At 48.9% G+C, this 139025-nt stretch overlaps 3 protein-coding genes across 3 annotated transcripts; 1 reads left to right on the top strand and 2 right to left on the bottom strand.

The window, feature by feature from the left end:
- Positions 1-2115: 2115 nt before the first annotated feature.
- Pdcd5 (programmed cell death 5) lies at positions 2116-7791 on the bottom strand. Its single transcript, XM_051161895.1, has 6 exons — positions 7619-7791; positions 6115-6152; positions 4202-4263; positions 3371-3462; positions 2549-2620; positions 2116-2321 (listed from the first exon to the last, which is right to left on the bottom strand). The coding sequence occupies exons 1-6, from the start codon at positions 7682-7684 to the stop codon at positions 2274-2276; spliced, it is 378 nt and encodes a 125-aa protein (XP_051017852.1). The 5' UTR covers positions 7685-7791; the 3' UTR covers positions 2116-2273.
- A 35546-nt stretch (positions 7792-43337) lies between these two features.
- Positions 43338-112185, bottom strand: Dpy19l3 (dpy-19 like C-mannosyltransferase 3). Its single transcript, XM_051162184.1, has 19 exons — positions 111998-112185; positions 111073-111214; positions 107302-107435; positions 87646-87736; positions 84593-84714; positions 83049-83194; positions 79603-79726; positions 76927-77061; positions 70219-70350; positions 67227-67328; positions 63003-63076; positions 62722-62880; positions 60849-60971; positions 60131-60242; positions 59334-59390; positions 55763-55845; positions 48190-48322; positions 45689-45847; positions 43338-43499 (listed from the first exon to the last, which is right to left on the bottom strand). Exons 2-19 carry the CDS (start codon positions 111173-111175, stop codon positions 43338-43340), a joined length of 2151 nt encoding a protein of 716 aa, XP_051018141.1. The 5' UTR covers positions 111176-111214; positions 111998-112185.
- Positions 54132-55045, top strand: LOC127203420 (60S ribosomal protein L5-like). Its single transcript, XM_051162182.1, has one exon. The coding sequence runs from the start codon at positions 54135-54137 to the stop codon at positions 55026-55028; it is 894 nt and encodes a 297-aa protein (XP_051018139.1). The 5' UTR covers positions 54132-54134; the 3' UTR covers positions 55029-55045.
- Positions 112186-139025: the final 26840 nt, after the last annotated feature.

Raw genomic sequence — 139025 nt, 5'->3', positions numbered from 1 at the left:
CTCCTGACAGAGATCAGTAAGTGAGGGCGTTGACGTGGCTTGTTGACTTTTCCTCCCAGGTCCTCTGAGAAGTGGCCAGTGCTCAGGACAGTCAAGCCATCTCTCCAGCCCTCCCCCCGCCCCCCCCCCCCCCACCCCCCCCCCTTTTTTTTTTTTTTTTTTTGGTTTTTGGAGACAGGATTTCTCTGTGTAGCCTTGGTTGTCCTAGACTCGCATTGTAGACCAGGCTGGCCTCAAACTCACAGGGATTAAAGACGTGCGCCACCACCACCCACCTTTCTTATATTCAACAAAACCACTTTATTGGTGTCTGCTGCTGACTTATCCGTGCAGAGAATCTCGGGAGGCAGACACATCTGAGTGTTCAGCTCCTGCTAACCACTGCAGTGAGGGGTGGGGCAGTCTACAAGTTTTTGGGTTTTGTTTTCAGTTGCTTTCCTCACTTATAAAAAAAACCAAAAAACCCAAAAACTTGATGTGGCCATTAAGAATTGGCAATCTTTGTGTGTTATTTGCAATCCCGAACACTACCAGCTCCATGGCCGAGGGCTCAACGTTTCCATGTTGCTCGTTGGCTCCTCCAAGCCCCTGTCCTGGTATCAGCAGCCAACTTTCCTTTCCCAAGTGTCCTCCAGCACAGCTCGGCCAGGCCACGGCATGAGGACGCTAACTGTAAGGAAACATGCAACAAAACTTAGACATGTGTCAAGGGTCTTTCTAGTGTTTCATATAAATGAGTCATAAAGCAAATTCTAAGCCTAACTGGTAGGTTTGAGGTCTTAAGCAGGGCGGAGGATGTGCCTCAGCACTGTGTACTGATTGCCAGCACCACATAGACCAGGGAGGGTGGCCCGCATAGGTAATCTCAGCACTAGAGACGGAAGATCGTGAGTCTGAGGTCATCCTTGGCTGAATGTTGAGACCAGCTTTGGACATAATGCAACCCTGTCTTAAAAACAGTAACAACAGACCCAAAACCACACACAAAACCTTTTAGGTTTGTCTCACAGTACAATCCTGAACACAGGCTGACAATTCATTTTTTTACATTTTTTTAGGACTGACTTGTTATGTGTGTGTGTATGTGCTTAGAAGGGTGTCCGTGTGCAGGTTTCTGAGGCCAGAGTGTATCCAATCCAATCCCCTGGAGCTGGACGTATAGGCAGCTGTGAGCTGCCCAACATGGGTGCTAGGAGGCACGCAGCCATCAGTCCAGCCTAGTCCACTGTAACCACATCATGGTACGACAGTTACCATGGGGGGGTGAGGTTGGGAGGGGACTAGTTAGTCTGTGGAAGTATCACTCGTCATCTTGGATCTGAGTGGTTTATGTTGGATCATGCAAACCCGACGCCTCTAAAAATCAAATCAAAAGCTAGGAATCTGAAACATCCCTGCCTTAAGAATGCTGGATGTGCCAGGCGGTGGTGGCGCACGCCTTTAATCCCAGCGCTCAAGAGGCAGGGGCAGGTGGATTGCTGTGAGTTCGAGGCCAGCCTGGTCTACAAAGTGAGGCCAGGACAGCCAAGGCTACACAGAGAAACCCTGTCTCAAAAAACCAAACCAAACAAACAAAAAACCAAAAAGAATGCTGGCTGTGGGGCTGGAAAGATGGCTCAGGGGTTAAGAGCACTGTCTGCTCTTCCAGAGGTCCTGAGTTCAATTCCCAGTAACCACATGGTGGCTCACAACCATCTATAAAGTGACCTGGGGCCCTCTTCTGGCCTGCAGGTGTACACGCAGATAGAGCTCTCATATATACATTAAAAAAAAAAAAAAAGCTGGATGTGGCTGGGGAGATGGCTCAGCGGTTATGAACATCGCTTGTTCTAGCAGAGAACCAGAGACCCCGAGTTCGATTCCCAGTGTCCGCATGGCTCCTCACAAGGACCTGTAAGCCCGGTTTCAGTGGACGCAAGCTCTCGGAAGCCCAGGCCAAACAGCAGTGTACAGAAAAGGAAGGACAACAAGGAATGCTGGGCGTGTCCGAGCTGACGGTGGATCCGGCTGCCGAGGCTTCTGCTCCCTTGGTGTCTGCGCTGCTGGCACAGCTTCTGTTCCTCCCCCGCGTGCTGACGTCCCAGCTGCAAAGCCACCACATCACTCACGATGCGGGTCTTCTGCTGAGGAGCCTGCGACTCTGAAACACCCAAACTGCTTTAGTTTGAGTAACAAGTTTATTTTTTCAAAAGCATATATAGACAATAAACAAAGTAAACATGTAAAAGGTTGTAACTGTCCTAGACGCGGCTCCGCAGGCTGAGCACTTCCTCTTAGTAATCCTCGTCTTCATCAGACTCCATTACTTTCCTTCTGTTGAACTAGGGAAAAATTAAAGGGATGTCAGACACTTTATAAAGCCTCAGGTTTTCCAAGAAAAACATTTTTAATTACTCACGTGAGGCTTTTGTGTGTGTGTGTGTGTGTGTGTGTGTCTTTCAAACAACTCAGTGGGTAAAGAGAGAGAGAACCTTAAGCATTACTCTCTTCCCGACCACTTTTGCGAGCGCAGATGCCCGCCGAGCGCAGCCATGCCTCCTGCACTTACTGTAACCGTCGTCCTCTTCTCTGTCTGCTGGCTGACCTTCTCAAGTATCTCTATCAACCCTTGTTCTGACACCTATAACCAGAGCAGGAAACAGTGTCACAGCACGCGTCTCCCACAGGCCAGCCACTGTCACGTCTCTCCAAGGTACAGGGACAGATCAGGAGGGAAGGAGTAGACAGGCAGCTCCTCAGGAGAGTGAGCCGTTTAGGCCGTCACTGCTACCAAGGCAATGACAAGCAGTGTGAAAGTCACGGGCATGGACACGCCACCGCTGCCCACACCAGCTGAGACAAGAGCCACGTCCTTTCCGGCACTCAGCGCAGGCGGAGCCTGTGTGTCCTCATGGTGACACACATGCACACGCACCGAGGACTTCAATCTCCCCTCCCAGGTGCCCAGCAAGCCTAGCTCCCGCAAACACTGGTGGTATTTTAATTGATACCGACAAACCCTACTTCAGTGCAGGACAATTTAAGCCAGGCGACTAACTAGTCACACTGACACACACGCAGGAAAAGAGGAAACTGAGCACTTTGGGACATGCGACCTCACTCAAGATTTCCAGTGGGGGAAATTATCCTCTCCTTTGAAACTTTTTTGGATTCAATGCGGATTCTGTAGTCAGCTATGGAAATCACTTGGTGCAGCTGGGTTAAGTTTTAAGAATTCATGCACGTGAGGGTTCTACTTCCATGTGTACACAGCGCATGCACTCAGCATCTCCTGCAGCTGGGAGCCGCCTGGGGAGGGTGCTGGGAGCCCTGTGGCCAGGTCGCACTACAGGTGCCGCCCCGCCGCGCCCCCTCAGGCAGCCGGGCTTACCTTCCCACTCAGCTGTCCGTACCGCGCCATCTGTATGAGGTAGTTCTCGACTGCTTTGGTTTTCTCAGGCTTGACAAGTGCTAAGTTACTTACTAAAAAGAAAAAGAAAAATACATAGGCAAAAAAGCAGGAAGACTAAATGCACCAATTCTACCTTAAAATTACCCACTGGCACTTCCAAAGGGTTTCACAAGCCTACGGCTGACAACAGGCAATAGGCAGGCAGGGCAGCAGTAGGTTAGGCCTCTGAAGAGGACACCGGAGTCCAGTCCGCCTCATGCCGTTCCCTCAGTGGCAGGAAAGCCACAACTAAGCTTCGTCCCCAGTTCTCACTCCAGGCTTTCCTGCATCTGGCAGCATAGTACGGCTGCCTGTGAGATGGTGGTGCGATCCGTCTAAGCTGCCTCTTCCAAACTAAGGCTGCACTCACGTTTCCAATACAAAATGTGCTACTTTATTCTGACTGGCTCATCATGTCTACTTGACTTTCCTTATAGATTTTACTATGAAAACTCCAGACAAAAACTAAAACCGAGAATACAACCAACCCCCAGCTCCCCATCACCACGACAACTCCTAGCAACCCGCTAGGACTGACTGCTCAGGAGCCAGTCCTTACCAACTTTACTGGAAAATGTGCTCGGGGGCAATCTTTATAGGAGCTGTAAGCAACCTTTCTCCAGGGTTAGAAACGTCACACTCCTAACAATGTACTTCAAGTTCTTTAAACAAACATTTGTTCTGATTAGAGGAATAACTTCGTATATGTATCTGCCCATCCGATTACCTCAAGCCAATTTTATGGGACTAAAGGAAATTGAAGATGCTTACACCTGGCCCGGGCTGACTGATCCAGAACTTGTGCTAAGATACTGTTTCTCATTTCCGCTTCCCTACAACAAAACATAGGTCACACAGGGTTAGAACTAAGCTGTCAGCATCTGAGCGTACAAAGTCATTTATTCACTTCCTCTTTAAAAAAAAAAAAATATATATATATATGTATGTATGTATGTATGTATGTATGTATTATTTATGGGGGGGGCAGGACAGCATAGCACACATGTGGAGGCCAGAGAAGAATTTTTGGGAGCCAGCTCTCGCCTTTCCTCGTGGGTCCTGAAGACTGAACTCAGATCACCAAGTGCCCCTACCTGCTGAGCCGTCCAGCAGGCCCCTCTGAGACACCTGCAGCACTTCAGGCTGTATAGTGCTAGGCACTTCTGCCTTCCAGGAGCCAGCTCTATGGGTGTAACCCTTCCAGAACAGCAGGGCACTATTGCCTGAAGTGCTATTTCAGTTCAGCAACCAACATCAAGTACCCAGTGTGAGACCTGCTACAAACCTGTGGTGGAGTCAGGGCCATTAGACCGAGTGCACCTTCTTTAGGGAGGACACAGAGGCCTAGGGAGATTCTGAGAGAGAAAAACTGTGGCCCAGGCAGAACCGGATCCTATGAAATTCCAACTCTGCAATTATTCTTGCTCCTTCCTGAATACTCAAGTAGGAATCGTTACACACTGGAGAAAGGGTTTAGCTACAGAGCTCAGGCTGGCTCAGAATTCACTATGTAGCCAAGGCTAGCCTCAAATTCTTCAGCTTCTTTCCTCAGCCTCCTAAGTGGGAGACTACTGGGCTGTCCCACCACTCTCTGCTTTAAGACTTTCAGTAGGAGACTTAAGACATTTCTCCAAGGCAGCCATCCAAGGACGCTATTAGACAAAGCAGACAGCAGCTGGCATGCCCTGGCAGAATTAAGGGACAGCGGGGGCTGGTTATGCCCACTATCAAAGGCTCACAGAACCAGAATTAAGGTTGTATTTCTTTAAACCACTTTCTCGGCATTCCTGACTCTAAGAAACTATGAGTTGTAAGGTGCATCAGTCTGGTTTTACCATACCAGAACTTGAACCCAGGGTGCTGCATTTGTTAGAAAACACTCTACCGGGGCTGGAGAGGTGGCTCAGAGGTTAAGAGCACTGACTGCTCTTCCAGAGGTCCTGAGTTCAATTCCCAGCAACCACATGGTGGCTCGCAACCATCTATAATGTGATCTGTTACCCTCTTCCGGCCTGCAGGTGTACATGCAGACAGACCATTGTATACATAATAATAAATAAATCTTTAAAAAAAAAAACTCTACCACTGCGCTACATCCCCAGCCCTTCTTTTTGATTTTAATTTTTTTCATTTTGACACAGGGTCTTGCCAAGCTGCCCAGGTGGGCCTTGAACTGTGCTCCACCTGTCTCTGCTTCCTATATAGGGCCCCTGAGTAGAGAAGGAAAACCGAACAAGCTTCTCTGAGAATGTGGACGCAGGGGGTTAACCTTGCAGATTGCCAGGGGGAGTAGGGGACTCGATCTGAAATATACCCAAGAAACGTCAAAGGCAAAAATAGGGTGCAATGTATTCACTCATCAAATATGTGTATGTACTAGCATAAACGTGCTCTGCCATGTGCAGGGGTAAAACAGCCAGTGTGCTTACTGAACACTTACTGTGAGGGCCTGGGCCTAGAAATTCCTATGACGTAATTCTAATTTTATGCTTAGTAGAGAGGCATTAGGCAGAACTTCATGGTATTTATTGAATCAAAATAAAAAGGGAATTACCCCCGGTGAGAAAAATCACTACATTAGGAAATTCACTAAGAATCACATACCAATTACAACAACTAAATAAAAGAGGAAAAACTCAATGTGTGAAACCACCCTTCCAGAAAGTTCCAATTCTAGCCCATACCTTTGCTTTGCTTCCTGTTGAGCTGCATCACCAGGATCCTGAAAGAAAATAATTTTACCTTTTAATAGAGTGGAACTTTAAAAGAGGAGAAAAAAAAAAAGATGGCACTGAGGGGTGCGGGGAAAGAGTAGGGTGAGGCGCATCTGGAACCATAGTCAGCACTCAGCTGAGAGACAGGAGGATCTCAAGTGACCGGCCTGCCTGGGCCATACAGAGATACCCCATCAAAATAAAGTAAAATAAATAAAAACAACAACAACAAAAAGGACTTATTTACTTTTTTTTCTGCTCTAATAGGCTCCTGAGGGGAAAACTAGGCCTGACAACCTGACAGTGAGTCGGTTTCCATTCGCAATGTTTTTGTTTTATTAAATCGGGGAGACCTGCCGGTGCAGGCCCGGTGTCCAGCTGTGGCCCCAGGCCCCACATTTACCAAGTGAGGACGAGCTTCCAAAGTCACAATCTAACGGAACGCACACATTCCTGGGGAGGCCCGGGATCACGGAGCCCCAGTTTTAAACCCAGCGAGACTGGCTGGAAACGAGACCCTGCTTGGTCACCGGGAGCTGCCATGGAGACCACCCACCATCACCAGCGTTTGTCCTGAGACTCGATTACAGCCCGCCACTCCCTCCTATCTCGAGAGCCCGCAGGGTCACCCACACCCCGGGACATGCCTTCAGAGGACTCCCCTCTCTACACAGTGCCAAGGGGCCCCCAATCCCGGCGAGGGCTAACTTAGGGCTCGATGCCGGTGAAGGCCGACATCTGGGGGCGGAGGGGTGGTGGTGACCCTGAGAGCGCGCACACCCCCAACCCTGGGGGTTGACCCCGAGAGCGCGCACACCCGCAACCCTGGGGGAGAGTGACCCCGAGGGCGTGCACACCCCCAACCCTGGGGGGATGACCCCGAGGGCTCGCACATCCCCAACCCTGGGGGGCGGTGACCCCGAGGGCGCGCACACCCACACCCTGGAGGGGTGACCCCGAGGGCTCGCACACCCCCAACCCTAGGGGACGGTGACCCCGAGGGCGCGCACACTCTCAACCCTGGGGGGAGTGACCCCGAGGGCATGTACAACCCCCAACCCTGGGGGGCGGTGACCCCGAGGGCTCGCACACCCTCAACCCTGGGGGTGTGACCTAAAGGGCGCGCACACCCTCAATCCTGGGGGGATGACCCCGAGGGCTCGCACACCCTCAATCCTGGGGGGATGACCCCGAGGGCTCGCACACCCCCAACCCTAGGGGGATGACACCGAGGCGCGCACACCAACTCTGGGGGATGGTGACCCCGAGGGCGCGCACACCCTCAACCCTGGGGGGATGACCCCGAGGGCTCGCAAACCCCCAACCCGGATAAGCCCCACGCGGGATCTCGCGGGCGGGACCCGAGGAGGCTACGGCGGCCTCCGGGAACCGGACACACGCGCGCGGAGCCATGGGGGTTCCGGGGAGCCCGCGGCCCACGAGCCAACGCCGAGAGCCTCGCCCGCTCGCTCACCCCGTGCTTGGCCTGCAGCTCGGCCAGCCTCTGCTTCCTCAGCGCCTCGAGCTCTTCGTCCGCCATGGCGCGGCCGTCCCACGTCGCGCAGCCGCACCCGCCCTCCGGTACGTTCCGAGCGGGGAATCTCCTCGGCCCGTGACTCGAGCACGACGTCCGCTACTGCGCAGGCGTGAATGGTGCTCGGGGCATCAACAATCGAGTTCCGAGCCGCGGCTGCCCCGCCTCTTCCAGGGCGCCTTGCAGAGGACCGATCCTGAGATGATAAAAGGCGCAGAACCACTGTAAGAGAGCACTGTGGGTCCCCAGGCTCTGGCTGCGCCTTAACCCTTCGCCCCCGCACCCCGTTCCCCAAAAATCATCTAGTTAGAAGGCATCGATCAGCAAAGAATAATTAGGGTTTCAACTTTCTGGTAGCTTCCATGGTGACACGCGAGGGCTCAGAAAGGCGAATAGGGTGCGGGAATGTTCTAGAACTGGATTGTGGCGTAGGTTGCACATTGTTTACATACACTGAAAACCCCCTCGATTGTAGACTTCTGGCGGATTTAGACGCAAAACTGTGAGGAGGAAATGGAAAAAACTACCTGGCCGTAAGAAAGCCTAGTGAGGCAGCTGGTGGTGGCGCACGCCTTTAATCCCAGCACTCGGGAGGCAGAGGCAGGTGGATCGATGTGAGTTCGAGGCCAGCCTGGTCTACAAAGCGAGTCCAGGACAGCCAAGGCCACTCAGAGAAACCCTGTCTCGAAAACAAACAAACAAAGCCTATTGAAAACAAAGTCAGGTGGATGCTGGGAGGTGGTGCAAATGATCCTTAGAGATCGGAGATAAGGCAATGCCACAAAGTGTAAACTCCTTAACTGATACCCTGTTAGTCATAGCGTTAGTGTACACACACACACACACACACACACACACACACACACACACACACACACACACACACACAGTGGGTGAGGCCAGTTCTCCAATCCTGTGACTTGCTTGCGGCGTATGTATTTTAATCGTGCCAAAATATACGTAATCATTTTCAAATAATGTCTTTAAAAGCATGTGTATATGTGTGGGGGGAAGGGGTGTACCTCAGGAGGTAGCATTGGACCCCTGGAGCTGGAATTCCAGGCAATTGTGAGCCACCTGATGTGAGTGCTGGGAATCGAACCCTGGTCCTCTGGAAGAGTAATATATTCTGTGAACCACAGAACCGTCTCCCCAGCCCACTGAATACCTACATCCACACTGTTGAACAGTGATCACCAAGCTGACATTCCACTAAGTAGAAATTATTCGTCCCCCAACCCCCATCACAAAACAATACTTCTGTCTGGATAAATTTGCCTATTTGTGCATTATTTCTCTTACTTGCAACTGGCATATTTGACCAATCATATAATGTCTTCAAGTCTTTATCAGTGTTGTACTGTGTGACAGAACTTCATTTCTGAGTGGACTTGGTGGCGCATGCCTATAAACTCTGCTGATCCAGGGATTGTCTGAGGCAGAAGGATCTGCAATTGGAGACCAGCTTGTCATTACAAGTGACACCTTATCTCCAAACAAGTTCTCCCCTCCCCATTTCATTGCTTTTGTGGTTGCTCTTACTGTATAAAACACATTTGGTGCGTTCATGCGTTTAGCCTTGCTTTCGTGTTTGTGTCTTTTGTGAGCGAAGCCCCTATAAATGTTGGTGTACATGTGCCTGCCTGCAATCCTGCCCTCGGTTATTTTAAATATATGTCCGTGGATGGAATTGCTAGGCCTGTGCTGTCTTAGTTACTGTGGTGGTTTGAATGAAAATGGCCCCCAAAGGCCCATAGGGAGGGGCATGTTAGGAGGCGTGGCTCTTTTAGAGTAGGTGTGTCACTGTTGGACAAAGTATGTCACTAGGGCATGGAGGTTTCAAGTGCGCTCAAGCCAGGCCCTGCTGCCTGCTATGCGGATGTAGAACTCTGAGCTACCCATGTCTGCGCCTTGCTTCCCACCAGGAGGACAATGCACAAAAACCTCTGCACCTGTAAGCAAACCCCAATTAAAGGCCTTCCTTTGTAAGAGATGCCATGATCATGGCGTCTCTTCACAGCAGTAGAAACACTCATCAAGACAGTCACTTTTCTACTGTTGTGACAAAATACCACGAGACAACTTATAGAAGAAAGCCTTTAAATTGGAGCTCACAGTTCTGGAGGATTAGATCCATGGCCATGCCACCATCGTGGGGAGCATGGCAGGAAGCAGGCAGGCAGGCATGGCGCTGCAACCGCAGCTGAGCTTGCACATCTTGAGGTAACAATCATAAGACAGAGAGAGCTAACGCGGAGTGGCTTAGGATTTGGAAACTTCAAAGCCTCAGTGATACACTTCTCCAACAAAGCCACACCCCCTCCAACAAAGCCACACCTCCGCCCGCAAGACCGCACCTCCTCCAAGACCACACCTCCGAATTCAAGCTCTGAAATTCAATGTACCTCCAACTAATCCTTGACTTCACCAGGCGTCCCTTTCATTGCTCATCGCCTTGGTAAACGACACTGCTTATTAACTAGGTCAGTGCACAGGCATCTGGGGCTGAGAAAATGGCTCCGTCAGTCAAGTGCCTGCCGTAAGTGCGGCCACCTGAGTCCACATCTCCTCCACCCACGCGCAAAGCTGAATTCAGCCAAGAATCCCGGCCTTGGGGAGGCAGAGGCAGATCCCTGGGGCTTGCTGGACAACCAGTGTGACCAAAGTAGACCACTCCAGGTTCAGTGAAAGACTCTTGTCTCAAAATAATAATAATAAAATAATAATAATAATAATAATAATAATAATAATAATAATAATAATAATAATAAAGACATCAAATGTCAACCTCTGGTCTCCACATGTGTGCATGTCTGAACACACAAGTACACTCTTATGTGACAGACGTTCCCCTAGGAAGACACAGTACCCACACATCTATTCAGCACAGAAAGGGAACCATAAAGTAAGACTCACACACCAAAGTCGAACTCTGTGAATCATTGGGTTTTTGCTGGGCTTAGGACAGGAATATGCGAGAGGGTTACTTCCAGGAGTGGAGATGGCTAAAATGCTGACACGTCTTTGAAAAGCCCACCCCAGCATGGGGGACTCATGAAAGTGGCCCTGCAGAAGCTCCTGAATTTTCATTCTCCCAGATATATGGTGTAGTTGGAATGAGAAATCTCATTTCATGTACGTGAACACTCGGTCCCCATTTGGCAGTTTGGGGAGGTTACTGCACTTTTAGGAGGTGCAGCCTGGCTGGAGGGAGTGCATCAGTGGGGGTAGGTTTTTTTTTAACTTATAGCCTTATTTTTTATTTTTATTTTGTTTGTTTGTTTATTGGTTTTTCGAGACAGGGTTTCTCTGTGTAACCCTGGCTGTCTTGGACTCCTTTTGTAGACCAGACTGGTCTCGAACTCACAGCGATCCGCCTTCCTCTGCCTCCTGAGGGCTGGGATTAAAGGCATGCACCATCATGCTCAGCTTTTTATTTTTTTTTACTTTTTGGTTTTTCAAGACAGAGTTTCTCTGTGTAGCCCTGGCTGTCCTGGAACTTCTTCTGTAGACCAGGCTGGCCTCAAACTCACAAAGATCTACCTGCCTCTGCCCCTCAAGTGCTGGGATTGAAGGCGTGCGATGCCCCCCCCCCCCCCCCAGCAACTGTTCCTTATTTTAAAAGTTTCTTTGGGGCAGGGCATGATGTTTTATCATGGTGACAAAAAGTGACTGACCCACCTCCTAAGTCTTATGAGCCTTCCCCGTCTAGAGGGCACACGCACCAGGCTGTGTACACACACAAACAGGAAAGAGGAAGGGAGGGAAGGGAAGGAAAAGGTGGCAAGATGCATTTGCTATAAACACAGGTGGCACACAGCTATCTCATGGCCTCTTTTTGTTCGTCTTTGTTTTCACTTCTTGCTACTTATGTGACAGTGGCTGGACAGCAACCCTAGAACCCACGGGGACAGTGCTCACTCACAGCACCTGGCATCCATCCATCTTTTCCCTGGGCAAGCTACCTTCCCGGCTTCTGCACTCAGGGCCCCAGGAAGCAGAGCCCCGGCTGTCTCCTGTGGGCAGCAGAGGGAGCCCACACTCTACCAAAAACACATCGCATCCTCGTTAGACTACAAAGCAGAAATTGTTGCTTTGTGCCACACAGTATGTCCTCACACACAAAGCTTTTATGTCCCTCGCACGTCTCTTGCTGTAAACTCAGGCTCCATTATGCAGATTTGCTCGGTGGAAGCCTCAGCCAGCTTGGTGCGTGAGTTGGGGCGTCAGTGCTGGTCTCGCTGTATGCTGTACTTACACACGGGCTGGGGGGGAAGTGGGGGGGGACTCATACCTTCACTGCTTGCTTCCTAGCAGTCTATGGTGTTTCCGCTGATGAGTTGTGTCATGGAAGGCCGCAGGAAAGTCCTAGATAATGACAAAATGGAAGAGGCGGGTCAGCTGGTCAGGGTCGCTCTCCTACCCTGGCAGTTGTAGCTTGACCCTAGATTGCTGGGTCAGGACTTCTTTCTCATAGCTCGGAAGCTCCCTGGCGGGGCGCTGTGTTCAGTGCTTCCGGGACCCCTTTATTTTTGGTGAATTTGCTCTATGAGTGATCAGACAGAGCAAGGCACTCCTCTCCCACACCAAACCCCGTGTGTGAGTAGACTGTAATACAGAGGCAGAGACGCTGGTTGACAAATGTTGCTTCCACTACATGGGCAGTCCTTGGGAACATGGCAAGTTTGGTTGCAGGAAACTACAGTAAAGCCAGGCACATGGTCTCCATCCAATGTATATAAAAATTACACTTGCTGCAAGGTGGTGGCGCACGCCTTTAATCCCAGCACTTGGGAGGCAGAGGCAGGCGGATCACTGTGAGTTCGAGGCCAGCCTGGTCTACAAACTGAGTCCAGGACAGCCAAGGCTACACAGAGAAATCCTGTCTCAAAAAACCAAAAAAAATAAAAAATAAAAGTTACACTTACAGGACCTGAGAGATGGCTCAGTGGTTAAGACCACTCGCTACTCCTGTAGAGGACCAAGGTTATTTGGTTCCCAGTATCCATGTGGCGTCAACCTTCTAAAACTCCATCCCAGGGTATCCAAAGTCATTTTATGGCCTCGAGGGAAGAGGGGCCACACATGCATATGTACACATAAAAATAAAATGATATTTAAAATGTGTGCTTACTGCACTGGTTGGTCTGTTGTTGATTGTTTTTGTTTGTTTGTTTGTTTTCTTATCAGCTTACCAGCCATAGTCACCTGGGAAGCGGGCCACTCAACCGAGAACACATTTTCATCAGATTCTCCTGTAGATGCGTGTGGGGAGGGGTCACTTTTTTGACTGATGGCTGATGTGGGTGGCCCAGCTCACTGTGGGCGGGGCCATCCCTGGGTAGGTGGTCCTGAGTGTCTAAGCGAGCCAGGCTGAGCCAACTATGGGGAGCAAGCCTAAGTAAGTAGCATTGCTCTGTGGTTGGTCTCAGCTTCACCGCCTGTCCCTAGGTGCTGCCTTGAGTTTCTGCCCTGACTTCTCTCAGTGGTAAACTGTACAACAGAAGCAAAGAAAGCCCTTTCGTTCTAAGTTACTTTTGGTTACCGTGTTTATCACAGCAGCAGAAAGAAAATGTTTGTCTTATAATGCGGTTTAAGTGCACAGCATGGCATCTGCAAAGAAGGCCTTGATTGCTAGCCGTGTGTGCCACCAGCTATGTCTGTGTGGGAGTTTTGCCTGCGAGTGTATCTGCGCACCACGTGTGTGTAGTACCAGCAGAGGCCAGGAGAGGGCATCATATCCCCTTGGAACTGGAGTTACAGACAGTTGTGAGCTGCTACATAAATGCTGGGAAACGAGCCCAGGTCTTTGGGAAAAGCAGCCAGTGTTCTTAACCGCTGAGCCATCTCTCTACCCTCTTTCTATTTGAGGGGAGTAAGTTCTCAGTCTGTGCCATATGTTTGGTGTGGGTGTCCATTCAAAATGGAGTCAAAAGCTCCTTGTCAAATAGAGTCTCTTAGGGAAAGCACAATCCCCAAACTTACTGTTTTCATAATACGGATTAACTCAGGGGAGGGCCCATGCTGGCCTCATCCGCTCACTCGATCAGGACGTATTTCACGCTGTGCAGTGGCACATGCCTGTAGTCTTAGCTACTTGGGGGAGGAAGATCATGTGAGATCCCAGAGTACAGGACCCGGCTGGGCAACACAGAGAGACTGTGTCTCAACACAGAGAGAAGTAAATCCGTCAACAGACAGGTGTGGTAATGCTTGCCTGTAGCCCTAGCACTTACATGGCGGAGGCAGACAGTCATGAGTTTGGGGTCTTGGCTGCACATCAAGATCTTGTCTCAGTCTAATAAATGATGAATGGATGCATGGGTGGATGAACTGTTCAGGTCTACTCAGTGTCTGATGGGATGCTCAGTCATGGTCCTGGGGAGCACGGGTGATGAGCACCCAGTCCTGGGGAGCACGGGTGATGAGCGCCCAGTCCTGGGGAGCATGGGTGATGAGCACTCAGTCCTGGGGAGCACAGGTGATGAGCACTCAGTCCTGGGGAGTACAGATGATAAGTGCCAAGTCCTGGGGAGCATGAGTGATGAGTGTCCAGTCCTGGGGAGCCCAGGTGATGAGCACTTAGTCCTGGGGAGTATGGGTGATGAGCGCCCAGTTCTGGGGAGCACAGGTGATGAGCACCCAGTCCTGGGGAGCATAGGTGATTAGCACCCAGTCCTGGGGAGCACAGGTGATAAGTGCCAAGTCCTGGGGAGCATGGGTGATGAGTACCCAGTCCTGGGGAGCACAGATGATGAGCACTCAGTCCTAGGGAGCATAGGTGATGAGCACCCAGTCCTGGGAAGCACAGGTGATGAGTGCCCTGTCCTGGAGAGCACAGATAATGAGTGCTCAGTCCTGGGGAGCACGAGGGATGAGCACCCAGTTCTGGGGAGCACAAGTGATGAGCACCCAGCCCTGGGGAGCATGGGTGATGAACACTCAGCATCAGCTCTAAGCACCAGGGTTCCTTCAGCTCCGCCACAGCTCTGACCCTGCTCCATCTGCCTCCAGTGATATTTAAATCTCATAACGTTGATCTACCTAGGAACAGATATTATATTTAAGATGATTTTTAAACTGTATTTAACAGGTCTAATGCCCGTGCTTGCAACATCAGAACTGAGGAGCTGGAGACAGGATGATCATGAAGTTCAAGGCTAGCCTTGGCTACAAAGTAAGTCAAGGCCAGCCTGAGCTACATAGTGAGACCCTGCCCTCAAAAGCCTAAGGGGTGAGCACGTAGCTTGTCGAGAAAGCACTTGTCCATCACGCAGCAGGGCTTGGGTCTGGTTCCCCAATGTTGGGGTCGGGTGGGGCGGACAGGAAGCAAAACTTGAACAAATACAAGCAATTAAATTTCACTTTGTAAATCAGAAGCTTACTATTCAGTGTGAGGACAGTTCTTACATCTCTGCGCTCATTCATAATTAAGCCAACTGTGTCACACAGGAAAGCACGCATGTGAATATGTGTGCATGTAATCACATCTCTCATACTACAACGATAAGTGCTTGTGGAAAAGGACCAGATGGTTTTACCTATTAATTTTGTCTGTCTGTCTGTCTGTTTGTTTGTTTTGGAGACAGGGTTTCTCTGTGTAGCCTTGGACTCGCTTTTTTAGACCAGGCTGGCCTCGAACTCACAGCGATCCACCTGCCTCTGTCTCCCGAGTGCTTACCTTTATTCTATGTGCACTGATGTTTTGCCTGCACATATGTCTGTATGAGAGTGTCACGTCTTGAAGTTACAGACAGTTGTGAGCTGCCATGTGGTTGCTGGGATTTGAACCCGGGTCCTCTGGAAGAGCAGTCAGCTCCCTTAACCACTGAGTCATCTCTCCAGTGCTCGCCCCCCCACCCCCGTGTGTGTGTGTGTGTGTGTGTGTGTGTGTGCATAAATTAAAATCCTCCCGCTAATCTTGTGGTTAAAACCCCAGGTCAAAAGTTATTAGCATCAATGAGTCAGTCAGCACGCACATTTAGAGCAGTGGGGTTTCCATCCAGAGCCCAGGCACTTTGGGGTCCCAACAGCCACCATCTCAATAACTAGTTAAATAGATGACGATTACAGAATATCACTAAAGTTATGCAGTAAGAGACCAGACCAGGGGCTGGAGAGATGGCTCAGAGGTTAAGAGCACTGGCTGCTCTTTCCAAAGGTCCTGAGTTCAATTCCCAGCAACTACATGGTGGCTCACAACCATCTGTAATGAGATCTGCTGCTCTCTTCTGGCCTACATGCAGGCAAGACATTGTGTATATATAATAAATAAATAAATCTAGGAGAGAGAGAGAGAGAGAGAGAGAGGGCAGACCATTGTAAATACAAGGGTTGGAGTTTAACAAGTAACCTGTGTGACATCACTTGCCTGTCCTATTTCTTTGGATTTTACTTATATTCTTTTTTTTTTTTTTTTTTTTTTCTTTTTTTCTTTTTTTGGTTTTCCAAGACAGGCTTTCTTTTGTAGTCCTGGCTATCCTGGACTCGCTTTGTAGACCAGGCTGGCCTCGAACTCACAGCGATCCGCCCGCCTCTGCCTCCCGAGTGCTGGGATTACAGGCGTGCACCACCACGCCCGGCTCCTTTACTTATATCCTTTAACCATTCCCTCATTTTCCAGTTTCGTGTGTGTGTGCGCGGCGTACATGTGTATGTGCGCGGCGTACATGTGTATGTGCACCTGCATGTGTGTCTTTGCTTGTGCATGCGAAGGCCCGAGTTTGATGTTCCACACCGTCCTCCATCACTCACTCTGCCACCCGAGTGGGCGAGGCAGGTCTCTCAATCAAACCCAGAGCTCACTGATGTGGCCACCCTCCAAAACCTGTTTACTCTGGGCATCTGGGTGTCTCTTTCTTCTGAGGCTGGACTTACAGGTGGGCGACCACACCCACCCAGCAGTTAGTGGCTTCTGGGATTCCCAACACCTGCAGGCCTCACACTTGCAAGCCTGAGCCTCCTCCCAGCCCCTCAACTTACGCTCTTTTCAGCAGAGACCAAGGACATATGGTTAGTTAGTTGTTTTTTTTTTTTTTTTTTTTTAAAGGATGCATCTAATGTTTGGGGAATTAGAAGCTTCTCCCTCCTTAATTGATTTTGACTTGAATTAATTGTTTTCTAAAAATTAAAAGCCCTCTCTGCCTGCCTCTAAATCTTTTCATACCTCATCTAGCTTTTTGCTTGTATTATTCTGGTTAGTTTACAACTTCTAGTTTTCTTCAAGAGAATACCTTTGTTTGTTTTCTTTTCAAGGGAGCATGGTTGGATGAAAAGAAAAAACAAAACAAAGCAAAAAGTCATTATCAAAAATAAAAAGCTTAGCCAGGTGGTGGTGGCTCACACCTGTAATTACAGCGCTCTGGGAGGCAGAAGCAGGTGGTCCTGTGTGAGTTTGAATCTAGCCTGGTCTATTTGTTTTACATATTTGTCCCTGGATGGATGGATGTGCACCGGTACATGCGATGAGCGTCCTCGGTGGGCAGAACCGGGTGCTGGAAGCCTTGGGACTGGGGTTACGGGTGGTTGTGAGCCGCTGCGTGAGTGCTGGGAATCAAACTCTGGTCCTCTGCACGAGCAGGAAGCATCCTTAGCACTGAGCCACTGGAGAGAGGCTGGAGAGGAGGCATCCCGGGACTGGTCCTATTTCTTGTAGGCATCGTGAGGGGCCCTGAAGCTCTTGTTTATGAATGAACTTTTCGTTAAAGCATTAGCACAACAGCTGTTACAAACCACTTTTACAAGATTTATTGATGTGGATAGATAGATAGAGGATGGATAGATAGATAGATAGATAGAGGATGGATAGATAGATAGATAGAGGATGGATAGATAGATAATCAAATGCATTCAGTTACCCTCAGAGGCCAGATGAGGGCATCTTATTCCCTGAAATTGGAGTAACAGGCAGCTGTGAGCAGTCATGTTGGTGCTGGGACCTGGACCCCGGTCCTCTGCAACAGCAGCAGGTGTGGTTAGCCACTAAGTTACCTTTCTAGCCCTCAAGCTGTACTTCTTACTCTTTGTGAGCAGTGTGTTAGGTGGCAGGCAAGTCTGACCTTTTTGCCCGTCATGATTATTTAAATCTTGGGAACTTAGGAATTCAAATGGTTTCTCTGTTGGGGACGTCTTTCTGTGACTGAGGTAGGACCCAACTCACCAAGGAGACCAACACAGTGATGGCAAGAAATGAGTTACATCATCTGGGGTGATCCAGAGCTCTAAAAGGCCTTGACCTACTGTGTGTATATAATCATTGATTAGAAAAGCGCGTCCCTACCTAGACACCACTGAAATAAGTGAGCCGAGACACATTCGTTATGTAGATTAAAACCAAAGGCATCCAACTTTGCATCTCTGATTACATATCCAAACCATACAATTACAGTGTATAAAATCAATTTTTTACTGTAGTCATAAGTAGCAATTAGACAGAGCGTTTTACAATTCAAATGATCTTTGTATTACATGAAACGTCCCCTTTCCCCAGCCCCAGGAGAGCAGCTGACTAGGAAAGTATTCCCTGTAGTCCTTTCTACAGAAGGAGTCCCCAAAAGAGCTGCTTAGAGGATGAAGTGGGAAAGAAATAACATTGACCCCCCCCCCAAACACCGCATCACCAGGGTCAAGGGCTCATAGCCGTCAAAGATTCCAACGTTTTGTCAAAGGTTTGATGCCCAAAGAAAGTTGAGAAGAAAATGAGGGCAGAGAAATGGTAGAGACAAGCAGAAACCAGAGACTAGGTTCCTTTTGTTTTCTGGGGTTTGTTGGTGTTGGTGTTGGTGTTGGTGTTGGTGATGGTGGTGTTGATGATGGTGATAGTGGCGGTGTTGGTGATGGTGGTGTTGGTGTTGGTGGTGTGTATTTCCAGGGATGGGAGCCGCTGCCCACGCACACAGGTGAGTTATAGCGGGGTCATTAGCAGACTCCATCAGGCAGGGCCTGGTTCCGAGAGGCTTAAAGAAGAGAAAGCGGGGCTGGAGAGATGGCTCAGAGGCTAAGAGCACTGATTGCTTTTCCAAAGGTCCTAAGTTCAATTCCCAGCAACCACATGGTGCCTCACAACCATCTATAATGTGATCTGATGCTCTTTCCTAGCATGCAGGTGTACATGAAGACAGAGCACTGTATATATAATGATAAATAAATAAAGCCGGCCGTGGTGGCGCACGCCTTTAATCCCAGCACTTGGGAGGCAGAGGCAGGCTGATCGCTGTGAGTTCGAGGCCAGCCTGGTCTACAAAGTGAATCCAGGACAGCCAAGGCTACACAGAGAAACCCTGTCTCAAAAAACAAGAACAAAAAAACAAACACCCCCCCAATTTCCTCCCCGCCCCCCACAAAAATGAAAAGCTATGCAATGCAAGACTCCATTCACCTTCCATGACGTCAGTGGGATACTGGCATGACGCAGCTGAGGGTCGCCTAACGCTCTGTCAGTGGCCCCTCACCCGTGCGGCACAAGACGCCCTGGTAAACTTATTGATCTGAAAACAAATAAATGAACAGGTAAGCAGATCGATAAATACATTTCAAATGAAAGGTTGAAAGGAACAATTTGGTTAATTCCCTATTACTTTATTTATCTAAAATACGTTAGGGTAAGTCTTAACAAAATAATGAATTTATTTTTAATAATAAATTATTAAGTGAAAGTGAAATCATTGTAACTTGACTTGCTTTTTCTTCAATTAACAGCTAATTGACTTTCATGCATATTTAACATTTGAATAAAAATATGTTCATGTCGCTAAAAATGAAAAGGGCTATAAAAGAGAGTTCCCTGGGGCTGGAGAGATAGTTCAGCAGTGAAGACCAGGTTTTCCTCTCGCAGAGGACCTGAGTTCAATTCCCAGGGTTACTGCCTGTGATTCTGGCTCCAGGAGATAGAGCGCCCTTTTCTGACTTCTACAGGCACCAGACACACACATGGTACAAATACATACATGCAGGTGAAACATTCAAACACATTTAAAAAAAAAAAAAACATAGCCAGGCGTGGTGGCACACGCCTTTAATCCCAGCACTTGGGAGGCAGAGGCAAGCAGATCGCTGTGAGTTCGAGGCCAGCCTGGTCTACAAAGTGAGTCCAGGACAGCCAAGGATACACAGAGAAACCCTGTCTCAGAAAAAACAAAAAGAAAAAAAATCTAAAAATATGTAAAGGGGCCGGAGAGACGGCTCAAGATGAGATGAGATAGCCAAGCAGCTCCAATTGTTTTTGCCGAGGATCCAGGTTCAGTTCCCAGCACCCACTTGGTTGCTCATAACCATTTGTATCTCCAGTCCCTGGGGAATACAACATCCTATTTTGGCCTTGATGGGTACCAGCACACACGTGGTGCATAGACATACATACAGGCAAAATGCCTATACACACAAGAAAATTGAAATTAAAAAAAAAATGAATAAACAGGGCTAGTGTTATAGTTCAGCAGTAGTCGGCTGGTTGCCTAGCAGACCAACATATGCAGGGCCCTAGGTTCAATCCCCAGCACTACACACACACACACACACACACACACACACACACACACACACACACACACATGCACACACACATGCATGCACACACAGACACACACGCATGCACACACACATGCACACACATGCACATACACAGACACATAGGCATGCACACACAGACACAGACACACATGCATGTACGTGCGGGCGCGCGCGCGCGCGCGCGCGCGCACACACACACACACACACACACACACACACACACACACCCCTGCCTAGAGAGAAACATTTGATGGAGTCCCTCAGCCACGGCCCGAGGAATCTGCGCCCCATAGGAAGCAGATGCCTACATATTTGCTTGCTGATAGGACACTCAAACGAAGAAACTGAGCCTATTGTCACTTACTTGAGAACTTTATAAGATTTTAATGTCCAAGAATCCAAGTTAGCACGTCTCTGGTCCAAGGGGTATGAAGAACTAATCCGAGTCTAATGATCTCATAATGCGATGCCGGGAGCAGGGACGGGAGCCGCTGCCCACGCACGCAGGTGAGTTATGGCGGGGCTATTAGCAGACTCCATCAGGCAGGGCCTGGTTCCGAGAGGCTTAACAAGAGCAGTTCCCAGGGTGGACCAGCTGTCGCCGGCAGGTTGACGTCCTCTCGGCGGGGCCTGCAGAGTGACTTCTGCCTGCAGTCCTGAACGAAAGGCACCGTTAACATTCAGGTTTCAGAGGCTCTCACAAGGGAGCTGGCTGTGCAGTGAGTGACAAGGCCTGTGGGAGGGGAGGGGGCCCGGAGCCTTGATTAATGCCACCTCCCCGCTCTGCACGCCTGCCCGGGGCCCCCGGAGGGAGCTGACCCCCACGTCTGTCTGAAGTCTAAGGGGTGGGCGGCTTCAAACAGGGCATCAAGACAGCGTCGGGGTAATTAAGTACCTAATTGAGTGTCTCAGCTCAGCCGGAGCCGTTTGCATGGCGTCTTGTCATATCTGCAGGGCCAGTTCCATTTCTGTCTTAAGTTTACGGATTTTTTTTTTCTTTCACTTGCGTGTTTGTGTGTCGTATGTGTTTGCGGCTTGTGGTGTGGTCTCTGTGGTGTGTGCTTGGGACGCGTGTGTGGCATGTGTACATGGTGTGTGTGTGGGGTGTTTGTTTGTGTTGTATGACGTGTGTGGGGTGTAGCGTGCATATGTATGTGGTGCGTGCATATGTGCTCACGTACCCACGTATGAGCCTACGGAGGCCTTTGGAGGATATCGATTATCTTTGTCTGGCACCGCTCCTCACCCCCGACCCCTTTCAGCGTCTTGAGGCAGGGTGTCCCCTTGAGTCTAAAGTGAGTTCTTTCCGCTCGGCTCCTGGTGGCTGAGCTCTCAGAACCTGCCTGTTTCAGTCGGCTCCCGTTCTCACAAGGCCTTCACTCCAACCCCAGAGGTGTGTTCATGTCTGTGTCTCCTTCTGAAGGTTCTCTACTTTTTAATAGCGTCACTTTTGGGGGGGGGGGCAGCATTTCAACTTAAGACACAGACATCCAGACCATGGGGGGCGGGGGGAGAAGTCAGGCCAGAGAGATGGCTCAGCGGTTAAGAGCACTGGCTGCTCTTCCAGAAGACCCAAGTTCAATTCCCAGCACCCACAGGGTGGCTCACAACCATCTATAATGTGATCTGATGCCCCCTGCTGGTCGGCAGGTGTACATGCAGGCAGAGTACTGTATACATAATAAATAAATCTTTTTTTTTTTTTTTAATCATGTGTTGATATGTTTTTAGTATGGCTTTTATCAACAGATTTTTCTCTTATCTCTGGGAGAAAAGCTACTACTTTTTGGAGAGTGACATTGCTTCGACTTCCGAGTACTCAGTTAAGCATTTATGAAGTGTTTGCTGAGTACACTGATCCAGTACGGGATCCTAGGTGGTATGTTAGCCCTAGGTACCTTCCAATCTGGTTTGCTCTCCCTCTGAGTGGAGTCTTGGCTTGAAGCCTCAAACCATCTTGGGGTACCAGGATGGGGATGTGTGGGACTTGTCTCTGTGTGAAGGCCTCGAGAGCTCTTTTTCTGTCTGTCCCACACAACTGAAGAGAAGGAGTCATCTCCCAGCAGGGTCCACTCGGCAGCCTTCTGTTTCCGGGTGTCTCAGAAGAGCTGGCGGGGCTAGAGAGACGGCTCAGTGGTTAAGGGCACTGGCTGTTCTTCCAAAAGGTCCTGAGTTCAATTCCCAGCAACCGCATGGTGGCTCACAACCATCTGTAATGTGATCTGGCGCCCTCTGCTGGCCTGCAGGAGTACATGCAGACAGAACATTGTATACATAATAAATAAATAAATAAATAAATAAATAAATAAATAAATATTGAAGGAGGAGGAGGAGGAGGATGAAGAGGAGGAGGAGGGCTGGCACGGCCAAATCAGAGCTTTAAGACAAAGCAGGAACCTAACGTACTCAGTAGGCTGCGTCTGTCTCTGTGTTAGTCAGCATTCCCTTGCTGTGACAAAATACAAGATCCAGCCAGATGTAGGGGTGCACGCCTTTAATCCCAGCACTCGGGAGGCAGAGGCAGGCGGATCACTGTGAGTTCGAGGCCAGCCTGGTCTACATAGTGAGTCCAGGACAGCCAAGGCTACACACAGAGAAACCCTGTCTTGGAAAAAGAAAAACACCCAAACCCTTGGATCCAGGCAGGCATGGTGATGCACACCATGCATCAGAGTCCGAGGCAGGAGAATCCACATGTTTAAGGCCATCCCAGCTTACATAAGAGAGAACTGGAATATAGTCACACACACACACACACACACACACACGGTTGAATTGAGGGCCTGGAGGGATGGCCCACTGACTGAAAGAGTTTACTGTTCTTAAATAATTTTTTAAAATTTTACTTTATGTGCATTGATGCTTGGCCTGCAGGTATGTCTGTGTGAGGGTGTCAAATATTGGAGCTACAGACAGTTGTGTGCTGTCATGTGGGTGCTGGGAATTGAACCCGGGTCCTCTGGAAGAGCAGCCGGTACTCTTAACCACTGAGTCATCTCTCCAGCCCTGAGCTTACTGTTCTTACAGGGAATCCAAATCCAGTGGCAGCAGCCATGCTGGGCAGCTCACGGCCATTTACAGCTGCAGTTATGTGTAGGCTCAATTTTCTTAACCAATATATTTTATTAACAACTTAGTGACCGAGCATACGTCCCTGATAACCCGACTAACCAAAACAATAGGAAATGAGGATTAATGGACACAATAACAAAACCGTAAGGATATCAGTTCCGAGGAACGATTCTCCTGGCACAATCAGCAGGATTTCTTCTGCTGGAACCTAGAGTAACCAGAACCCAGAACCTCACCAGGAGCCAGAGCCCCAAAGCCTTCCCTTGAGTGGTTCATTCTAGGAGCGTCTCCAAGTGCAGCAATGAACAGCCAAAACTATCCCAAGTCTCCAAAAAGCCCTGCCTCCAGTTCTGGGCTCATTTATTTATTTATCCATTTATTTTATTCTTTTAAGACTTATTTATTTTATTTATTGCATATGAGTGCTTTATCTGCAGAAGAGGGTATCAGATTACATTATAGATGGTTGTGAGCCACCATGTGGTTGCTGGGAATTGAACTCAGGACCTCTGGAAGAGTAGGTGGCACTTTTAACCACTGAGCCATCTCTCCAGCTCTCTGGGCTCATTTATATATCTCCTCCCAGAGTCTGTTCACGAGATCTTTTCAGCTGGCCACAATCAAGCTCCCGCACGAGGTGGTCGGTCTTTAGTGGATTAACCTCACCTGTTCTCTCACGAGACCGTTCCAATCCTGCACTTGGAATCCTAAAAACAGGTTTATCTCTCCTTTAGTTATGAGAGATCCAGCTTCCAGCTCTGGTCTCTGTGGGCACCTGCACAAGCATATGTGGGCACATGTGGGCGCGTGCACACATACACACATGGACAAACACACACACAAAACAAAATGCATTTTTAAAAAGTAGAGTTGGGTGCCGGGCATGGTGGCGCACGCCTTTAATCCCAGCACTCAGGAGGCAGAGGCGGCGGATCGCTGTGAGTTCGAGGCCAGCCTGGTCTACAAAGTGAGTCCAGGATGGCCAAGGCTACACAGAGAGACCCTGTCTCGAAAAACCAAAAAAAAAAAAAAAAAAAAAAAAAAAAAAAAGTAGAGTTGGAAGCAAAATTTATGATCTCTCTAAATAACTGTTTTTAATGCTGGTCCTGCTCATGGGGATATCTTGCTATTGGATGCATAATTGTTACATGTACATTGAGCAGTTAGTGGTAAATTTTCTAAGTCTTTACCTATTTGAAGATACTTGAATGATGTGTGCCCTTTTCTGGAAGTTTCATGGCCAAAATTACTTCACCTGTGTAACTTGAAAGATTAGTTTCTTTGTATGTTTTTGTTTGTTTGTTTGGTTGGTTGGTTTTTCAAGACAGGGTTTCTCTGTGCAGCCTTGAAACAGTAACTGTTAGGTTTTTAAACAAAGTGCTACGGGGGCTAGAGAGCTGGCTAGGAGCACTTGCAGCTCTTGCAGAGGACCTGGGTCCAGTTCCCAGGACTCGTATGGCAGTCCAGGAGAATCTGCAATCTTCTGGCCTTGCAGGGCACTGGGCACACATTTGGTTCACATAAATACATGCACGCAAATACTCATTTGTATAAAATAAAAAATAAATTAAGGGCTGGAGTGCATACTGCCCTTCCAGAGGATCTGGGTTCGGGTCCCAGCACCCACAGCTGACACAGCTCATGATGGCCTGTAACTCCAACTACGGGAGATCTGACACCTGGCCTCTGAAAGCCGGAAGAACTCATATGTGCACCATCAGCCCCCAACACAGAGACACACACATGCATTTAAATAAAAATAGATCTTTTAAAAAGGTGTCAGGTAGGGCTGGAGATTTTTCTCAGTGGTTAAAAGCACTTGTTGCTCTTGCAGAGGACCTGGGTCCAGTTCCCAGCGCCCACATGATGCCTCACAACCATCTGTAACTCCAGTGCCAGGGGATACCATGCCCTTTTCTGATCCCACGGGCACCACGTATGCACATGCATACATACATACCTGCAGGCAAGACACATAAAATAAATAATAAAATAATATATATATACAAAAATATGTAAAATAATCAAGTAAATAAATAAATCTAGGCCAGCCTGGTCTAGAAAGCGAGTCCAGGACAGCCAGGACTACACAGAGAAACCCTGTCTCAAAAAAAACCAAAATAAATAAATAAATAAATAAATCTAAAAACAAAAACAAAAACAAAACAGAACTAATGTCATGCGTCTTTAAGCCCTTGTGTTAGACTGAGTTTTGAAGCATTTTGAAAGCCAGTCAGCCTTTCCATGGGGGTCAGCCTGCTGCTGATGCTGCTGTGTTCAGCTTTTCCACTGAGTTTCGATTGTCACCATAGACGGTTGTTTTCCAAGAGTCTCCCCGGGTCTCATGCTGCCTCGGGCGTGACACTGAGAGGCCATGTAATGAATGAGATGGACTTCTAAGCCCAGGATCAGCCTTCCCGGATGGGTTTTAATTGTCAATCGCAAAAGAAAAGACTGCTTTCCGGAGTGAAAAGGAGTGGTCTCTGGTAAAGACATTGGCTTTGAAAGGGTTACCATGACAACCTCTGTCTTTTGGGTAGCATTTGAGCTTTATGAAAAACAAAGCACTTGGCTCCATGTTAAGCTGGTCACCGTGGAAGTGTGCGCAGCAGCGTGCTGACTTTGCCAGCTCCCTGGCCTCCTGGGGGTGGGGCATTTGTTTTTCTTTTGACTCGGGCACTGGGTTGTCCATCTCCAGCATCAGTGGACTCAGAGTAATAGCTTAGTCATAGGATCTGTTTCTAAATAAAGCAGGCGCTCTGTAGGCTCCCTGTGGCGGGACACAGGAGCTCGCTGCTGTAAGTCTGGGAAGGTTGCGCAGGCCAAAGCACCCTGGTTCGCACCTCCGTGCCCAGCATCCCTTTCTCTGGCCAGAGCATGTGGTCTGCCCCTTGATTGGTCCACTAACATCTCCAGGACAACGAAGTTATCCTCTTAAGGGGGAAATGGCACCTGCGCTTTCACGACCCGCGGGAGATTATATGTGGATTAAAACTCTGAACGTGGCCTTGGCAGCGTGGCTGGCAGCGTCGGTGTGCATGGGCAGGGCCCACCCCGGCCCTCGCCAGCCCACCTAGGCCCAGATCCGGGGCCTTCGAGTTGGTTCACCCCAACACCTGCTCCATCTCTGAGTGCGGAAGGGGCGGCTCCTGCGGACCCAAAGCTTCCCCTGGCAACAGCAGGATCTTGGCATGATCGAGCAGCCTAAGCCAGCGGCTGACCGTGAGAGTGGGCCTGGCAGTCAGGGGGGCAGCTGGGCCCGTGGTTGGGGAGTTTCTGGGAACAACAAAGCCACAGTTTTCTCACTGAACACAAACGTAGTTTATGTCCAACCTGACCTTGTACAGAGATTCCTTTCACATCAGCAACGAGCTGAGATGGTGTGGCTGGTGGGACGGAAATAAAAGTGTCTGTAGTTATGCCACCCCGAAGCATTCATTCATATCTCTCTCCCTCTCCCTCTCCCTCTCCCTCTCCCTCTCCCTCTCCCTCTCCCTCTCCCTCTCCCTCTCCCTCTCCCTCTCCCTCTCCCTCTCCCTCTCCCTCTCCTCTCTCTCTCTCTCTCTCTCTCTCTCTCTCTCTCTCTCTCTCTCTCTCCCTCTCTCTCTCTCTCTCTTTCAGTTTTTAGTTTTTTCGAGACAGGGTCTCTCTGTGTAGCCTTGGCTGTCCTGGACTCGCTTTGTAGCCCAGGCTGCCCTCGAACTCACAGCGATCCACCTGCCTCTGCCTCCCAAGTGCTGGGATTAAAGGCGTGCGCCACCACGCCCGGCTATATGATGGTTTTTGACAAGGTACCCTCCCGTGCCTTCCCCTTAACGCGTCCCTCCCCCCCCCATGGCCTCATCACGTTCTCTCTGAACTAAATGTGCTTTTTTTATTTGTAATTTAATGCCCACTACGTCCCTTTCGCGTTGCTCCTAAAGCCCGTAAGTTTTTCTCTGGAAAACAAAACAAAACACCTAGAGCCAGGCATGGTGGTTCATGTCGTAACCCCAATGCCCACTGTGTATGCGTGTTTGTGTGGGTTGGTGGGTATAAATGTGTGTGGTGTGTGGGTTTGTGTGTGCCTGTATATATGTGCATATTTATGCATGTGTGTTTGTGTGTATGGTTTATATTTGTTTATGCATATTTGCGTGGCATGTGTACGTGGCGGCCTGTGTATGATGTGTGTGTTTGTGGTGTGCATATGTGTACAGTGTGCACATAGGTATGCGGGGTGTGTGTATTTATGTGTGGCGTGTGCATGTGTATGTATATGGTATGTGTGGTGTGTGTATGCACGTGTGGTGTGTGTACATGTGTGTGTGGTATATGTGGCGTGTGTTGTACGTGTTGTGCGTGTACATATATGTACGGTGTGTGGCATGTGTGTACACGTGTGTACGGTGTGTGTTGTGTGTGTACATACGTGTATAATATATGTGGCGTGTATATGTATGTATGTGCACATTGGTGTGTGTACATATGTGTGTGGTGTGTGTGTGTCATGTGTCATGTGTGTGTGTGGTGCGTGTGTAACTATGTGTGTGTTACATCTACCCAAGACGCCTCTCACACAAGCATGCAGCAGCCGTCAGTCACCCCCACCTGCTTGGTCCCTGTGGGCCCTGGCGTCTGGGCTGACCTTCGGGACAGTGTCCGGGCTGCGCTGGGCTTGAAGGGCATACACTCCACGCCCACTGCCTTCCCCTCTGCGGCCTCACCTTGCACAGCCAATGGACCAGAGGTGTTGGGAAGGGCACTGGGGGGGGGGGGCTCTCCTCAAGGTTTTTCACTCTGCTTAATTTTAACAAATAGACTATATATCAGCTAATGAATATTTCAGTCTTTCACGTATGAGCCGAGAATGTAATTATGGATTTGATTTTGCGGACTGTTGCTGCCTGCGGTAGTGAGAGAGATCACAAATCGCATTAAATGAAAGGTGAACCCCATTACTGCATCAGGAAAATGGAACTTAATAAGTTTTATAATTATGGGGCAAATCTATGCAAATTGCCATTTTTTATCAGGCAATTTTCCATCTTCATCTCAGTGCTAATAGTCCATTAGGCTTGTGGCAGCCGGTGCCTGTGTCGGGAGCTCTCTGGCTTCCTTTCTGGATCGTTCTCTGTAATAAGACGTGATGTTGGGGAGTGGAATAGTCACGGACCGGCTTTACTTTTGCTTTCCGGTCTTTTTAAAGATAACAGGATTTGAATCCTGTGCTAATCGTACAGTATTCCATCTTACGTAGAGATCAAGAATTATAAGAAGCCAAGTTCAAATCATTGTTTAGTTTAGTTTAGTTTTTTGAGACACGGCTTTACTACGTAGCCCTGGCTGGCCTGGGATTCACTGCATGGACCAGGCTGGCCTTGAACTCACAGAGAGCTGCCTACTTTTGCCTCCTGAGTGCTGGGTGTGTGTCTTAGGGTCTCTATTGCTGTGATGAGACACTATGACCTAAAAACAGGGTGTGGAGGAACAGGATAATAATAACAATAGTAATAATAATAATAATAATTATTATTATTATTTTGGCTTTTCGAGACAGGGTCTCTCTGTGTAGCCTTGGCCATCCTGGACTCACTTTGTAGACCAGGCTGGCCTCGAACTCACAGCGATCCGCCTGCCTCTGCCTCCCGAGTGCTGGGATAAAGGTGTGCGCCACCACCGCCCGGCTTGAGGAACAGGATTATTTGGCTCACGCTTTCACGTTGTAGCTCATTATTGAGGGAAGTCGGAGCAGGGACTCAACTCAGGGCCCTGGAGGCAGGAGCTGACACAGAGGCCGTGGAGGGTGCTGCTGCCTGGCTTGCTCGCCATGTCTTCTTCAGCTTGCTTTCTTATACACTCAGGACCAGGGGTGGCACCACTCACAGTTGGCTGGGCCCTTCTCTCATCAATCATTAAGAAAATTAAGCTCTACAGGCTTGCCTGTAACTGATTTTATGGAGGCATTGTCTCAACTGGAGGGCCCTCCCCCACTTCTCCGATGACTCCAGCCAGCAAAGCATGGCCCCACCACACCTGGCTTTGTTGTTTTGAGACAGTGGTTTCACCTTTTAGCCCCAAACTGGCTTAGAAATGACGGGACCCTCCTGCCTCAGCCTCCCAAGTGCTAGAATTACAAGTGTGAAGCCTGGCTAAGTTGATAAATTTTTGAAGTGATTCTTTTTTTAAAAGTGTTATTTTTATTTTTAATTATTTTGGGGGGGGATAGGGTATGTGCAATTGAGTGCAGTACCAACAGAGGCCAGAAGAGGGCATCAGATTTCCCCCAAGAACTGGCGTCACAGGCAGTTGTGAGCTGACTGATGTTGGGCTGGGAACTGAACCCAGGTCCTCCGCAAGAGCAGTATATAATCTTTGACCTTCTTAGTTGTTTTTACCAAATGTTTCTGTTCTTACTCTGCACCACCATTCTAAAGGGCTTCACAGGTTAACACAGTGGCGTGTAAAAAGTGATTTATGTCATTGTTATGTGAGTGTTCAGTCAGAAGAGGGTGTCAAGTCCCCCAGAACTGGAGTTATAGGCAGTTGTGAGCTGACATGTAGATACTAGCATCTTCTGGAAGAGCAGCCAGTGCTCTTAGCTGCTGGGCCATCTCTGTAGGATCCTGCATGCTGTCTTTTTTACTTGTTATTGTTGTTTTTCAAGACAGGGTTTCTCTGTGTAGCCCTGGCTGTCCTGGACTTGCTTTGTACACCAGGCTGGCCTCGAACTCACAAATCCACCTGCCTCTACCTCCCAGAGTGCTGGGATTACAGGTGTGCACCGCCACGCCTGGCTTTGTCTCTTTTCTCAACGATTATGCCTCTGCCTCATACAGACTCACCCTGAGGTTCCTTGCTGTGGTGCAGGCTGGGATCCCAGTTGGCGTGTGGGTGTAGACCTCTGAGGTGCAGGTTCCTCCGGCTGTAGCTGGGAGCGAGGATGCCGCTTGCTGCCGCTGACGGGTGGTGGCCACGCAGAGGGACCAGCCTGTGGCCTCCTCATTCCCTGGACACACATAAAGCTGTCTGGACACAGAACTGGGGGTTCCAGCTTGACCAGCAGGATGGACACAGAGATAGGTAGTGGGAACATGTGAACGCATCTTCACTTTGGAAAAGAGAAGACTTCGTGTGGGTGTGATTAAGAGTCTTGGGGCTGGAGAGATGGCTCGGAGTTTACAAGCACTTGCTGCTTTCCCAGAGGGCCTGGGATTGGTTCCTGGCAGCAGCTGCTTGTACTCCAGTGGGAGGGAATTTGATGCTTCTGGATGCTTGGAGCACCTGTACTCACAGGTGCACACACACACACACACACACACACACACACACACACACACACATTACAAATAAAATAAATCTTTAAAAAAAAAAAGAATTTTGAGAACATTCTAGATGATTCTGGGACCTCCTGGGGAAAAGTATAGAGACATTTGAGAGTTATGTGAGGTACACATAAAGATGGGAAAAAAAAAAAAAAAGAAAGAAAGAAAAGAATTGAATCTATCTAGCCAGCCATAAGTCAAGAGCCCAGGAACTTAGAAGTGTAAATTTCCCAGAAATAGAGAAAAAAAAAAATTCCACACCTATGTCAAAGATTCTAAAAGCTGATTGACTACAAGAATCGTAGAGAGTTGGAACATTGCAGATCCAGAGCCAAATTATCTTGGGGCATCTTTAAGCACCTTTCAGTAGCCACTTTTCCCACCTTTCCCACTGTTGTGTCTGACTGGGCATCTTTTTACCTCTCGTGTAAAATCTTTTGGAATGTACCAACAGGGCCACTAGCTGCCACCAAACTGAAAGCCCGGGATGTGACACGCACTCCTCAGATAGCACGTGCTGCAAGCCTTGTTACTTGAGGTACGGGAAAATAAAAGCCGACCCAGCGAAGCTACACCCCGGGTGCTTAGAGCTGCCATTGGGGCAGCAGACAGCTGGATGGGGGAGGGGGGGCGGGGCTGGAGTCATGGGCCGGAGGGACCCTCTGTGTCAAGTGCTCCCTGCAGTCAGTTGGGGTTGGACTTGCTCTTGGAAGAGTGCGCTTCAAAACGGGCCTTAGAGAAGAAGGCAAATATTCGTATGTGTTGTAGCCACATCTGGGGTAGACACTTTACAGCAAAGGGTAAAATAGGAGTCATGAAAGCCAACCTCCATGGTAGGAAGTGTCAGAACTGTGTTAATAATAGCAATAAATATTTATTAGGTGTTTAGCCTGCTCAGTGCTGTTCTAAAAGGCTTTAAATTATTAACTAATTTAATCCTTTCAAAAACTCCATGGGATAAGACTGCTGACTTAATCTATTTACAGTCAACACACAGACAGCGTGCCCAAGGTTATGCTTTGGGTGAGCGCTGACGCCAGGCAGAATGCTCCCACGCTTGGGCTTTTTCTCCAGACCTCTTGAAGAGACATTAGAACAAAATAGAATGTGGGTTTGGAGAGATGGCTCAGGGTTGAGAGCACATATTATTAACCTTGCAGAGGACTTGAGCTCCGTACTCTGCAACTCACCACCCCCCCCCTTCAAGGGGGACTCTTACGCCCTCTACTGGCCTCCGAGGACATTGCACTCTCTCTCTCTCACGACGTGACGCATTCTGTGCACCACCACCGCCCGGCTTCTTCTTGCTGTTTAATTAAATTCCTGATGGAGGGCAACTACCCTAATCACGGACTCGAGTCCATGTATAACCATAAAGAAATCCCCTTTGGCCGAGTCTCACCAACGGTCTTCTCACTTCTCACTAATCACCCTGGGGATAGCAGATCCGGCCGTGGACAAGGGGAGTGCAGGAGGTGGGACCAGGAAAAGAGCTCAGCGGAGCGGCCACACCCCACTGATGATGTCACAGATGTTACGTCAGAGACGGCGGGTGTCAACAAGACAGAGCGCGCATGAATTCATTGTATTAGTCACCATTCTCTAGAGGAGCAGAATGGACAGAATGTATGAGCCGAGACTTTATGGGACTGGAGAGATGGCTCAGGGGCTAAGAGCACTGGTTGCTCTCCCAGAGGGACCTGGGTTCAATTCCCAGCACCTACATGATCACAACCGTCTGTAACTCCAGTTCCAGGGAACTGATGCTTTTTTTTTTTTGGCCTCCACGGACATCAGGCGCACATCTGGTGCACAGACACACGTGTTGTGAAGACACACACAGGAGATAAAGTAAATGGTTAGAGATTAGCCTGCGCTGTGTAACGTGGTCTCAAAGGCAAGGCATAGAGCGCCGTGGGAAGAAATACCCTAGAGGGGAGATCTAGTCCATCGTGGTTAAGAAGGAAATAGGGTCACCATGAATATGTGTTCCTACTCCTATAAATGTTTGTAACCTCCTGTTAGAAAACCCGCTTCTACAACGCATAATCACGTGGGGTTATGGAGAAGAACCCAAAGTGTACGCTCCTGCCCCCAGGATGTGATTGGCTGAGCTGTGTGGAGCCCCGCCCCCAGGATGTGATTGGCTGAACTGGGGCAGACACAATTGTCCTCAGCTGCTGGTGCCTGAAGGTGTTTTTGTCACTTGGAGCTGGGAGTTTAGGTGGGAAGAAAAGGCTTTCGGTCTGATAATGCCACGGACTCTTTTTGTTTGTTTGTTTGTTTTTTCGAGACAGAATTTCTCTGTGTAGCCTTAGCTGTTCTGCACTCGCTTTGTAGACCAAGCTGGCCTCGAACTCACAGCGATCCTCCTGCCTCTGCCTCCTGAGGGCTGGGATTAAAGGTGTGCGCCACCCACGCCCAGACTCTTACTGTTTTGTTTTAAAACCAAATTTTCCTTTCCTTTCCTGAATTACGGTTCGTTTGTTATTGACTGTAAGTAATTGATTTTAGAAATATTTCCCAGTAAGGCTTGCTTCACTTGCGGGTCCATAGAACTACACAGTGTTAAGTCAAGGACTGCGGAACTCTTTTCATAATGGATGCACCCACTCCCCAGATTTCCCTCAAAACCAATACCCAAATTAAATGAACCAAAGTGGCGCACGCCTTTAATCCCAGCACTCGGGAGGCAGAGACAGGCGGATCGCTGTGAGTTCGAGGCCAGCCTGGTCTACAAAGTGAGTCCAGGGCAGCCAAGGCTACACAGAGAAACCCTGTCTAGAAAAAAAAAAAAAAAAAAAAAAAAGTAAAACTGGGGTCAGCGGGGTTCAAGGCTCACAGAATTACTGCCACCTTACTCACCTGCTTTAAAGAATAAAAATGTTTTTAAAGAAAACACAGAGGTAGCCAATAGGGGCTGAAGAGACGGCTCAGTGGTTAAGAGGGCCTACGGCTCGTGAACCATCTGGTGGCTCATAACCACTTGTAACTTCGGCTCCAAGGTATCTGGTGCCCTCCTCTGGCCTCCACAGGAACATGCAGTCACACGTGCGTACACACAAACACACGCACATGCACACACACGCACACATGTACACACGCGCATGCACACACACACATACACATGAACGCACGCACATACACACCAACACTTAAATATTTAAATACCCACACCCACCCACCTGCTATCACCAATCATGGAAATGCTCTACACACTTTCCTCCGGCCCAGTCTGACCGAGGCATTTTCTCAATCGTGGCTTCCTCTCCCTCTGTGTCTAGGTTTGCATTGATTTGACAAAAACCAACTGGCGCAGCGACTCTGCCCTAGGGATGAGTGCCTAACAGCTTTCTTTCCTTCTTTTGAACAAGTCTTAAGTGGCCATCTTGACATCTTCGCTGACTTTGACATTTGGCAATCTTACAGGCCGTCTCTGTCGCCTGCATTTTCTCAGCCTACGGGACGTACGTCCCTGGGCCTTCTCACGTCTTATAATTTTTAAAAATAAATGCATTCTGTCATTACTCCTGCCACCGTTGCATATTTAGAGCCCGTCGGCTTGAGCGACCGTGTATTTTTAGTGGAATTTTCATATTTATGCACTCCTTCGGAATGTACAGCTCAGTCAGTCTCCCTGACAGGCAGTGGGAAGGGCGGGTTAAGCCTGTCAGGCAGCATGGTCTCTGCTCTCATTCTGTTTTTTGGGAGGGAACCCACGGATCCCCCCCCCCATCCATCCTTGTCAGACCATCAGCAACTAGTGCAGCATTTTTGTACGTGTTTGAGCAACCTTCCTTATTTTCCATAGCTATTTCAAACTTTCACCCTTTCTCCCATTTTTAATTTAAAATTTTTTCGATAACTTCATACGTGAGTACTGTGTTTATATCTCCTCCTTTCCCTCTCAAAACCGTGACCTCTACTACTACTAACTACCACCACCACCACTACTACTAACTAACTACCATTACTACTAACTACCATTACTACTACTAACTACCATTACTACTACTACCATCACTACTACTAACTACCATTACTACTAACTAACTACCATTACTACTAACTAACTACCATTACTACTACTACCATTACTACTACTAACTACCATTACTACTAACTAACTACCATTACTACTAACTAACTACCATTACTACTAACTAACTACCATTACTACTACTACCATTACTACTACTAACTACCATTACTACTAACTAACTACCATTACTACTAACTAACTACCATTACTACTAACTAACTACCATTACTACTACTACCATTACTACTACTAACTACCATTACTACTACTAACTACCATTACTACTACTACCATCACTACTACTGTGTATTTGCATGTGTGTGTGTGTACACACACATAAGTAAAAATAAATTTAAGAAGAAAGAAGAAATCCAAGCTCCCGAGAGCTTGGCCTTTGCTTCTGCCATGTCCTTACAGGGAGGATGCAGTTAGAAGGGATCCGCGTCTGCTCGTTCTAGATCAAGGCAGAGAAATCACCTACTGCAATGTGACATCAATGCTTCCTGGGGTCCAAGATAAGCCATGGCTGATGCTCACCGGTGGCCCGTAGCCCACGTTTCTTCTTCTTGACTCACGGAAGCCACAGTCTTTCATTGCTACTTGAAACGTTGTGTGTGTGTGTGTGTGTGTGTGTGTGTGTGTGTGTGTGTGTGCGTGCGTTTGTGTGTTTCATTTGTGTGCAGGTGCCAGCTGAGGAGCCAGATTCCTGGAGCTTCCCAGCGTTGGTGGTGGGAATTTAACAGTGTGTGCCCCTAAGCCATGAGCCGTCACTACAGCCCCCCACCCCATTACCAACCTCAGGGCCTGCCTCACTGCAGGGCTGCGGGTGACTTTGTGTGGCATGCACACAGGAACTCAGGCCCCCCCACCCCCAGGCAATCCGCGGTGCTACTGGAGAGGGATTGGGGTCCTATGCAACAATGTATCTGTGTCCTGGAATTCGCAGGCAATGTCTCATTATGTTGCCTAGGTCGGCTTGGAATGCGGTCTTCCTGCCTCAGGCTGGATTACAGGTGTGCACCACATGGCTGCTTCCAATTCTTGTTGTTTGTAGTTGCTAAACACACGGGGGGGGGGGGGCTTTTGTTTTGTTTTGCTTTGAGACAGGGGTGGATGAGGGTGGGTGGGTGGGTGGGGGTGTGCCTCCCCATGCCGCCCCGGCTGACTAGGAATTCATTATGTAGATCAGGCTAGGCCAGCACTCAGATCCACCTGCCTCTGGTGGGAGTCAAGGCGGGCATCACCACAACCAACACCCTTGCAGTGTTTGGTCTCACAGTTGGACACCACCCCAGCTTAAGACAGCTTCTAATGCAGCATGCATCCAAGGGCTTCCATCTGTTTGTTTTTTTCAAAAGTGAGTTAGATAAACGTCATTACCTGGCTCAAAAAATAAAAAATAAAAAAAATAAAAATAAATAAAAAATAAAAATCTGCCGGGGCTGGAGAGATGGCTCAGAGGTTAAGAGCCCTGGCTGCTCTTCCAAAGGTCCTGAGTTCAATTCCCAGCAAGCACATGGTGGCTCACAACCACCTATACTGAGATCTGGTGCCTTCTTCTGGTGTGCAAGCTCACAATGCAGGCACAACACTGTATAAATAATAAATAAATCTTAAAAAAAAAAAAATCTGCCTCCCCCTCCACACTGCTGTTAACACTGGAAAACTGTCCCATGTCAGTGTGACATCCGCGGCTTTACTACCCTCTGTCTACTTTCTCACTGGCTTCATTTGGGGCTTGGGTAACAAACCCCTTCTTCTCTCAGGGGGCTGACGACTGCTGCTGATATCTGGCCCATCTATCTGGAAACTTCACCCAGCTCATCACTCGGTCAGTCCAAAGCACTGACTTCAACATCATGGCAGACACCTGATCAGATGGTCTCACGGCACTTCCCTTCTCAGACATTCGGCGTTTCCTCACACTTTCCCTGCCCACTGTCTGACCCTCTACTATAAGGCCAGGCTCGGTGAGGGTATGGAATTTATTTGCACTGTCCACCGATGGGAAGCCAAAACCTGCGGAGCACAACATAGATCAGTGGTAGAGCATTTGCCTCGCTTGTTCAAGGCCCTGAGTTCCATCCCTAGAGCTGTAAAAATTAAAATAAAATCAATTACCATGACCTTTAAGGAAAAGTACCAACATGGGGGTTAGGGGGAGCTCATTCTCAGTTACAGAAAACCCAGCTCAGGTGCCTTACATCATCCGTGGAGTTTTAGAACACATTTAAACCATCAGACCTTCAGATAACATTTAATCTAACGTTCTAGTTGATTCAAGTGCTCTACCGCTGAGCCACACCCCGAGCCCCTCACTGGGGGATTCTAGGCAGAGGCTCTACCGCTGAGCCACACCCCTAGCCCCACACTGGGGGATTCTAGGCAGGGGCTCTACCACTGAGCCACACCACAGCCCCTCACTGGGGGATTCTAGGCAGGGGCTCTACCGCTGAGTCACACCCCCAGCCCCTCACTGGGGGATTCTAGGCAGGGACTCTACCACTGAGCTACACCCCTAGCCCCACACTGGGGGATTCTAAGCAAGGGCTCTACCACTGAGCCACACCCCCAGCCCCTCACTGGGGGATTCTAGGCAGGGGCTCTACCACTGAGCCACACCCCTAGCCCCTCACTGGGGGATTCTAGGTAGGGGCTCTACCACTGAGCCACACCCCCAGCCCCTCACTGGGGGATTCTAGGCAGGGGCTCTACCACTGAGCCACACCCCAGCTCCTCACTGAGGGATCCTAGGCAGGAGCTCTACCACTGAGCTACACCCCAGCCTCTCACTGGGGGATTCTAGGCAGGGGCTCTAGCACTCAGCCACACCCCCAGCAATCCCATTTTTATTCAGTAAAACTAGGGAATTTTTTTTTTTCCTGTTTGGAGATAGTTTTACACTAGCTCAGGCTGACCTGGAGCTCACTATATACATAGAGTCCATTTGAACTTACACCGTCATCTTACCTCAGCCTCACAAGTACTAAGACTGCAGGTGTGCACCACCATGCTCAGCTTTGGCAATTTTCATTCATGTTAGCACCATAAAACTTCTACACCAATACCTTATTGCCAGATGTCCTCCTGGCCCGAGAACTAGGTGTGTTCTCACACTCACGGTGTCTGCAACCCAGCAGGCTCTTACATATGTACGAAACACTGAGACTCTGGACTGGAGAGATGGCTCAGTGGTTAAGCACTGGCTGCTCTGCCAAAGAACCCAGGTTCGATTCCCGGCACCCACCCCTATGGCAGCTCACAACCATCTGTCACTTTAATTCCAGAAGACCTGCCAACTTCTCCTGGCCTCTGCAGGCACTGCACACGTGTGGTACACAGACACACACCCATACACATTAAAGACAGCAGACCACTGTACACAGGGTTTCCCCAAATTGGCTGCAGTGACCAGTACCCAATCCCCAAAGTCCCCCAGCCATAGTCAGATGTCCATGGTGAGACCAAGTGCTAGAACCTTCCCCCTGCCCCTCCCCCCCAATCACCAAGCTCTGGATGAGCACAGCTTATGTAAATAATCTTAGGAGCAATAATAAGAGAGCTAATTGTTCACAGGTGTCATTTTCCTGGGGGTGGGGAACTCCACCTTTTCTTCTGAGAGAAAATGCTAATAGTTTCATTCAATTTATGAGTCTTAATTAGCACACTGCTGTTCTAATTATTGTGCGGGGCCTGAAATCATTTTCCTGCACCCCTTTCCCTCCCCAGCACATCCACACTCAATCAGCCACTTCTCTCCTTTATGAATATGCACTTCTGGGCGCACATCTGCGCATGTCAATCACACACAGCACAACGTGACGGCGGTTCTGAAAGCAATCTGTCAGTCTCGTCTTTGTCAATGGCTCTTTCCAATTTCATTTCTCTCTCTTGTGTTCATACACACACAGACATGTCTTTTTTTTCTTTCAAATGTGTCTTGATTGTATTTTTTAAATGCATTTTATTTTATATGTATGGGTGTTTGCCTGCATGTGTGTCCTGGGTGCCCTCAGAGGACAGAGAGGGTATGGGGTGTCCTGAAACTGGAGTCACAGACAGCTGCTGACAGCCACGTGGGTGCTGGGAATCGAACCCAGGTCCTCTGTAAAAGCAGCCACTGCTCTTGCCCAGCAACCAAGCCATCTCTTCAGCTCCATAAATCTATCTTTTCTTGCAATATAAATATAAACCTTCAGAGGAACTTAGCTGATTATCCCGGTTCAGGTCCCTAAAGTGCTTTTGCTGGGAAGATGTTTCCATCACATTCTCTCTCAAGTTCATGAGTTCTCTGCTCCCACACTGCGAGGCAGGGGCTCTCGTTTCCACTGCCGCGCTGTGCACTGTGGGCTGGCGGGGCAGCGAGGGCCCCAGCAGTGCTCCTAGCGCCCCTCCTATCTTGATGTAGGAGTGCTGGGATCGTAGATGCAGCCCAATGCTAGATGTTAATTACGCGATTACACGTAGCTCCGCCGGCGTATGCGCACGCAAATCCAGTCGTCCACAGAGTCCAGACGAGGAGGTTGGAGTGATTGTGAGCTGCCATGTGGGTGCTGGGAGCTAAACCTGGGTCCTCTGCGAGAGCCGCCTCCCTGCCCTGCATCTGGCTTTTTTTACATGGGTTCTAGCGACCAAAGCTGGGTCTCCGTGCTTGCCCAATATTTCTTTTATCTACTCAGCCACCGGCTGCTCTTTCAGAGGACCAGGGTTTGCTGTCCGTCACCCCCGTGGCTTCTCACAACCACCTATAACTCCAGGTGCAGGGGTCTGAAGCCTGCTTCTGGGCTTCCACGGGCACTGTGCCCACATACACGCAGGCAAAGCAGCCATGTGCACACAGTAAATACATCTTTAAGAATGTTTTTATGTAACTGGGTGGTGCAGACCTGTAACCCAGTGTTTGGAAGGCTGACTCAGGAGGATCCTGAGTTCGAGGACAGCTGGGTGGGCTACATAGCAAGATACGGAAGAGGGGGAGAGGGGGAGAGAAAGAGGGAGGGGGAGGGAGGGAACGAGTGAGAACAAAACCTCTTTACCCCATCACTGGTGACTTACACACGGACACGGATCCCCACCTCTTTACCCCATCACTGGTAATTTACACACAGACACGGATCCCTGCCTCTTTACCCCATCACTGGTGACTTACACACGGACACAGATCCCCACCTCTTTACCCCATCACTGGTAATTTACACACGGACACAGATCCCCACCTCTTTACCCCATCACTGGTAATTTACACACGGACACGGATCCCCACCTCTTTCAGTTTGACCTTCAAAGCAACAAAAGACACCTTGGGTAATTGAAAAGAGCTTTATTAAGTATATAATCTCCATAGACAACAAGTTATAAATGTTCTTTTTTAAGGTTTCCCCCCAACAGATGCCACAAACTGGCAATGGCCGCAGGGACAGGAGTGCCACCCCAACATGACAAGAGACCAGCGCTCTCTCCGCAGGCAGACATGAGGCGGCCGCCACTGGAGCATGCAGGAGCGTGCTGCAGACAGGATCCCAGAACACCTTAATGCGCTTCTGCCAGTGCCAAGCTGTGATTTCAAATCAAATGCTGAGTTTTTGGAGGAAATATCTTCATGCCCACTGAGCTGTGTATGCACTTGGCCTACACATCTGAAACAATAACGTGGTGGGGCCCTCCTTGCTTGCAGAACCTCTGCCAGCCACAGGAGCAGTCACTGGCTGTTTAAGGGTTAATGCTGGAAACTGATGAGAAGCTCCCAGCTCAGGCATTAGGCAGGCAGGATGAGTAGAGAAGATAATTCCTTGCAGGACTTTAGGCCCACTCACCCCTTCATTTCAATTCCCCCAACATCTAACATTTTCCTGGTCACATTTTTATTTAAGAATAAAAATAGCCGGGCGTGGTGGCGCATGCCTTTAATCCCAGCACTCAGGAGGCAGAGGCAGGTGGATCGCTGTGAGTTTGAGGCCAGCCTGGTCTACAAAGCGAGTCCAGGACAGCCAGGGATACGCACAGAGAAACCTTGTCTCGAAAAAAACAAACAAACAAACAAACAAACAAAAAAACCCAAAAAACAATTTTCTTTTTATTTATTTGTCTGTGTAAGGGATGGGCACTGAGTGCAGTGCCTGCAGGGGCCCCGCAGAAGGCATCGGGTCCCCCTGGAGCCAGAGTTACAAGCAGTTGTGAGCTGGCTGACATGGGTGCTGGGAACCAAACTAGGGTCCTCTGCACAAGTGACAGATGCCTAACCGCTGAGCCGGCTCTGCAGACCCCCAGCAGGTTAAATTTAAAAGCAATTTTGATAGGCAACCACCTTATCAAAGCATTTGATTTAAACTTTTGTAAAAGCATATTTTTATCTGTCTGCCCGTCTGCCTTCTGCAGTGCTGGCGATCAAGCCTTGGGCTCTGTGCAAGCTCAGGTGAACACGCCACTGTTGGCCCCCACCCCCAGCCCTCCTGTGGTCAGGCTTTGTTCTCAGTATTGGAAGCAGACCTGTGCACTGAGAGACCTGGGCGAGCTAGCACAGGAGCATGGCACCTGGAGTGCAGGCGCAAGGCTGTGGCCACCTGCGGGATTGCAGCAGGTGGCTTCTGAGAGCGCTGGAGGCTTGAGGCTCCAAGGAGGCAGAAGTGGAGTTAATTAAGAGCACTTCTGTTGTACTCAGAGCGTCTTCTGTGAGCTCAGGGGCAAAGCCTAGCGCTTGCTCTACCCAGAGCTACAGCTGATTGCTATTACCAACAGTCCCTAGGCTCGCACAGCAAAAAGTGAGGCTCTGGCTTCGGCCTGCACAGTGTCGGGGCTACGGCCAAGGGCAGATCTGTTTTCTTCCCGTGTGCTCGAAGACGAGGTCGTAAACTATAGTCCTCATCAGCGCTAAAAATATCAAACATGATTTGCTGAAAGATTTGGTCACCAAGAGTAAAAAAACTTGTCCTGTACATTGTCACAGTGTCTTGGGGAAAGCGCCTGTGGGAAGACTGGTTTTGGCACTTCTCATTGTGTGGGAAACGGTTTGGCAGCAATGGCGCCGTGGAGGAAGCACGCGCCGGCTAGCGTGACTATCACCACGGTAAAGATGTGCATCCAAGTTTAAGTCAGTGGCTCTTGGATACCAAGATGCCAAACACCAAGAGATTAGACGAAAACATACGGGAATGTTTGAAACAGATGCAGACTCACCCACAAGGCAACAGCCACGGGGCCTCAGTGCGCTGTGCCTTACCTGCACTTGCTCTGCGTAGAGTAAGGCACCGCCCCAGATCGCTCCGCCAGCGCCAGCAGCAGGCAGGCAGTGCTGCTGGCGTTGCTAAACTTTTTAGCACTGATGAACATATTTCCTTGCTGCGTTACCCCAAACTGCAGCTGTCTCCAACCTCGTTAAGGGGTCCAGAGAAGGCAGGATTCCAAAGTCTCAATGGCCTAAATTCAGTAACCTAACTGCCGACGTCTTATTCCAGTGAGTTTTCCATAAAACCCCTGCATCTGATGAGAGAATGGGAACGCATTTTCGAATGCTTCTTACGCGGTACCTGGCCAGCGAATCATCAGAGCGCGGGGTGCTCTCCCGCCCGGCGCTCCGTGGGATTTATTGCACTAACATGTGGGGAGAAACACTTAAAGCACTTCTAAATGGCAAGAGCGGGAGAGAAAGTTAATTTCATTAGCTATCTTGATTTAATTAAGTGGACAATATGCCTGTCTCAGCAGCTTTTACATGCCCCTGCCATTAGAAGTGAATTATAAACGCAATTCGGAAGCTCGAAGCAGGTACCTAGCCTCTCTCTGCTGTTTATAAGCGGGCGCGGCTCAGAGGCACTTGGTCACCTCTTAGGGAGGAGACTGATGTCTCCAGGCCTGGGAGAGAACGCCGGAGGCCACAACTCACAGGGTATGAAAATGCCACACGGAACTGGAGTCTAGAAAACCTCAGACTTTCTAAGTTTCTAGGCTATGAAAAAAAAAAATACAAAAACATTTAACCAAGTTTTGCAAACCCAATTGCAGGAGAGATTGAAAAGCATGGATAGGTTCTCCTCGCAGACTTCTTGTGTAAGCTGTGACACTCTGCTGTCTTGAGGCAGGGTCTTTTCACAGAGCTGTGGCTGGCCGAGAACTCACTATATAGACCAGGCTGGCCTTGAACTGCTGGGATGCAGGGAGTGTGTCCTCACACCTGGCCTGGTAGCACTCTGATTGGTGTGCCCGAATGAAAACAAACACATGCCCTAAATCTGCCCCACACAGCTGCACACGTGACATTTCAGATCACAAGCGGGAGATGTAAAAGCCAGAGACCTAACATAATTTGTTTCTTCACTCATGTGAAAAGCAGGGTAAATTGGAAAATGTTATAAAACTTTAACGAGACAGGAGAGTAGGCTTTTAAAAAAGCCACCGACTAACCTCAGTGGTGAGGAGATATGAGGAAGTGAACTGTGCGGCCTGTCAGCTACACTCACTCACAAATGGCCCATGTTCACTGCAAGTCACAGGTATTTAAACAGGCACTCGTTTTCCAGGCCACCAGTGGGTCATGCAAGATCCCCTCAACGACGAAATCACCAGCCAGTCTTGGGCAGGTGCGCCTGTCAGCCTACGAACACCCCCGGGAAAGACGGAGACAGGATGGCCGGACTTGTGGGCAGGCTGCCTGCAAGCCCAGCATTCATGCCCCGCTGCTGACTCACAGACGCTGACTCCATCGGCCGTAGGTGCACTGCGATTTTAAGGATGGACATGGTTACTTGTTCCTGGACAGTTTGTAGACGTGGAATGTCCTGTTCTGGAACACTCTAGTGAAGTGAGCCGTGTAGGAGGGCAGGTTCCTTTTAATCTCCTCACAGAAGCGAGGGTGGTCCGCGGGTCTCAAGTCAGGTTCACTCTCTCCTGGCCCATCCATCTCCTGAAGGCAAAACAAACCCAAATACAACATGAGTGGTGGTGGTGAGCCCTCATCCATCCGTCCACCCACCTACCCATCCATCCATCCATCCATCCATCCATCCATCCATCCATCAACCTATTCATCAACTCGCCCATCCATCTATCCATCAACCCACTCACCTATCCACCCATCCACCCACCCAACCATCCATCCATCCACCAACCTGCTGATCCATCCATCCACCCATCCATCCATCAACCTGCCCACTTATCCATCCATCCATCCACCCATCCATCCATCAACCTGCCCACTCATCCATCCATCCATCCATCCATCCATCCATCCATCCATCCATCCACTTGCCCACCCATCCATTCATCCACCTATGTATCTACCCATCCACCCTAGCTTTTGCTTATTGCTTTGTTTAATCTTGAAACAGGGTTGTCTCTCTCTGTAGCCCTGCATAGCCTGGAACTCCCTCTGAGTGCTGGGAATAAAGGCATGCACCGCTACGTCCAGCCCATATCCTGGGCTTTGGGGACAGGACCTAACTATGTAGCCAGGCTGGCTTAGAACTCTTAATCCTCCTGCACTTGCTTCATGAATGCTGGCACTACAGACATCTGCCACAACACCCACTCGGGGAAATCACATTTATAAAGGCAAAAACAAAAACAAAACAAAACAAAACAAAACAAAAACCAAAAACCAAAAAAACCCCCAAAAACCAATCAAACAAACAAAAAACCCAAAAACAACAACAAACCAACCAGGGTAGGTCCTAGGCTTTCTTAGAGAAGTGATGCTGGCCAGGTAAATGATAGTTTGGTGTCTACACCACCTAGAGATCAAATGGTCCATCTCGCTCTTCTCCCTTCAAAGAGCACGTCAAGGCTGGGAAGGAGAGCTCTGAATCATAAGACTTTTCACTGTAAGCTGGGCATGGTGGCACACACCTGTAATCCCAGCACTCAGGGAAGCAGAGGCAGGCGGCTCTACAAAGAGAGTCCAGGATGTCCAAGGCTACTGTTTTGAAAACAAACAAAGAACCCCCCTCCAAAAAAACCCAAAACAAAACAACAACAACAGCAACAAAAGACCCACCCACCCCCACAAAAAACAAAAACAACCCAGAAACCCTGTCACGGTTAACAGCAGATCAGAACCCAGGTCTCCCGTGCCCTGGCTAGCCTTTTGTCAGCTTGATGAGACTAGAGTCAGGTGAGAAAGAGAGCCTTAACTGAGGGAGGCCTCTATCAGGCCGCCTTGGATCAAGCAGACGGGGCATCACCTACTGGCGGATGTGAGAGGGACCAGTCTCCTGTGGGTGATGCCACTGGTGGTCCTGGATGGTATAAAAAAGCAGGCTGCGGAAGCCGTGGAGAGTGAGTGGGTAAGCCGTGCCCCTGCACGGCTTCGGCTTCAGTCCCTGCCCTGCCGCCCCCTCAGGATGGACGTAAGCTGGACCCTTCCCTCCCCAGGCCCTGAAGACCTCGGAACTACAACTGCAGAAGATTCCCCAGCTCAGGCGTCTTTGAGCAGAAGAGCAGCACGCGGGCTCGCCACACGCGCAGGCGCCTACTCTGCTCACCCTCTGGGTTCCAGGAAGTTACTGCCTGTTACTTTTCTTTGAAAAACTCTGAATCTCCAATTCTGCACCTTCAGGTTGCTTTCAGGTTCGGGCTAGTTTCCACTGCCCATTACGTCACACCCCCAAAGGGACAAAGACCTGAGTCAGATCCAAGGGAGACACAGCTCATTCTGTTGTTGGGGGGGCGAGATTAGCTAACCTGAGGCTGTGTGCAGATGGTGGACTAGAGGGAGCAGGGTGTGTGGGCCACAGGGCCTGGGAAAAGGGGGTGGCCTGCTGCCCAGCACTTGTGCCAACAGCACGCCTTGGAGGAGTATGTCTATAGGCAGATATGTTGTATATAGAAGAAAAATATCCTTTACAAGTAAATTTTATAGGGTGCTGTTATCAGTCAAACCTGCCAAGGCAGAGACACTCCACCTGAGTTAAACTGGGGACCCGGAGCTTTCCCATCCCCTGGTCCCCTGGCCCTGCTCCCGCTGCCACTAACGGGCAGGACCTCTACAAATGTCGTTCATTCATGTGGTACAAAATGACGGTCATCACTTCACATTCTCGACGGACTTCTACCCTCCCTGAGGGCTTCCCCAGGAGGAAGGAGCAACAAGCTCACGTGTCCATTGGCGACGTCCAGCAGGTCGCGCAGCCGGCAGCCCCTGTGGTGCCTGCGCTCATAGCAGATGCTGTCCTCCAGGATCACAAAGTCAGCGCCGAAGGACCGCAGCAGCGCGTGCACGTCCTCCGGGGACCTCTTCGCATATATCTGATAAACCTTCGAAACGAGATAAAGGTGGAACCAGGCACACAGGAGGAGGGGGGACATCCCTGGGGGTGAGGCTAAGACCTGACACTCACATCCCCTTGCTGCCCAGGCCACTCTTGTCCTGTCAATCACAGTCTGGAGTTGGGGGATGGGGTGGAAAATTTTTCCAAATGGATACCGGAATTATTTAGTAGGCAGGGGGAAAAATCACCCTGAACACATTTAGTTTAGATGCCAACAACACTTGGATTGAGAGTGAATCACTCCAAGTTTTGAATATATTTCTCACCTTATAATTCTAAGAATTATTAAACATGGCTGAGTCAACAGGATGAGCAAGCAGGTTGGTGGCACCGCTTGGACACATGTGTGGCTAACAGGGCTGGCTTCCTACAACGGTAAGTGGGAAAAGGCCCCTGGCCTTGGTTGGAGCGGGCTCTGTTTGCTTTGCCACTGTTACACCGTGTCCTGTTGGCCCAGGAGGTCCAGGGGTTTACTCTGTATCCCAGCCCTTTCCCTGGGGAATCTCCCAGGGTACCTGCACTAGCAGCCTTCCCCAGGGGCACCTCCTCCTTTCAAGCCCATCATGATGACCCTGAGCAAAGACTTCTGGGAGAAGGCGTCTTGGGGCATGGCACACGGCTGTGAGAAGCACACTTCCTCTGTAGCCCTGACTCCTGATGCACTGCTGTGTGGTGGCCCGGTACAGGGTGAGGCACCTCCATCAGAGACAGGTGAGATGGCCGGGCCATCTGCTCTTATCACCTGCTGAGGTCCGCAAGGTGGCCTCGGCTGAGAAGATTCAAAGTCCTGCCTGAAGGTGAGCGCTGTGCCTGTGGGACCTCCGTGTTTACGGCTTTACACGGGAGAGGGTGGCACTCAGCTGTCAACTCCTAATGGAAACTTCTGTCCTACCGAACGCAGGGCTGTCTGCCAACACCTGAGCCAGATGAAAACCATTTTAGCTCTTTAACTGGCAACATTACGGAGCAGGAGCCGGAGACATGGCTCAGGGTGCACACTGCTCTTGCAGAGGGCTAACGTACAATTCCCAGAGCCTATGTTGGGTGGTTCAAAATTGCTGTGCCTCTAGCTCCAGGGCATCTGACGCCTTTGGCCTCTGTGAGTGCCTGCACACAGGTGCACTGGCAATCGCTCAAAGTACCCTATTTACGCATAGTTAAAAATAAACCTTTAAAAGAAAAGTAATGGTTAGTATAAGCCAGGCACATTAGGACGGGCCTGGAATCCCAGCACTCAGAAGGCTGAGGCAGGAGGATCACAAGTTTGAGGCTAGCCTGGTCCACAAAGTGAAAGCATGTATCAAAAAACAAAATAAAACAAAACCCCTGAAGCTCTATGAATCCTTGTTAATAAAGAGGGAGGGGGAAGGGAGGAGTAGCAGGTACCGTCCTCACTGCTGTCTGGCATATAAACTGAAACCGCCTGCTCAGAGGGTGGTTGACAAAGCCTGCCTACTAAGTTCTGATACACCTAAATGAAGAAAACACACCACAGCCACATAAAGTATTTACAGTTTTCAAACTGGTCAGGAGAGGGGCTGGGGTACAGTGCAACTGCACTGGAATACGTACATCCAGACTATAATGTCAGGAAGAAGGAAGGTGGACTGCAGTGGCTCTTTGTAAGAATAGACGGGGCTGGAGAGATGGCTTGGTGGTTAGGAGCATGTACTATTTCTTGCAATTTGAGGACCCAAGTTTAGTTCCTGGCACCCACATCAGCAGACTCATAACCACTGGTAACTCCAGCTTTAGTGGGATCTGATGCCCTCTTCTGGCCTCTGTGGGCACTGCACTCAAGTGCACATACGCACGCATGTGGGCGCACACAGGCCACGCACAGATGGACAGACAGATACGCTATTTGCCTCTTGGGAAGGCAGTGGGCAGCTAGGATACAGGGATGAGGTGAACATGTTTCAGGCCATCCCCTTCTGTATTCTATGAACTCTGAACTATGTGACCGTATTATCTATTTAAACAGCAACAGCAAACACCCCCCACTACTCCCTATCCCCCCACCCCAGGGCTAGTTTACGAGAGTATGCTCCCACTTCTGTTCCTTTCTTTCCAAAATCACAAGCTCCAAGGCTTTGGCCTAAACGCTGCCTCCCACACATCCCAGGCCGTCCCATAAGAGGAGCACGTGCTATAGCCAGCCCTTAAAAGGCAGAGTCAGGAAGGAGGTGCCAGCCCCATGCCCTTATGTTCCGGCTCCTTCCTAAGCCACACGCTGGAGGTAGTGGCAGTGCATCCAATTCTCATGCAGCAGAGGAGATTTGCCCTCTGCCCTTGGTGGCAGCACAGGGCACCGAAGACGGGCCTCACCGCTTGGGTTCGCTCTCTCAGGCTTTTGTCTTCATAGTGCGGGTGGTTGGTCAGGGTCCGTCCCGTGCACAGCTTGACTCCAGCTAGCAACTGCATGCTTCCAGCAAACACGGCCTTTCTCGGTGTGTTAGAGCTGCAAGTTTTCAGAGTGTGCCAATTAAGTCCAGCACGAACCAACATTTCCAAGAAGACACCTCCCCATTTCAGAGTTACCCAGCTCTGAAAGGGAGTATGAAAGGTCAGGGGCCACACAGACAGCCTGAACTGACACATACATCCATGGTATTTTATGTAAACTATTTTTTTCTCCTTTTTTTGGCTTTCGAGACAGGGTTTCTCTGTGTAGACTTGGCAATCCTGGACTCACTCTGCAGACCAGGCTGGCCTCAAACTCACAGTGATCCACCTGCCTCTGCCTCCCGAGTGCTGGGATTAAAGGCGTGCGTGCGCCACCACGCCCGGCTCGGGTGTACATTATTTTTGACAGGAAGCATTCTAAATACACCACATGGAGGGTATGTCCCTCTCCTCCGCCCTCGAGAGAAAGAATCTTGTCTTTTTCTCTTAAATTTTCACACTGAGTCTTGCCATGTAGCCCAGGCTAGCCCTCAAAAATCACCATCCTCTTGTCCCAGCTTCTTGCATGATGGGCTGACAAGTATGTCTGGGCAAAATAAGAACCTCAGAAGCTGACTTAGTTCCCTCTGTCTGGCTGAAAGCCTGAGCTGTTACTGGGGACTCCAGGCCTCTGCCCCACTGAGGGATTTACCAGCCGCTCACCAGGAACATCCCATGATATGCTTATCTTTGAGGTAAGAAACAGGACGGGCTGGGGGGCAGGTGGAGGCAGCAGTGGCAGCTGCAGCTCATGCCTTTAATCCCAGCACTCAGGAGAGGCAGCCAGATGTCTGTGAGTTCGAGGCCAGCCTGGTCTACAAAGTGAGTTCCAGGACAGTCAAGGCTACAGAGAGAAACCCTGTCTCCAAACAAAACAAAACAAACCAAACCCTCCCTCACCACCAAACAACAACAAAAGCGGGAGGGCTGCTGTCATGCTGTGTACACGCCTCAAATCTCAGCACTGTGGAGACGGTAAAGGCAGGTGGATATCTGTGTTTGAGGCCAGCCTGGTTCAAACAGCCAGTTCCGGCCAGCCATCACTGCATAGTAAGATCTTGCCTCACAAAAAAAAAAAAAAAAAAAAAAAAAAAGCAAAAGACTAAGAAGGAAAGAAACAAGAGACTTTTGGTGATCTGAGCTAAAACGATGGAGGTAATCCTGAAGGCTATTTGAAATTTAAAAAGAAAGCGGAGCAGGCTGCTGCGCCTTTGGGAAGCAAGGCCTGCAGCCTGCTCCACTGCTGCCGCCGCGGCTTGGAGGCGCCTCATCACATTCTTTATTCTAACTTAGCACTGAGAATCCAGTCTGGACGCAGGCCAGCAAAGGCCGACGGAGTCTGGGGGCAAGACACACCACGCTTCGAGTGATGACACTTACAAATAAATTACTTTTAGAAAACTCGAGTTTTCTTTCTAGCGATGACATCCATGTACTGCTGCTGCGTCCCAGCAAGGCTCCCGGGTGAGGGGGAGGGATGGAATCACAGTGAGTGGGGAAGGAATGACAGACACTTCATCTGCACCCCCCTCACCCCCTTCGCCCCCACTGAAGTCTAAAATCTGGATTCCAACAGAGAAGAAAGTTTAGCATGAGCTTGGCTGGCCTGACAGGCCTGTCAGGATTCTAACAGGCAGATTCAGGAACACAGAGCAGACAAAAGCTTGCTCTGTCCCCCCAGATCTGGAACTTGACACTGGTCCCACATGGTCAGGGAGAACAGGAGGGCTATGAAGGAACCGGAGGGTCTAAATCACTCAGATAAGTCTGTAGGGCAAGAACTCAGTTTACCTCAATTAATGCTCATTTGACACTCACCCTGGGCCCGGTCTACCTTGCCCTACACACATCCAGAGTCTACATTTTAGTTACAGTTGATGAAGGGAATAAACACGAATGAGAGGCAGGGCCACTGCTGTCCCCGGCCAGTCTTCACCCCCTAGGATGCTCCCCATGGTATAACCCTCTCCACCGCAGTAAGCCCATGACAACAATTCTGCACGACACACGCTTAGAACACACAAAAAGGGAGCCTAGTTTCATGTCTGGTGGAGCAGGAGGTAGAGGTGGCCCCGGTTTCATTTGGACTTGAAGTGCAAACCTCCAAGAGGTTAATTACTGCTGAACTAATGGACACTGAACACTTCAAGAAATTTACAGAATTATGCAGACAGGGGAAATGATTCACTAAATACAAAAGGCTTGGGTGGGGGCTGGAGTGGTTAAGAGCACTAGCCACTCTTCCAGAGGAACCTGGCTGGATTCCCGACACCCGCATGGGAGTACATGTGTGTAACTGCATTTCTGGGGATCTGATGTCCCCTGCTGGCCTCTGTAGACAATGCACACACATGGTGCACACACATGTAGGCAGGCAAACACTCATACACATTTAACACATGGGATGTTCCCTAGTACCTTAAGTCTGAACCTAGACAACATGGCTCAGAGCTTAAGAGCACTGATTGCTCTTCCAAAGGTCCTGAGTTCAATACCCAGCAACCACACGGTGGCTCACAACCATCTATAATGAGATCTGGTGCCCTCTTCTGGCCTGCAGGTGTACATGCAGGCAGAGCACTGTCTTTAAAATCTTTAAAAATAAACACACACAAAGCAGTTCTCTCTGATTAAGAGCAAAAGAGATTCAGTGTGTGTTTTTCAGTTGTGCTAACATTCTAAACAGGGCAGGCTCCTTGACTGCAAAGAGACTACTTCTAGTGAAAACCACCTAAAAGCAGGTAATGAAAATGTTGTCCCTCCAAATAGCCCCATCCACATCTATCTCTTAATTGCACAAGAGGATTTCCAGGCAACAAAAAAATGTGGCACTCCGCGATAGGCTGGCAAATGCACGACCTAGCCAGGCAGCTGCTGCTTCAGCCTTGCTGAGGTCAGGTGCTCTCTAGTCACACCCGAGCCCTGCGGAGGCACCGCCTGCCGGCTCTGGCTGAAGGAGACACAAGAAGGCAGAGGGCCCAGGGATCCGATCTCTGCATCCAGGGGTGTGTGTGCTTGGAGGTAAGGCACACCGCGCTGTGAGCACATGGTATGCGGGCGACAGCCGGGTGCTCCAGCTGGCCTCCAGCTCTCTAAAGGTCACTGGGAGGTGGCTGGGGGCTACATATCCAGGACCTGGTCTCCATAAAAAGTCCTTGCAGGCTAAAATGCCTTTATATAAGTGGAGGTAATTAAAATCTGCTGAGAGTTGTGGCGCAAGGCTAAGGCTACAGCGCAAGATCCCACCCGGGAGGGAGGGAGGGAGGGAGGGAGGGAAGAAAGTAAAAGACTCCCTCTTTTGGTTGGTCGTTGGATGTCTCCCACGCTGACCTCTAACCCACTATGTTGCCGAGGATGGCCCTGAACACTCAATGTTCCTGGTTATACCTCCAAGTGCTAGGAATACAGGCTTGGGTCTTTTAAGTTGCCCAGATTGGCCGTGATCTCACTGTGTAGTCTAGGCAGCCCTGAGTGTTTGATCTTCCTGACTCTGCCTTCCAAGTAGATGGGCCTGGTTTATAAATATAAGTGCCCATTCATTCCATAGAAAACTAATTGTTTCCCGCTCCACCTCCGCCCCCGAGACACAGTGTTTCTCTGTGTAGGCCTGGCTGTCCTTGGACTCGCTTTGTAGACCAGGCTGGCCTCGAACTCACAAAGATCTGCCTGCCTCTGCGTCCTGAGTGCTGGGATTAAAGGCATGCGCCACCATGCCCGGCATCCTCACACTTTGTAACAGAGTTTTCTTACACTAGCGTGGGAGACCCATGGTATGTCCCCCGGATTTTTTTGCATGCCCTCCTTAACCCGTCGGTCTTTCCTTGCCCTAGGCAACACCATCACGACTGCAGTGACAAGGGACAGCATCAGTCAGGATGGCAAGGGTGTAGGCACCCCTCAGTGATCATGCTGGGGCCCCAGCTGCAGTTTTTTCTACCGGCAGCACACACAACCTGTGACCAGTCTCCCCTAGGGAGCCAAAGTAGACAGGACAAACCAGAGAGGGTTAAGTGGCTACTGAGGCGGGACATGGTGGCATATACCCAGGCTTCTGATGTCTGGCTACCAGGGGGGCTGAGGCACAGGCTCAACCTTCCAAGCCTGCTTGGGCTACAGAGGGGGAGTTCAAGGCCAGCCTGGGCAACCGAGTGAGGCCCTCCGCCTCAAAATGAAAAGTAAAAGACAGGTCTGGGACGGCACTCAGGGGTGGAATGATGCCCGCCTAGCGTACATGAGGCTCCGGGTTCAACCTCTGGTGCTAATAAATAAATAAATAAGAATATTAAACGTCTCCCCTTACCGTGAGAATCAAAGCCAGCCGAGCACAGCTGATCTGAATGTTGATTTAAACAAACATATTTTGTGTCTAAATAGACCCTACTTTGGCAATACGTTCATCATCACTTAAGCTTGATTTACAAACACGCCAAGCAGCTATTTTTACAAAAAAAAAAAAAAATCATTTCAATTTGAGGGATTTTAAGGGAAAACAGGCAGGACGGGATGACAATGGAATTGATGTTTTTAGAATAATATGAATCTCTCAGTTGCTGAGGATGAAAAAGAAGATGACGGCAATGTAAGCCAACCAGCTAACAAGTCGAAGGCGTACGCAGGCCAAGAGGCTGCTCGGGGGAGGCTCCGTTAGCCGAGGGGCTCTCAGGTGCCCAGGGGTAATCGGCAGCCTCACGGTGCCTTCTTTATACCCAGAATAGCATCTTACCCAGACTTTTGCAAAGACAGAGATGTTGCTTTAAATAGGTTTTGGAGGGGAGAACTTGAAGATAGCCTTGAGTCTGAGACAGTCAGAGGCAAGCCTGGGCTCCACTGCAATCACCTGGACCACAGTCACCTGCAGACACCAAGGATGCTGGCCCAGGGGGAGCTCCACCACCTACAGGACTCGTCCTACAGCTAAATTCCCAGCACCTGTGTTGGGTGACTCACAATAGCCTACAACTTTAGCTTGTGGGGGCCTTTTCTAGACTCTGCAGGTAGCCCCATGCAAGCACACATGCCCACATGCATAAACTAAAGATAAAATAAAACTTAAAAAAAAAAAAAAAAAGACAGAGAGGCCCAGCCTTGCTTTCAGAGGCACACATTGTAAATATCTAATTGATTAGCTAGTACAAAAGTAATTAGCTTTTCTTTACATGAGTAATAACCTTTTTCTATTTACAATAAATACTGAAAGAATTACTTACCCCTATACTATCCACCATGATTTAAACTTAATAAATAAAGATGAAGTGCTGCTCCCCACTAGAAGCATGTCAAAAATTATACTCCTGTCCAGTCAAATCCAGCCTGACACTAGGACTCAAGCCACATAGCTATTAAGATTTAAGTCTCTATAAAACCCAGGCATGGTGCTCGGGAGGCCTCAGCTACCAAGGAGCTGCCACCACATAACTCAAAGCAGTACTGACTGGTACTGGCCAGGAAGCGTTAGTCACGGCACGGCAGGTACCCATGCGCATGCGGCTGCTGCTAAAAGCCTAAGTGATGCAGACGGCGGATGCCTCCAAGGCTCACCTGTGTGTGTGTAGCGCAGGAGAGCGTGTGCCACAGAGCGTGGGCCTGCTGCTCAGATGGAGGCAGTTCACTCTGCTAGTGAGAGCCAGAGTTTCCAAAATAAACTTTGAAGCACACCAGTGCCATTCTGAGGCTGGAGGCCAAGGGGAAGCAACCGGGTCGAGTCAAAAAGAAGAAAAAAACAAAAAGAAAAGCAAGCAAGCAAGCAAACAAAGAAAAAGGGATTAAAAAAAAAAAAAAAAAAGGAGGTCTGCATGGAGCCGCGGTTGCGGGGTTGTGTGTTCCGCAGGATGGGGTTCGTGAAAGTCGTGACGAATAAGGCCTACTTTAAGGGGTACCAAGTGAGATTCCGAAGGCGGCGAGAGGGTAAAACTGACTACTACGCCCGGAAACGACTGGTGATCCAGGACAAAAATAAGTACAACACACCCAAGTACTGGATGATAGTCCGAGTCACCAACAGAGACATCATCTGCCAGACTGCGTACGCCCGTATAGAAGGGGACATGATAGTCTGCACAGCGTATGCACATGAACTGCCCAAGTACGGTGAGAAAGTTGGCCTGACAAACTATGCTGCAGCCTACTGCACTGGCCTGCTGCTGGGCCGCAGGCTTCTCCATAGGTTTGGCATGGACAAGATCTACGAAGGCCAGGTGCAGGTGGCGGGAGACGAGTACAATGTGGAAAGCATTGACGGTCAGCCTGGTGCCTTCACTTGCTATCTGGATGCAGGTCTTGCCCGAACTACAACTGGCAACAAAGTTTTTGGGGCCCTGAAGGGAGCCGTGGATGGAGGCTTGTCTATCCTTCATAGTACCAAACGATTCCCCGGTTACGACTCTGAAAGCAAGGAGTTCAATGCGGAAGTGCATCGGAAGCACATCATGGGTCAGAACGTTGCAGACTACATGCGATACCTAATGGAGGAAGATGAAGATGCATACAAGAAACAGTTCTCTCAGGACATAAAGAACAACATCGCTCCAGACATGACGGAGGAGATGTACAAGAAAGCTCATGCTGCTATCCGAGAGAATCCAGTCTATGAGAAGAAGCCCAAGAGAGAAGTGCAGAAGAAGAGGTGGAACCGTCCTAAAATGTCCCCTGCCCAGAAGAAAGATCGGGTTGCTCAAAAGAAAGCGAGCTTCCTCAGAGCTCAGGAGCGGGCTGCTGAGAGCTAAAGCAGTTTTCTATGAGGATTTTTTTTTTCATAAAGACAATAAACTTATTGGCTAAGCAAATAAATAAATAAATAAATAAGGGAAAGAAAAAGGAAAAAGAAACCCCCCCCCCCCAAACCAAGAGCAGTATCATGCCAGGGTATTCTGAAGTTGTCTTATATTGAAAATCTTCTTATTTTTTTAAAAGATTTTATTTTTATTATTTATACAGTATTCTGCCTGCACACCAGATCTCATTATAGATGGTTGTGAGCCACCATGTGTTGCTGGGAATTGAACTCAGGACCTTTGGAAGAACAGACAGCGCTCTTAACCTCTGAGCCATCTCTCCAGCCCTTAAAATCTTCTTGATGAGCTGGAGAGATCAGTGGCTGAGAGCACTTGTTTCTTTTAGAGGACCTGATTCCATTCCCAGCACCCACATGACGACTCACAACCACCGAGGGCACAAGACAGACACGCAGACACCCACACACATAAAAATATAATTAAAACAATTTTAAAAAAGAAAAATGCCTTATTTAAAAAAAAATCATTAATTGCTTTTTTAAAAATTTGAGACAGGGTCTCTCTAGGTAGCAGTGGCTGTCCTGGAACTCTCTAGGTAGACCAGGCTGGCCTGGAACTCACAGCGATCCTCCTGCCTCTGTCTCCCGAGAGCTGGGATTAAAGGCGTGCACCACCACACCCGGCTTATTCCAGGTTTTAAGCTTAAAAGAAAAAGTTCTTCTTACTTGATCCAGTTCATCAGCTCCACTGTATCCGGGTCATAGAATTCTTTCAACTCGGAGAGTTCATCCATCATTCCTGGCCAGGACTGAAATTAAGAAAAAAGAACAAAAACAAACATGCACCCTGGTTAGCTGTCACTGAGATTAAGTAACGGAGGAAGAGAAAGTGTGTATCACACAGTCAGGAGCCAGTGGCAACTGCTCCCCAGAACGGCTTTAGCTCTGCAGGGGTGAGTGGAAGATTAAGAAATTCCAGAATCATCCCCGCTGCAGTGAATCAAGGGTCAGAGGTGCAGTCAGCTTTTACATACAGACTTTATGCTGCTTACAACCACAACCACAGCAACCACAACTACAACCACCTGTTAGGTTCAGTGGCTAAGGGTACTGGCTGCTCTTGCAGGGGGAACGTGCCACCCACAAGGTAGCTCTCAGCTGACTGTGATTCAGTTCCAGAGGATCTGCTGTCCTCTTCTGGCCTCTGTGCGTGTTGCAGGCACATGGTGCACAGACTTACACATAGGCACACATACAGGACCGGCTTTCACACAGATGTCCTTACGAGCATCACCACAAGACAGACGGTGCAGCTGGGAGCATCACTATCAGACCCATTGGTGGCTGAGGTAGCCGGGGTGAAAAGCAGCAGAGCCGTGCCTCAGAGCCTGCTTCTAGGTGCAGCCTGTTCTCGTGGCGGGGTCATGACTATTTTGGCGGGTGAATTCTGACGAGTGCTCTGGTTCATGCTAATAGAAATGCTGTCACAACTGGAGGAACAGGTGGAAATCGGACTCTCCGGGAGCACCAAATGTATCAGACTTCGTTATTTATGCTGCGGGTCAACTTGTGTCACTTAAGGTTATGCAGGCACAGTGTAAAAAAAAGAACACTCCTGTCTGCCACTTATCAATAAGTGGCACTAACAATAAGTTCTAGTTCATTAATCAATTAAATCTTAATTATTCTCAAATGATGGTGGGCCAAGCACCACTTCGCCCTATTTGTTCTTATTTTGGTTGTTTTGAGGCTGTGTCTTACTCTGTAGCTCAGGCCGGCCTCAAACTCCTGACTCACTCTACCACACTGACTTACTATACACACACACACACACACACACACACACATACACACACACACACACACACACATTTCTTTTTCTCTTTTGGTTTTTCGAGACAGAGTTTCTCTGTGTAGCCTTGGCTGTCCTACACTCACTTTGTAGACCAGGCTGGCCTTGAACTTACAGTGATCCACCTGCCTCTGCCTCCTGACTGCTGGGATTAAAGGCATGCGACACCATATCTGGCTATTTATATATTTTTTAAAAATTCCTTAAATAATATGCAAATAAAAACTAAATGTCACTTTTTCACAGAATGCACTAGATTAGCTGGGATTCCACCAATCCACTAAGCTAACAGAGAGCAGGTAAATGCTTTTAATCTCTGCCTTGGAGGCGCCTGGCACATGCTTTCCCATTTGGACAGGATTATCCTAGAGAGAAGAATATGTCCCACAGTATGACTGGCAGTAAAACTTAAGTCAGACTTCAAATAAATACCCCTGCCACTTAGAGAAAATCTTAATAGTTGGCACAGATGAAGAACAGTTTTAATGTCATGGGAAAACTCATGTCTATATCTGTCTATATTGTTAATTTTTCTCTCTGGTCTTGTACTTTACTTTTTTTTTTTTTTTTTTTTTTTTAAAGGCAGGGTTTCTCTGTGTGGCCTTGGCTGTCCTGGAACTCACTTTGTAGACCAGGCTGGCCGCAAACTCACATAGAGCCGCCTGCCTCTGCCTCCCGAGTGCTGGGATTAAGGGCAAAGGCCACCACTACCCTGTTTACAATTTTTTTTTAAGACAAAGCCTCGCCCACTATGTAGCACAGGCTGTCCTGTAATTCACTCTGTAGTCCAGGCTGCACTGAACTTACAGAGATCCCCTGCCTCTGCGTCCTGAGGCTGGGATCAAAAGCGTGGGCCACCACATCTAGTTTTATTTCGCGGATTTTGAGATGAAGCAGCTAAGGTATTCTGTACAGTGCGGGCAGAGGCATCAGGCCGCCCGCCCAAGGCCTGCGTGCCGCTCTCTCACCCCTGGGCCACCTCGGTAGCTTCGGGGAGGGAGTATGGACTTTCCCAGTGCTTTCACTGGTGCAGCGGTCTGTAGAGCGATGAGAGAAACTTTGTTCTCACCAGGTAGAGCGTACGACAGTGACAGGGTGTCACAGGGGGAGGAGCTTTGAGCATTAGGAGGCACTGAGTCTGCTACTGGGTCTGGTTGGCGCAGGCCAGTGTCCCAGACACGGTTTTCCCGTGAGGAAGCCCCAGTGCCGGCACGGCAGCAGCCTGTCTCCACACATCACCAGGGCTGGACTCCATAGGCCGCGTACATATGTAAGTATGTGCACACACATACCTGTGTGCACGCTCGCGCGCGCGCGCGCGTGCACATACGCGCGCGCGCACACACACACACACACACACACACACACACACACACACACACACACAATCAGTCCCCAGTCCCACACAGTCCTGTGCCCACAGCTGTAGTGTTGACAACTGAACTGGGCCTGGTGGGCTTTGCCTGTGACAGCAGGTGTTCTGTTGACAGGACACACTGACTATCAAACACAGTTTCCAAGCCCCAAGCCTTTAGGTTATAGAACCTCACATCACAATAGAAGCAAGCCAGCCTGGAGCCCGAGCTGCGGGCTAACTCTCTTGACCCCCCTGACAAATCAGGGCCTCTCTGCAGAAGCCTCCAGTCCACTGCCCTACCTTAAAACCACAGGTAAACTTATCAAAAGATGTTTGTTTGGTTAAGAGAGGGCAAGAGTTCAGATGGATTAAACACTTTGTGCTGTTTTCCCAGGTGATGATTCAAGGCCTGTAAACCTCAGAGGTAACAAAAGAGTCACCAAGTGGCCAGTGATCAACGTCTTAGAACGCTTTCAAATCGGCTAATGGAGAATGAGATGTTTGTCACTGCTCACTAAAGTGTCTTTGGGTTGGGGGAGGGGCCAACCTTTCTTTCGGTTGTTTAGGTTTTGTTTTGGGTCTCACTATGAAGCCCAGGCTGGCTTTGAACGCTGGCTCCCCCACACAGCCTCAGTGCTGAGATTTATTTCTGGCATGCGCAAGCACACCTGGCCCTAGACACTAATCGCAGGGTTTACTGCCTGTGTCCTGTCTGGGCCCTTCCCCCCTCCTCCCCTCCCCCCCCCTCGCAGCCCCAGAAGAGGAGCATCTAATCAGTGGGTCCTATCTTAAGACCGCTCACTCTACGTGCTATAGGCCCCAGGAGAATCTTTTTTTCTGCCTTACTTGTTTCGAAATAAGTCTGAAAAATACTTTCAAAATCTGCTTCAAGCAAGAGTCAAAATTAACAGCATGGCTTCCTCCCTTTCTGAATGGTCTTTTTACCATAATGTTTGACCCCTAAAATCTACGGTTAACACTGACTCTCCTATCAACGCCAGCCAACTCAACAAGATGCGAAGGAAACCTTCACAGACGCCCACTAAGGCCGTCTGCTGCCGGACACAGACCGGGGAAAGCAGCCTTACCTTCCAGCACAGGTACAGCAAGGTGAGGATGGGCACCGAATACCGCAGGACCCAGACCTGTGGGGCAGAGACTCTATTTAGATGGCGCGTCTGTGCACCTCTCAGGCCTCAGAGCCTGGCGCTGTTGATGCACGCACACCCTCCGAAGACAGAGACAAAACAAGATGCACTGAAGGACGCATCAGTCTCCAGCTGCCAAAGCCCTGAGCTGGGCGAGCCACCTGCGGCTTCTACTGTCCTGCCACCCAGTGAGCGTAGATGGCAGAGCGGTTGGTTCTTAGCTATGGGCTGCTCGGCCCTATCACCCAGATGCCGGTAAACTATTTTTTAGGAAAATGCCCTATAATAATGATTGTAATTCTGGACAATGGAACCACTGGGAAGTTTTAGTTTTAATTTCCCTTTTGTATTGCATTGCTAAGTTTTGTGTATAGTGGGCATATCTGACATGCAGATCTAAGTGACTTGATGTAGCTTAAGACCAGACTCGGCTTTGTTCCCGCCTTGAGTTCCTGCGCTGATTTCTCTCGGGGATGGACTGTGACCTGGGACGTGGAACTGCGTAGTCTCTCCTCCTCAAGCTGCTTTTGGTCATGGTCTTTTATTACAGCAACAGAGAGCAAACTGAGATGGAGGGGACTCGCAGGGGTGTGTGGGAGATGGCAGAGAGTGCTGACAAGTAGCTAGGATACATTGTACACACGTATGGAACTGTCAAAAAACTTAAATGAGTAACATAAGATAACTTAAAGTTATATAGCTGTTTCCAACTGACAGACAGGACGGACGGCACTGACCCTCTTTGGGTTACAAAGGTGAACCAGCCTCAGAAGCAATTCCCAGATCTCAGAGCTGCAGAGGCCGAAGGATGCAAACACGCACATGTGCGAGGTCCACAGGTACTTCATCCTGGAACAGCAGAGTCAGAGGTCAGCAGCCTGTGCGAGGGAGGGAGGGAGGAGGGGGGAGGGAGAGAGGGAAGGAGGGGGGAGGGGAGAAGGGAGGGAGGGAGGGAGGGGGAAGGGAAGGAGGAGGCTCACACACACTGACAAGGCAGTCTTGAGGCCCACGCTAGCGCTAGCGGGCTACCCATTCATTCCAGCACTTTCAAGGCGCGATCACACAGGTAAACTGAAGGACGTTTGCAACCAAGAAAACCACAGACGGAAATACTCCACAGAGGGAAGAGGACATGGAGGGCAGATCCCTGGGGGCAGAATCACCGACAAAGGCGACTGCCAGGTCTTGAATCCTGCAGCTAGATAACATTAATTAAAGACCTGTCAAGTTTGGCTCAGCAGTTAAGAGCACTGGCTGCTCTTCCAGGGGTCCTGAGTTCAATTCCCAGCAACCACACGGTGGCTCACAACCATCTGTAATGAGATCTGTTGTGCGGGTGTACACGTAGGCAGAACACTGTATGTATAATAAATAAATCTTAAAAAAAAAAGAAAGAAAGAAAGAAAGAAAAGACCTGTCAAGTTAAATCAAAGACATGAGGGGAGAAGGAAGTACCTCATCGTACTCAATGCCAAGACGCCGAAGAGAACGGTGTGGGTTAAGTTGTAGGCGGCTTCCGGCTTCAGGTCAACCGCACGCTTTCTTGTCTGACCCATGGACTGCGGACCTGCAGAGTCGCTGGGGGAAACAGCGAAGAGCAGCATTGAGCTGGATGTGGAAGTCTGACTTAGGTAGACCTTGGCTTTTCCCGTACGAGGAAATGAGTTAGCATCGGATGCACCCCTAGATCCAGGGAGCTCAGCAGGCTCTGCACCCCCGGATCCAGCGAGCTCGGCAGGTTCTGCACCCTGGTCAGCTGGCTCTCCCGCGCTGGACGCAGACGGGGTCCTGTCCACCTGTGTGTCTATAATAGCATTAACTATGCTGTCTAGAAGAACTTTCCTGTTTCCAGGAATAAGGCTTCTCTTGAGCTAGCTTGTAACTGATGAGGTATTTCCATAGTTCCTTTTTAAAAAGATTTTTATTAAAAAAAATTTTTTTTATGTGTCTGTGTGTGAGTCCCTGAGGAGGCCAGATGAGGCCACCAGGTCCCCTGGGACTGCATCGCAGGAGGTTGGGAGCCACGCAACCACAGGTGCTGAGAATCCAACTCAGAACTTCTGGAAGACCAGGCGGCACTCTTAACCACTGAGCCATCTCTGCTTTAGCCTCAGTAATCGTAAGGCTGAAGGGGCCTTGGCTTCCGCTAACCACAGCTTCCGTGCCAGGAAATCACAGGTCACCAGCATTTTAAGCGCCTACGCAGAAAAGCTGTTTCTCTGAGACTCCCACCATGCTCTCATGAGTGACAGTGGCTTTGGCTTTTTAATTTTCTTTCACTGAAACACAGATCATAAATGCAAAACCCACAAGTTTGATGGCAAGTATTCTACAAGTCTGCCCAAACCCGCTCCGTGCTCCCTGACACTTCCTTCTGTGGGTGGGAGACACGGGCAATGAGTTCATAGGCGCTTCAGTAAATACTCACAACCACGGGCCACGCAAACCTTGTGAGCTTTCCAATGACGGCCAAGGGGACTAATGAACAATAATTAGCTCTTTATTTTTTTGGTACTGGGAATTGAACCTAGGGCCTCAGGCATGCCAGACAAGTAATGTACCATCAGGCTAATGCCCCGCCCTTATTTTCCCTTGCTATTTTGAAACAGAGTCTAAGTTGCCCACAATGGCCCTGAACTCAGCATAGGGTGGCCTTGAACTTGTAATCCTCCTGCCTTGGCCTGAGTGGCTGGGCATATAGGTCTGTTGTGTTGCCATGTTCAAAAGTCCTCACTTGAGAACTGTGTGATGGAGTTACGAATAAAAGACACACAGACACCAACACACACACACACACAACAACCAGCGCTCCCCACCCCCCGTTTTCAGTTATTTCATTATTTTGTACTGTGCCACATTGTAACCCTGACTGCAAGCAGGACCCGGGCTGCATGTGCCTCATCTAGGAGAAAGAAAAAAGCCACGTTCAAACCAACCCAGACTTGTGCATCAACAACACGTGGGTGATACTAACACCTACAAAAGGGTCTTGGAAAGAGACTCTATTTTCTACACTTGGTGTGGTTTTCACACTGTTACACAGCAGCCTCACAGCAGGCCTTCCTATCAGACAGGAAGGGAGACCGAAATACTGACAGGTCCCCTGACTCACCAGAGATGGGCTCTCCCGCGCATGCTGGCTCGGACAGAAAGCCAGCCCACCCTGCACTGAGTCCACCTTAAACTGGATGCATTCTGTTTCCAGATGAGCAGTGAGCGCTTATGCTCTGGGCCTGTATTTTCATCCGCCCTCCCTGCCTCCCTCGCTGCCTCCCTCATCTCCCACCCAGAACAGCTCCATTATAGCAGGAGCGTTAAAACGTCCTACCTGAGATTATGAAAGGCAACAGCTGACGCTGTGATCACCGTCACCAACAGGACAAACATGTACGCGTAAAACAGCAGCGTCTCGGAGAGCCTTTGGAATGTGTTGAGGGGCAGGAGGCCGAAGGCTTCTTCACACAGATAGAGATTTGCATCGAAATCCCTGGGAAAAAGAGGCAGGGCAAGCCAGTTACACCCGGGACAGGCCGGCAAGGCAACTGCAGGGCAGAGCGGAAGTCCCCATGGGCATGGAAGGACAGGCCCACGGTCTCACGCCAGTCATACCTTGTTGCTCCAAAGCCAAATTTGGCCTTCAGAAATTTAAAGATGTGTTCGTCTGACTTCAGGTTAAGGATTTTCTATTAGGAAGAGAGAAAAGGAAATGAGTTCTCTGTGCCCTGGGTGTGGCTCCCTGACAGCCTGTGACGGGCACAGCTCAACAGAAGCACAGGGCTCAGTCACGGCCAGCTCCCGAACGCACACCTCTGCCTCATCCCCCGCCGCCTTTAAAGGGTGACTCTCTATTCAAACATCTGCAAGACCTCAGCATGCAAAGTGGATAGAAGAAAGGCGGCCTTTTCGGTTTTATATCAGAAGATCAACAAGGGAATGTGAAATCTCAAGCAGGTACACAGCCAGTGTGGCTGTCGGGTTCTGGTTTTGAGGACACAAGTGACATCGGCACACAAACAACTCTGGACAGAAGGAACCCTAAAGTGCAGATGCCCCCAACTCCAGTGCTTATCATTAGTGATGATACTTTTAATTTCTATACGTTTAGCTTTTATTTATGGAGTATAAAACATTCACATAATATACACAGTGGGAGCTGGAGAGATGGCTCAAGTGGCGAAGAGTCTAGACTGCTCTTGCAGAGGGCTTGACCTGGGGTCTTGGCAACCAAGTAGGGCAACTCCTGTGTGTAACTATGAGTCCAGGGGACCTACTGCCCTCTTCTGGCCTCCATGGGCACTGCAGCCATTGTACAAACCCATCCACAGGCACACACATATGCATCGTTAAAAATAGTAAAAATAAAATCTTAAAACAAAGATGGAAAAATAGTATCAGATGAAAAAGCACAGGAAAAAAAAAATATAAGATAAAACCAGAGTTAAGATTAGAAAACAAAATATACTCATTAGCAATGAGGAAAAAGTGAGGCTTGTGCCTTCAGGCAGCAAATGTGTAAACGCTCCAGGCAAGCCCAGCATGTACAAGGTCTTTCACAGACTGCTGTAGCTCTCTGCTGATCAACGGCTCTCTACTGGTTCAAAGAGCAGATCAGCGAGTCTGTCAAGTGGGACACACAAGCTGGCAAGCGAGCCCAGTCAAGCCTTGCTGCTACCACAGGAACTGGCTCAGAGAATCCTTCAGACAGTTCAATCATCTATGTGTTGTTTACATATAAACACATTCTTCCGTACTCTTTTTTGGGGGATGGGGGACCATGCGAGGTATTGGACTTACGGCCTTGCACACCCTGAGCAAGCAGCTCCCTATCCCACTGCAGAGCACAGAGCCTTGAACTCAGGAACCCTCTGCCTCAGTCTCCTACCTGCTGGGATTACAGGAATGCACTATGACTGTGCTTGGCTTTCTATAGACGTGAAACCAACTCTATATTACTTACAATATCAAATAAATTCTATATAAGTGGCTGTTACACTGTACTATTTAGGAAACATGATAAAAGTCTATACATGTTCAGCATAGATACATTTTCAGATTGTATGTGTGTGTGTGTGTGTGCGTGTGCGCGTGCATGAAGGCAGATGTTAATGTCAGGTGTCTTCCTCTGTCTTAGAACTTGAAGCAGGGCCTCTCTATGAACCTGGAACTCTCTGACTCTGGTAGGCTGGCCGGTGAGTTCCAGGAACATAGCTGTCTGCCTCTTGGGTGCTGGGATTACAGACACATGGCACCAAGCCTAGCCTTTCACAAGGGACCGGGGATCTCTGTGCTTGGATAGCAAGCACTTTACAGACTGAGCCATCTCTCTAGCCTCTTTTCTGAATAAATTTGAGTCCTCCAAACTAGGAAACTGTGGGTCTGAAATGGAGTTTAAGAACATGGTGGCAGCTGGATGCGGTGGCACACATCTGTAATCCCAGCACCCTGGGAGGCAGGGCCATGTAGGTAGCCGTGAGGTCAAGGCCAGCCTGGTCTACACAGTGAAACATTGTCTCAACCTCCGCCCCCCCCCACAAAAAAAAACCAAACCAAACAAACAAACAAACAAAAAAAACAAAACAAAAAAACATGGTAACATGTTCACTGTGGTTTGGTGACTGAAAGATTTTTTTTCTTGACAGTCAACAAGCGAAAGGAAAAGATGGCCATTCTCCTCTGGAGGGGAGGGAAGATGTTTTTACAAAGGCCTCTTATGCTAGACCAGCCTTCAGGAAGAGGGGAGTCGGGGTGCGGAAGCTTCTGATGAAATCCTGCAGCTTGAGACTGGGGAGATGGCTCAGCAGTTAACACCACCATTTATAATGGAAGTTTTGGTTTCTTTAAAAACTCAGTGATGTTATGCAAACATGTTGTTTTTTTGTTTTTGTTTTTTCGAGACAGGGTTTCTCTGTGTAGCCTTGACTGTCCTGGATTCACTTTGTAGACCAGGCTGGCCTCAAACTCACAGAGATCTGCCTGCCTCTGCCTCCCGAGTGCTGGGATTAAAGGCGTGCGCCACCACGCCCGGCTGTGTAAACATGTTTTTGTTTTAATCCCAAGTGTGGGATTTCAGTTTGCCTTTTGGTTTGTCTACAGCTGATAACTGCGTTGTGCTGGGGTGTGGCCTTTGCCAGCCAGAGTCAGTTGAATCCTAAGGACTCTGAGGGGCATAAAAACGAGAGCCTAAAGAGGGAACGGGCGGAGACTGAGAGAGGACTGCCCGCTGCGTTTGCTGCTTACCTGGGCTACTGGGTATTCTGAGGACTGAGGTTGGTTTTGTCCCCCAAACCAGCTTTTTTCTTTCTAACCCTCTTTCTCTCCTACTTAGGTTTGGGCTGAGCTCCAGATCACGTCGATCACAATCTTACAAGGTGGAAGGTGGAGGCAGGCAGGCTCCTGTCAGCTCCAGGCCAGCCCACTCTGCGCAGTGACCAGGCTAGTTAGTGTGTGTGATTCTACAGTTATTTTTAATTCATTTTTTTTTTTCTGGTGGTAATGGAACTGAGGGCTCCGTGGACTCTGAGTTTATGCCCTACCTATGATGACATCCCAGCCTACAATTGTTCATTTTAACTTAGCAAAATTAGACTCACATCTTCTTAAAAAAATAAAAAATAAAAATAAACAAATAAACTCACTTTGTGGGGCATGGAAGTGCACATGTATAATTCTATCACATAGGTGGGTGAGGGAGTGGGGTATGTAGCTCAAGGTGAGCTAGGGTATACACACCCTGTCTCAAAAATCTCCCAAATAAGACAAATAGGAAATGGTTATTTACTGCTTATGGAGATGGCTTCAAATGTGCCAAACAAGCCACTGGACAAAATGTCCTCGTTTCTGCTACAGACAAAATTCTGCCTAAAAAGGGGCAGGCTTGGATGCAGGCGGAGTCGACAGCCAAACTCCGCCAAGACAGGGTAAGCAAGTCCTCAACAGCTCCTGCCTCACAAATATGTCTGTCAGATATATTGGGCCAGAAGGCTGAAGAAGATGCTCCAAAGTTATAGAGAGTTTTGGGTGACTGTTCAGGTAGAAAACTGTCTCTGTCATCTCATTTGTGAAGCTACTAACCGGCACTCCCTGTAAACTCAGGCAATCAATTTTATTCCTTCTCAAGTCTCTGATGAAGTTGAAGACCAGATAGCTCCGTTTTACAATGAAACTTAGTTGTTTAGGGGTTGAGATGTTTTTAGGTCTAGATAGACGTTTTAAGTTGATAGAGATGAGCTATGATAGATACTGATTTACATTCAGAATTTTAGACTCACCAAGGTAAAAAAGATGTTTTCTTCAAGGCCAAATACAAATAGTTAAAACACTATGACTGTAACATTTATATAATTCCTGTTTCGTGGTTCCTTTGCTGTACGTAGTGTACTGTATTTATATGTAATAATATAAATGTATAAAAAAAATGGAAATAAAAAAAGAAAATGGTTATTTAAAAAAAAAATACCATAGTGCTAATAGGAAATAGTTAATGTTTTTAAAGTTGAACCTTAACTGTTGAGTTCAAGGAAGGACACTGTGCTGGCTAGTTTTAGAAAGAAGCCTTAATTGAGGAAGATGTCTTTATAAGACCAGGCTACGGATAATCCCGAAGGGCGTTTTCTTTCTTCTTTGTTTTCTTTCTTTATTTTTCTTTCCTTTTTAGAAGGGTTTCTATGTGTATCCCTGACTGGTCTGTAGGCCAGGCTGACTACGAACTCACAGAGATCTGAGGCATGTGCCACCACCGCCCAGCGGCATTTTCTTTTTTGGTTTGGTTTTTTGGTTATCTCCAATACCATAAATACATTCCAAAAACGGATCGAACCTCACATATTAACTTACCTTAATAATGTTGTTGAGAAAAAGTGTCAAGCAGAACACTAGAAGTAAATGCAACAGTAGTTTCCCAATCCTAGTCAGGAAGGTCCCGGTTTTTAGGTTTTTCTAGAAATTGAAAGAAAGAATTGTTTTAATTTTTAACTAACATTTAAATAAACCTTAAGGTCACTTTAACTTCATAAGCACTTGAGATTACTTGGACATTTATACACCCAGGAAAGCATACGTGAAAAACAAAATCTACTTTATTGGGCCTCTTTTCCTTTATTTCAATAATTTTACAAGTGATGTGAAGGCCGGGGGAGGGGAGAAGAATGGTGCTTAAAGGTCTAAGCAGGGATGAGGCTGCGAAAGCTGCGGGGCGCTGGCGAGGTAAGACTAAGGACATACGGAAGCGCCTTGTGGGACCCTACTGCTAGGTAAGGTAATTAGAAATGTAGTTAAGTAAAAAAGGATTTTGAACAGAGGTCACCTGTGTGGGTGAACACGGCTGTCCCTAAACACGCAGGTTATTAAAACAACTCTGGTGTCCACACGTGGAAGACCTCCCTAACACCCTACGACAACACAAGTTCGTGGCTGCCCACTGTAACAGATGGTAAGGCCCTACTGGTGAAGACACCACATAACCGGGCCTGACTGGGACACTCCCTCTCAGAAGGCGATTTTTTTCACGGTGTAGGAAGGTGCTATGCAGCTGCCAGGCCAGGTGTCCTGCTGCTGTGACGGTGGCAGAGCTGTCATGGAGTAACCAGCTGCTTTCTGAGTAGGCTGAGTCCACTCACTGGGAGGGGATTCGTGCCTGGCTCTGTAAACTTAACCAAAAGTGTGTGGCTGGGGAGGTCATGAGTCCTGGGGGAAAAGCTCTGATTGTTGTGTGGACTGGCCACACTGTCTAGGTGTCTTCTAAATATTTACGTCTCTATCTGCAGGTCTGTGCTGCCCAACCTTGGCCAGAGAAGCTTCTCTTTGAGGTGGGAAGCGTTTGATGCAGAGACTCACAGCTGAACAAAGTACTGAGAACCATTGACTCTTGAGTGTTTAGCCTGCAATGTTCAAAGTCCTCGTATGACACCCCACCAAGGCTTGGAGAACACCGGGAGAGAGCGGGAGGGAAGACTGCAAGGGTCAGAGGGTGGAGAGTAAAACTCTGAAATGCTATCTTCAGGACATGACACGGCAAATGTACTCATGAGGCCCACAGAGGGTACGGATACCCTCAAAAGCCCTACACAAGATCAAGTCAGACAAAAAGCCCAGTACAGAAGGGCTGCTGAGGCCCACCCCTAGCGGAGCAGCTCCTGACAGCTGATGGCTGATGGGAGACAGACAGGCATCATCTGGAGGGTATGGCTCCCAGTCGGTTGCCCGTGCCACAGTGGAGGACCCCCACAGACACTTGTATGAGTTTAGCACTACTTTGATTCAGCGAGTTAATTGTTTTTAAAGATTTATTTAGTTGTGGATTTGTGTCTATAAAGCACTCTATTTGTATGTATGACAGAAAAGAGTGTCCGGTCTCATTACAGATGGCCGTGAGCCACTGTGTGGTTGCTGGGAATTGAACTCAGGACCTCTAGAGAAGCAGCCAGTGCTCTTAACCACTGAGCCATCTCTCCAGCCCTCAGCAGGTAATTTTCTAAACGAAGACCCACAGTTGGCAGGGGGACATGTTGGGGGCCCTGAGGAGAGACTGCAGAGAGAGTGTGAGTAGCTATAATCAGAATATATTACATACATGGATGGAATTCTCAGGGAATTAAGATACAAAAGAATTTTACACAATCCTATAATACCTTACAAGATGCCCCATGGCCTTTTAAGTATTTGTTTGGACTCTCTGAATTTTGATTTTTTAAAAAGATTTATTTATTTATTATTTATACAGTGGTACACATGTACACCTGCAGGCCAGAAGGGGGGCATCAGGCTATATTATAGATAGTTGTGAGCCACTATGGTGGTTGCTGGGAATTGAACTCAGGACCTTTGGAAGAGCAGTCAGTGCTCTTAACCTCTGAGCCATCTCTCCAGCCCGGACTCTGATTTTGAAAACAGCTCACTTTAATTCACTTTGATACCACCAACAGGATACGTAGAGACAGGAAAGGGTGGTGTTACCACAAACAGCAAGGAGTCTAGACCCGAAAGACCTGATGGGTGGACTGGCACTACTGAGTACATGCACAGTTTTTTTTTTTTTCTCTCTTACATTACAGCTTTACATCTATGACATGTAAAAACGTAATTAAAGTAAGCAACCTTGACTAATGCCTGAGTTAAGGTTTCGGTTGCATAAGAAACATGGCTGCTACAAGGAAAGAATGACACACGATCTGAGACAGCTTGGAATGAGTGTTTAGCATGCACTTTAACAAGAGAAGCAAATGTTAACCCCGCCGATGCTCTCTACTGGGAACTGGGTCATGTTTGCATTTGAATTCAGGATGAAAATAAGGTACAGTGAGTCACACAATCAAAAATAGACTTTATAGGGCTGGAGAGATGGCTCAGCAGTTAGCCGGTCTTTGTAGAGGACCCCAATTTGGTTCCCAGCACCCACTTTAGTGTGCCCTGCCCCCACCGGCTGTTGGTTTTTCCAGTCATGGTTTCTCTCTGTAGCCCTGGCTGTCCTGGACTCACTTTGTAGACCAGGCTGGCCTTGAACTCACAGCAATCCACCTGCCTCTGCCTCCCAAGTGCTGGGATTAAAGGTGCATGCCACCACTCCCTCAGCACCCACTTTAGGCAGCTCATAACAACATATAACTGGTCCAGGGGATCTGGTGCCCTCTTCTGGCCTCCATAGGAACTGCACTTATGTGCACATTCACAACACACACACACAAGGAGAGGGAGAGGGAGGAGGAAGGAGGGAGGGAGGGAAAGAGGATGGGGAGGGAGAGAGGGATGGAGGGAGGGAAAGGGGGAGGGGAGAGAGAGAGGACAATTAAAACAATTAAAAATAGAGCTTATAAAAATTTAAAAATCCTACCTGAAGTTTTCTTACAATTAATACTGAAAGGTTAAAACTGATGAGCAATGATCCCAGAATCATGGAGTTAAAAAACTGAAGCGTACAGACGAGGAGCAAGCAGCTTATCTGTATGCCGTATAGCCAGGTAGCCTAGGAGGAAGATACAATGAAGATTCAAGGCATGGTGACAGAAAACATGCCTAGCTCCAAGAAACACTACCTATAGAAGGACACTACACTGTATAGATTCCATTTGTTTTTCACTGTTGGTGACAGAAAAAGTTTTAAAGATTCCTGTTTAATTATGTGTGTGTATTTGTGTGCGTACTTGCCTTTATGTGGGTTTGAGCAAGTGTGCATGCAGTGCCTTCGGAGGCCAGAAGAGGGTGTCAGATCCTAATTTTCTAGACCCCCCACTTCAGGACCATGTTACGCATAACTACATTCAGTTTGTATTTATACCCACATGACAGCTCACAGCTGCCTGCAATTCCAGGTCCAGGAGACCCAACGCCCTCTTCTGGCCTCTGAGGGCACTGCATGCATGTAGTGCACATACATACGTGCAAGCAAAAACTCATACGTGGAAAAGAAATAAGTAAATCTTTTTAAAAAATGAATTGATCATTTTTAAATTCCATACTCATATAGACCTGTGTTGTGTAAAATACCAGTTTTGCTCAGCAGCAGATCTGACTCCCTCTCAGTTGTGTGCTTCTAACCTCAAAGGAAACCAATGTGCTTCAAGCACGGAGAAGTGAGGCCTGTGGGTTCCGCGCTTGCCTGGTGTCACCAGGGGCTCAGGGCATGGGATGGTAGCTGTCCTTAGGATTATGATGTGCCTTACTGTACACAGAAAAGCATGGAAGAGAATAGCAATTGGTTGAGAGAATCAAAATCCAACAGCGACTGACCGAGGCAGTGCAGGGTCAGACTGGCACCTCACACTTCATACGGATCCCACACTGCACAGTGTCATTTTCTCCATCAATGACTATTCTGTGAAAGCTAGACCTTCAAGACACTGCATAACTGCAGTAAAGACCTGATTCTCAAATGTCCTCCCACAGGCTTGGTCAGCAGCTGGCGGTACCTTAAAAACCATTTTTCCCCCCCGAGAATAACATGCATGTATACAGTAAACATGATCATGTTCAGTCCCTGCTTCCGCCCTATGTCCCCCAATATGCTCCCTCCCTAATTCAGGCCTTTGCTTGCTTTTGAAAACATTACGCCTAGTTAGTGCCGCCCATCTGTGTATGGGTGTGAGCGTCCATCGGTGCGGGAGGCCCACTAGGGCCACCTCCTCAGGAGAGAATCATTCTCCGCCCTCCTCACCATCCACCAGCGACGGAGGAGGGGTGGGGCCTTGTGCCAGCATTTCCGGTGGCTTGACCGTGTGTGGCTCTTGTGAAGGCAGCCACAGCTGACAGAGGCCGAAGAGCTGAGTCTTTGGGAGATGGGGCCCAGCAGTGGGAGCGGCCACCAGCACGAGGCCCTCAGCAGCTATGCACACACAGCTCTGGTTCTGATCCTTGCTTCTTGCCTGCTGATGCTAACAAGCAGCTGCCTCATGCTCTGGACACCACAAATGGGTCCAACCCATCCCACCACCATGCCTTCACCAGGACAGACTGAAGTTTCTCTGAAGCCATGGGACCAAATAAACATTCATCCTTAAGCTGCTCTGTTCCAGCGGTGAGAAAAGTCCCTAACATTACAGCGTCACCAACATTACAGCGTCACCAACATTACAGCGTCACCAACATTACAGCGTCACCAACATTACAGCGTCACCAACATTACAGCGTCACCAACATTACCGCGTCACCAACATTACCGCGTCACCAACATTACAGCGTCACCAACATTACAGCGTCACCAACATTACAGCGTCACCAACATTACAGCGTCACCAACATTACAGCGTCACCAACATTACAGCGTCACCAACATTACAGCGTCACCAACATTACAGCGTCACCAACATTACAGCGTCACCAACATTACAGCGTCACCAACATTACAGCGTCACCAACATTACAGCGTCACCAACATTACAGCGTCACCAACATTACAGCGTCACCAACATTACAGCGTCCCAACATTACAGCGTCACCAACATTACCGCGTCACCAACATTACCGCGTCACCAACATTACAGCGTCACCAACATTACAGCGTCACCAACATTACCGCGTCACCAACATTACCGTGTCACCAACATTACCGTGTCACTAACATTACAGCGTCACCAACATTACCGTGTCACCAACATTACCGTGTCACCAACATTACAGCGTCACTAACAACATTACAGCGTCACTAACAACATTACAGCGTCACTAACATTACAGCGTCACCAACATTACAGCGTCACCAACATTACCGCGTCACCAACATTACCGCGTCACCAACATTACCGCGTCACCAACATTACAGCGTCACCAACATTACAGCGTCACCAACATTACAGCGTCACTAACATTACAGCGTCACCAACATTACAGCGTCACTAACATTACAGCGTCACCAACATTACAGTGTCACTAACATTACAGCGTCACCAACATTACAGCGTCACTAACATTACCGTGTCACCAACATTACAGCGTCACTAACATTACCGTGTCACCAACATTACAGTGTCACTAACATTACCGTGTCACCAACATTACAGCGTCACTAACAACATTACAGCGTCACTAACATTACAGCGTCACCAACATTACCGTGTCACTAACATTACCGTGTCACCAACATTACAGCGTCACTAACATTACCGTGTCACCAACATTACAGCGTCACTAACAACATTACAGCGTCACCAACATTACAGCGTCACTAACAACATTACAGCGTCACTAACATTACAGCGTCACCAACATTACCGCGTCACTAACATTACCGTGTCACCAACATTACAGCGTCACTAACATTACCGTGTCACCAACATTACAGTGTCACTAACATTACCGTGTCACCAACATTACAGCGTCACCAACATTACAGCGTCACCAACATTACAGCGTCACCAACATTACAGCGTCACCAAACATTACAGCGTCACCAACATTACAGCGTCACCAACATTACAGCGTCACCAACATACAGCGTCACCAACATACAGCGTCACCAACATTACAGCGTCACCAACATTACAGCGTCACCAACATTACAGCGTCACCAACATTACAGCGTCACCAACATTACAGCGTCACCAACATTACAGCGTCACCAACATTACAGCGTCACCAACATTACCGCGTCACCAACATTACCGTGTCACCAACATTACCGTGTCACTAACATTACAGCGTCACCAACATTACCGTGTCACCAACATTACCGTGTCACCAACATTACAGCGTCACTAACAACATTACAGCGTCACTAACAACATTACAGCGTCACTAACAACATTACAGCGTCACCAACATTACAGCGTCACCAACATTACCGCGTCACCAACATTACCGCGTCACCAACATTACAGCGTCACCAACATTACAGCGTCACCAACATTACAGCGTCACCAACATTACAGCGTCACTAACATTACAGCGTCACCAACATTACAGCGTCACTAACATTACAGCGTCACCAACATTACAGTGTCACTAACATTACAGCGTCACCAACATTACAGCGTCACTAACATTACAGCGTCACCAACATTACAGCGTCACTAACATTACCGTGTCACCAACATTACAGTGTCACTAACATTACCGTGTCACCAACATTACAGCGTCACTAACAACATTACAGCGTCACTAACATTACAGCGTCACCAACATTACCGTGTCACTAACATTACCGTGTCACCAACATTACAGCGTCACTAACATTACCGTGTCACCAACATTACAGCGTCACTAACAACATTACAGCGTCACCAACATTACAGCGTCACTAACAACATTACAGCGTCACTAACATTACAGCGTCACCAACATTACCGCGTCACTAACATTACCGTGTCACCAACATTACAGCGTCACTAACATTACCGTGTCACCAACATTACAGTGTCACTAACATTACCGTGTCACCAACATTACAGCGTCACCAACATTACAGCGTCACCAACATTACAGCGTCACCAACATTACCGTGTCACCAACATTACAGCGTCACCAACATTACCGTGTCACCAACATTACAGCGTCACTAACATTACCGTGTCACCAACGTTACAGCGTCACTAACATTACCGTGTCACCAACATTACAGTGTCACTAACATTACAGCGTCACTAACAACATTACAGCATCACTAATATTACAGCACCACAAAGATTACACCGTCAATAATATTACGTCAGTAGCATTACAGCATCACTAACATTACAGAATCACTAATATTATGTCATTAATATTACGTCACCAATATTACAGCATCACTAATATTACGTCATTAATATTACGTCACTAACATTACAACATCACTAATATTACAATGTCACTAATATTACATTTCACCACAGGCTGCATCATGTGGCTATATCTGCTTTTCAATCTTTTAAGTTGAATTTTACATGTATGAGCTTGATCAATACGCGCCCAAGCACTCCTAACAAGTCTCTGCTCCGGCTCATGTCCTCTCCACGGAGCGCAATGCACACTGCCTACTGCGACGCTGACTCATGTAGTGCGGGGAACCAACCATAGCTGCTGAGTTCCTGCATGCAATGGCCAGGTCTCATCCTGAAGACAGCATTTCACGGCCCCCTCCCACTCCCCAGATCTTCACATCTTTCTGCCCCTCCCTCAGTGATGTTCTTGACCCTGGGGGATGGGGTTGAGACGAAGTCCCATTTAGGGCTCTGACGGGGAAGTTCCCTAGTCCGCTGACCTCCCCTGACATCAGCATGGCTGGCACAGCTAAGTGGGGGCCTGTGGGAGATGGCGAACATTCCAGACTTTCTGTTGCCGCCCTGGCATGCAGCAGGCATGCTTTAGCAGAGCGAGAACAGAAACCCAGGCACTGGCTGTCATGGTCACCTGCTGGCAGAGGTGGGCGTGGAGCTGCACGCGTTTGGAAGGTGTCGGCTGCCACCGGCTGTTAGCTTTGCATCTTGCTAAGTTTTCTCTTTTGTGCTCCTCTGCTACAGAGGCTTTTCTTGTGCGTTTCTGTCTAACTCTACTGCTATTTCTGGGGTTCTGATCTTCCTAGTGCATACTCAGTGCCACGCTTTTCCTTCTGGTCTGGAAGTTTCTAGCTGTCTTCATTGGGGTTGTATTGCTGTGGGGAGACACCATGACCACTGCAGCTCTTTAACTGGGGCTGGCTGACAGTTTTACTCCATTACTGTCAGGGTGGGAAGCGTGCTGGTGTGCAGGCAGACACGGCGATGGAGGAGCCGAGAGCTCTACATCTGCATCAGCAGGAAGAAAGAGACACTGGGCCTGGCTTGAGCTTTAGAAACCTCAAAGCCCCCCACCCCGACCCCTGCCAATGACACACTTCCTTTAACAAGGCCACACCCTATGGGCCTATAGGGACCATAGCCACCTCCCTTCTCAACTCTGTGGCCAATCACTTGCTTTGTGTACGGGCCCAGAGCTTTTCATGTGCATGCAGGAGCGTGTGGAGGGCAGAAGGTGCTGCCCGATTCTTTTGCAACCAGAGTTACAGGCATCAAACCTGGGTCCTCTGCAGCCAGTAAGCATTCGGATTTGCTGAGCCATCTCTCTGTCCCTTACCTCTCTTTTTAAAAGATTTAACTTTTTAAAAAATTAAGTCTCTAAGTATGTGTGTGAGCGTGGTTATGTACATGTGAGTCAAGTGCACCTAGTCACGCCAAACCATGATTAGAGGACAGCACACACACCAGGGGACATGACATGACTCTGTTTATTTCATATGTAGCGTTTGGCCAATGAGCAAGAAAAGACATGTTCTTTGTATTGGGAGAATGTGTCTATAAACATTTCTTATAAACTATTATGGAAGAAAATAATTGTTTAGTGGCAATGGTGGCTCATACCTGTAACCCCAGTGCTTAGAAGGCTGATGCAGAGGACTGCTGAGTGGAGAGTGGGGTCTGACTTTCACACGAACTCTGGTGCCCCATATTTGACCACATCCCCTGGATGGGGAGGCCTGGTGGCACTCAGAGGAAGGATAGCAGGCTACCAAGAAGAGACTTGATACCCTATGAGCATATACAGGGGGAGGAGGTCCCCCTCAGGAACAGTCATAGGGGAGGGAAGTAAGGGGAAAATGCGAGGGAGGGAGGGAGGAATGGGAGGATACAAGGGATGAGATAACAATTGAGATGTAATATGAATAAATTAATAAAATATAATATTTAAGAAAAATAAAAATAAATACAATAATTTTAAAAAAATGTTGAGGGGCTACAGAAACCGCTTAGCAGTTAAGAGCACTAACTACTCTTGCAGAGGACCCAAGTTCAATTCCCAGCACCCATATGATGGCTAACAAGCACCATCTGTAAGTACAATTCCAGGGGTATCCAACGCCCTCCTCTGGCCTCCGTGGGTACTGCATACACACGTGTCATACATACATATATGCAGGCAAAAGCATCCGTACACGTAAAATAAAAAAATAAGTAAAGAAATATGAAGAAAAAAAATTGTTGAGATTGTCAAGCTGGGCGTCACGTGACCACAGCCCAGTCACACAGGATCAGCGCAAAGCTTCGCCACTGTGACAGTCTCATCAGTTTCCATGCCCTCCTCGGGCGGCGCTCACCTTCATGGCTGGCAGCATGTCCAGCGAGTCCAGGATGAACAGCACCAGCGCTTGCAGCAGCATCATGAACTGATTGAATTGCCATGTCAGGCTAAAGAGAAACGTTGACACAAAAACGGCAAGAAGTGTCAGCCTCTGCGGGGGAAGAACAACCGTGGGTGACTCGCGTGTTCAGCTGTGAACCACCCTCACAGCCTAGTTTCCTCAAGAGCAGCCCGTATCCCCACAAACCAGATAAAAGTAGAGAAAGCGTGTAAACCACTGCTTTGGAAAACCTTGCATTTGTTACTTAAGCTCCGAATATCCCGAAGTGACATCACATCCGGTATGTGCATTCCACGCCAATCCAGAGGCCATAACACAGCAAACCACGTCTCAGGAGCAACGGCTTAGAAAGCCTAACAGTTCCACAGAACTGTGTTTGGGCTTCCTGTGGCTACTGGAGGGCAGATTGTAGAGAGGACATTTTTACCTTGGAAGCATGCATCCTCTTTGCAAAGGAGGAAAAAGCCCAGAGGGAGGGAGCTTAGCTAAACTTAACAATGATGAGATGGCTCAGCTGTCAAGAGAGCTTGCTGTCCTTGCCGAGGACCTGAGTTCGGTTCCCAGCACCCACACGGGGCTGCTCACAACGGTCTGTAACTCCAGCTTGGGGAGATGGGTGCCTCCACAGGCACCCGCACCCAGGCGCCTGTACCCACACGTGAATGCAGACACGCACACATAACTGCTCACGGGATGAGAGCTATCCCTGAGGACCGAAGCGTCTTCCTTCTTACAGGAAAGCAGGGGATTAGAAGGTTCTCTAGAAACTGTGGCTGGTGAGTCTGGGGTGGCTCAGTGGGCAGGGTCACTAAGAATCCCAGTTCAATTTCCGGATCGTACAAGGTGGCAGGATGAGAAACAACTCCCGAGTCTTCTTCTGAGCTCTGCATGAGTGCTGTGACACCCAGCACACTGGGACACACCCACATGCACACACACTCACACTACACCCACTCTCACACACATACTCCCTCTCACACACATAATCACTCATTCACACACTCACACTCATACCCTCCCACTTTATAGACACAATCTCACTCATTCACACACTCACACCCTCTCACACACATACACTCACACCCTCACACACACATCCACACCCTCTCACACACACTCACACCCTCTCACACACACACACTCACACTCTCTCACACACATACACTCACACCCTCACACACACACACTCACACACACACACTCACACCCTCTCACACACATACACTCACACCCTCTCACACACACTCACACCCTCTCACACACACACACTCACACCCTCTCACACGCACACTCACACCCTCACACACACACATTTACACCCTCTCACACACACTCACACCCTCTCACACACACACTCACACTCTCTCACACACACACACTCACACCCTCACACACACACACTCACACCCTCTCACACACACACACTCACACCCTCTCACACACACACACTCACACCCTCTCACACACACACTCACACCCTCTCACACACACACTCACACCCTCTCACACACACACACTCACACCCTCTCACACACATACACTCAAACCCTCTCACATACACACACACTCACACCCTCTCCACACACTCTCACACCCTCTCACACACACACTCACACCCTCTCACACACACACTCACACCCTCTCACACACATACACTCACACCCTCTCACACATATACACTCACACCCTCTCACACACACACACTCACCCTCTCACACATATACACTCACACCCTCTCACACACATACACTCACACCCTCTCTCACACACTCACACCCTCACACACACTCACACCCTCTCTCTCACACACACACACACTCGCACCCTCTCACACACACACTCACACCCTCTCACACACACACACACACTCAAACCCTCTCACACACACACTCACACCCTCTCACACACACACTCACACCCTCTCACACACACACACACACACACACCCTCTCACACACACACACTCACACCCTCTCACACACACACACTCAAACCCCTCTCACACACACACACTCACACCCTCTCACTCACATACACTCACACCCTCACACACACACATTCACACCCTCTCACACACACACTCACACCCTCTCACACACACACTCACACCCTCTCTTACACACACACACACTCACACCCTCTCTCACACACACACACTCACACACTCTCACACACCCTCTCACACACACATACACTCACACCCTCTCACACACACACTCACACCCTCTCACACACACACTCTCACACCCTCTCACACACATACACTCACACCCTCCCACACACACACTCACACCCTCTCACACACACACACTCACACCCTCTCACACATATACACTCACATCCTCTCACACACATACACTCACACCCTCACACACACACTCATACCCTCTCACACACACACTCACACTCTCTCACACACACACACTCACACCCTCTCACACAGATACACTCACACCCTCTCACTCACATACACCCACACCCTCTCACACACACACACTCATACACTCTTCCTACTCTCATATACTTACACTCACACCCCCACACTCATACACTCACACACTCTTCTTACACATGCTAACACACACTTGCACACACTCTCACACAAGTAATTAAAGTGTTCTAGAAACTTACTTCAGAGAGCGTCTGTAAGTTTGGTCTCAGGAAGTAGGTAATTGCGGCTATCTGAATTGCAAAGAAAGGCAGAGCCCAGTTCTCCCTCAGCGGGATGGTGAACTCCACTCGTGTGGTGTCAATTCTGTGGGGAGACAACACAGACAGCCAAATGACAGTTAATGCAACCATTTCTCCAAGGAATCCTGCCAGGAAAGGCACAGGGCTTTGCAGCCCGTGTCAGCCAGGGTACCTAGGCCACGCAGGCCCCCGCCAAACTCCTCCTCGCACTTCTATCTAGAGGCTGTAAGCAACCTTTTCTTTTCTTATTTCTTTTTCTTTTAAAGATTGACTTTTACTTTATGTGCATGAGCGTTTGACAGCAGTGGCCAGAAGAGGGCACCGGACCCCCTGGATCGGGAGCTACAGATGGTGACGATGGGCTGTGTGGGAGCTGAGAACCAATCCTGGGTCCTCAGCAAGAGCAGCCAGGGCTGAGGCAGCGCCACAGCCCCCACGACCGTCTTCCCTTAGCGCCGTACGTCTGCCTCTGAAGCTTGCTGACGGCAGTGACTTTTTCAAATGAACGTGACCTGAGGAGGAAGCCTTCACCTCTGTGTGATCAGCACTGAGGGCACACATGCACAGATGGGGCAAGTGACAGCAACTGCCAAGAACGACAGTGTGAGAGCGTAGGTGACACCCTTCTGTTGGACCCCGCAGCTAGGGTCGAAGTCTGGCGTTACCAGAAAGCCCCTGAGCTCGGTGCTAAGTGATGGGACAGTGCTTGTCAGCTGGGTTCCCTCCTCTCCCCCTGATCTGAGGAAACCCAGATCCTGTAAGAAGCATCACATTACATAGGCCTGAGGGAGATCACAGGCCCAACCCTCCCCCCTCCCCCCAGCCATAAGAACCCTGTTCAGTGTGCACTGGGGATTCCTGGAAATCCTCTCCCGATGCTGATGAGGTGTCTTAGTCTCTTAGCCTTCAGCCACTGAGCTTTCACCATACCTGGAGTGTTGTTGTCCGCCCCCCTCTCCCCCACCCCCCGCTGCCCATAGGATAATTAAGTCCTGTGCTCCCCTTCTTAGGATAGGACTGTGCTGCTGCATGTAAATGCCGTATCCCTGGCACACTGAGCCCCAGGGAATCAAACACACTCACCCATAAAACCCCCCCACTGCCCACTGAATTCCTCTACCATAGGCTTGCTGGGGTGCAAGCTCCTGCTTTGCCACCGCTGATCACCCCAGTAGCTGCCTCCAAAGCTCAGAGAAGCGCTGAGCTCCCTCGGGTTGCCCGGCTGTTCCTGACTCAGCCACTAGGTCCGCCTGAGACAAGCTGGGCTCCGAGGCCCCTTGGCTTGGCTCCGGAGCCCCGAGCTCCCTGCTGCTGTCTGGAGCTGCGGCCTTTCACTGCATGACAGAGAGGTGAGCGTTCCCCTAACCCTCCTGCTTGCTAAAAGGTTGCCTACAGCCTCTAGATAGAAGTGCGAGGAGGAGTTTGGCGCGGGCCTCCATGGCCTCGGTACCCTGGCTGACACGGCCTGAGGAGGATTGCCGGTAACACTCTCCTGCCTCTCCGGCCTAACTGGATTATCTTGGGGTGTGGATCTCATCCTTTTCTGCCTAGAAACAAGTAGTCCTTACCTTCCGGCTGAGGAATATGCACTTCCTGTTTGGTGCTGGACAGGGCCCAAGTTTCCTGGGAGAGAACCTAACAAGACCCAGGCTCCGGCTGGATGCCCAACACCACCCCTCGGAGACTCAAGGTTCACACCTCTAAAATCTAGGTCATAGTATCTACCTTGTGGGTAGGTTGACAATAAAAATTAATTCTGGGAGGAAGAGAGAGATGGCACAAAGGTCGAGAGCACTGGCTGCTCTCACAGAGGATCCAGCGCCCACATGGCAGCTCATGACCATCTCTAACTCGAGTTCCAGAGGCTCTGACGCCTTCCATTGGCCTTCATAGGTACCAGGTGCACACAGGGTGCATATACACACGTGTAGGCAAACAGTTAAATACATAGACTAAGACTAAATTAAAAAAACAACAACCAATTTTCTTAAGATTAAAAAGAAAATCTATGTTAGAATTCATGTTAAAGTTTTAAGGCCCAGGGGCTGGGGAGGTGGCTCAGTGGTTAGGAACACCTTCTGCTCTTCCAGAAGACCCAGGTTTGACTCCCAGCACCCACATGACAGCTTCCATCTCCAGGGGATTCACCACCCTCACACAGACACACGTGCAGGCAAAACACCAGTGCACATAAAATAAAAACTCCTAAGTCATAAAAAAAAAAAAAAGTTTTAAGGCCCTTACTAAACACTGCTGCTGCTACTGCAGGCTGAGCAACAATTCAACAAATCTTTGTTCCAGACCAGGATCTCACTATGCATCTCAGGCTGACTGGTACTTGTGGTGGACCTCCTGCCTCAGCCTGCTGAGCGTTAGGGCTACAGGGCATAAATCACCAAGCCCTGTCAATAATCTTGATTTTTTTTTTTTCCAAGACAGGGCTCTTCTGTGTAGCCTTGACTATCCTGGACTCCCTTTGTAGACCAGGCTGGCCTCGAACTCACAGCGATCTACCTGCCTCTGCCTCCCGAGTGCTGGGATTAATGGCGTGTGCCATCATGGCCGGCTTGAGTATGTTTTTAAAATGTAATTCAATAAGGCTTCCACATTTACAAATGAATATGAAAATATATTCATAATACCAAATAATAATATATCTATATCCCAGTATATTTTGCTGCAAATCCTATTATGATGTTCAGGGAAGCTGGGTGTGTTGGGGGAGGCCTCTGAAGACAGCAGATAGGACAACAGAGGCAGGAGGATCTGAGTTCAGACCCTCCCTGAGCTACAGAGTCCTGGCAACATACTGAGACCCTGATGCAAAATCCAAAAGTTACGAGAGTCTGGGTCTTAGTTTAGTGGTAGAATGCTTCAGGGTGAACACAATGCCCTGGGCTCAACACACACACACTCACACGCATTCACACTCACACACACTCACATGGAGATCCACACATATGCTCATACACCTCAAACACTCATACACACCACACACACACACACACACACACACACACATACACACACTCATACATGTACACTCACACTCACACTCACACACACCCCTCTACTACTGAGGGAATAGCTAAACTGTGTAGGGATGAGGTGCGTGGCTGAAGAAATACCATCACGGAGCAAACAGGTAACAGCAGTGGGATTATGGCAGCTGATGCTGTAATGCGGGGTTCTACTGCTCAGGGGAGAAACTTCTGAGCGGACCTTTCTCCTTTGCTAAAATAAGAAAGACACTCTCAACCCAAGAAATATGGCAATACCATGGCTTCCTAACCACACTGCTCACGGCCATTCTTCCCGTAAGGAAACAGTCACTTCATCCTCACTCAAAACTAGGTAAGGAAGAGGTGTGAAGTGACCCAACTCACCTGTTAGTGATGTACCAGAGTGCCGCCAACAGCCCTGACAGCCAGGTGCCACTAAGAAGCCAGCTGGTTACATAAAGGGCTGTCACGTAGACTGCTTGGAGCCCGAAAAGAGTGTAGATATAAAAATAAACAGGTTCTAGATATTTCTGTAAAAGACAACAATAAGAACTGCCATCAGCGCTGGGGACGCAGCCCCGTGGAAACGCGGTATCTTAGTTACGGCTCTCCTGCTGTGAAGAGACTTCGTGACCAAGGCAACCTATAGAAGAAAGAGCCTATTGGGGGCTTGCAGTTTCAGAGGGTGAGTTCATGACCTCCATGGCAGGAGTGCGGCAGCAGGCAGCAGGCAGCAGGCAGCAGGCAGGCTGGGGTTGTACCTGAGAACTTACAACTTGATCCTCAGGCAGGAGGCACAGAAAGATCTAAGTGGGGATGGTGTCAGCTTTTGAAACCTCAAAGCCTGCCCCCCTCCAACACACACGTCTACTCCAGAAAGGCCACACCTCCTAACCCTTCCCACACACAAACATATGAGCCTATGGCAGCTATGGGCAATTAAACATTAAGACTAACACATGCAAGTTTATCGCAGATGCCCTCAACCTCCTTACTAGCATTTAAAAAGTCCATCCACAGAGGGGCCTGGGGAGCTGGCTTAGTGCTTGAGACTGCATACAGATCTCGCGGAGGACCTGAATTCCGTTCCCAGCACCCATATTAGGCAGCTCACAACTGCTTGTAACTCCAGTTCCTAGAGAGACTCTTAACGGCTCTGGTTTCCGTATGTACTTGTACTCACATGCACAACCCCTACGCAGACACACACACAAACACACACACACACACACACATATCCAAAGTGAAAGCAATCCTTATAAAATATGTCCACAAAAAGGTGACATTGAGAAGCTCGGCGTTGGCCTTAGCAGGAGGGTCATCACCGCTCTCCACCCACAAGAAAGCAGCTGTCTTTCTTCAAACTAGTGGGAGAAGACAGAAGGGAAACCCAAGACCTTGTCTAATTCTGCCTCATTCATGTGAGAATTGGTCACTGCAGTCTGATAATTGTATGTATAGTACTTAAATCATAAAGATAAGTCAGAGAACCGAGGGGAGGTGACGGCGCACGCCTTTAATCCTAGCACTCGGGAGGCAGAGGCAGGCGGATCACTGTGAGTTCGAGGCCAGCCTGGTCTGCAAAGCGAGTCTAGGACAGCCAATGCTACATACACAAAGAAACCCTGTCTTGAAAAATAAAAACAAAAATAAGTCATAGAAAAGCCAGTGACTCAGGAATGGTTACACATTTTCAAGTGAAACTATTTCTCAAGCTTTTAGACTGCATGCATATTATGGCATAAGCCAGGAAGCACCTACTTGTGAAAATAAAATCACAGTATCTCACAGGATTAAAAACCCGAAACAGAGTCCTCAGTGCCCAAGCGACCAAACCAGTTTGAACCAGAAGACCAGGAGGGAAACCTCCACTGAATGGCAGTGCGTACCCTCGCCCTAAGGACTCGGCGCTGGCAAACACTACATACCTGTATAGGGAGGACTCTATATAAAACACTGAGAAAAACTTCTTGGTAAATATTCATTCGCTGAAGGAGGTTAATCGTCCTCATGGATTCAGTTTTATTGTCATAGATTAAGCCATGAAAACCTAAGGGTGTTCGGAAAAAAAAAAAATCAAGAGTGAAAAATTACAGCGGTATTCCATTCATTCATAGACTCTAGTATTATGCCGAGAGTGTGGTCAAAACAACTGACTGTAGAGTAAGCTGTAGAGCCAAAGTGACAAAGACGGCGTGACAATGTGGCAAAGACTACACTACACATGTCGAACAACGGAAAGGAACAAGGACCCGGCCATTCACCCATGCAGGGATGGCAACCTAGTAACTGATAAAAGCATCAGCAACACACAGAAGAAAAAAGAAAGGTGGCTGGGTGTGGTGGCGCACGCCTTTAATGACTCGGGAGGCAGAGGCAGGCGGATCTTTAGGTTTAAAGCCAGCCTGGCTTACAGAGTGAGTTCCAGCACAGCCAGGGCTACACAGAGAAACCCTGTCTAGCCAACTTACCAACCAACCAACCAAACAAACCTACTAGAGGAAAACATACCAGAATGTAGGTATACTTAAGAGCTTCTGACTAGAGCCCGACAGGACAGCCCCCCAAAACTGAGAAATGTGATGACATTAAATTAAAAAGCTTCTGCACGGCAAAGGATACCACCACTGAGGGGACACAGACGCCTATAGATGGGAGAAAGTCTCTGCCAGCTACACCTCAGACGGGGATTAATATGTAGAGCATATAAAAAAACTGCAAAAGTTGAACACCATAGAAATAAAACTGCTTATCGATAGATGGACTAATGAACTGTTGAATAGTTCCCAAAAGGAGGAACACAAGCGGCTGATACATCTTTTAAAAACCGTTCGACGTCATTAACCATCGGGGAAATGCAATTTATTTTTGGTTTTTTTTCGAGACAGGGTTTCTCTGTGTAGCCTTGGCTGTTCTGGACTCACTTTGTAGACCAGGCTGGCCTCGAACTCACAGCGGTCCACCTGCCTCTGCCTCCCAAGTGCTGGGATTAAAGGCGGGCACCACCACGAATGCAAATTAAAAAGGCTTGGAGACCACATTTCGCGCTGGTCAGAATAGCTGTCATCAAGAAAACAAATGACAGCAAATGCTGGAGAGGATTTGGGGAAGGGGGAGCCTTCGTCCTCGCAGGTGGGAGTGTACACTGGGGTAGCCGCAGCCGCTGGCTGTGGAAACCAGGACGGAGGCTTCTGAAGAACCCAGAAACCACCACTGATAATCAGAATGTGCCCCCTAACACACATCCCTGGGAAACTACTGCAGTACTGTTTGCCGGGGATGGGGCTGATCAATTCAATGGTACAACCACTGCTAAGTTGCGGGTGCTGCAGTAAACACCGCTCAAAAACGCTTCTGCCGGCAACTGTGGACTAAGCTCAGTGGGGGCACAAAGAAAACAAAACGAAGGCAAAAGGGACATGAAAGAAGGTGGAAAACTTGTTGGAAACAAACAAACCAAGGTTTAACAGAGGCAGGGGGATGACAGTGGGTAACGGGAGAAGGGTTATATGATAAAAATGCATCATTTACACATAGGAAATTTGTTAAAGATTTTTCGGGTTTTTTTTTTGTTTTTTTGTTTTTTGAGACAGGGTTTCTCTGTGTAGTCCTGGCTGTCCTGGGACACACTTTGTAGACCAGGCTGGCCTCGAACTCACAGAGATCTACTTGCCTCTTCCTTCTAAGTGCTGAGATTAAAAAGGTATGCGGCACCACGCCTAGCTAAGATTTTTTTCTTTTAAGATTATTTCTTCCTCAAAAGTACTCGTCTAGGACAGCTGGTCCTGTATCAACCTATCAGTGACATCAGTGTTGTTCTTGCCTGTAGCCAGAGTATGCAGGCCAGGACTTAAAGAAGCAAATCCACTTGATGTCACGCCCACAGAGGGCTGCGGATAGATGGGACAGGCACTCATAAGAACACGCTTCTGTCACAGGTACATTCTGACCCCTGACCTGGGCTTAAGTTAGCAGCAAGGGGACAGAGGCCTAGCTCTACCATGCCCCCCTTGCCCTCAGCATCCTGAGAGGTTACCTTAAATTTTCAGGGGCCCTGACACCTGCTAAACCAGAATATGTGGCTTTGATGCTGATTTTTTTTTTTTTTTTAGCATTAGCCAGTATAATGAAGGCGCAGTCAGAGAGTAAATTAAAATTGTTAAGATCAATTCTCAAGAAGAGAGGCCAGCACACACAAGACACAGACGCAGGCTTCAGTAAGAGAGCGCTCGCTGCATCTCAGGTGTCCCACATGGTGACTGTGGAAGGTACTGGAAGCTGTGGGAGTTTCCTTGCTCGGGTTTTACCTGCCTCCTTTGCCTCTGGTGCCATCTTTGAAAACTGAAAAAAGATGCCTTGGCTGGGATGACGGCAGGAGCTATGGGGGCTGGAGAGACGGCTGCGTGACTAAGAGCACTGGCTGCTCTTCCAGGGGACTCCGGTTTGAGTCCCAGCACCCACATGGCAGCTCACAACCATCTCTAGTTCAGTCTTAGGGAGCCTAACATCCTCTTCTGACCCCCCAGCAGGCACCAGGAATACACATGGTGCATAGACACATATGCTGGTGAGACAGCCACACAGTTAAAATTATGAGCAAAGTGTGGTGGCACTTTATCCCAGCTCTCGGGAGGCAGGGGCAGGTGGATTTCTGAAATGGAGACTGTCTGAAGACAGACAGACAGACAGACAGACAGGCAGGCAGACAGACAGACAGACAGGCAGACAGACAGACAGGCAGACAGACAGGCAGACAGACAGACAGGCAGACAGACAGACAGGCAGACAGGCAGACAGACAGGCAGACAGACAGACAGACAGGCAGACAGGCAGACAGGCAGACAGACAGACATAACCACAACTGCACACAAACAGATAAGTAAATAACAGTGTGTCGGTGCAAAGCGGGGAGGGGCGCTGGCCTGAGCAGCGAGCGGCAGAGAAGGCGGCTGTGGTCGGGATGCGCGGCCGCCGTGGTTACCTTGCAGGAGGGTCGGCGCCTGCAGCATCTGCTTGTAGTAAGAATAGTACAGTCCGCACTCCGTCCGGAATGAGATTTCTCGCTCCACTTCCTGAAACAAAGTGAGAACTACTGGGTTTACTTGACCTAGTTCTGTTGAAACACCCACCGTTACTATAGAAACAAGACGCAGAACTACTAAGGGCCGAGGAGAGAAAAGATACTTTGCAGATAAGCAGAAGTCTTGACACAGCAGGGCTTGGAGGCAAGCGCCTGCAATCCCAGCAGCAGGAGGGCCGAGGCGGGAAAGGCATGAGTTCAAAGCCAGCCCGGAGACTATATGGAGAGACCCTGCCTCAAAACCACCAAGAGAAGGCTGAGGACGCTGGGCGATGGGCCGGGTCACTATTCTCTCTGCTTTTGTAGGTGTGTTTACATAAGAAACCATTTTTACACCAGGCAGTGGTGGCGCACGCCTTTAATCCCAGCACTCAGGAGGCAGAGGCAGGTGGATCGCTGTGAGTTCGAGGCCAGCCTGGTCTACAAAGTGAGTCCAGGACAGCCAAGGCTACACAGAGAGACCCTGTCTCAAAAAACCCACAACAACAACAACAACTACAACTACAACAAAACACTATGAATTTGGGGCAGTGAGTGGGCTTAGCCACGTCTGATGACCTGAGTTCCGTCCCCCGACCCACTTGGTAGGAGAGACAGGCAAGCTATCCTTTGGCTTCCACACATGTGCCCTGGCAAATATGTAACACACACACACACACACACACACACACACACACAAGTGTGTCAAAAACTCACTCATGCGCCTATGAAGAAACTGCTAAGAGTGTCTCAGCACAAGCCGACGGCCTGCATTCTGTCCCCTGAGCCCACACAACTGAAGGAGAGAACAGGCTGCTGTGGGAGGTCCTTTGACTTCCATAGATGTGCCATGATATGCCACAGATGCACATGTGCACACACGCCTGCACACACGTATGCCCGCCTGCACACACATACACACGCACAAGCCCAGCTGAAAAGAAATTTTATAAGAATGGAAAAATATCCAACTCTTGACTCCAGGAAACGATTAGCTGGTCCTGTCTCCTCCTCCTGGGACACAGAGGGCACGCTTTATACACTGAGCTTCCTTTCAGAGAAGAGAAACGCATCTCGGGGAAGTCAGGCATTAAAGAGGAGGAGTGTGGGGGGGGGAGGAAGAGGAATGAAGAAGGAGTGGGGGAGAGAGGTAGGAAGAGGAGGAGGAGGAGGGAGGGAGAAAGGGAGACAGAGGAGGAGGAGTCTGCCAGCATGGTGGCTCAGGTCTGTAGTTTCATTACCCAGGAGGTGGAGACACGTTGGAGGTCCAGCCTGGGCTACATAGTGAGAATTTATCTCAAAATAAAAGTTGTAAAAGGGCCAGAAGTGCCAGGCATGATGGCGCACGCCTTTAATCCCAGCACCTGCGAGGCAGAGGCAGGCGGATATCTGAGTTCAAAGCCTGCCTGGTCGACAAAGCGAGTCCAGGAAAGCAAGGGCTATACAGAGAAACCCTGTCTCAAAAAACAAAACAAACAAACAACAAGGAGTGATGCAGACACAGCCCCAGAAGTACGGACTAGACTGGCCTGCACACGGTAGTGCAAAGGCAAAGCAGAGCAAAGCCCCAACCACCATGGGAAGCCATCAGTCCTGAATCATCCCGGCCCCAGGGACAGGACTGTGGAGTCGGTCCTCCTTCTCGGACTTCACTGTGGTGCTGCTTTCCCAGCAGAAAGATGCCATGTTCCTCAACAATCACACTAAGCTAGCCATATTAATCTCTGCAAACACATGATTTATTGATAATATACAGCCAAACTGCACCGCTCAAACTCCCACCTGGTCGAGAAACCGCGGAGACAGCCATGGTTAACTGAGCAAATACTAGCTTTTGTTCATGAAAGGGGGAAAAAAAAAAGGCAAAGTGAAAAAAAAACCCACATTAAGTGTAATTACACTCCTCTTTTCTCCAGCTGCCTTTGAGTGTTCACACTGCCAGTGACTGCCATCAACAGAGTATCCTAACTCCACACCCGGAGTCCCAGCGGGGGAGCCAGCGTGCCCAGGCACATCTTTGGGTTTCATTTCCTATATGGCTCTAAGGTTGGGGGGGGAAGTCTTATAAGGGCGGCGGCGGGGTTTGGGGTGGTTGGTGTGGTATTCAAAGTATGAACCGCGGAAAGCTTTTGTGCCCGTCCCCCTCTTTCCTATACCCAGAACAGTAAAACCAAAGGGGGATCTAATTAGTAAAGAAGGCGTTCAGACATGATTAATTGGTAATCTTGGCAGCAGCTGTCTAGAACCAAATGCTATCCTTTATTAGACAGACACTCGCAAGGTTTACATCTGCTTCACGCTAAGAGAACATCTGCTTCGCTCGCACGCTTTCCCAGTTCGACGGCAATTTATACTTCGGCGGGTCTCGCTGCTGAGAGCGTGCACCAGTGGAAGTTACCCTCTGCAGAACGCAAAGCGGACCAACACCCTGCACTCTCATTCGCACACGTTCTGGGTGGGGAGAGGGGGGGGGAACAGTCGTAGGTGCAAGAACACAAACAATAAAATAGTATGTGCATGTGCACACACACACACACACACACACACACACACACACACACACACACACACACACACCTGCAGAGCCAGCACTGGGCATGAAAGGTCTGGAAGCTGGGGTTCCAGGCTGTGGTGAGCTGCCGTGTGGGTGCTGGTAACTGAACCCAGGTCCTCTGGAAGAGCAGCAGGCTCCTCACCTCTGACCCAGCTCTCCGGCCATGTGAATGGTGCTTTGAAAGATCCGCATCCCTAAAAATGTTTCTGTATAGTAGCTTGGATAGTAATTTAAGTACTAGAAGCAGGGGGGGGAAATAAAAGTGCTGTTCACAGTTCGTGATCTGTGCCCCCCCAGGGGCATGCAAGCAAGCTGCTGGCAGTGCCCGAAAGGTTATCAGGTCCTTTGAGAATTATGACACTCAATTCAGGAACACAGCACGTTCATTTAAAAAAAAAAAAAAAATCTCACATCAATAACTTTTGTTGATGAAAGCTGTTCCCTCCCATCCCCCAATAATTAGACTGCTGGGAATGGAGAAGCCAACGACCCATTAACTTTCTGAAACGCTGTTTCAGAGTTAACAAATCATCTCACCAAGAAACGGGGGCGTTCAAAGGAAGACAGCTGTGCGGAGAGCCCCGCACTGGGAACCGTGCCCTTGGCAAACGTATTTACGGCACGTACATGGTTTATTGTCTGGTTAAATTCCCATCCATCTGTTAGGATGGAAGGATTCCTGCCCCAGAGTTGATTAAAGCTGTGACACGTGACAGCTGACAAGCGGGGGTTGGTGAGAAGGTTAAGTCTTGCAGGCTCTACCAGCTTCCACTGGGCCCTGCCCAGGAGCCACCAGCATCTGCAGATTAACCCTGTCTATCCCAGAGACACCTGGCTCTGAAGGAGCATGCGAAGCCTGCAACCCCAAGGCCCACTGGTGAAACAGAAGCCCAAGAAAAACACACCAGGAAGAAACCAGGAGAGCCAGGCTGGCTTTGCAGGCGGAAGCATAAGGGGTCTAAGTCCTAGACCTAAAACAAGCCGGAACAATGCACAGAGAACAAAGGTGGGGGAGGGGCGTAGTGGCAGTTCACAACGGAGGTCTAGTCCAGGGGATCTAACGCTGCCCTCTGACATCCACTGTCACCAGATATGCATTTAGTGCTCAGGCACACGAGGCAAAACACTCTCACACATAAATCAATCCAAAATGCAAACTTCATCTTTTTTTTTTTTTTTTAAGTAAAGTAGCTGGGTGTGGGTGTGGTAGCCTTTAACTCCAGCACCTGGGAGGCTGAGGCAGGCAGATCTCTGTGAGCTCCAGGTTTACATAGTGAGTTCCAGGCCAGCCAAGTCTATAAAGTTTGCCCCCATCTCAGGCTGCTGCTGCTGCTGCTGCTGCTGCTGCTGCTGATGGTGCAGAGTGGTGAGCCTTGTGAACTGGTGTGTGAGCACAGATCTGGAGGTTACTGTGGGCCAAGTGGATACCAGGGGAAGGGTCTGCCCATCATACAGAGCCATGCACGGGTACCAGGAAGACTAGCCAGGAGGGCGTGGCGGCCTGAGCGAAGATGAGGTACGGAAGAAGAGGTAGTAAGGGCAGGAGGCAGGTCCTGGAGGGCACATGTGCCAGTCTCACGGGCCACACAGACCCTGAGCCTGTACTTGGGAGCTCAGAAGGCTGGAGTGTGCAGAGTGGAGTTGGGAGTTTGTGTTCAAACTCATTAAGTCTGAAAAGTGTAGGTGGTTTTACATTTTATCTTGAGATGGGATCTCGCTAGGTAGCCCAGGCTGGCTGGCACTTATAAGCACGTGCCACTGTGCCTGGCAAACCTCGCAGCCCCCGCAAGTGTCTCTCTCCCTCTCTCTCTCACACACACACACACTCACAATACATATGCATCATATATTTGAAGACTTTAATCTATGTGTATGTTTATGTATCTGTGTGAGTGCATGCCACAGAAGTACAGGCACGCAGAGCAGCTGAAGAGGGCGTCAGGTCCCAAGGAGCTGGAGCTACAGATGGGTGTGAGCTGCCTGAAACTCTGGACGACCACTGGGTACTTTGAACCACTGAGATCCTCTCCAGCCCCCTAGGGTTTATATTTTTAAAAGGCTGGTGGGTGGGTGGGTGGGGGGAAAGCTGCAGAGTTCAGAGTGGTCCAAGGGGACCGCCGGGTGAAATGAGCAGCCCTCAGAAAGATAAACAGTACACACAGTCGCTCACGTGCAGGATCTAGATACAAAACATATGCGAGACGTGGAGGCTGAAGGGCAGCTTTGTGGGGCAGAGGAGAGGGGAGCAAGTCGGGGCTGGAGGAAAAACACCAGACTACACATTGCCAGTGTGTCCTCATACGCAGGGCCCAGGTTTTCAACAAACACCTTCTTGAAAACAGAAGCAGGAACAACAGAGGGTCATGGGAGGTAAACAGAGCCAAGTACAACGGCAGACACGTTTGAAACTTCACAGTGAAAGGGAGCTGCTATTTGTAATCATTTTAAAAAATAAAGCAACTAGCTGGGCTTTGCACTGTGGTAACACAGGCAGACAGAAGGCACAGTCCTGACACAGTCACCTTCTGGACAGCGTATGTGCTGAGGGGCGGGATCTGCTGAGGGAGTTCACGTAGGGTCTGAATCATCAAGCGTCTTCAAAGCCTCCTGGCCTATGCCAGTCAGACACGATGCTCCGAGCTGCAGAGATGGGAACAGCAAGGCCAGGGCAGATTAGGGCAGACCAGGGCTTTGGCCTGTGCATCTGAAATGCCCTGTGGGCACCAGAAGAAGGTGGGCAACCAAGGGGCTGATTGACAGGTCTGGATTTCAGGGGAATACCTGAGTGGGGTCTTCACTTGGAGCTGCTAGCATGTAGTTCTTAGAAATATGGCTCAGTGGTAGAGCCCCTGCCTAGAATCCCCCAGTGAGGGGCTGGGGTGTGGCTCAGAAATAGATAACTTATCTAATTTGCAAGAGCTTAGTTCCATCCCTAATTCAGGAAAAACTTCTCATAAAAAAGAAAATCTCCAATGCCTGATATTTTTAGAGTAAAGAATGGCAAAATATTCCCTATTGAAACTACAGAAATTATTTTCTGGGGCCACACTTGGCAACTCCTATTTTCCTAGAATAAAATCTATTTCTTTTCTAAGATCTCAGATTTGCACAGACATACCATCTGTGATGTCATGATCTGCTTCTGCTTTTTTTTTTTTTTTTTTTTGGTTTTTCGAGACAGGGTTTCTCTGTGTAGCCTTGGCTGTCCTGGACTCACTTTGTAGACCAGGCTGGCCTCAAACTCACAGCGATCCGCCCGCCTCTGCCTCCCGAGTGCTGGGATTAAGGCGTGCGCCATCATGCCCGGCTCTGCTTCTGCTTTTTAGTTTCTCTGTTCCTACTTCATTTTGTCCATCAGTGTGGACGAGGTCACACGGCTGGTTTTCATTTCCACAGAGTGCTTTCCCATTTTCTAATTAATTGACCTTTTAGCTGTACCCTCCTTTTGCCGGATTATTTGTTTTCTTCCAGTTTCATGAGGGAATATTCCATTCATTTCTGGGCACTCACTCTTATTCTATATTATGCTATTTAAAGCAACAAAACTCTGCATACTGCTTTGAAATACATCTCTGCTTTCTAGGTTTCATTTATAATTTCTAAGCATTCAGCATTCATTTCCTCTGTGCTCCAAGAATTTTTAAAGAAACACTTCTAGGCACTTGTCTTTATCGTACAAGGTCCCGGTTCAGTCCTCGGGGACACAGGAGAAAAGACAGGAAGGAAGCGGGAGGGAGGGAACGGAAACTTTAGAATTATAAGTAGCAAGGGCCTTTGTATTTAGACAGCTCAAACTTTTATTTAAAGGATGGAATAAATCAAAGAGAAAACTGTCACTACCCTGAGGCAGGAACCATAGTGCTTATTTTACTTGGTGAGTGAAGTCTTCCTATTTTCTCTGTGAAAAGCAAAGCAAAGCAAAGCAAAACCAACCAACTGAAACAAACAAAAGGGGAGGCAGAGACAAGGCTCAGCAGCCCAGAGCACTTTCTGCTCTTGTAACAGACCCGGCCGGTTCAGGTCCCAGGACTCACATCAGCAGGCTCACAACTGCCTGGCGCTACAGTTCCAGGGGGATCCAGCGCCCTCTTCTGGCCTCTTGGGGGCATAGCACTCACGAGTGCGTGCATATACACAAACATACACACATCTGTCTATATGCGTAACTTAAATATAAAAGTTTGGAAGTTGGATGCGGAAGTGTGTGTCTGTGAGTTTGGGGTCAGCTTGGTCTACATTATGAGTTCCAGGCCAGCTAGTAGTTGAGACCTTGTTTCAAAAATAAAGTTTGGGGGGCTGGAGAGATGGCTCAGCTGTTAAGAGCACTGACTGCTCTTCCAGAGGTCACGAGTTCAATTCCCAGCAACCACATGGTGGCTCACAACCATCTCTAATGTGATCTGTGCCCTCCTCTGGCCTGTAGATGTACATGTAGGCAGAGCACTGTATACATAATAATATATAAATCTTTAAAAAAAAAATAGTTTGGATATATCTGACATACTTATGTTCTTAACTGGGGAGGTTTCTTAACTACAGTGACACAGGACAACTTATGTACCTCTGTTTATCTCTTAACGACATTCTGCAACGAGCAATGGTCAGAGGACTGTGTATGTACTACTACTGTGCTTTTTGGGTAGTTTTCTTTCATAAACACACCTATGGGGATTTGTATTTTGAGACAGCTTCACTATGGAACCTAGGCTGGTCTTTTATTTGTTTTGTTTTGGTTTGGTTTGGTTTTTCAAGACAGGGTCTCTCTGTGTAGTCCTGGCTGTCCTGGACTCGCTTTGTGGACCAGGCTGGCCTCGAACTCACAGCGATCCAGCTGCCTCTGCCTCCCGAGTGCTGGGACTACAGACTTGCACCACTGCACCCGGTGAGACGGGGTCCTGAATAACCCAGGCTGGCTTCAGAACATCTATGCAGCTGGCAATGCCCTTGGCTTCTGATCGCCTGGCATCCTCCTCCCAGGCTGAGATCACGGGTGGGCACCACAGTGCAGGTTACTGGACACACAAGGGGCTTCGTGCATACTATACACTGAGACCTATCCGGGGCCAACTCACCAGCTGGAGCTATACATACAGTTATAGATATATTTTGCTTCTAGCTATAAAAGAGAATCCAGGCTGTCTGCATTACCTGGGTCCTTTTCTCCCCTCCCCCCACATGCTGTGTTATCACACGGTTACTTGGTCGTATGTTACATGATCAATCATTACTTCATCACACATGTAAACCTGCGCCGCTCGCATCCAATACGCTTTGTGCTGTGGTGTTATGTAACCTTGGTCCTACAGTAAGCTACGTGAGTTCCGTTGGCAGCAGTTCTGACATTAAAAAAAATTCTACCCTAGATAGACAGACAGAAAGGTAAGTAGGTAGGTATGTAGATGGGTGATACATACATACATACATACACACACATATATACATAATTTTTTTTGAGATACAGTCTAGCTGTATAGCCTTAGCTGTCTTGGAATTCACTATATAGACCAGGCTAGCCTCTAGACCGGCTTCTGCTGCCTGAGTACTGGGCTTTCAGGCATGCACTGCCCTGTACCGCTTTTGTCATGGTTTTAAAATCTGTCCAAAGGCTAGGTTAGTTCCTCTGAGTTTCCTTAGGAGCTTGAATATCATTTCCCAGGAGAAGTTTGTTGCCTTTGTTGGCTTGAATGAGCATGCCTGCACAGGCTCATAAGTCTGAGTGCTTATGCACCAGGGAGCAGGATTATTTGAGGGGATTAGAAAGATTTGGAGGTCTGGCCTCACCGCAACACCTGTGACCCTGCTGGAGGACGCGTCACTAGGAGTGGGCTTGAAGGTTTCGAGAGGCCACGCCAGGCGTAGGCACTCTCTCTCTCTCTCTTTTTCCTGGCCTTTGGGTCAGGATGTAGAACGGAGCTACAGCTCCACAGCCATGTGCCCCGCCATGATGATAATGGGTAAACCTCCGAAACTGTAAGCCAGCACCCGGTAAACCCTTTCTCTTGTAAGAGTTGCCTCGGCCGTGATGTGCCTTCACAGCAACTGTGCCTTCACAGCAACAGAGCAGTGACTAAGAAGAAATGAGTGTGTTAACATGCGAGCTGCTTATCCTAAAAGCATTATTCAAAACAATCTTTTTTTATGACGGGCTAATATGCAAGTCACTACTGTAGGCCTAAATTGGCTTCAAATTGATGATCCCCTGCCTCAGCCTCTTGAGTGTACGTATCACAGGCGTGCACCATTCACAGTCTCTGAGTTTCACATGTGACTGCGAAAAAGCTGCAAGTGAGATGAAGCCCTGCTGTCGACCTCCCCCCTCCTCTTGCTCTCCAAAACTGGGGGACTGTGTGTGTGCGCTATAAAATGACTCTGGCACGTAGCTATATGCCCAGTGCTAAGTGCTAAGTCCCACAGTCCCACAGTGCTCTGTGCTCATTACTCTTCTGTGCCTATAATGGCGGCGTGTGCCACCGCATGGGCGCGGAGCTCAGTGGACAGCTTTGCCAAGCTGGCTCTTTGCTCTCCACGTTACTGGACTCCAGGGACCAACCTCAGATTAGATTGTCAGGCCTATGTTCAAAGCGCTGCGTCACACACCAGGCCATCTCAGTGGCTGAGAACAAACACACAAACACACACACAAACACACACACACACACAGGATTCTCAAGTATCCTAAGCTGGCCTCAAACCCATTATGGAGCCCAGGATGACCTGGAACCTTGCTCTTCCTCTCAGTTGCTGGGATTACAGCTCTGCTCCACCACTTTTCCACATTTTGTTTGTTTGTTTGTTTTGTTTTGTTTTTTCAAGACAGGGTCTCTCTGTGTAGCCCTGGCTGTTCTGCACTCACTTTGTAGACCTGGCTGGCCTCGAACTCACAGCGATCCACCTGCTTCTACCTCCCGAGTGCTGGGATTAAAGGCAAGCGCCACCACCACCACCGGGTTCACTCTTGCACATTTCCACAGTGACACATCCTGCTAACGATTTTGCTGGGTTACCTTTCACTGGGACCAGCTACGTCCTTTCAGTTTGTACAGCCAAACTTCCCTTTATCCTTGAACTTTCTGGGAAACAAATTCCTGTGCACCCTTTCCCTGCTCTTTGGCTGGGACACGAGTGCTGCTGCACGTGTGCTATTCCGCGTCTCTCTTCCCCTCCACCACTTGGCTAATTTCACTCGTCTGTCTCCATTCACAAGCCCGCCCAACCCCTCCTCCTGTTCTTCCCACAGTCCCATCTGCAGGAGCCTCAATCCTGCTTGGTGTTATTTTTCTCTTTCTTTTCTAAATCCTGTCTGCTCATGTTCCCGTTCCCTTTGTGGCCTTTATCTCTTTGTGAGAAAAAGTACAGGCTGCGGGTAGAAAGCTGGCTCAGTACCTTGCAGAGGATCTGTGCCCACGTGATGGCCCACAACCACCTGTAACTCCAGTTCTAGGGATCTGACGCCCTCTTCTGGCCTCTGAGTGCACTGCACACACGTGGTGCACACACATACAAGCAGGCAAACACTCATAAACATAAACTTTTTTTTTTTAAAGGTCTCTGCTTTGAATCTATCTTCCAAACTAGCAAATACTTTATTTTGGGGATGGGGGTCTCACTGCATAGTTGAGGCTGGCCTTAAACTCTACCCTCCAGGCAGGAGGCATAGCCTCCCGAGTGCTGGGGTTACTGGGGTTACAGGCCTGCAGCACTGTGTCTAGCTGTTTCTGATATATTCGGTTTTAATCTTCAAGTCTTTGCTATAAAGTTTTCCTGGTTTCCTCTGCCTTCCTCTCCGACTGTGTCATTTCACAATCTTCTGCTAGCTCCTTCTGGGCAATCAGCTGTTCTGAATATGACTAACAAGTTGTTCCTTCCAAAAAGGCTGTGGTGGAGAGAGGCGAGGGGCACTCTCAGCAAAAGTTGCATTAGGATAGAGGTTGTCTTTTTTTTCTTCCTTCAACTTTTGTTTATTTATTTTATGTATATAAGTGCTCTATCTGCATGTATACCTGTACGCCAGAAGAGGGCATCAGATCCCAGTATAGATGGTTGTGAGCCACCATGTGGTTGCTGGGAATTGAACTCAGGACCTCAGGAAGAGCAGACGGTGCTCTTAGCCACTGAGCCATCTCTCCAGCCCTAGAGGTTGTCTTTCAAGTGTGACTTCTTAGCCTGTCCTCGTGGTGCGTGCCTTTAATCCCAGCACTCAGGAAGCAAAGTCAGAGGTAGGGAGAAATCTTGAGTTCAAGGTCAGCCTGGTCTACACAGCGAGGCCCAGGCCAGCCAGAGCAGCACAGTGAGACCGAGAATGGCTTCTCTGGTTTCCCCCTCAGTTCAGGACACAGTGATTGGCAATGCCAGGGCTGCTCAAACTGCAGGTCCTGTTCTACTAAATCCCGAGTCACCCGTCAGCCTCCTCTCATACTGCCTAGCTCCCTTCTCTGTCACAGAGGCACACCCAGGACAACTGCACTGTGGCTCCCTGTGCCACTCCCACGGCCCCCGCTAGGGCATGCCTGCGCCTCAGGCCTGGGCTGCCTATACTCTGCAGCTGCACCTGAGGGCGGAGCCAGAGAGCACTCGCTCAGCACTCCCCTGGACTTGACCGGGTTCGCCTAATTTGGGCCACAGTCTTAGATTCATGGGTCACAAAGTCTGGGGCACAGTGTGGTAGAGTGTGCTTTGCATGTGCAAGCCTTATAAGGGAGGGAGGGAGGGACGGAGGGAGGGGAAAAGGGAATCCAGCTCTCTTCGTTTTCCTTAATTGTTCTGACACGAGTAGAAAGTGACATGTTTTTACTGCCACTTTAAAGTGAGAAGTTAAGTAAGTAATTTTGGGAATTTAATGACACAATTAGAAACAATCCAACTCTCCAAAATTGGGGCACATTCAGAGAGTGAGATAAATGAGAGTATGCGCATGTCAAGAAACGCTGAATTCTATAGGCACATGCTGTCTATCTAATAACAGTGCAACCGTCTATGTGATCTGATATCAGATATGGTGAATTATACGTATGATATTGGGTTTGCCAGGTAAAATACATATGCATTAAGGAGGGAAGATAGAAGGGAAAACATTTTTCTTTGGTGGTGCTAGCAGAATGAAACCCAGGCATGCACAGACTAGCCAAATGGTCTATTACTAAACCATGCTTTTACCTTCAGCACTCAAAACTGTCCCCACCCGCCATCATGGGGTGTGTGTGTGTGTGTGTGTGTGTGTGTGTGAGAGAGAGAGAGAAAGAGAGAGAGAGAGAGAGAGAGAGAGAGAGAGAGACTGGAGAGTGAACCCAGGGCCTAGGCAAATACTCTACCACTGCACTATATTGCTGACGGACTTTCACTTTGTTTACATTGAGACAGGGTCTGGATGAGCTGCCCATGCCGGCTTTAAACTTAACTCTACAATCCTCTGCCTCAGCATCCTGAGCAGCTGGCACAGCCAGCTCTAAAAAAAAAAAAATTTTTTTTTAATTAAAGTAAAACTAATGTGTACTGAAGCCGGGCGTGGTGGCGCACGCCTCGGATCCCAGCGCTCAGGGGGCAGAGACCAGCCCATCCCTGTGCGTTCCAGGCCAGCCAGGACTACGTAGTGAGACCCTGTCAAACACACACACACACACACACACACACACACACACACACACACACAGAATTCCTAAATACATAAGTACAACCTGCTTTGTCAATAGCATGTATGTATGTATGTATGTTTCTTTTCAGGGCTAATCTTTGGTATTAGATAACCAATTGGTGTGTCCGTCCCTATTTCTAACATGAATTAATAAAAAAAAATAGGCCATGAATTTAAGTGGGTATTCGGGAGGGTTTAAAGAAAGAGGGAGGGGGGATGATGTAATTATAAACAAGCCAAACGTGGTAGTGAGTGCTAAGCAATGTTCTCATCTGAAAGTCTGTTTCACCATCAAGGCATAGCATGTATGACAACGGCAAATAAAACATAATAAACGCTCTCAGTTCCTAAAGCACAATAGCAACACGGCTTTCCTATGGCCTCTGCTGACAGCTGTCATTAAAATGCACTGCCTGCTCCCCCACTTGCCAGGACTAACCACGTCCCCTCCTTCTGATGCAGGTCAGGCCGAGCCTTCCAGCTGCTGGCCGCCTCCCCACTCCTTCAGGAACCCCACAGGCCCACCCTGCTTCACACACACACACACAGACACACACACACACACGTTTACTTAGCCCCAATAATGTACTGGGCTTTAAGGGCAGTGCAGCAAGTAAGCATGTGCTTGGACTGTGCCCTTTTTCTTGTTTTGATTATAATAAAGGAAGGCAGAACAAGCAGGCTACATTTAAAGGCCAACTTAAAGCTAAAGTGTTTACTCAAAAAAGGAAAAAGAAAAAGAAAAAACCAACCAAACAAACCTATAAAATGTACCTCACACACAGCAGACATTCAACATGGTCTATGTATTTTTTTAAATCTCTAACATTTGAAATTTCACGGCAAGGAAAGTAAACCGCAGGGCTGAGAAGACGGAAATACAGCCTCTGACCCGTGAGCAGGGCTGGGAAGGGTGCGGAGCACAGCCCTGGCATACTGCGTGAGCCGCCATCTTTCCCTTCAGTTCTCAAGTGGACGCTCCAAGGTTCCCACCTCTCCCTCTCCAACAAAGCAGAAGACATTCCAAACACCGCTCTGAGTCTGACTGTCACACATCCAAGGTGAGCCTGGGTTATGCTCAGAGTTCCAACGAGGCGACTGACTTTACCCTGACCCCAGTCTGCGTCTGCCCCGGCACTGCTCAGCCCAAGCGCCCCTGGATGATCATGTGCTCTTGGGCAGCACACCTGGGAGTTTCTGTGACCTCGACCATAGCCCGGATGTGTAAGTAAAACAGCTAATGCAAACAGGCTCCCCTGACCTGCACCCGACAGCAGCGTCATCATGGTGTTTGCCTTTAGACACGCTCTACCCCCGAGCTTTGGAGCGGCAGCCCGCTCTTGGTTGGCAGCTAATAAAGGAGCCCAACTTGACCTTATATGCCCGGCATCCTGTAACTCTCTCCCCTGGCCTGTCGCCATCCCGCCACCCAGAGCTGGGCATTGAGACTGTGATTCAAAGGAAAGAAACAGACAGACACGCCCTGTTGAGGTAGGACAAGGTGGTGTGTACCTGTCATGCCAGCACTCCAGGCTGAGGCTGGAGGACCAATAGTTGGAGGCTATCCTGGGCTACGCAGTGAGATGTTCTCTTAAAATCAAGTAAAACTTAAACCAGGAAAATCATTTGGAGCACAGAAACTCAATGTATGAACTGTCTATCTTACAACGGCTTATATGCAGTTGTTGAATAGTTAATAATCCCGAGCACTCAAAAACCGAAGTATTTTCACACACACACACACACACACACACACACAGCTTAGCGCCAGGAGTAATGGCACGTGCCTTTAACCTCAGCACTCAGGAGGCGAAAGCACGCAGGTCTCTGAGTTTGAGGCCAGCCTGGTGTACATAGTGAGTTCCAGGCCAGCTGGGGCTGCACAGTGAGACTCTGAGCTCAGTTGTAGCCTTCACAGGACAGGGGTGGTGGGTGAAAGAAACCTGCTAGAGGCTGTGCCAGCTTGCGGCTTCCCAGATGGCATCAGAGGCGCAGAGAGAGACTGCCCGGGCTTCTCTTTCTTCCCCATTCTACACACTTTTGAAACAATCTCACCCACACATCTACAAGCTGGTAATATGAAAATGTCCGCTTTTCAACACAGATGGAGCGCCTGCCTTCAGAGCCGCACACCCAGCTTCCTCAACTCCCTATCTTTAGCGGGACTGCTTTGAGAGGGCCTTCAGGATCGAAAGTCAGCTGGGGGTGCTGGCCGGAGAATCGTGAGTCCGGAACCAGCCTGGGGCACACAGACCTTGTCTTTTTGAAGTTAACTCCTGAGCCCTAGGAATGGAGAATCCGGCTGTCCTCAGCCCTCCGTTCCTGTGGGAGGGCTCAACTCACTGTGAGCAGTGCCAACCCCTGGGCAAGAACAATCTCGGAAAGTAAGGCAGCAGGCGGCACGCCTCCACGGCCTTTGCTTGAGTTCCAGCCTCCAGGTTCCTGCCCTGACTTCCTTCAATGACAGGCTGTAATACGGAAGTGTAAGCTGAAGTAAACCCTTTCCTCCTCCTCCTCAAGTTGCTTTTGGTGGTTGTGTTTCACCCCAGCAACCGAAACCCCAAGATAGGTGAGCTGGGCAGGCTGGCGTCAAGCCACACGCTGCCACACTGCCGGGCCGAGAGGACTTCAATCTGAGCTCACAAGGAAGGGCAAAGGATGCCTGGGTTTGGGGTGCTGCAGACTGCCCTGTGCCTCCCCCCCTCAGCTGGTTCTAAGCTGCATCTTTGTGTCAACTGCAAGTGCAGCATGTCCCTGAGTTCTAGGAGTCACTCTAGCCAACTCCCCCCCACCCGCAGAGGCTAGTGGGCACCTCGGCATTTACAGCCAACTACTTAGAAGTGAGAGCCACCTGGGGATCCCTCAACTTGAGACCAGAGGTGGCTTTTTTGTTTGTTTGGTCTTTGTTTGTTTGTTTGTTTTGAGATGCCTGGAACTCAGAGACCTGCTTGCCTCTGCCTCCCAAGTGCTGGGATTAAAGGTGTGCGCCGCCACGCCCAGCTGCAACCAGAGTCTGCAGCCAGGGCAGTTTTGCCCAGAACTAGTTTCTCAACCTTGGAAGTCTGGCCGAACTGGTGGTAGCTGGAGAGGAGCCACTGGGCCCTGGAGAACGGCGGGTGGCACTGTTACGAAAACTGGCAGATGCAGCCAGCCAGCCACCACGCCGCTCGCAGAACACATCAGGTCGTCAGTGAACTTTGTCCTGCCATCTCTAAAAAAAGTCACCTTCCATAAGGTCAGCTTCCTAGGAGTCAGCCCTCTTCTCTCCAATCCCATCCAGCTCCATTTGAATGGGGATGCAAACTCTACGTCCCCCAAAGAAGGCATGTGGACGGCTGCAGGTACGGAGCCAGGTCATTTCCTGCCATCCTCAGTCTCAGTGGCCATTTGTCCCCAGCCTCCCTCCCTGACCTGGGACATCTGGCTGGCAGGTGAAAACTCACTTAGCAAACCACCAGCTTCTCTGAGATTCAGAACTAAAGATTGTCATGAGAACCACACCCCCCAGAACCCACGGCAGAGAGTCCCCCACTCTGCCGTGGTCCACGTCCTAGCTGTGCTCAAACATCATGACCGAAAGCAACTTGAGGAGGAAAAGGTTTACCTGCCTTATACATGCAGGCTACTGTGAAGGGCAGTCAGGGCAGAATTAAAGCAGATGCCATGGAGGTGTTCACAGAATTGAGCTCCCCCAGAGAACGCCTCTGCTCCTACAACCACGAAGGTCCTGGTTTCCACGTGTTACCCTTGAGGGGCTCAGCTTTACCGTGGGCTCTCATCATCTGCTTTGATTTTTCTTTCTGATTTTGTCCCCTTCATCAAAGTGAAGTTAAACACCTCCTTCAATGCCGGATTCCCAGGCCTAGGAGAGTGCCTGGCTCAAAAAAGATAATCGCTCACTGAGTGTGTCCTAATTGGATGTTAAGGTCTCACGGAATCCGCTGAACAGGATTAGCTCAGCAGTGGGCGCCAGCTTTACTCTACCCTCCTCAATCCATTCTCCACACCATGGCCTGAGACGCCTCTCCAGGGAAACGATGCAGCCTAGTTAGATACGGGGCTCAATACACGCTTGGGGGCCATTTTTCTCTCAGAGAGGAACACATGCCCCTCGCCATCGGCTGTTTCCACACTCATCTACCCTTTCTGAAGTGAGAATTCCGTAATTTTGGTTTCTTTAAAAACACAGGCTGGAGAGATGGCTTAGTGGTTAAGAGCACTGGCTCTTCCAGTGGACCTGGGTTCAATTCCCAGCATCCACAGGGCAGCTCACAACTATCTGTAGCTCCAACCCCAGGGGATCTGGCACCTTCACAGACATACATGCAGGCAAAGCACCAATTGCACATAAAATAAAAATGAATAAATCTTTTTTTTTAAAAAAAAAAGGAAAAACAACCCACAAAAATAATATAAGAATTACGTTTTCATTTTAGTCCCAGGTGTAGGGGTGGGCTGCTTCAGGCTGTCTGCAGCAGCTGACCAAAATTTGCCTCATGTTCTGGCAGAGGCATGGTTTTGCCAGCTGTAGACAGTTTCTGTGATTATGTGATGTTTGGAATTCTGGGAACTTTTCAGAGTGTATATAAGATGCTTTCGCCCTGATGGGTGGGGTTGGTAGCGCAGTTGGTTATTCAGAGGGGTTGGTTGAGGTTTGTTAGTAGTTGTGCTCAAAGAAGAAACAAAAGAAAGGAAATTAGATTCACGGATCTCTCTTTCTCTCTCTCTCCCCCCCTCCCCCCCCTTCTCTCCTTTCTCTCGTATCTAGTGATGGAGGTGAAACTGGAGAGGAACGGGGATAGAGTGGGAAAAAGAAGAACCCACCAAGTAGCAAGGACCAGCAACACCTTTCCCCACCTCTTCTCCAGCCATGCTATACTGCTTGCTGTTGGCACACCCAAGCCCCTCTTGCCTCCTGGCCTTGGGTACACATTCCTCTCCCCTCCCGGGGTCTTCTCCTTTGTTCACCTTCCAGGATGTCTTAGCCAATACTTACTTCTAAAACCCTTCCCTAGCTGCCACACGGGCTGCCATCCTGTGGGCTGCCCAGGTGCACGGGTTCAGGACGTGTGCCCTACCCGCCGTCTCCCTCTCAAGAGCGTCACGTGGAGGCGGGCTCCTGTCTTGTTTGTCCTGCTCAGTACCGTGGGTGGCTACTACACAGTCGATCCATCCGGTTATGCTGGACAAGCTGAAGCCCTTGCTACTCCCTCCATGTTCTCCACAGAATTTAGTTCCCCGTTACCCACAGAACAGGTGCTCAACCCTGGATTGAAAAAGCAGCACAAAGCCAGGCGGTGGTGGCGCACGCCTTTAATCCCAGCACTCAGGAGGCAGAGGAAGGTGGATCGCTGTGAGTTCGAGGCCAGCCTGGTCTGCAAAGCAAGTCCAGGACAGCCAAGGCTACACAGAGAAACCCTGTCTCAGAAAACAAAACAAAACAAAACAAAACAAAACAAAAAACAGAAAACAAACAAACAAACAAAAAAAGCAATGAAGCACCATGGCTACTCTGACCCAGAAAAAAGTCCAGGGTGTCCAAGCAGCTAGATGACGGAGTATGGTCCTTTTAAGGATGTGAGCAAGGGCCACTCACAACCTTTAAAAGACCCTGACTCAATAGTTTGTCCTTAGTCACATGACTTCCTTCAACATGTCTTCCTGCTACACTGCTGGAAGCATTTAACTTCAGACACATGGTCCCCACAGAGGTATTTTAGTCTTTATTCAAAATAAGTGTATTAATGTTCATGAAGAGGCATTGATCCGGGGCTGGAGAGATGGCTCCCTGGTTCACTCACTGCACCTGCTGCTCGTCCAGAGGACCAGGGTTCGGTTCCCAGCACCCAGGCCCAGCGGCTCACAGCCACCTCTAACTCAGCTCCAGGGGATCTGAAGCTCTTTCCTGGCCTCTCCCGGGCACTTGCACCCACAGCTGGCTGCACACACATGGACGCACACTATATATAAATAATAAAATACATCTTAAGGGAACAAGCAAGGCATTTTTGGCTCAAAACCCCTTGGCAACCTGCAAGCTTCCTTCTCTGAAGTCAGATGCACCCTGAAACAATGTCAGCAAGTTCTAGATATTCTGAGAAAGACAGAAAGAAAACAAAATGATATTTAGAGAGTCAGCCCTGTCCCATCAGCAGACACGGTATTAGAAAGGTCTGAAGTGCCTAATGGAGATGAGCCCTCTATTGCATTTCTTCCTTTTGTTTTTTCCTTTTCCCCCCCTCCCTATTGCAACCAACAGACAGAAAAAAAATTAAATTAAAAAAAATAATAAAATTTCCACCATGACCCAGTTTGTACACAATCAAAACTAAAAGTAACAAAATTCTCCTCAACTCTACTCTGCAATATTCCACTGGATTTCACTGAAAAGCACAACTCAAGCTTACTGCGCCCGATGCATAGCCCACATTATCTCTTTCTCTTTCTGCATGGGGACTGGGGTTGGGGATACACAGGCGCGTGCATTTGCATGTGCACATGAACAGAGGCCAGAGGTCAACTGAGTGTCTTTCCTCAGAAGCCGCCTGTCCATCTTGAGTCCTAGGAGACGGAGTCTCTCACGGCAACCTGGGATTGTAAGAGTGCACTACAGTGCCCGGATATTTACACAAGTGCTAGAGGCTTGAACTCAAGTCTTCACTTTATTTTTTACTTTTTCAGACAGGGTAAGTAGCCCAGGCTAGCCTCAAGTTCACAGCCCTTCTGCCTGTCTCCCTAGTGCTGGGGGAAGAGCAGACACCACTATACCGAGTGAGAAACTTCCTTGCTTATACAAATGATGATGTTAAGCTGGGCATGGTGGCTCATGCCTATAATCCTAGCACTCGGGAGGCAGAGGCATCGAGGCCAGCCTGGTCTCCAAAGTGGGTCCAGGACAGCCAAGGCTACACAAGAGAGACCCTGTCTCGAAAAACCAAAAAAAAAAAAAAAAAAACCCAAATGATGATGCTTTTTTTTTCTCCCCATTTTTGTTTTGTTTTGTTTTTTTTTGAGACAAGGTTTCTCTGTGTAGCCTTGGCGTCTTGGACTCGATTTGTACACCAGGCTGGCCTCAGAGCTCACAACGATCCACCTGCCTCTGCCTCCTTAAGTGCTGGGATTAAAGGCGTGAGCCACCTCGCCCGGTGGTGGCTCCTATTTTTAAATGATGGACGCTCAAGTCTTTTGCCCTATTCTTTTCTTTTTTGAGGGGACAAGGTCTCCTGTGACCTGGGCAGGCTTCCCATCTCTGCCTCCTAAGGCCTGGGATGACAGATGCTACCACACCAAGGTAGCGGGCTGGGTCGGATTCTCATGGTCCCGGTGAGTGTGCAGGTGCAGTCATGCTTCTACACGGTTGGCTGCTGGAGAAACAACAGCCCCAGGTGCCCCGTACCTTAATATTGGAAAACCACAGATCGTTCTCATGCAGGGTGGCCAGGTAAACAGATGTGAGAAGCCCGATGCAAAGGGCCACAGTCCCACCGACCGCAGGCGACAGGATCTTCCAGAACCTTCCAGAGGCACGGCCTTTTAGAAAAGAGAAACACAGGAAACAAGAATTTGGAATTTAGAGACGGCTCCGCTGCTACGATCACTTGCTGCTCTTGCAGAAGAGCTTGGTTTGGCTCCCACACGCACAGCAGGCAGCTCACACCACCTGTGCCTCCAGCGGTAGGGGATGTGATGCCTTCCTCTGTCCTGTGCTCATTTGTACAACCTACACACACACACATATATATACACACACACATACACACACACACACACACATACACATGCAGACATACACATATATACACATACACACATATACACAGACACACATACACACAATTAAAAATAAAAATAAATTTTACGGAAACAGTAGAGCATGAATCAGAGGACACACAAACTAGGAAAAATACAAATGTAGGCGGTTTAAGGATAGTTAGAAAGGATGAATATTCTAGTAGGGAACAGATTAAGGACAGGAATAGGCAATGAACAAAAGGGAAAAAATGGCCAATAAAACTAACAGACAGAAGAAAATATGTTAAAATTCATTCAAATTCCCTAGCACTGACAAAAAAAAAAAAAAAAAAAAGCAAAAAACCACCAAGCTGTACTTTAAAAACTCTTGGCAAATATGAAACTTAAAATTGCTAATAGACGGGCTGGGGGTGTGGCTGGGTGGTAGAGCACCTGCTTGGCATGACCAGCAGTGCAAGAGGGATAAATTTAAATGGAGCTGAAACTGCTTTGGAAATGTGCTGACTAGTGTTTGTGTCAACTTGACACAAGCTAGACTCAGCTGAGAAGGGGGTCGCCAGCTTAGAAGCTGCCTGCATGAGACTGGCCGTGGGCAAGTGTGTAGTCAGCGGCTGGTATGGGAAGGCCCAGACACTGCGGGCTGGGCAGCCCCTGGTCCCTAAAGCAAGCAGGCTGCAGCCGGGCATGGTGGCCAACACCTTCAATCTCAGAACAGGGAGGCAAAGGGATCACTCTTGAGTTCAAGGTCAGCCTGGTCTACAAATAGAGTCCAGGACAGCAAGGCTACACAGAGAAACCCTCAAAAAAAGAAAGAAAGAAAAATGAAAGCAAGCAGGCTGAGCAGACCACAAGGGGCCGGCCAGTCAGCAGCAGCCTCCACGGCCTGTGCATCCGCTGCCGCCTCCAGGTTCCTGCCCCACTTGAGCTCTTATCCTAACTTCCTCTGGTGATGAACAGTGATGTGAAAGTGTAAGGAAAGCAAACCTGTGGGTGGTGGTAGTGGTGGCGCGCGCCTTTAATCCCAGCACTTGGGAGGCAGAGGCAGGCGGATCGCTGTGAGTTCAAGGCCAGCCTGGTCTACAAAGTGAATCCAGGACAGCCAAGGCTACACAGAGAGACCCTGTCTCGGAAAACCAAGAAAGAAAGAAAAAAGAAAAGCAAACCCTTTCCTCCCCAGGCTGCCTTTGTTCATGGTGGTTCATCACAGCAACAGAAAGCCTAACTAAGACAGAAATAGATTTAAATAAACAAACATCTTGGGGACCAGAGAGATGGCTCAGGAATTAAGAGCACTTGTTGCTCTTACGAAGGACAACAGGTTCCATTTCCAGCCCTCATGTGGTGACTTGTGTAACTCCAGTTCCAGGGACCCCGGTGCCCTCCTGTGACCCACGACAGTTCCTTCCTCCTCCACCACACACATGTGGTGGCTCAGGGCACGGGAAGGAGAGAGGAACAGCTTCCCAAGCAGCACATGGATCTCGAGTGCTTTTGTAATGCCATGTATGAGTGCTGAGGGCAACCATGTGGAGACAGCGACACTCAGCCAGCGAGGTAAACACTGTCATCTGTGCCACTCTCAGGATGATAAGGAAGCTGGGGGAAAGGAGCCTTTCCTTCTTTTTAAACTTGTCTTTTATTGTCGTGGTTGCTTTTTTTCTTCTTCTTCTTCTTCTTCTTACATCATTTTGTAACATTTTAAAATAATTTTATTTTATTTTTATTTTTTATTTTTGGTTTTTTGAGACAGGGTTTCTCTATGTTATCTTGGCCATCCTGGAAAAAATAATTTTTAAAAAATTAGAAAACAAACCAAAACAGGGGGCTAGAACAATGGCTCAGCAGTTTAAGAGCATTTACTACTCTTGCGGGGGGCGGGGGGTTCCAGGTTCAGTTCCCAGCACCCACATGGCGGCTCACAACTGTCTGTCACTCCAGTTCCAGGGGACCCGATACCCAATTCTCACTCAGAGGACACCAGGCATACAAGTAGTACATATGCACACATGCAGTCAAAACTCTCATGCACAGAAATAAACAAACAAATATTTAAAAACAAACAAGAAACAACCCAGGGGCTGGTGAGGCAGCTCCCTGAGTAAGGGCACTTGCTGCCAAGCACGATGACCTGAGTTTAATTTGTGCAACCCACAAGGTGGGATGAGAGAAGATCCCTGCTGGCTGTCCTCGGGCCTTCACATGCAGGCACTGTTGAGCCACCACACAGATAAGGTAAATAGATAAATGTAATTTATTTTTATTTTTATTCTTTTGGTTTTTCAAGACAGGGTTTCTCTGTGTAGCCTTGGCTGTCCTGTACCCACTTTGTAGACCAGGCTGGCCTCGAACTCACAGCGATCCACCTACCTCTGCCTCCCGAGTACTGGGATTAAAGGGATGTGCCACCATGCCTGGCCCGTGTAATTTTTAAAAAAGATTTATTTATTTATTACTATTATGTATACAGTGCTCTGCAGAAGAGGACATCAGATCACATTATAGATGGTTGTGAGCCACCATGTGGTTGCTGAGAATTGAACTCAGGACCTCTAGAAGAGCAGGCAGCGCTCTTAACCTCTGAGCCATCTCTCTGCCGCTGCCTCCCCCCGCCCCCCGTGTATTTTTTTTTTTTTTAAAGACACAATCTAACACATTTTAGCTGCACAGCGTCATCAGCAACTACTCCAGGGCACCTGGCATGCACTGCTCCCATCAGCTTAGCTGAGTGGCCGGGCTTCCCAACCCAGACATCTTTTATCATATCAAACAGCTTTCTCTGCTACCTACTAGCTCTGGCTGCTAAGAACTCATCTGGCTACAAAGGACTAATTACGTCTGATCCAGAAAATGGCTGGTGGCTGAAGAGCTTCTTCATGCTGACCAGGGGTCACTTAGCAACTGCTCAACGTTATATAAGTGATCCCCCCAAATTCTCATTTTCCCACCTGCCCCCCATTCCTACACCCCTCACCACCACCCCCAAATAAAGCAAAAAAGAGGTTAACTTCAGGAACCTGACTGAATACAAAATGCTAAATTTCTTTTTCCAAAGATTTTAGTGAAATGAGACGCAGCCCAGATAAGGCTGCCTGGATGGTACAAACACACAGAGACCCTGTGCTAAGCTAGGCGAAGCATCACTCTAAAACCCAGATGACACTGACACAGTCAGTTCCATCAACAGACAACTTTTTACCAAGGATTCTTTCTTTCTCATCAAAGCTCTTGGACTGATTGCAGCTGAAAAAGCCAATATAATCAAAGTGCACTCAGAATATCTGGAACAAGTGTCCTTCCTAAGTTTCACGAGCTTTTTTTTTTTTTTTTTTTTTTTTTTAACCCTGTTAGAATGTGACATGTGTTAATACGCAGACGTAAAAGTAAGCCAAAACACTGCTTTAGTTCAGTCACCTACCAGATGGCAATTTCTTTTCCAATGACACATCTCCTTTTGGTAATGGAAAATCCTCAGAAACTTCTATGGGTTTTGTCTCTTTTCTTTGCCGGATGTACATCATGTTGTCAGAGACTCATCCGCATTGTTCTTCCAACCACGCCTACAAACAGCACCCTGATAAATGCCCCACGGATAAACTCGGCACCCTGTTTCCCCCCAAGACACCCTTATGCTCCTACGTACTTAAATCGCATGAGTTAGCCTGCTGTCCCTCGCTCAGCAGACTCTCCCATGCACATCTTAATCAGCCTTTAAAGACACAAGCCAGATATTTAACTCAGCCACATTTATGAAGCACCTGTTCCCCAACAGGCACTGGCCAGAGTCAGGAATACAGGTGAGCCACAGGAAGGCACCCTTCTTCCAGGAAGCCATCTTGGAGGCTCCTCGCCTTGTGATGTTTTACCTCCCTGGTTCCGTAACACTAACTGTGCAATTTGTTGCGTGCCACCGTTTTACATTATTATTATTATTATTATTATTATTATTATTATTATTATTATTATTATTATTATTATTATTATTATTGTTCCTTTAGAAAGTGGTGGGTCTGATTCTCCCGCATAACTGACCACGTGGGAGGGATTCCTAGTAAACTTGTAACAGCTAGATTTTGAAGAATTGATACATTGTCTCTGACACCTGAATTTTAGCACCTGTGTTCTAGGAAAAGAAAAAAAAAAAAATCCCTGCTAAGCTTTATGTCTGGGTGTCAAAGACAGCGCAGAGCTGTGCCAATCAGGGTGGCTGCCCTCACCACCTGTTAAGCGTTATGCCAGGGTGTCAAAGACAGCACAGAGCCCTGTCAATCAGGGTGGCTGCCCTGGGAGCGGGGGGGGGGGGGGGGGAGAGCAACAGTGGGTGTAGCTACAGGAGCAGTTACCTAGATTGGAAGCTGTGAGGGGGAGGCGGGGGTGTGGTGGTGGTGAGTAAGCTGGCTTCTGTCCCCCGGGGAACATCTTGCCTCGGTCCTTCTGACTAATGAATAGCGTTTTACTAATTATCTGTTAAAGATGAGGAGTAGCCAGACGCAATGGCGTCGGCAGTTAATCCGACCTGCACTCCGAAGGTACCAAAGTCTATGTTTACCTAACGGTACTACGCCACTTGCTCAACACAGCAGAGGAAGCCAAAGCCACACAATGCTTTTGTTAAGTAAGATACGTTCATTCAAAAAGGATGAGAAGGAACAGACTTAAATTGCTGTGCCTCAAAGCCCAAGAAACAGTTAAAGTGAGGCGCGGCGCGGGGGGTGGGGTGAGGGGAGGGGAAGAGGAAGGGATCTTTTCAAAGTCTTGCAGCCACAGCTGGCATCCTGTCCCCTCTTGGGGAGTCCTGCCCTGCCAGCCCTAGGCAGGGTTAATTAAGGGCTCTAGAGGGCCCACCTTACACCCACCCAGAGCCTGTTGAGAGGCAGAAAAAGTTACCAAACACCGCAGGTGCTAATTACGATACCCCGCGAACTAGGAAAACAAAAAGTTGCTCCGGCCAGCGGGACGCAAAGCCGGGGCCAGGCAAGACCTTCAGCAAAGGGACCCGAGAGGCAATTCCTGGGCTGCGGACCGGGGACGCGTGCAGCCGCCACCGCCGCGCACCTGGAGCCACTCCCCTGCGCACCTGGCATGCCCACGCGAGGGCCAGGTGCCCGCCGGCCCAGGGAACGAGCTTCCCGCTCAGAGATGCTCCCTTCCACGCCCCGCCCACGTGTCCCACAGACACGGCGCGTCCAGTCCCCCGCCCCTCCCCGGCCCGACCCGCAGCCACAGACCTGCGGCCTCGGCAGTCCTCGCGGGCGGCTCGGGATTGGCAAGGAAGCACGCCCGGGCACCGGGACCTCGGAAGCGTTCCCACGCCACGGGCTAACAGGCGAGGCGGGGACCCAGAGGACCCAGCGGCCGCCGGCTCCGTGCGGCTCGGTGCAAAGCTGGGCCTGGGGGGTGGGGGGGCGTCTACAGCCCCGGGAAGGGGCGCTCCGGGGAGGCCGGGCTGCTGCCGCTGCATTCATTGGTCCCGGCAGCTGTTCGTTAACGCGGGGCCCCGCCCCCGCCCCCCCCGCGCTGCCCCGCCCCGTCTCGTGCGGCGCAGACCGGAAGGAAGAGGCACACTTCCGCTCAGAGGCCTGCTGGGGCTTGCTGGGTTCGGAGGCAAATCTTAAGCTCGGACTGGTCCTGTCCTCGGAAGCCCTGCTGCCCGGAGGAAAGGTTACCCAGTCTGGGGGGGAGGGGGGAACCTTGCCAGCCATGCCAGCCATACCTCCTGCCCGCAGTGTTCACCGGTCTGTGCTTTCGACGTTGTTTAGTGTGACCAATCCCGCAGACGCGTTTGCATCTCCAAAGAAAACGCCCCTCAACCTCCGCATCCCCAACCCCGTCGCACCCATGCCCACCCCCCACAACACCTCCTCCTCCCCCAACCCCCACCCCCACCCCGACCCTCCAGGTGTGAGTGCTCTGGACTTTGTTGTTAATTATCCTCCTTAACAGGCTCCTCCAGTGATGAGCCCCGGATATTACTCTTACCTTTAAATTGCTTGTCAGCCCTTTCCCCTCCTGTTTGAGACAGGGTCTCATTATGTAGCTCTCGCTGGTCTGAAACTCTGTATGTAGACTGGTTTGGCCTCAAACTCAGAGATCCCTCCGCCTCGTCCTGAGTCCTGGCACTAAAGGTGGGAGCTACTACACCCAGATTGAGTTTTGGTAGTTGGATGGCCCTCTGGGATCGGTACCTATGGAAAGGCAGCCTGTCAACTAGTTCCAACAAAAACTGCTTTTTCCACCCTGCTTTCCTTAGTTACCGGCCCCTGCTGGATCTTTTTTTTTTTTCCTCCTTTGAGTATCAACTGTTAATACCAGGAACATACTGCTCAACAGATTGTTCTGTTACTTAAAGTGACTTGGGGAAAGTGTAACCGCTGGGAGGTGTGTGTCTCTTTGAGGAACGAACGGTATTCAACTTCTACTTGATTTCTTTCTCTCTCTCTCTCTTTTTGTTTTGCTTGTTTGTTTTTCGAGACAGGGTTTCTTTGTGTAGCCTTGACTGTCCTGGACTCGCTTTGTAGACCAGGCTGGCCTCGAACTCGCAGCGATCCGCCTGCCTCTGCCTCCCGAGTGCTAGGATTAAAGGCGTGCGCCACCACCACCCGGCTTTCTACCGAGGCAAGAAGTGTCATAAGATAGCCCTTCTCATAGGAAGTAGGTGCCTGCCAGTAAGAGTTAAAGCCTTCGTGCTCCTGTAGTCCCAGCACAGAGGAGGCTGCAGCAGGAGGAGGGCGGAGTCAAACTCTTGCCCCGGACTACATGCAGAGACACGGAGTGCTGACTGTCACAGACATACAATAAGGCCGTGGCTTGTAGTAAGGCAGAAATAGAAAGACAGGGGAAATTGTGGGGAGAGGAAAAGGAATCCCTCACCCCACCCCAGAGCTCCATGCAGCCTCTCGCCTGCTGCCGGCAGGAATTTCAGTACACAACACTCGCTGTAAAGGCCTGCCAACATAGAAATGACATTCCTGCATGGTGGCGCACGCCTTTAATCCCAGCACTCAGGAGGCAGAGGCAGGCGGATCTCTGTGAGTTCGAGGCCAGCCTGGTCTGCAAAGTGAGCCCAGGACAGGCAAGGCTACTCAGAGAAACCCTGTCTCGGAAAAGAAAGAAAGAAAGTAAGAAAGAAAGAAAAAGAAATGACATTCCTCTCATGGATAGCTAGCTCATGTTAAAATAGGCCTGGGTTAAGGCTTGAATATATATATATCATTTCTTTATTATTATGTATACAATGGTCTGTCTGCATGTATACTTGCAGGCCAAAAGAGAGCATCAGATCACATTATAGATGGTTGTGAGCCACCGTGTGGTTGCTGGGAATTGAACTCAGGACCTCTAGAAGAGCAGTCAGTGCTCTTAACCTCTGAGCCATCTCTCCAGCCCAAGGCTTGAGTGTATTTGGACTTTGCTTTCATCGCACTCATCCCCCCCCCCCCACACCTGAGAACTTCAAGGAAGACCCTTATCTTTGTTCACAGTTAAGAACAAAATCCTACCTATGACCCTGTAGATGGCTCAGCAGCAGTTAAGAGCCCAAGAACCCATCTTGTAGCTCGCAACCATCTGGAATGTTAGTTCCAGGGGGGTCTGATGCTCTCTTCTGGTCTCTGTGGGTGTCAGACACACATATGGTGCACAAACGTACATTCGGGCAAAACACCGCTGCCCATAAAATAAAAAAGAAATGTATAAAGATCACCCCACCTTCCTGCTTTCCTCTGATCTTGTCAGTTGTCCCTCAAGGGTCACTCTGTCAGCTAAGAATGCAGGAGGTGGGGATGGAGAGCTGGCTCGGGGAGTAAGTGAGTAAGTGTGCTTGCTGCACGTGTGTGTAGAAGACCAGAGTTTGGTTCCAGCACTGGTATGTGTCAGCAGAAAGCCGGCTGCAGCTCCTGTGCCAGAGGCTCTAACGCCCTCCTCTGGCTCTCCTCCGAACACCCACACAGACACACGCATACACGTAAATAAAAATGGATCTTAAAAAGTGTAAAAATAGTCATATTTAAAGCCTTAGGACCCAGGGTCAGTTCCCAGCACCTACATAGTGGCTCACAGCCATCTGTAACTCCCATATTCCATGATATCCAATGTCCTCTTTTGATCCAGGGCATCAGGCATGCACGAGGGGGTACGTATTTGCAGGCAGAAACACTCATTACAAACTATAAATCAGGAACTGGCTGGCGAGATGGCTCAGGGGTTCAGCGTACCAGTTTCCCTTCCAGAGGACATCCATTGCATTCCCGGGGACCCATGTTGTCAGTAACCCCCGGCCCAGGGGATCCGATGCTCTCTCCTGGCCTCAGCAAGCCAGGCATGCACACGGTGCAGACACGGAGGCAAAACACTCATATATATGCCAGGTGCACGCCTTCAATCCCAGCACTCGGGAAGCAGAGGCACGTGGATCTCTGTGAGTTCGAGACCAGCCTGGTCTACAAAGCAAGTTTAGGATGGCCAAGGCTACACAGAGAAACCCTGTCTCAAAAATAAATAAATAAAATAAAAAATAAAACCAAAAACCAAAACCAAACAAAAAAACCAACCCACAAACCAGAAAAACAAAAACCACACTCATATACATAAAATAGATCTTTAATTTTTTTTTTTAAGTTAAAACAAGTCTTTTAAAAGGTATTAGCTTGGGTGATAGGCACAGAGAGGAAGAAACTGAGCACCATGTAGGGTTTTCAGGTGCTCCGCGCACGTGGAGTCAGTGTGGGCGGCTGTACAGGTTACATAAGAGAGAGGAAGCGTGCTAGCTCTGAGCTTTTCACTTGAGCAGTCAGGGCAGTGAGCCGCACGAAAAGAGAAGCAGGCTTGGGACATGTAACGACTTAAGGGAGGGTTTTGTTTTGTTTTGTTCTTTTTGTTTCCCATAGGCAGAGCTAGTTCTGCCCAGGAGAGCTGACCTGGAACTGTCTGATCGTCCATTGCATGGCTGGTGTGTGGCTGGCTAAAGGCCAGTGGCGACTCACAGAGCTCTCACCACAGGCTGGTTGAGTAGCTTCTAGACACAACCACAGAGATCTGCGGCTTCAGAGGCGTCTGTGGGAGAGGGAGGGCAGTTTGGAGAACAAGGCACTTTGTGGGGGTGAAGGGAGATGACAGCAGCGGGTGGTGCAGCCTGCCTCCTTTTTCACTTTCACCCTATCTGGGCCGGGGGGGGGGGGGACGGAAGCACGGGCATGCGCATGCGGGGCAGGGGCTCTCACTCCTGGGGAACCCTCTCTCGCGGACATACCCTGGGACGTGCGGCGTCAGCCGGCTCCTGGTGCCTTCTGCTGCTTTTCTTCAGGTCCAGCTAGCGGTGAGCAGTTCTCTTCTCTCACACTCCTGCCATACTGTCCTGCCTCCAAGGACTGGAGACAGAAGCCACCGAAACCACGAGCCAAGGGCTGGAGAGATGGCTCAGAGGTTAAGAGGACTGTCTGTTCTTCCGAAGGTCCTGAGTTCAATTCCCAGCAACCACATGGTGGCTCACAACCATCTAGATCTGGTGCCCTCTTCTGGCCTGCAGGAACACATGTGGGCAAAATACTGTATACATAATAAATGAATAAATCTATCTTAGGGTGTGCTGCCAGGCATTTTGGCCTCAGTGGTGCAAAGCCAACTCACACAACACGCTACTATCACACCAGGTCACTGAGTCGTGGCCATGGGAGTCACAGCACGCGACTTCTGGGGCTAGGGTGCAGGACAGTCCGTGTCAGCCTTAGCTTCTGTTGAGTTGTTCATCTGGGGAGGATTTCAGTGGTTGCATCTTGAGGCTACTCCAAACAGCCTGCGGAGAGAGCCCAGTGAGCAGCAGCAAGTGGCCCCTAGTCAGCCGCGGAGTGAGCGTGGCGTGTTAGCAGACGGATGGGAGAGCTCCGGGTCAGGCTGGGCCGACAGCAGCGTTGATCCTGGGCAGAACCACCTCTGCTTATCACTCCCACACACGGAAACTCTGAGCACAGTGGATGCTTATTGCTGTTGTGAGGGGGTAAGTCTGGGATGGGGTCTTTCATGACACAGTGATAGGTAACAGTACAATGCTAATCACCAATATGGATATGTCGTCATGTATACATTCCCATTGAACTGGACGTTTAGGTTGTTTATTTTATACACACACACATACATATATGTATACATATATAGATACATTATACATACATATATAAAACATACATTTGTGTGTGTGCGTGTGTGTGTGTATTTTACCTGTATGTCTATGCACCTCCTGGTGCCCAGGAGGCGAGAACCAGGCATCAGATCCTCCGAAATTGGAGTCACAGATGGTTGGGAGACACCACGCAGGTGCTGGGAATCAAACTCAGATCCTCTTCAAGAGCAGCAAGTACTCTTTGTTTTTTCTTCAAGACAGGGTTTCTCTGTGTAGCCTTGGCTGTCCTGGATTCGCTTTGCAGATGAGGCTGGCCTCGAACTCACAGCGATCCGCCTGCCTCTGCCTCCCAGTGCTGGGATTAGAGGCGTGCGCCACCACCACGCCCAGCTGCAGCAGGTATTCTTAACCTGCTGAGCCGCCTCTCCAGCCGCTCTCTTTTGTTGAGGTTTACAGGGTCTCACTATGTAGCCTGAGCTGGCCTGGAACTGTCTATGTAGACCAGGTTAGCCTGCAAGAGGTCTGACTGCTTTTGCTTTCCCAGCGCCCAGCCTGTTTCTGTTTTTATGCAATGTTGAACAGTGCTGTAAGAACGTTCTTAGACATATATAGTTCTTTAGGAAATGTTTCTAGAAATAGACTTGAAAGGACCCAGGTTCTAATTCGTGACAAATGTTGGCAAACTGCATCCCAAAGGATGAGCAATCCCATTACTTTAATCCTTAGCACCAGTCTGTGCACAGCTAGGCTCTCTCTGCACCTTTGCCAACAGTGGACATATTTAGTCTTTGCCAGTGCTAAGTGAAAAATAATATATCATTATATTAGGGTTTTTTTTTAGGAGTGGGGGGTGGTCTCCTGGGCATAGGACAGAGGACTTTGCACATGCTGGGCAGATGCTCTCACTCACTCCTCAGCTCTTCTGTGTTGACAGCAGCGCCTTAAACACAGTGTATAGTCCAGGATAGCCTTAAGCTCACCGTGTAGTCCAGGCTGTAGACTCAAGATGATTCTGTCTCCTCCTCCTTCTAAGTCCTGGAATTACAGGTGTGTGCCACCTGAGCCCTGTGTGTATTTATTAGGTAAAGGGCATGATACTGGGGTGTTTATGTATTTATTTATTTTTACTATAATCGCTCTTTTTATTTTCTTTGTTCTGGCCTGCATAGGTATTTAATCTCTTGTGAAGTTAGCACATTTGTTCACTGTGAGTGTATGTGGCCATACGCTACTTGTCACATGTGTCACGGGTGTCATCTCATTATTGTATCATCCATTGGGCGTCTTTTGCTATGTGTGACTTTTCCAGGTTTGCGTGATTAAATCTGCCATTCTTTTTTAAAAAATTTATTTATGTATTATTATGTATACAGTGTTCTGCCTGCATGTACACCTGCAGGCCAGAAGAGGGCATCAGATCACATTATAGATGGTTGTGAGCCACCATGTGGCTGCTGGGAATTGAACTCAGGACTTTTGGAAGAGCAGGCAACGCTCCTAACCTCTGAGCCATCTCTCCAGCCCCCAAACCTGCCATTCTTATAGCTCATAATGGTTACAACAAGTCCTCTCATTCCAACATCAGTTTTCCTCTTGAATTCTTTCTTCTAGCATTTTGAAATACAGATTTTTTTTTTTTTTTTAAGGTTTTTCAAGACAGGGTTTCTCCATGTATCTCGGCTGGCCTGGAACTCACTCTTTAGATCAACTGGCCTCAAACTCAGAGGTCTGCATGCCTCTGCCTCCCACTGCTAGGATTAAAGGCGTGCACCACCACACCAGGTTTCAGATTCTTTTTATTATGGAATAGGAGAGACTTACATAATCTTTTTCTAGTTGTACAATTATTTCATGATCCTTATTCTGATGTTTTAAATTCCTTATGCTGCATAATAAATTCCCACGAGCTTACAGCCAGTTTGTGAACTATTTTATACACACACACACACACACACACACACACACACACACACACACACACATCTATATATTTGGTTTTTTGAGACAGGGTTTCTCTGTGTAGCCTTAGCTGTCCTGGACTCACTTTGTAGACCAGGCTGGCCTTGAACCCACAGCAATCCCCTGCCTCTGCCTCCTGAGTGCTGGGATTAAAGGCGTGCGCCACTATGCCCGGCTGACATTATTTTTAAAAATCATTTTAAATAAATACTTTATTTTTATTTTATATTCATTGGTGTTTTGCCTGTATGTATATCTATGTGATGGTGTCAGACCCTCTGGCACTGGGATTACAGAGAGGTATGAGCCGCCATGTCAGTGCTGGGGATTGAACCTGTGTCCTCTGGAAGAGCAGCCAGTGCTCTTAACCACTGTGTCATCTCTCTAGCCTCTTTTAAAAAAAGATTTATTTACTTATTTATTATGCATACAATATTCTGCTTGTACACCTGCACATGCACGCCAGAAGAGGACACCAGATCTCATTATAGATGGTTTTGAGCCACCATGTGGTTGCTGGGAATTGAACTCAGGACCTTTGGAAGAGCAGCCAGTGTTCTTAACCGCTGAGCCACCTCTCCAACCTCTATAAATTATTTTTTTAAACACAAATTATGTTCTCCTTTTAAAAACAAGTTTATTTTTATTTTTGTGTGTATGTGTGTGCATGCAATGCCCATGGATACCAGGAGGGTGGGTTCCCTGGAAGTGAACTTAAAGGCATGTGCGAGCTGCCATGTGGGTGCCTCAAACCAAACCTGGGTCCGCTACAGGAAGGTCAAATGTTCTTAGCCACGGAGCCATTCTCTAGGCCCTACTGAAACTGTTTTTAAAAAGAACGGAGGGTGCATGCCTGTAATCCCAGCACTTTGGAGCCTGAGGCAGAAGGACAGGTAGAGGGCTGGGAAACAGCTCAGCGGTTAGGAGCACATACTGCCGGGCAGAGGCCTCGAGTCGGGTTCCCAGCACCGACACTGGCTGCTCACACTGGGGACCCTGTTTGGTATCTGACGGCACCTGCATTCACACACCCCTCCCACACACATAATTTAAAAATAGTAAATATTTTGAGGTGAAAACAAAACAAATAACAAGGCTGGAGATGTAGGCAATGGCAGAGTGCCTGCCTCCATGGTTTGAGGCCCCGCACCAACAAGACAGTATGCCAGCAAACAGAACCCACACGCGCAGTTTCCCGAAGCTGAGATTCGGTCTCTGTGTAGAAGTGCTTTTCCATATCTGAGAGAGCAAGTGCAATTACACTACTGTGAAGCATGGCAGACAGTTCAGCCATTCTGTCTATTGCTTTGATGAACTTTGTTGCTATTTTCCGGGTTCTGTGATACAATATCCATAAAACACATAGATGTGTGTGGGAGAAATACACAGGAGAGTATATGCAGTCAAGAAGGTTTGGGCCTGGAGAGAAGGCTGGAGAGATGGCTCGGCAGGCGGTGAAGAGCACCGGCTGCTCCTCCAGAGGACCTGAGTTCAATTCCCAGCAACCACATGGTGGCTCACAACCACTTATAGTGAGATCTGGTGCCCTCTTCTGGTGTGCAGGTGTACATGCAGGCAGAGCACTGTATACATAATAAATAAATCTTAAAGGAGAAGGAGGAAGAGGAGGAGGAGGAAGATGAGGAAGAGAAGGAGGAAGAAGAAGAGGAGAAAGAGGAGGAGGAGGAAGAGGAGGAGGAGGAAGAGGAGGAGGAGAGGACAAAGGTGGTGGTCTGGCTCAGGACTGCAGAGACAGCTGAGAAGTTAAGAGCACTTGTTTTTGCAGAGGACCCAGGTAGGACTCAGGATCCTTCTGGATCCTCCCCTCCCCAATGCTGGGATTGCAGATGTGTGACACCGTATCCAGTTTCCAGGGTCTTCATAACATAGCAGTGGTCTCCAGGTTTTAGTCATATGATAATTATTTCTCTTCTCCCTCTTTTTGCATACATATAAACATGTTCAACTACAGTCAGTACAGACAGAATTCCTAACAATTTCTGCCTGGGTTGCTTCATACCTTTCTTGTATATGGCTCCATGTCAGGAGCCACAGAGACAGGGTCTGTCTTCGGCATTCTTCTCAACCTGGTTTGGCTCACTTAAGTCTTTTATGATTTTGTAGTGCTGAGAATGAACTCTGGCACTTTTGCATAGCTGACAGGCACTCTACCACTGAGCCACATCCCAGCCCCTCACTGGGGGATTCTAGGCAGGGCCTCTACCACTGAGCCACACCCCAGCCCCTCACTGGGGGATTCTAGGCAGGGGCTCTACCACTGAGCCACACCCCAGCCCCTCATTGGGGGATTCTAGGCAGGTGCTCTACCACTGAGCCACACCCCAGCCCCTCACTGGGGGATTCTAGGCAGGGGCTCTACCACTGAGCCACACCCCCAGCCCCTCACTGGGTGATTCTAGGCAGGTGCTCTACCACTGAGACACACTCCAGCCCCTCACTGGGTGATTCCAGGCCGGTGCTCTACCACTGAGCCACACCCCAGCCCCTCACAGGGGGATTCCAGGCAGGGGCTCTACCACTGAGCCACACCCCAGCCCCTCACTGGGGGATTCTAGGCAGAGGCTCTACCACTGAGCCATACCCCAGCCCCTCACTGGGGGATTCTAGGCAGGGGCTCTACCACTGAGCCACACCCCAGCCCCTCCCTGGGGGATTCTAGACAGGGGCTCTACCACTGCGCCACACCCCAGCCCCTCACTGGGGGATTCTAGGCAGGGGCTCTACCACTGAGCCACACCCCAGCCCCTCCCTGGGGGATTCTAGGCAGGGGCTCTACCACTGAGCCCACCCCAGACCCTCACTGGGGGATTCTAGGCAGGGGCTCTACCACTGAGCCACACCCCAGCCCCTCACAGGGGGATTCCAGGCAGGGGCTCTACCACTGAGCCACACCCCAGCCCCTCACTGGGGGATTCTAGGCAGAGGCTCTACCACTGAGCCACACCCCAGCCCCTCACTGGGGGATTCTAGGCAGGGGCTCTACCACTGAGCCACACCCCAGCCCCTCCCTGGGGATTCTAGACAGGGGCTCTACCACTGCGCCACACCCCAGCCCCTCACTGGGGGATTCTAGGCAGGGGCTCTACCACTGAGCCACACCCCAGCCCCTCCCTGGGGGATTCTAGGCAGGGGCTCTACCACTGAGCCCACCCCAGACCCTCACTGGGGGATTCTAGGCAGGGGCTCTACCACTGAGCCACACCTCAGCCCCTCACTGGAGGATTCTAGGCTGGTGCTCTACCACTGAGCCACACCCAGCCCCTCACTGGGGGATTCTAGGCAGGGGCTCTACCACTGAGCCACACCCCAGCCCCTCACTTGGGGATTCTAGGCTGGTGCTCTACCACTGAGCCACACCTCAGCCCCTCACTGGGGGATTCTAGGCAGGTGCTCTACCACTGAGACACACTCCAGCCCCTCACTGGGTGATTCCAGGCCGGTGCTCTACCACTGAGCCACACCCCAGCCCCTCACTGGGGGATTCTAGGCAGGGGCTCTACCACTGAGCCAAACCCCCAGCCCCTCACTGGGGGATTCTAGGCAGGGACTCTACCACTGAGCAGTGCTTCCAGCCCAAATACTTATTTCTGAAGGAAGCCATACAGGTCTGTGAGCTTTGCCAGTGCTCATGGATTGTTGTATAGTTGGGTGGGAACTTACATTGTCCTTGCTTCTCCTTTCAGCCTTTGAGTATCTGTCAATATGGCCTCTTCTCTGTGAGAGTCTGCAGACAAGGCATTTTGAAATATTGTTAAAATGTTTCTCTTCAATTGTAAACTTTGTATTAGCTACATAGGAGTGGTTGAAAACAGTGAATTACACGGGTGGATTGGCATAGGCGTGCTTGAGTGCCGTTAGCTAAGGGTGCCGCAGGTTGGAGTTAAGCTCCCAGAGCTTTGAAGCATCAGTTTGCTTTTTTTTTTTTTTTTTTTTCATTTTCTTCCTTCACACCTGTTATTCTTCCTACCTCGACTTCTCTGTGCCTTGTTCCTTTTTAAATTTCCATGGTTACCTCCTACACTTCTTTTCATTTTCAGGGTTGGGATCGGCGTTGTGTGTTTCTGAATGAGGGACAAGAATAGTCCAAGCACCCGACGACAGCAGACAGTGGTGCGTGACCGCATGGGCTTTTCAAGTGTGCTGAGCCCAATTCCTTTGTGCTTCTCACCAAACCAGTGGCCCTGGCTTCCCTGGACTACTCTAGTGCCACTCCCTGGGCAACAGATGGGGGTGTGCGGGTGTGGGAGACCCAGAAGCAAAGCCCCTGGCGACAGGTGCCAAGGTGCACTGTCTGGCTTCAGATGCTTCTGCAGTGTTCTCTCTCTCCCTCCCTCACTCCCTGCCTCCTCCACCCCCCTCTGGTTTTCGAGACAGGGTTTCCCTGTGTAGTCTTGGCTGTCCTAGACTCGCTCTGTAGATCAGACTGGCCTTTAACTCACAGCGATCCGCCTGCCTCTGCCTCCCGAGTGCTGGGATTAAGGCGTGCAGTGTTCTCTTATAGGGATGAGTAGAACTTTGAGCTGAAATGGATGTGTTTCTAGAACTCACAGGCCTGGGTATCTTGTCATCCTGATTTTGTGCTGGGCTAAGTTTTCACTAACACTCTTCAAGTGTTCCCCAAGACGTTTCCTGAGGGGCTGTGGATGGGGATGAGCTAGTCTGAGGGAGGCTTCCTGCTCCTCCTCTTCCCCAACCCCCTTCTCCTCCATTGCGTTTATTGGTTGTGCGCATGCGTGTGTGTGGAGGTCCGAGGCTACCTTGTGGATTCCGTTCTCACCTTCTGCCCATGTGGGTTCCTGGCTTGGGCGGCCAGTGAACTAAGCCACTGAGCCGTCTCGAGGCCAGAGGCGGGGTCTCTCAGTTGAATCCAGAGCTCACAGGTTCTCGCTGGCTCTGTGGCTCCAGTCTCAGACTCCTGAGCACTGTCATCACTGGCAGGCCACTGTGCCCACCTGGCATTTGCGTGGGCTCTGAAGACCCTAACAGCAGTCAGTCTTTTACTTGCTGCTTGAGGGGCACAGGTCTCAGCTAAGACTTATTCCCCCCAGCCTGTGCTTATGATGAATATTTAACTGATGAACAGCTCTCTTGCTGTTTTCATTAAAAATCCCAAATTAACCTATTTTACCAATAATGACCCAGGAGCCACGTGCTGGGATGAAAACCTGCTAGCTCAGAGGGGTAGAGAAAGCACCCAGCTGACCTTCCCAAAGGCCCAAAGGCTCACTAGCTCAGCTGATGGCTCAGAAAGAAAGGGCCAAAAAACTCAAGGCCAAAGTCTTGTTAGCTCAAAGCCAAAGGAAAAAAAAAAAAAAAAAAAAAAAAAAAAAAAAAAAAAAAAAAAAAAGAGCCAAAGGCCAAGGATCTGAAGAGCTCAAGAGCTAAAAGTTAAAAGCTAAAGAGCCTACAGGCTCAACTCAAAGTCCCTCCTACTCCTTTTCCTTGTCAGCTGGATTCTGGCTCTGCCTCTTGCTGACCTAGGGTTATTATTAAATCTTGTGCACAGAAGGCTCTTAAATTAAAGGTGTGTGCTAGGGCTGGCTGAACCACACTCTTTTTTTTTTTTTTTTTTTTTAAAGACAGGGTTTCTTGTGTAGAACCTGGGTGTCCTGGACTCCCTTTGTAGACCAGGCTGGTCTTGAACTCACAGTGATCCACCTGCCTCTGCCTCCCAAGTGCTGGGATTAAAGGCGTGTGCCACCACCGCTCGGCTATGAACCACACCTTAGTCACCTGTTTACAATAAACAGAAAGCTCTTGGATTAAAAGTGTGTGTCAGGGCTCAACCACGCCAAACAAAAGACAAGTTTTTACAATTCACAGTCTCAGGGATCAAATATCCTGCAACGCTCTCTTGTGTTCCTCTGTGGGAAAATGTCTGTTGAGGCCCTTTGCCCAATTTTGGAGACGGGATAATGAACACTCCTTTGGGGCTGGTGAGCCGTCGTGTGCCATGCTGGAAGGCGGGGAGACAGCCCAGTGCTTAACAACTGCCTCCTCTTCTAGAAGACCCAGGCTCGGTTCCCAGATCCCAACATGGTCACTCATAGCCATCTGTAACCCCAGTTTCCAGGGACCCGACATGTTCTTCTGGTCCCCATGGATGATGCAGTCGTACATGATGCACACGTGATGCAGACATACATGAGGGAAACCCTCAAACACGTAGAATATGTGTATAGATAATTCTACGCTGAGGGATCGGTAGCTACTGTGCTACTGTTACACACCATCAAAAAACTGTCCCGTACTGTGTTTGCTTTTATTTATTTATTATTTATTCATATTACATCTCGATTGTTGGCCCTTCCCCTGTTTCCTTCCATTCCTCCCTTCCTCCCGCCTCCCCCCTTCTCCCCTCCCCTATGTCTGTGATTGAGGGAGACCTCCTCCCCCTATATATGCTCTTAGAATATCGAGTCTCTTCTTGGTAACTTGCTATCCTTCCTCTGAGTGCCGCCAGGCCTCCCCATCCAGGGGACGTGGTCAGAAAAGGGGCACCAGAGTTCGTGTGAGAGTCAGATCTCACTCTCCACTCAACGGTGGAGAATATTTGCTTTTATTTTTACTTAGCTGTGTAGTGGAAGTTTCAGTGTCTTTTGAAAACTCAGTTATGTTATGTAAACATGTTTTTGTTTTAAGCCCAGGTGTAGGATATGGGGCTGCTTTAGACCGTCCATAGCAGCAGGCTGTTCTGCCTCATGCAGGGCTCTGAGAAGGCTGTGATCTTTGCCAGCTGCAGGTTGTTTAATTGTGAGGACTCTGAGAGAGAACAAAAGCTAAGAGTCCAGGGAGACAGTGGGGGCCCTGGGAAAGAAGGAGAACACAACATGGCTGCTCCTGGTTGCTGTTGATGCAGTTTGATGAGGAGTTGGAAATTTCCTGAAACAAGTATTGGACTTGCCTGAAGGAACCCGACGACTCTAACCAGTAGGAAGTCGCTAAAGACCTAAATCCCCTCTCCTCACTGGCCTGCGTTCTTTCCTACCTGGTGTTGGGGTGGTGTTCAAGCCAAGAGCTTTCTGTACACAGGCAGAGGAAGAAACCAGCTGACAGGGATTAAGGAGTCGGAGGGACTTTTGTGTTGAGGGGTATTTAAGACAGTGTGTGGGGAGATTAGGGTGGCTAAGGGTTGGAAAGGAAGTAGAGATATAAGAAACCCAAATAAAATAGATTTTTTTTTTTTGAGACAGGGTTTCTCTGTGTAGCCTTGGCTGTCCTGGACTTGCTTTGTAGACCAGGCTGGCCTCAAACTCACAGCGATCTGCCTGCCTCTGCCTCCTGAGTGCTGGGATTAAAGGCGTGCGCCACCACGCCCTGTGGCTCCCAGATGTAGGGCTTGGAATAATGAAAAACCTGGCTCCTGATGCCACAGAGGAGACGGCAGGGTAGAAGGAATAGATCCAGTGTTTCAGGGCAGCAGCAACAGGTGTTCTGTTGCTGTTTTTGCTAAGTCTTTTTCCTGTATTCCGTTTCAGAAAAGGTTGGGAGAATGGCTGAACAATTGCTTTGAGTGGATATGGAGAGATCTGAGGAACAAAAAATGCAAGAAATAGGAAAACCAGAAGTATCACTCCACTCTCTCGTTTTCTAAAGGATTACAGAGTTGGCTGAACATCGAGAGAGTTTGCAGGTAGAGATGGAAGCACTTGCTAAGTGAACAGCACTGCTGGAAAAGGGAGAACAAGAGGGTTCAGACCTATAACTGAGAGCCAGAGCGTCCCACAATTGCTGCCCTGCCCTGTTCCACGAACTTTCTCTGTCAAGATCCCACAGGCCCTGGGCGGGCTGGGGAGCCAAAGGGAGCAGAAGGCCTTACAGGGAGAAAGGGTTAAAGAGAAACAGCCTGTTTTGAGAAAAAGGGTTAATCTTGAGCAGCCTGAGCTGTCAGAGGAGCAGCCTTGGGTTAGGAGATTAGCACCATTAGCTTTTCCCAGGAGCCTCCCAAAATGCTCAGTGCTTCAATTGCAGAAAATTCGGTCATTTGAAAAGAAATTGTGACCCAAGCCACTAAAAACCTCAGAGCTCAAAATGGCCAGTATGTTAACTCTGAGAAATACAATACTTTCTGCCAGAGAAATGGACATGCCCTTTCACTGGGTTTCCATAAGAATGCCTAAGCTTCCCAAGGCTTGTAGGCACTGTGGTAAATGGCGTCATTGGACTAATGAATGCAGGTTCAAGAGGGACATACGAGGTAACCTCTTGCCATTAGGAGGCAGTTTTGGAGTCCCAGCTCGAGGCTCAGAAGCCGAAAGTATGGGCTGTTCCAGACAAGAGCAGCTGAGAGTTACCAGGTTTTATTTTAAAATATTTGTTTATTTCTTATGTATACAGTGCTCTGCCCTACAAGTACACCTGCAAGCCAGAAGAGATCATCAGATCACATTATAGATGGTTGTGAGCCACCATGTGGTTGCTGGAAATTGAACTCTGGTCCTCTGGAAGAGCAGTCAGTGCTCTTCACCTCTGAGCCCTCTCTCCAGCCTGAGGTACCAGGGTTTTAGAAGAAACTATTGATCCAAAAAGTGTTTGGTTCATTGATAATCTCCTTTTAAAGAAAGCAACAAGTCTCATTCATATTAGAGAAAAAAGCACCAGTTTTTAAGACTAAAAGGGAGAAATGTAGTGGAAGCTTTGTTGCCTTAAAAAAAAAAAAAAAAAAAAAAAAAAAAACCAACTCAGTTATATTACATAGATATGTCTTTGTTTTAATACCAGCTGTAGGATCTGGGGTTGCTTTAGACTGTCCACAGCAGCAGACTATGTGCCTGCAGCAGGCTCTGAAGATAGTGTGGCCTCTGCCAGATGCAGATGGTTTAATTCTGAGGGCTCTAAAAGGGAACAGATGCCAGAGCCCAGAGAGGGATATGGGGGCTCTGAGGAAAAGAGAAGAAACGCTGCTGCTCCTGGTTGTTGTGAATGCAGTTTTAGGAGAAGGATTGGCGATATCTTGAAACAAACACTGGAACCTGGTGACCGTAACCAGCAGGAAGTGGCTAAAGAGAACTTCTCTTCTCTCCCCACTCACCTCCTTTCTCTCCTACCTGGTGTTGGGGTGTTGGAAAGGACTAGGGTTGGAAGGCAGGTAGAGGCATAGGGGCCCCCCAAAATACATAAAAAGTACACCTACAATTTTTTTGGTGTACTTTTTGTCTATTTTATCTTATGGAGGTTCCTTATATCGCTTTCTCCCCTTCCCACCCTTATCCCTTCCAACACCCCAACACCAGGTAGGACAGACGTGGAATGACACTGCGCATGTCTCTTTATGTTACTTCCTGCCGTTTAGGGATGTAGCTTCTCAGGGCGAGACTGGTCTTCACAGCCAAGATATCCAGCAGTCCAGCAAACCAGCAAATGAGCGAACAGCAAACGCAGCAGCTGGACGAACCAGCAGCAGTGATGGGCAACAGCAGGGAAAGCAGCGGCCATCTTGTTCCTGCCTCTCTTGGCTCTGGTACTTATTCCCTCTTGGAGTCCTCAGAATTTGACTACCTGCAGCTGGCAAAGACCACACCCTTCTCAGAGCCTGCGTGAGGCAAACAGCCTGGTGCTTGGTGCTTCGGACAGTCTGAAGCTGCCCCATACCCTACACCTGGGATTGAAACAAAACCATGTTTACATAACAAACTGAGTTTTTTTTTTTTTTAAGATTTTTTTTTTTTATTATTATGTACACATTGCTCTGCCCACATATACACCTGCAGGCCAGAAGAGGGCATCAGATCCCAATAGAGATGGTTTTTGAGCCACCATGTGGTTGCTGGGAATTGAACTCAGGACCTCTGGAAGAGCAGTCAGTGCTCTTAACCTCTGAGCCATCTCTCCAGCCCCAACAAACTGAGTTTTTAAAGACACCAAACCTTCCACTACAAAGCTGTGACCAAAATATCGTAGAAGACAATGGGGCAGGAAGGATTTATTTAGCCCACAGGTTCAGAGTGTCCAGCCCTTGGTTGCTTGGCTTGGCCACAACATCATGGCAGAAGCAGTGAGTTGAGGCTACTTTTTTTTTTTTAACCTCAGGGTGAACAGGAGTCAGAGCCACAGTGGTCCAACTCTCAGTGGCTTACTTTTTCTAACTGTGCCCCATCTCCCAACACTCCCAGTGTTTCATCTCTCCAAATAGCACCGTGATCTGGGAATCAAGGGTCCCCCACATGCTCCTTGGGAGACACTGTCAGCTAGTACTGAACAGATGGCAATTTGTATAATACATTTCAAGAACCAGAAGAAAATATTTAAGATTTTCCACCACAAAGAATTGGCAGATGAGCCAGGGGTGGTGGCGCTCACCTTTAGTCCTAGTTCTCGGGAGGCAGAGGCAGGTGGATCTCTGTGAGTTCGAGGCCAGCCTGGTCTACAGAGTGATTCCAGGACAGCCAAGGCTAACACAGAGAGACCATGTCTTGAAAGTCTAAAAAACAAAAACAAAACAAGAAGGAGGAGGAGGAGGAGAAAGAGGAGGAGGAGGTAAATGGGGACACAGAAATGGTCATCTGTTAACAGCAATTTTGCAACCCACCTGTATGTCCGTCTCCAGAGGATCCAATGCTCGTTTCTGGCCACTGTGGGCATTGCACTTAGGTTCACACAGTTATAGAATAACTATCAGTCAGTCAGTCAGGCCCAATTCAAGTGGAAAACATTTTATACTGAAGGCCAAGGTCAAAAGTGTATTGTGTGATGTATACTAGTAGCCTCGTTTCTTCATGTTGTAAGCAGCGTGTTCAACAAAGCTAGTGTGTGGAAACAGCTTGGAACAGGAGAGCAGAGCCCAAAAGAGCTTATATTTAATGACACAATAGTCCAAAGTGAATCTAAAAAAATGACTGATTATCTGATTTGTTATGAAATGTAGATTCTCTCATTGTACATGTTTTCCTTTTCAGGGAAGAATAGACTGTTTTCCTCAGCACCAGTTCTAAAAGCAGTACTGCTGAGCCATGCCCCCAGCCCCTCACTGGGGGATTCTAGGCAGGGGCTCTACCACTGAGTCACACCCCAGCCCCTCACTGGGGGATTCTAGGCAGGGGCTCTACCACTGAGTCACACCCTATCCCCTCACTGGGGGATTCTAGGCTGGTGCGTTACCACTGAACCATGTAGCTGTCCCATTTCAGGCTTAGTATTCCACCATCTTTTGTTTTCAGCATTTTGGCCAGTTATTAGCCCTTTCCCACTGCAATAAACAGCTTTTCCTGAAGGATGGGGGCATCCCTAGTCTCTGCTAGAGACCCAAAGACGTGTGACAGGATTCCCACCTCAGACAGTGAACAAGAGCTGGGACTTAGCTGTCCATTCAGTCTTTTCTTTTTTGAAGATTTATTTTGTCTCTATGTGTGTGCCAAGCACAGGCTGGTGGCCAGAAGAGGGCATTGGATCCCCCTGGAACTAGAGTTACAGGTAGCTGTGAGCTGCCCAGTGTGGGTGCTGGGACCTGAGCTCCAGTCTTCCAGAGGAGCAGCACGTGCTCTTAACTCCTGACCTATCATGGCATCCCCAGCTCTCCCTAGCAAACATTTAATCTTTTTTTTAATTAATTAATTTATTCAGATTACAACTCAATTGTTATCCTATCACTTGTCTCCTCCTGTCCCTCCCTCCCTCCCTCTTTCACCCTATTCCCCTCCACTAGGTCTATGACCGAGGGGGACCTCCTCTCCCACTATATGGTCATAGGCTATCAAGTCTCATCTTGGTATCCTGCTTATTCTTTCTCTGAGTGCCATCAGGCCTCCCCACCAAGGGGAGGTGGTCAAATATAGGGCACCAGAGTTCATGTCAGAGTCAGTCCCCGCTCTCCACATAACTGTGGAGAATGTCCTATCTATTGGGTAGACCAGAGTAGGGGTTCGATGTTTGCTACTTGTATTGTCCTTGGTTAGTGCAATAGTTTGAGCAGAGCCCCCTGGCCCCCGATCCACCCATCACGATGTTCTTCTTGTAGGTTTCTAGGACCCTCTGGGTCCTTTTATTTCCCCATCTCCTATATTTCTCTTACCTAGAGTCCCAGTAGTTTTTTTTTTTTTTTTAAGACTTATTTATTTACTTATTATTACAGTATTCTGCCCGCATGTATGCCTGCAGGCCAGAAGAGGGCACCAGATCTCATTACAGATGGTTGTGAGCCACCATGTGGTTGTTGGGAATTGAACTCATGACATTTGGAAGAGCAGACAGTGCTCTTAACCTCTGAGCCATCTCTCCAGCCCCACATTTAATCTCTTAAGTGTAAGTGACATCAATAGACGATGGCTAAATAAACACAGCTGAGTTTTAAAAATAAAAGTCGACTTTTAGCCGGGTGTGGTGACACACGCCTTTAATCCCAGCACTCAGGAGGCAGAGGCAGGCGGATCGCTGTGAGTTCGAGGCCAGCCTGGTCTACAAAGTGAGTCCAGGACAGCCAAGGCTACACAGAGAAACCCTGTCTCAAAAAAACAACAAAAAAGTTGACTTTATTTAATGTATATGCGTATTTTGTCTACATGCGTGTCAGTGTACCACGCACACGGGGTTCATGGAGGTCAGAAGAGGGTGTTGGATCCCATGGAACTGGAGTTACAGATGGTTAGGAGAAAGAAACCATGTGGGTGCTGGGAACTGAACCCAGGTCTTCAGGAAGAGCAGCCAGTGCCTGATAACTGCGAAGCCATCTCTCCGGTGCCTGATTTAGTTTTCTCCTTCCCTTTGCCATTTCCTACTTAGAATAGGGGGAGTAGTCTGAGGCTACAGCCCACTGCTCTGCAGCAACAGGCTTGCATCTGGACCTCAGGTTTGCGGCTGCTGAGACCTCGTGCCCTGCTGAAGAAATGATCTCACCCAAGGCTACACCGGCATGCCTGAGAGACTCGCACAGACTGGGAGAGGATGCATGTGACTGTAAGTGTGCACACGTGTGTGTAAGGTGTCCACAGAGGCTAGCACAGGATGTTCCCACTCTTGTTTAAACTTTTTTTTTTTTTTTTTTTTTTTTAAAGACAGGGTTTCTCTGTGTAGCCTTGGATATCCTGGACTCACTTTGTAGAAGAGGCTGGCCTTGAACTCACAGAGATCCTCCTGCCTCTGCCTCTTGAGTGCTGGGATTAAAGGCCTGCATTACCATGCCCAGGTTTGGTTTTGTTTTTATAAGACAGGCTCTCACTATGTATGGTGCTATGGCTGGTCTAGAACTCTCTATGTAGCCAAAGCTGGCCTCAAACTCAGAATGTATTTTCTACACCTTCTTCCTCTTCTTCCTCTCCTTCTTCTTCTTCTTCTTCTTCTTCTTCTTCTTCTTCTTCTTCTTCTTCTTCTTCTTCTTCTTCTTCTTCACACTCTTCTTGATGTGCTAAGACTTTCCTTTTGTCCAGGCTGAGAGAACCTTGTCCACTCTCTGAGTAGCTTTTTGTGGACTGGACGCCATCCACCCATGCTTCTGATGCAACTCAAAGCTGCTGTGCCATCGGTACCCTCCATTCTTCCCCGACTCCTGTCACAAAGATGACTTTACATTCCCAGAGGGCACTTGCTGGTGCAGTGGTTAGGAGCACGAGCTGTCTTCCAGAGGACCCGAGCTTTATTCCCAGAGTCCACTTAGGCGGCTTCACCCCTGCCTGCTGCTCCAGCTCCAGGGGATCTGAGAGGCACCTATGTGTGCTCCTCTTTGTTGAGCATTGTTGGGTACCCGTGCGCACACATGTACGTACAAACAAGAAAGAGTCTCGGACAGAACACTGGATTTTCCTGTTTAGCATTTGTAGACTGAACACAGGCTTGCCCTAAGTCAGCGAAGGTGTTGGGGTTTTTCCCTGTACTGTGCTACTATGCACTGTCCTCAATGTCATTGTTGTAAGGAGGAAGAGGAGGAGGGGGAGGAGCAGGGGAAAGAGGGGGAGGAGGAGGGGGAAGAGGGAGAGGAGGAGGAGAGGGAGGGGAAGGAGGAGGGGGAGGAGGAAGGGGAGGGGCACTAAGTCACTAAGGGTGTTCTCACATGGCTGAGAAGTGAGGGTGTTTTTCCAGTGTTTTCTACGCTCCTTTAACTTTTTTCTTCTCTTTCTTTCTTTCTTTTTCTTCTTTCCTTCCTTTCCTTTCTGTTTTTTCTTTTTTTCTTTTCTTTTCTTTTTTTCAGATGTGGTCTCACTATATAGCCTTAGCTAGCCTGGAACTCTGTGTAGACCAGGCTGGTTTCAAACTCCCAGAGACCTTGCCCACGCCCGCCTCCTGAGTGCCAAGATTAAAGGTGTATGCTGCCGCATCAGGCTTATTTCTGGGTTAAAACACAGGATTAATTTTATTTCTATGTGTCTGTCTGTGCGTGTGTGTGCAAGTGCCTGCCGAGGAAGCATCAGGCCCCCCTGGAGGTGGAGTCCTGGGCCCCGAACTTAGGCCCTCTGGCACAACAGCACAGGCTCTTAACCACTGGACCATCCCTCCAGCCCGGGTTTTTGGGATTTTTTTTTTTTTTTTTTTGAGACAGGGTCTTGCTATGTAGCTTAGCCTGGCCTCGAACTCTTGATCCCTCCGCCTTGGCTTCCTGAGTAAGGGGAACAACAGGTGTGTGCCCCAACTCCTGTCTCCAGTGACTCGCTTTACATACCTTCTTTTTGTAGAGCGTTAGCTTCAGGGGAGCAGAAATAAACCCAGCTTAAGATTTCAATCACATTCTGCTGTATTTTTCTCCCCCAAGCCTGAAATAAAAATTTCTAACACCTTTTGTGATTGGATACACTGAATTTAAATAGGACTGCGGCGATAAACAAAGAGAGCAAGCTGTGGATTGATGTGTCTATTTCAGTGAAACCACAGCCGCGTTATTTCTGACTGTGGATACTAAAATTAATAAAATGACAAGTAGAAAAAGCCGAACACTTGAGGATGTGCACCGTAGGGGATGGGTCTTTAAATAACGCTGGTAGGTGTTAATAAAAGGCCTGGAAAATGTGTAACATGCCTTTCTTATTTTGACTTATTTAGAGACACATTTTCACTGTAGCCCAGGCTAGCCTCCATTCACAGTGTAGTAGAGGCTAGGCTCAAACTCCTGACCCTCTTGCTCCACCTCCCACGTACTGGGACAACAGTTCTGCATGGCCATGTGCAGTATGTCACACTCTGGCAAGGGCTGTTCCAGGTCATGGCACACACATCTGATAGTTAAGAATTCAATGGCACCAGCCAAGGACAATACAGGCCGTAAACTTCAAACCCCTATCCAGATCTAGCCAATGGACAGGACATTCTCCATAGTTGAGTGGAGAGTGGGGTCTGACTTTCACACGTACTCTGGTGCCTCATATTTGACCATGTCCCCTGGAGGGGGAGACCTGGTGGCACTCAGAGGAAGGATAGCAGGTTGCCAAGAAGAGACTTGATACCCTTATGAGCATATACAGGGGGAGGTAATCCCCCTCAGGAACAGTCATAGGGGAGGGGAGTAAGGGGAAAATGGGAGGGAGGGAAGAATGGGAGGATACAAGGGATGGGATAACCATTGAGATGTAACAAGAAAAAATAAAATAATTAAAAAAAAAAAAAGAATTCAATGTAGTTTTTTGTGACTTGGCTCTGAACCCAGGGTTTTCCGTAGACTAGACAGAAGCTCCGCCATCTCAACAGCCCTAAGGTTAACCTTTTTATTATCAATTTTCCTTATTTATTTTTATCCCGCGGATGGAACCTGGGGCCTTATGCACGCTCCGCACATTGCCTACCGCTGAGCCACGCCCCATCTGCAGCGCTAACTTACAAGTGTCTCCTTGTTACTGATGCCAATGGCAATGACATGGATATTTATAGGCACTTCGTTTTACTGAAGGGGGGGGCTGAGAAATAATGCCCGGGTCAGAAATGAAGAGTCTTACTTCTGTTCTAGGTCAGTGGGCCACCGGCTCAGAGCCACCGGGTTTCTTTGCAATAGCTGTGCCTGAGCTCACAAGGAAGCCTCACTTTCTGATCTGTGCAAATAAAACCATCCACTGACTATGAAGACTCCGTGGCCCTGGTAAAGAGCTGTTACAGGAGAGGTACCCGTCACATACTCAGTTTTGCACACTGTTATAGACTGGCATCTTTGACATCTGGGTTCAGTAACCCAGCTGCATAAATTTGGTTCAATGGCACACAGAAAGCCCACACCTGAGGACTTCATTATACGCCATGGCATTCCATCCCATCATTCACAATAGGTGCCTGGAATCAGACTTTTTATTATTTATTTATTTTGGGTTTTTTTTTCGAGACAGGGTTTCTCTGTGTAGCCTTGGCCATCCTGGACTCACTCTGTAGACCAGGCTGGCCTCGAACTCACAGCGATCCACCTGCCTCTGCCTCCCAAGCGCTGGGCTTAAAGGTGTGCGCCACCACGCCCGGCTTAAATCAGACTTTTTAATCTTCAGTAAATCTTTAGTAAAGGAGTGATGATCTGTTATTGGAAAAAAAAAAAAAACCTTATTAAGCTGGCATAATTTTATCTATACTTTCTGGTCAAGAGATAAACCTAGATACTAAATGCATTAAGGTACTGCCAGGAAAAAGGGCCTGTGGTCCCAACAGGGTACATAAACTGGGGCCTGCCGTTCACGCTGGACCCCAAGATCTACAACCTCTTTACTTAGCAAGCCCTTTAGTGCTGACTATATACACACTGGTCAGGGCTGGAGTGATGGCTCAGTGGGAAAGAACGTTCCCTGTTTTTTCCAGGGCACCCACTGGGGCTGCTAACACCCACCTGCAACTTCAGCGCTAGGATCTAATGCCCTCTACTGGCCTCTGTGGACACTGTATCCACATGGCATAGACACACTCAGAAGTACAATGAGTCCTTAAAAATTTAATGACAAGGGCTGCTCTTCTAAAGGTCCTAAGTTCAATTCCCAGCAACCACACGGTGGCTCAAAACCATCTATAATGAGATCTGGTGCCCTCTTGTGGTGTGTAGGTGTATATGCAGGCAGAACATTGTATACATAAATAAATCTTTAAAAAATTTTAATGACAATAACAACAACAACAAAACCTTCAAACGGCAGATTTGTCTGAGGCTTTATTGAGCCAGAAATGTTCTCATTTCACATTTTCTGCTGGTTGATTTTAAGGAAATCTCTGTGACTTTTCCTCAGCCCTTCTGCTGGCAAGCCAAGGCCCTCACTACCAGTGAGCTTGGCTGTAGGGTCCTGTGCGCCTTTTGCTGTCATGCACCTCAGACTCCAGCGAGCAGCCAGCCTGCCCCAATGACTCTACTTAGCTCACCTTGCACCATGCTAACGACGTGACCCTGTGACCAAGTCACTAACTGAAGAGCCCGCATACTGGAAGGATGAAGGCTGGAGGGCGATGTAGACATGGTAAGGTGGGCAGCAGGAACCTCAGAGCAGCACACTGCTTAACATTTACTTACTCAGTTATTTTAAACAAATTGTTTGACTTGACATACCTGTCGCCAAGGCAACAGTCTTGGGCTGAAGTTGTGTAGATGAGTTTTGGAAGAGGTAGGCCATACAAGTGACAGGGGGAGGGGGGCGTGCAATGGCTTAGCAGGTGAAGGCATGTGCTGTGACAACCCGGCGGCCTGAGTTTGAGCCCAGGAAAGGATGGAACGGTGGACCGAGAGAGCCCGCTCCTACTCCGGTTTTCTTCTGGCTTGCGTAGACAAACTGTGGCACACACCCACGCAGGCAGTGTCTGTGGAAGAAACGCAGCCCGGCCCTGACCGCCGCTGTCAAACAGCTTTCTTTATAACGCGTTCCACTCCAGTAGCTGTAGAGCTGACTTCAGCACAGTTTCAGAGCCCAGGGCTCAGCTAGCTGCATCAGACAGTAGATAAGTGGGCTTTGTGGGTCGTACAATCTGTCACTCAAACACAGAAACGTGGTCGTGCTTTCAGGAAATAGTTGTTATGGTTTGGATATGAAGTGGCCGCCAAGGCATGCGTGTTAGGTTTGGCTGTGAGCACTTGGGAACTGATTATAGCAGCAGGGCTCCGACAAGCCAGGCATGGATTCATCGTTTGAGGACACCATTAGGTGGGGCCTGGCTGTGGCCCTGGGCAAGTCTAACCTGTTACCTGCCTTGTCTCTCCTGTTTCCTGGCCACCATGAGCTATGCTGTCTGGTTCACATGTGCAGCGTGACAGCCGAGAGACATGATCTCGGACAGATACCCCTGAAACCATGAGCCAAGACAACCTAAGAGGTGTTTTGTTTGTTTTGGGGGGCACTCTGCTACAACAACAAAAAGCTAACACAAGGTGAAAATAGTCACTTTAACATGTTTCATTTAACTCAACATAGCCAAAATACTTTAACACGGAGTCAACATATAAAACTATTGAGGTAACTTTACATTCCTTTTTGTACTAAATCTTTGCACCTGTCCTGTTTTACATTTAGATCACAAGTTCCATCTCAAGGGCTCAGCAGTCACGTGGCTATGGATGTCACACGGGACCCTGTGATCTGGACCTCGGTTCCCCCATGCTGTGATTTCTACAACTCACTTGCACGGCACAGTGCTGAGATCTGGTCATTGAGCTAAGAGCTAGAACCCCATCATCCTACAGAGACCAGTACAAGGGGTTACAGCTACCAAGGAGGAATATTTGGTTTTAGTCACTTAGCTGGGAGGGGTTGGGAATCTAGGGTACAAATTGCCATAGTCAGGTGACAGCACCCTGGCCTCTGCGATGGATCCGGCGTTGAAAGATGGTGTGGTGACAGAGCAAAGGGTCAAAGTGTGAAGCCAGGCTCATAGTCAGCAGCCTTCAGCAGAGCACTAATGACAGTGAGGGAGCCAGCGCCCACAGGTCCGCACTGAAAACCTGTTCATGTCTGAAGTGGAAGATAAAGAATCCTCTAAGAGGGGCTGGAGAGATGGCTCAGCAGTTAAGGGCACTGGCTGCTCCTCTAGAGGTCCTGAGTTCAATTCCCAGCAACCATATGGTGGCTCACAACCATCCACAATAAGATCTGGTGCCCTCTTCTGGCATGCAGGTGTACATGCAGGCATAATACTGTATACATAATAAATATATAATTAAAAAAAAAAAAAAAAAGGAATCCTCTAACAAGGATGAAGGCCCAGAGCCAAATCATATGCCCTACCCAGCTCCGGGGAAGCTTTCAATGACTTAAAAACAAGCTTCTACACGAAGAAGCCCATGACAGGAATAGATGTGTGCTGCCAATAAGACTTGGAGACAAGTGTTTTTTTTTTTTTTTTAACAACAACAAAAAATTTATTACCAAAATACAATATTTAAGTCAATACATGACAAACTCCTGTAAAGCAAAATA

The sequence above is a fragment of the Acomys russatus genome, chromosome 19, assembly GCF_903995435.1.
Source record: "Acomys russatus chromosome 19, mAcoRus1.1, whole genome shotgun sequence".
NCBI classification, from domain to species: domain Eukaryota; kingdom Metazoa; phylum Chordata; class Mammalia; order Rodentia; family Muridae; genus Acomys; species Acomys russatus.
The sequence above is the reverse complement of the archived record's forward strand: the minus strand, read 5'-3'. Positions and strand labels throughout refer to the sequence as shown.

What these genes read in the sequence shown, in the direction of transcription:
- Pdcd5 (XM_051161895.1), bottom strand. Translation starts at nt 7,684, where the DNA reads ATGGCGGACGAAGAGCTCGAGGCGCTGAGGAAGCAGAGGCTGGCCGAG. An exon ending in AGCTGCAGGCCAAGCACGGG is followed by an intron (nt 6,153 to 7,618) that starts GTGAGCGAGCGG and finishes ATTTTCTTTCAG; the next exon opens with GATCCTGGTGATGCAGCTCA. An exon ending in TCAGTCAGCCCGGGCCAGGT is followed by an intron (nt 3,463 to 4,201) that starts GTAAGCATCTTC and finishes TTTTCTTTTTAG; the next exon opens with TAAGTAACTTAGCACTTGTC.
- LOC127203420 (XM_051162182.1), top strand. Translation starts at nt 54,135, where the DNA reads ATGGGGTTCGTGAAAGTCGTGACGAATAAGGCCTACTTTAAGGGGTAC.
- Dpy19l3 (XM_051162184.1), bottom strand. Translation starts at nt 111,175, where the DNA reads ATGATGTACATCCGGCAAAGAAAAGAGACAAAACCCATAGAAGTTTCT. An exon ending in TGAGAGAGCGAACCCAAGCG is followed by an intron (nt 45,848 to 48,189) that starts GTGAGGCCCGTC and finishes CTCGTTTCGAAG; the next exon opens with GTTTATCAGATATATGCGAA. An exon ending in TGGACGTCGCCAATGGACAC is followed by an intron (nt 43,500 to 45,688) that starts GTGAGCTTGTTG and finishes TTTTGCCTTCAG; the next exon opens with GAGATGGATGGGCCAGGAGA.